This window comes from Ochotona curzoniae, unplaced genomic scaffold (genome assembly GCF_017591425.1).
Source record: "Ochotona curzoniae isolate NIBS_2020 unplaced genomic scaffold, NIBS_Ocur_1.0 contig_21, whole genome shotgun sequence".
Taxonomy (NCBI): domain Eukaryota; kingdom Metazoa; phylum Chordata; class Mammalia; order Lagomorpha; family Ochotonidae; genus Ochotona; species Ochotona curzoniae.
Window position 1 is genome coordinate 8452847 of NW_024465322.1, and position 121896 is coordinate 8574742.

The window sequence follows — 121896 nt, forward strand, 5'->3', positions numbered from 1 at the left end:
CGATCAGCCTGCAGCTGCGCACCGACTGCTAAGAGGAGGCTACCCGAGGGGCAGCGAGTTGGAGCCGCCGTTCCTGAGTGCGGTGAGTGCCCCGAGAAACCCCGGGGACCCCCAGAAATCCCAGGGACCCCCAGAAACCCCGGGGGAGCTTGAGGCAGGCCGGCGGAAGGGAGCCTCGCCAGAATAAACGCCTCCAAGCGCCGTGGACTTCGGGCGGGAGACCGGCAGAGTTTGCTGGGAGACTTGCCACAACTCCTGCCTGAAAATGAAATCATGGCTGGGACGGCACAAGCAGTGTGGACCCGTTCAAATTACTAGGGAAAAGCTTCCGAAGCTACAAGGCGGAAGTGTAAGAAAAAAAAAAAAAAGAATGAATACAATTGAGACCCGTGGGCACTTGAAAGTAGAAATGACACTGGGTTTCGTTTAAACGCAGTCGGAGATGCAGCAACAAGTTTGTGCTTCATAGGAATTGAGAATGAGATGCTAGAAGAAGAAGACTGTTTTTCAGAGAGTATTGCGTTGCTTTCTGCCGTCCACAGAGCTACAGGACCTCAAGCCTTGCGCGGGGGCCGTGTGGAATACGTCTGTTTTACCCACAGTTAGCACTGAGAGAATTTCATTCAGCAGCCATTTGCCCTTTGCATCCAGCCTGAATCTTAGAGGCGTAGGGCTGAGGATTGCCTCCGCAGAGCCACCTCTGCAGCCTCTGGCACTGGCTGCTTGTTACTCAGTCTTTGCTTTTGCTTTGCTTGCTTCTCACCAACGTGGAGGGGGATGCGCTTCTTGGCTGGTACTCAGGCCTCTGCAGGCCGCGGATGCTCCCCAGGTACCTTATGCATCTGTGTCCTGTGGCAACTGTGACAACTTATGCTTGCTGTAACCCACCTGCGTGCGCCTTGAGCCAGAGCCCACGCGAGCCACTGCGGGGCTGACACTGTCCTAGAGCCTACGGTAAAAGCAGGAGTGCCTTCGCCGAGTCTCACTGTGCCTTCCACGCTCGCTGGTCCTACCTGCAATGTGTTTGAGAAAGCACATACAATTGTAAGCAAGTATTTTCCTTGCTAAAATGAACTGTATAATTTTGAACTCACCCCTGAAATCAGTTAAAGTGCCTGTGATAATGCTTTTTTTTTTTTTTTTACATTTTTGAAAGTTGTGTGTTTCAGTATTCTCTGCGGGCAGATGTGAGGAGCAGTCATGGGCCTTAGACAGCATTACAAAATAAAGCAGGAGGGAGTCGTGATGTGAGCTGTACCTTTGTCAGTGCATCCATGAGAAGTGAGCAATGTCGCTTTACATTTGCACGGTGGGGGCGGGGAGAGTGCTTGTCGTGTGTCCGATAGCAGAGGGTTCTTTCCCAGGGGTCAGTGGGTGAAGCGTGATTCCAGGAGGTACCATGAGGAAGACTATTTGCTCACTTTGGTAAATCACGTGTGTCATTTGTTTTTCTTATCGAGCTTGACACTGAAAAGATGAGCTGTGCGCAGTGGCCTCGCGCTCTGGTTCTTGGTTGTGGTTTGGGCCTTCGTCCTCCTAGAGGAACCAGAGCTTTTTATTTAGCGGAGCAGTGTTACCCAATAGGATTTTCTTTTCCTTTTTCTTTTTCTTTTTTTTTTTGTCTTTGCTTACTGTTTCTGGGAACCAGCCCAGGAGTGTTCTCGGCTCCAGCCTGCGCTGTCCTGCCTGGGGGCAGCGAGCCACATGTGCGCAATGAGCGCTTGTGACATGTTGACATGGCTGAGGAAGTCCATGGTTCCCTTTGGCTTCATTAATGGAGGCTTGGTTAGGTGTGTGTCTGATTGCTCCCTGAGTGCATAGAACAGGGTGGACAAGCTGCCCCATCGTGCTCTGCTGACTGAGTGTACCGCAGAGCCTTTGTAAGATTAATGAAGTGTTTCTTCCACCGTATCAGCATTTTTTAAAAAGGTTTTATTTATTTTTATAGCAAAGTCACATATACAGAGAGGAAGAGAGACAGAGAGGAAATCTTCCATCCACTGATTCACTCCCCATGTGGCCACAAAGGCTAGAGCTGTGCCAATCTGAAGCCACGAGCCAGGAGTCTCTTCGGAGTCTCCCATTCAGGTGCAGGGTCCCAAGACTTTGGGCCAGCCTGGACTGCTTTTCCAGGCCACAAGCAGAGAGCTTAATGGGAAGTGGGGCTGCCAGGATTAGAACCAGTGCCCATACGGGATTCCAGAGCGATCAAGTCAAGGACTCCAGCTGCTAGGCTACCGTGCTGCAACCATACTTCAGCTTCTTAAAGTCATGATGGAACAGGCACTCGCATCTGTTAGAACTTTGCACCTCTGACGGGTATGCCCTTGAGAAAGGAAGGGCTCCTTCCCTGGACGGGATGCCGAGTGTGTAGCTATGACACAATCAATGCTCAAGTCTGAACAAAAGCTAGTTCTTACAGTCTTCCTGGATGCTTTCTTATTCGATTATTACAGCAGCTGAAGGAAACGGTCCTGGCCAAGAAACCTTGCATTCTATCAGCCTGCCTGCCCAGAACTTTTTCATAAAATAATAAAAAGTTGTATCCAGATCTGTAAGAAGTTTTTATTTTAAGCTCTGAAAAAGTGTGTTTTTTTTTAATTGTCCCTTAGTGGTAAAAACGAAAGGATTTGTTTTCCATTGTGAATGAAAACAATAAACAACAGTAGAGTATAAGCATACTATATAGTTGTATAATTTGTAGCTGCGTGCAAGGAGTCTTAACCGACTCGTGGAAAACTGAATGTGGTTTTTCTTCACAGATTCACAACTTGCAATGGTTGTATTTCTGTTTCTCTGTTTTTCAGAAGCGGCTGGAAAGTAGGTCAAGACTCTAGCAGCTCCTTCCAGACCTGCAGCCATGAGCAGCAATGCAACAACCCCGGCCGTGGGTTACGTCTCATGCTCCGTAGCGGTCCTTTTATTCGGCTCGAACTTTGTGCCACTGAAAAAATATGATACTGGTGATGGTAATTGTTTCTTTCCCACCATTGCTAACCTTCATTTACTTTCAAATGTGATGTTCTCTTTTCTTTCTTTTTCGTTTTTTGTTATTATTTTATGATACAGTTCCATAGGCTCCGGGATTAAGTTGTCTTTTCTTGATATTTTAAAAATCCTATCCATAAAAATCAATTTCGGTGAAATCAACGTTGACCAGCTGATTCAGATGCAAGCTGCTCTGTTGGAACGCCCGGGCTCCGGTTCCAGCTGCATGCCCCATCCCAGCTTCCCGCTAATGTGCACCTGGCAGGGGTCAGTGGGGACGCGAGTCAGTGGGCCTCTGTCACCCGTGGGAGGCTCGCGTTGGCTCCCAACCTTGGCCCAGCACTGGCTGCTGGCTGTCACGGGATTTGAGGAATGCCATTCTCTCTCTCTCTGCCTTTCAAATACATAACAGAAGAATAAATGGCATTGGTCTTCGTGCCTGATAAGTAGAGTTTTTAAATAAGTCATAACACTCATTCCGTTTTGTCTGAGAGTTGATCATGGTAGGCTTATCCTTAAAATTCTATTTCTGGTAAAGGCAGGGTAGGCACTAGCAAGGAAGCTTGGTAGCCATGCTTGGATGTTCATAGAGAAGGAAATTAAGGACAGTTCTCGATAAAATAAAGAAATATAAAAAAGGACAGTTCTAGTAATAATGCTCATTTGGAAAAAGCAACTTTGCTGCACAGCTAATGGCTGGAGAGCAGTGGCCGCAGCCTGACTTACAACTTTGCTGCACAGCTAATGGTTGGAGAGCAGTGGCCGCAGCCTGACTTACGTGCCTGTGGATACGCATCATTTTCCGTAAGAGACAACTGGAAGAACACGGAGCTTTGCCTGCATGAATATAGCTGGTGATTGGACACAAAATGCAGATGCTGCACGTCCGCCGGCATGTGGTGTCAAAGCCCTCCGTGTCCCAGCGTTGCACTAACCCACAGGCTGCGGGCCTTCCAGGTCCTGCTCCACAGACAAGCTTCCTGTCTGTCCAAGTGACAATGTGCATGCATTTAACCCACTGACCAGTTGAAACTGTCCTTTTTGTAAGATTGCTGTGTATTTTTTTTTAAGATTTATTTTTATTTTTATTGGAAAGGCAGAAATACACAGAGGAGCAGAGAAGAAGATCTTCCATGTGCTCACTCACTCCCCAAGTGAGCACAACAGCCAGAGCTGAACCTATCCGAAGCCAGGAGCCAAGAGCTTCTACCGGGTCTCCCCATTGGGTGAGTGCATGGTCCCAAAACTTTGGGCCATCCTCAACTGCTTTCCCAGGCCACAAGCAGGGAGCTGGATGGGAAGTAAGGGCCGCCAGGATTAGAACAGGTACCCATATGGGATCCCGGCGCATTCAAGGCAAGGACTTCAGCCATTAGGCTATCACGCTGGGCCCACTGTGTGTGTGTGTGTTTTAATATGTATAACATTGCTGATGAAGCTTTTGAGTGTTGTTCCCTAACATATTGCCTATATACTCTGTGGGTTTTACTGTTTGAGTTGTATAACATCATGATTTTCAGGAATACATGTCATGTTAAAGCAACCCCGCAGTGTAAATTTTACGGAAAGAGAAGCGAGGACACGCTTGGCTTCCTGAACCCCATCCCGGAGTTGGGAGAGTATTACAGTGAACTGGCGTGTTCTTGTCCCGATTCCTTGTCTCCACGCTGCTTGCACAGTGACGTGTGAGTCTTCTCGCTCCAGAGCCAGGGACTTTGTTTTTCTTTGAGGCTGGATGGGAATGGAAGCCACTAACAGAAAAACAGGATGGTGGATCCACCTTTTGGCTTCTAGGATTCATTTTGTGATCCTGGGCAAGTCTTGGCAGTTTTTTTGTTTTCAGTTTCTTATTTCTAAAATGAAGAAGTTGTAAGATGAACTTCCCGTTCATCTCTGTGACACTGCTCTTTTGTCTCAGAGCTTAGCAGCCGATTTTCTGTCTGAGTTCCTGCATCCTTGATGATGCAGTAGCTGCACAAGGAACGAATAGAACTCTTAGCATAAGGTCCGCAGATTCCTGGCGCAGGGTCGGAGGGAAGCGGGGAAGCAGTGAACGCCTCGCCCAGAGGAGCGATTCCTGCATTTGCAATGTCTGGCTCAGCTGAGGCATTAAGCCAGTGGGAGGCCTCCGAGTGGCCGGCAGTGGCATGGATTTGTAAATGAGCCCCGGATGTTCAGATCGCTGTTTACTGTTGTGATTAATGCCATGTTTCCAGTGATGGATGGCATTGTGATTAATTATGTTTCTATTTCCATTTTAATTGGAAGGCAGAGAGATGGAAACAGAACTATCTATCTGCCGGTTTCATCTCCAAATGTCAACGACATCCAGGATTGTCCCGCGACCAGCTCAGCACGAACAGGGTTAGAACGGAGTGACATGCAATTGACAAAATAAGAAATGAGACAAGTACCAGGTAGACTGTGAAAGCAGGCAGCCAGAAGAAGCCCCTTTCTCTTGGCAGGGTTGACCCAGAAGGCTTGCCGCCTCCATCTTTTACTGAACTACTCGGGAGTCAACTTACTGGAGCTGATGTGGCACGCATGTTGATAGATGTGCCACGTTGATGTTAACCCACCAGTGCTCAATGATCAGAAAGCAACAGTGTAATCCAAGTACAGGAGCCAGTTCATGGGCCCGGTATGGCAGCCTAGCAGCTAGGTCCTCGCCTCGAATGCTCTGGGATCCCATATGGCCACCAGTTCTAATCCTGGCAGCCCCACTTCCCATCCAGCTCTCTGTTTGTGACCTGGGAAAGCAGTCAAGAATGGCCCAAAGTCTTGGGACCCTGCACCCACGTGGGAGACCCAGAAGAGGCTCCTGGCTTCTGGCTTTGGATCGTTTCTTCCAGCCGTTGCAGCTACTTGGGGAGTGAATAAGCAGATGGAAGATCTTCCTCTCTGTCTCTCCTCTTGTCTGTATATCTACCTTTCCAATAAAAATAAATTAATAAGAAGCAGTCTTTGACTGCCTCAAGGATATCCACAGCACACAGCCCTGTGGCCTTGGACCGCTGCCCAGCTGGAGACTCTGGCCCACGGGCCTTGGCCTGGCTCTCAGGCCTGTGCCCATTCACAGACCATTGGCTGCAGTTTGACCTGCATCTCCAGGGTAGCAATCCGGGAACTCAAGGTTCCAGACACAGTCTGCCGGGCTCTTCCATGCACTTGTTGATTTATTTTACCAGCTGCCTGTGGCAGCGTGTCATCACGTGTCCCTGTGCGCCTGAGCGGGAAGCTGCCATCAGAAGTAGATAGCTGGGACTCAAGCTAGGCGCTGTATGAGAAGCAGTGCCCCACGAGGCAGTTTGACATATCCGGTTCCTCTCTCTGAGGGTAACAAAATGTAACAAAATATAAAATGAGTCTTGCCAATTTCAAGTACAAACTTCTTTTCTTTAAAAAGATTTATTTATTTTATTTGAAAGGCAGACCCACAGAGAGGAGAGAAAGACAGAGGTCCTCCATCCGCTCGCTCACTCCCCAGACGGCCACAACGTCCAGAGCTGCGATCATCCAAAGCTGGGGGCCAGGAACTTCTTTCGGGTCTCCCACGTGATGCGGGGGGCCAAGGACTTGAGCCAGCCTCTGCTGCTTTCCCATGCTGTAAGCAGACAGGACGTGAACCTGTTCCCATAGAGGATGCTGGCAGTGCAGGTGGCGTGGTGGTTTGCTGTGCCACCATGCCAGCCCCATAGTAACTTTTTGATTTGCCTAATAAGTGGGAGAAAAAAGTGAATGTCGACCAGATATGTGTCATGTGTAGACTGACTTTCAAGTCAACCTGGGCATCAATTCCAGTTCTACAAAATTCCAGCTGTTAGAAAAAAATCACTGATCTCAGTTTGGTTTTCTCTGTGCGTTAGGATTAGCTGTGACGTGTGTGTTGTAAGAATGAAAAGGGAAAGTGCTTGGCATTCAGGAATTCAGTAAGTTGCAGTCTTGTCCTCAGAATAACTCACCGATAGTCCCGAGCACTCGTTTACTCAAATCACCTTGCTCCAGTAATGTCTGGTTCTTTTGTTTCCAGGTATGTTCCTCCAGTGGGTTCTCTGCGCCGCCATCTGGTTGGTTGCAGTGGTGGTCAACCTGATATTGCACTGCCCTAAGTTTTGGCCTTTTGCAATGCTTGGGGGCTGCATTTGGGCAACAGGTAACGTTTGCTCTGCCTTATTCTCTAATCAATTTATGCAATCATCAGAATAACTCTCAGACCAGGAAAGTGAGCACACATTATTATAATTCTGAATCATCTTTATAGTCACGGATATAAAATATTAGCTACCGCATCTTTTCCCTTTCAGGTGACTGATAGAGATAATTGATGTATTTCCAGGCCTGGTTCTGTTATGATTTCCTTCCAAGTTCCTGGTAGAAAATTATAGTAAAAATGTTTCAATCACTTTTAAGAATAACTCATATTTTTACATTTTATGACCTTTCTCACACATGTTTACTGGAATATTAAATAGAAGTCTCAGCTGATGCCATTTTTTCAGACTTACCCCTAATAAGGAAAAACACACACACACTAGTATTCGGAAAGAAAAAAAAAACAAATAAAAATGTTCTGCCTGCCGCCTTATCAGTACCCACAGTGACCTGCCTGGGCGTTGTGTACTCCCAGCCAGCACGGCCCTGCCGCGTCAATGACAGAAGCACACGACAGGGATTTTTGGCTCTAACAAGGAGAATTTCAAGAATCAGAAATCTTTAGAAATCATTGTGTTAAAAACAAAAAAGGAATTAACTGTCGATTGATTATCCACTTATTCTGAGCTATTAGCGATTAGATGATTTAATGAAATTCCTGAGTGCAAGGCTGCAGGAGTTGGATCTCTTACATTACTGTTCATCATGTTCCCGTGTGGTGGTTTTTTAATCTAATGGGGAGAGAGAAGGGCGCAGCCAACCTCTGCGATTGGGAGGGTGGGTCTTTCCCACCCTCGGTAAATGCGAGTTTACCGAACATTGTTGCAAGGGAAAATAATTCATTCAATTTGAGAACTGAATTTGAACGTGTTGATGTGCCCACAGTCGAAAACATGTGGTTACTGATTTTTTGTTTTTACCAGAAATTTGGAGCTTGGCACTGAACGCACTAGGTCCTGTCCACACCAGGGCAGTAACACAGCAAGTGTGTGACCCTAGCACTCGTCTGAAATCATGCTGTTGGGTCAAGTACTCATCAGAGACTAGGAGGAGGGGAAGGACATGCTCAGGGGAGGGTCTTCAGTGGATGCCTTGTTTCAGAAGGAATGGTGGAAAAGAACAGCCAGAGAAAGAGCTAGAGGGGAAAAAATAGGAGGGGGCCCACGCCGTGGGGTAGCACGCTAGTCCTGTGCCTGCAAGCACCGCCATCCCATATGGGCATGGCTTTGTGTCTCAGCTGCTGCACATCCCCGGCAGCTTCCTGGTTATGGCCTGAGATAATGAGCAATGGCTGATAAGGCCTGTGAGTCCTGCACCCATGGGGAGACCCAGAAGAAGCTTCTGGTTTCAGATCAGCTCAGCTCTGAACCATTGCGGCCACTCGGAGAGTGAACAAGCAGATGGAGGATGTCTCTCTCTGTCCTTCTCTCTCTGTCAAATCTTCCTTCAAATAAAAAAATAAATAAATACTGTTTGAAAGAGATGGAACATCAGATAATGACATTTTAAAAGTCAAAAGGAGTTTTTCTTTTAAAGGTTATTCGATAGAGAGAGCTAGATGAGAGAGTTCCAAGCTGCTTGTTCACTTCCCCAGTGCATTCATTAGCCCTAACAGGGCCAAGTCAGAGTAGTGAGGCAGAAACTCCGTCCAGGTGTCAGTGCTTAGCTCTGTCAATCCCTCAGAACCAATCAGTCGAGCCATCACCTGCTGTCTCCCAGGACGTGCCTGTGCAGGAAGCTAGCCGGAGTTAGCAGCCCTCTAATGTAATAGGAGTGCGTCTCAGCTAAAGGGAAAATCACCTACCCCTAACGAGGAGACCTTTTAGGATCAGCTTGTGAACTGAGGCCTGACTAGTAATAGGATGAGACTGCTCAAAAGAAGACGTTTTGGGGTTTCATTGTGCTACTCACACATAGTAACATGAAGCTTAGAATTCAGAATCTGAAAGCAAGGCAGCGAGCACAGAAGGGCTTGAAGACCTCTGCCCATAGTTGGTCCTTTGCAGAGCCTTAGAGGACAGTCACTGCTACTGGTACCGCTGACATCTGCTGCAAGGAGCCATAGAACAGAAACCCACATCAAGGCTGAAGAACACATTGTATGGTTTGGCAAGAAGCTAATTCACCATCTTTCATTGTAGGATTTCCCCTTAAGCTCAGTTCTTTTAACAGTCATAATCGTAAGTCAAATGCCAAAAGAGTGTTTATCTTCAAAATAAGGAATTGTGAGTGACTAAAGTTTGTCCAAATCCTATGAGTTATGATTGAAATTTTATGATTGAAGTTAGAATAAATAATAATTCATCCTATGAGTGTATCTTCTGTATTGGAAATAACACATTTCTTCTGTATATTACACTTACAGGGAACATTGCTGTTGTCCCAATTATCAAAACCATTGGTTTAGGCCTTGGAATGTTAATCTGGGGATCATTTAACGCCTTAACTGGCTGGGCAAGCTCAAGGTAACACCAGTCAAACTCTTTAACCTAAGATTCCCTGCACCCATACTCTCCATGTAAGGCAACCGCTAAGGACTGGGCGGCCTGAGAACAGTAACATGTCATTTGTATTCTTCTGGAGAACACAGCTAGTAAAATACACATAGCTCATCCTAACTTAGCCAGGTCACAAATGCTCAGTGTTTGCACCTGTCATTTGGTGCAATTGCTGTGTATGTAGTCCCGTCATCACAGAAACTTCTAACGGATTCAGTCAGTGTTCAGATTGACACATCACACTGGGAAAAGTAGTAGAGTAGAACGCGTTGTCTGCACCTCAATTTTTGGGCTCTTCCACTCAAAATATTACAGACTACATTTAACAACAAAGACAGGTGAATAAGTTGCTTTCCAAGTTGTTCTTTCCTGACCTTTGCCTGCACTCCCACCTTGCTTTGCACAAATACTATTCTTGTTCTTGATACTTTTTCTCATGGCCAAGATGGTTCAACATAATTCTTGGTGCTTGCCATGGCAATAACCAGGAAAGGGGAAAAAAAAAAAAGGAAAGGAAGAAACTGATGTTTAGGAGGAGGGATTTTTTTTTTTAAAGATTTATTTTTATTATTTTTTATTGGGAAGGTGGATATACAGAGAGGAGATACAGAGAGGAAGATCTTCCATCCGATGATTCACTCCCCAAGTGAGCCGCAACGGGTCGATACTATGCCGATCCGAAGCCAGGAGCCTCTTCCGGGTCTCCCACGCGGGTGCAGGTTCCCAAAGCTTTGGGCCGTCCTCGGCTGCTTTCCCAGGCCACAGGCAGGGAGCTGGAAGGGAAGCGGGGCTGCCAGGATTAGAACCGGCGCCCATATGGGATCCCGGGCGTGCAAGGCGAGGACTTAACCACTTGCGCCACCGCGCCGGGCCCGAGGAGGGATTTTTAAAAATCTTCTAAACAGTATGCACAATTGCAGTGAATTAATTCACATCAGTTGACCTTTTGGCAATTTACTTCGTCTTTGGTCTTAATAAGAAACGAAGATTCTCATGCGCTTTTGTTTAAATTACCCCATTCTTCATAATAAACTGATAAGACCAAATGTTGACTCCATGTTAGCAGAGAAAATTGAGGTACAGGGAAGGCAAATTAACCGAAATCAAAGAGACAGAATCAGAAGCTGGTGCCAGGAAACTGGTCCCCAATCCATGTCCTTAAAGATGACACGTGACACTCACATCTAAGTTGGTGCAACTTTCTGAATTTCCAGGTTTGGCTGGTTTGGAATGGATGCACAAGAGGTCCCAAGACCGTTGTTGAATTACGTTGGCGCTGGGCTCTCAGTAGTAAGGTATGTGGCCATCTCTAACTGGTTTGTGTCTTCTCAAGACCACACGGGTGTGCAATTCTTTTCAAGCTGAATTTTATAGGATCAGCCTCACTTTCCCCCAGATTCTTCCTACACAAATGCTCCCATGTCTGGGATCAGATTTATCCCTCAAAAGCTCTAAGAACTTGGGAAAAGAATTTAATTGCTTCAAAACTCCATTTCATGATCTACACCATGTAGCAAATCACAATGCGTAGTTCATAAATTAGAACCAGAAGGTATGTTTCTGCCCACTAAAACATCTTACATAGGAAAATATTATGCTGGCTGCCTTACGGGCCTGTAGTGATGTTGTTTTTCTTTCTATTCGCAAAGGTGGTCCCCTCTTCTCCAGGAGGAATATCCTCCCACACCCCAAGGGGATACACAGTGCCCGACCCTTTCATTTCACCCCTTAGGGATGCACTTAGCTGTTAAAGTTGGAAGGATAGAACAAAATTAACACACACTTCTTTTTCCTTCTTCCCCATTCCACAAACAAAGGGATTGTCCTTAGTGTGGTTCATGGCAACCTCATATACAATTATTTTCCTTTTTTAAAGTCAAGACTCTAGGTTTTCACTTCAAAGACGTGTTTAGCAGCTTATCTTTGGTGTGTCTGAACTGAGAGCATCTCTACCCTTATGCTTTCTGGCCATTTTAATAAAAGTAAGGCTCCGACACAGACATGGTGATGCTGTGACAGCTGCAGGTGGAGATGACCGCTCAACGCCGGGGCGAGTGAGACGTACACCTCCACGCAGATACGCTAGGCAGAGGACTGATTGGTGTCCAGGCAGGGGAGAAGGGGGCAGCATGGAATTACATGATAATTCGTAATGCTACTTAGAACTGTGTGCAATTTAAAACTTACAAAGTGTCTATCTCTAGAATGTTCTAATATTTTCTTTTTTTAATTTTATCTTTGATGATGTTTACATAGTTGACTAGGGTAGAAAGAGTTGAGGATTAGGGGAAAGTGGGTGAGACCATTGTTGACACATTTTCTTTTCCTCCTTCCTGTATCTGGAGGAAGGGAGGAGATAAGAGCAGGGCTACACCCAGCCTTCCAACTACCTCGGGACCCAGAGATGGGGAACAGCCACCTGATGTCATCCCAGGGTCCCCAATGTGGAGCGTGCTCCAAGCATCCTACTTCCATGGTTGCACTAGTTCTGAAACGCTGTCAGTCTCACCAATCCAAGGATGAGGAAATCCTCCTAAGATCCATCGGCTGATGTAGTCCACCTTAACGTCTCCATTCACCCAGATACTTGCTGTCAGTGCTTGGCTGGGGTAATTGACCGCTTCATTCTGCCCTCCATCCTCTGCTAGGGTACCAGATGTCCTCTGCAGGCCCCAGTGGACAGCCATATTCTGCATGTGCACCTGGGTGTGCCGTACACTGCTTCGTCTGATCCACCGAGGAGGCCCAGTTCTGGCACAGTCATTTCATGGTCAAATGACAGCTCCTGTGATTCTCCCCATGATTGGAGCAGTTAGGGGGATCCTGAAAGAAACCTTGTCTGAGGTGACCCCAGACCTGACTCTTGTGTGTGCTTGCCAGTACAGGGTCTGCCTATGTCTGTCACCTACTTCAACCTACACACACACTGGTAGTTGCAATTGCTGGATCATTTCTGTCTCCAACCTCTTACATAAACCGGTGGATACTGTGACCCAGCCCACCACTGCCCCCATTCCGGTTCCCATGTTCACCAGTGGGAACCACAAACCAGCCGGAGTATCCCCCTAGCTCCCCTAGCAGATCTGACCCCAGCCATAGATCTTGTGCATGCCAGTGGTTGCTCTGCCCATGCTCAATGTCTAGCCCTGCCAAGTGCCCTGGCTTTCATGTGTGCTGGTGAGTGGTGGTTGGCAGTGATACATGCTAGCTAGTCCAGCTCAGGTCTCCCGTGTGGGATGGTGCATCCTTGTGACCCAGTAAGCACTATGAATGAGGATGAAAATAAGTTTAGATTTCAGCATGGCAGAGTTTGGTCAATAAAACCTAATGGGAATGAGGTGACCTTAAATTCTGTCCCCTCTCCTCTCTGAACTGCATTTATATTCCCTGTCAGTGCCACCCATAATGGCTGCCACTGCCTGGAAAGATTTTAGTACTTTTCTTTCCCTTTGAGGAGAGGAACAGTGCATTTTGTTCCCAGCTATGCTGGCTTCTCCCCAGACACATGCAGGAACAATCTCTTTGTCATTGAAATGTTGCCTTAGGGAGTGGTCCAGTTCTACTGGAGAAGAAGTAACATCGATTATTCTCAAGTGGTGGATTCCTAACACTTCTTTGGTGAAAGCACTTTGGTGCTTTGTGCAGTTCACATAGAATTCTAGCTTTGCATCGCTCTGTCCCAGAAACAATCCGAACTCAAAGACTAACGAGGCATTCTGGCTTAAGCCCAGTTTACCTAGTCCAACAGGCATTCCTTTTCGGCTTATTTCTGAATTATTTTTTCAAAGGAAGTGCAATTGTAAATGAATGTTTTGGTATGACCCTGCACAGATCGCCTTGTTTGCCTAAGCCTTGGCTTCCTGCTTCGGAAAGACAGCAGCAAGTTCACCAGCTGCTTTGAGTTAAGTTAAACAAATGTAAGCGCCCTGAAACTGCTTTTATATTAATAAAAATATAGCTGTGCATCTAGTTTAATGATTATCTTTATTCATAACTGTTCGTTTTCAATTAACGCTTCCCCTTGGGGCGCACATTGTCCAAATGTATGTTAATCTGCCCAGTGCCCTTGCAGCCCAGTTTGGAGCTTGACGTGGCAGCTGGGCAGCAAAATATTCTCTCCCCATCACATGTCCAACGCTGAATTTATGTTTCTCTAAGGAGAGGAACTCCCAAAATCTCATCTCATCCTCCTCACTCAGTTAAACCAGTTTATACTGAAAAGTATCCATTGAAGAAACTCAGAGTTTCCTAGTCTGTATTTAAAAAAAAAAAAATTGGAATATAGTTGTGTTGATTTAGAATGTGGCTTTTCTTTTTAAAGTTAAAAGTACTGCTTCCATCCTTTGTACAGCTTCATGTTTTAAAGAGGCAGGTCGAGGGTTTCACAAATAACAGTATGTTTGAGATAAACCAGCCGAGGTATTTCATATAGGAAAGAATGCAACACAGGGAGTTAGTGGTAAAAGCGTTGTGAGATCCAGAGGGTGGCCACACCCACAACCCAAACACCCACAAGTCCGGCTGGCACTTCTGCAACAGTTCCCTCTGCCCGGTGCCACTAGGCGTCTTCCAGCTTTCCCTCTTCTCAGGGACCTCCCGCTGGCGAGTGCCAGCCGAGCTGGGGAGATGGTGCTTTTGTACTTGAGGCTCTGGGTGGGAGGGGAGCTGACACCAAGAACAACATGCCAGGACATTGCCTCAGCTGTTGCTTTAATGAAAACCAGGCGTCAGCATTCTCTTACGAGGTAGACTTTTTTTTCAATTAAAAAAAAAAAAGAGTAATATGCTTTAGATTATTTTTGGAGAAATCTGCTTTCCAGTCTCTTTTCACTGAACTTGCTGTCCCAGGGGATGGTTTACTCCTGCATTTCAGCCAGTCTTTCGTGTTGTGAAGAAACCCACATGTCTGCTTCCAGCCCTGACCTTGGCCCTGGGCCACGGTCTGCACATCCCACCCTGCACCAGGCCACACGTTCCAGACACACATGCCCCAAGGCTCCTGCCTTCCGGAAGGGGACAGTGCTGCTCAGAACCCACGGGCCCTGGCTCGCTGGTTGGTTTCTCTCGTTTCACTTTGCCTTCTCCGTTTCTCAACCAGAATCACTTTTCCAGTGCTTGGATAAATATCACTGAAAATTCATTTTTCTTGCAGTGCTGTGCCCATGAGGCCTTCCCCAGACCCTGTGTCCCTCGTGCTTCTCTGTAGCCCTGGCGTAGGTGACAAGGAGAAGCTGGGCTGCCCACCGTCCTGGCTTCACTGGGTTCAGGACCGCGTCCACTCTGCAGAGCGGCCGAGGACCGCAGATAGCTGCAGGGACGGCGAGAGACAGCCCGTGCCTGTGTATGGTGCGGGTGCTTCCCCAGGCAGGGACTTTGGGGCTGGGAACAGGTTAGCCCTGGCACCCAAGAGGCGCTCTGGTCCAGCAGGGGATGTGGGGGCGGCTGGAGCCCGGGCTGGCCTGAGCAGGGCAGCACAGTGTAGACCTTGGCTCTGGCTCCAGCCGCCCTGGCTTCTCCTTGTCTTTGTTGCAAAGTGTGAGCAGTTTCCAAAACTCCTTCTCTTCTTCCTCCTCCTCCCGTCCCCTCCTGCTTCTGCAGTCAGAGCCATTTGTGTCGCACCAACATACTATATTTTGTGAATGATCTTGTAAATAAAGAACAACTTACGTAATAAAAAAAAACATGGGCAGCTAGGTGTAGACCAGCGTTTGGAGAAATATCACTGGAATTTCATTTTTCTTACAGTGCTTTCATATTTTTGTTCATCAAAAGTGAAATACCAAATAATGCTTGTCCCGTGGATGTCACACCATTAATGACGGAACATGTGAGTACAGCCATTTCTACACAAAATTATGATTTGAAACATTGGCAGGAAGATAATGGGTTTTTTTTTAAGATTTATTTATTTTTATTGGAAAGTCAGAGATACAGAGAGGAAGATCTTCCGTCCTGTGGTTCACACCCCAAGTGACCACGACAGCCAGAGCTGAGTCAGTGCAAAGCCAGGAACCAGGAGCTTTTTCTGGATCTCCCACGCAGGTGCAGGGTCCCAAGGCTTTGGGCCGTCCTCGACTGCTTTCCCAGGCCAAAAGCAGGGAGCTGAACGAGAAGCAGGGCAGCCAGGATTAGAACTGGCACCTTTATGGGAACCTGGAGCATTCAAGGCGAGGACTTTAGCCACTAGGCCACTGTGCTGGGCCCTAACTCTGACTTTCAAGTAAATAAATAAATCTTTTTTTTTTTTAAGGCAGAAACAACATGGTAAGTTAGTATGCAACCGTAAGGCATGAGCTCCTTTCCATGCAAAAAGCAAAATTGGATTTAATCCTTGTCAAAGAATTCCAGTCTAGTTCCCTACCTGGAAAAACCAGCATTGAGCTTCTATCATCAGCGACACCTGTTGATCAGCACAGCCGAGTACCTTCAATAGTCGAAATAGCAGGAATTTACTCCTTATTTTCCTGCCTTAGAATATTCACTTTATCTGGAAATCTGGCTGCAAATGTATTATCACTTATTCTAGGAAAGAAAGCAGTGTTAAAATGCTTACTGATTTAAAGGCTTGCACTGAAGGAGTCTTGAGTGTTTTATAGTTCTAAGTTCTCTACAGATTACTGAAAAATAGAGAAACAAATGTGTGTGCAGGATGCCTTCCAACTGGTAAACTATTCTGAATTAAAGAGGAGCAAATGGGTCAGTGCCTGACATGGTTGGTTGGACCTCCACCTAGCACACCAGCATTCCATGTGGGCACTAGTTCATGTCCTGGCTGCTCCACTTCAGATCCAGCTCCCACCTATGGCTTGAGGAAGCAACAGAGGAAAGCCTGAGTCATTGGGCCCTTGCACCCACATGGGAAACCCAGAAGAGGCTCCTGGCTCCTGGCTTTGGATCAGCTCAGCTCCAGGCCTTGTGGCTATTTGGAGAGTAAACCTGTGGATGAGAGATCTCTCACTCTGCCACTCCTTCTCTCCATAACTTGGCCTTTCAGATAAAATAATAATAATAATACAAAATAAACAGTAAAGAGGAGCAGAATCAGAAATATTTGGTTATAGAATGAGCAGAATATATTGGTGACATACTTGTATTTTAAAGATTTATTTTTTTATTTGAAAAAAGATCTTTCATCTGTGGTTTTACTCCTCAAATGCATGCAATGATTGGGATTGGGCCAAGGCAAAACAAACAGGAGCTGGGAATGCCGTCCAGTTCACGTCCAGTTCACCCACGCAGCTGTTGAACGCAGGTGCATGTGCCATGCTCTGCCACTTTCATGTACATTAGCAGCAGGGTTTGCAGCAGCCCAAGCAGCCAGTTAGGACACTGTGCCCTGACATGTTTGTATTTTAGATTATGTTGACGAGAGGAAAAGTGGAAATCTTTTTGACTGGACTTCTTTTGTGATTTTAGTTCTTTCTGTTGTTTTGTGCCACCGTTCTCAACAGGTGATCAACTCAGCTCAAGACTCCCGTCCCAGTGACTGCAGTAACACCTGGGTGGATAAACTGTCCACCGCTCACCATCGCATAGTGTAAGGAAATGTTACTTCTTTTCTCTGTCATTGCGTTCGTATTGGACAAAAGCAGCGATTATCAGCATCATGTTGTGGGCCTTCTGAGTTCAAAAGCTAGCCACTCAAGCACTGACTTCTAGCCCCTCTGCCAAGTTCGGCACAGTCTCTGAGCTGCCTCAGGAATTACCAAGCCCAGATGGCTTCTCTAACCAGTAAGGAGCAGACAGAAATAAATTCACTTGGGCGGGACTCTTGGGCCTCCAGTGAAAGAGGGAATATAACCTGCCCCGGACTCGCAGTGATCAGAGTCAATCTGATCTAGACCGCTGCCAGCTGCCCTGCCTAAGCTGGGGATTCTTCTGCTCACATGTTGGCTGTATAATCCCAAGGCGTTTGTGCTTGAATTGTGTCTGTGTGAGCAGCAGCCCACTCTCCCCGGAAGGACTCAACGTGAGTGTTGTCTCAAGTTCAGCCTCCGTATCTTACAGTGCTCTTATTTGTTGGTTTGCTCAACTGCTGAATTCACTAGAAAATATTAATAGTTGCATTTCAACCTTGTGCCTGAGACTGTCTCCCGTTTCATATCACTGCCCATTACATCAAGTCTAAGGTTCTGTTCTAGATTTGTTGATCATGCCCCCACCCCAACACGACTGCAAGGGCTTGCTTCGTACAGCCAGGGCCTAAGTCTGAGCAATCGCAAGGTCTCAGAACCTGAAGTATTTTCTTCTGATAAAAAAAAAATTTTTTCTTTGTCTGAGCTCCTTGGGCCATCCATAATCATCACTTTGTTTTCACTAAGCCATAATCAACCAAGGCATGAGCAGACGGGACACGTCCATGGTTTCCAGCAAAAGCGAACTTAGATGGTCCTCGTTCTGTGCTGTGTGCTGTAAAAGAGATGTATAAGGCATGATATCATGTTGTGTAAATAGTTCACACAGTTGGAGATCTGGGTTCATTGTTGTGTACTAGGCAATTTAATAGTCACAAAATGATCATCTGCATAGTGACAAGGTATACAGGTATGCCATCACATCTGTGAGTCGTGCCTTCTAGCCCTGATGCCCTCGTGTCCTGACAGGGATTACCCTGGCCTGTCCCAGTCGCAGAGCTTGAGAAGTCGATACCTGCTTGCTTGCTTGTGATCTGCCTTTGAGCTGACTTTGACCTTGCTCATGATTCCGAGTGTGTGTTAATCAGAAATATCGCCCTGGGTCAATACAATGATTTGTCTTTCAAGGGGTTGCAGTCTGGCAGTGACATCTGGAATACTGTATGGATCAACATTTGTGCCAATCCTTTATATCAAGGACCACAGCAAAAGAAATGACAGTACATACGCAGGGGCGAGCCAGTATGGTGAGAATAAAGTTACTTTGCTTTGTCTACAAACCCATTGTTACCATTTTTCTAGAACTGTGAGAAGCATATGAACAATAGTCATATTGTGTATGTACCTTTGCTCTTTTTCATTATAAGTGGCAAAATAGGGAGGCATTAAATCCTCAAAGTATTAAAGGGCTGATGGAATATTTTTATAAAATCTTGAACATGCATTTGCAGTCACTTTAGTCAGGATTCATTTCAGGCTCAGGTCTAATGCATGGTTTCTAACTTTCCAATAAAACTTGGAGATTATTTTATAGTTAGATAATCTCTGAGAAAATATGTATTCTTCTGCTCACTGAGAATGAGTTAAGGCAGAGTTTGTAGAACTTTGACTGCAAATAAAGGCCAAACGCTAACCTTATTAAAGGTCAAAGAGAACCTGTTTAGCCAGAGAATATTATTTTTTAAACATAGCACAGTGCATTGGAAAGCCCAGTATCACGTTTCCTGATAATGCCTCAGTTTCCAGTGATAGAATTAATCCTTCAGGAATAAACGCAACGCTATATCAAATAGTCTGATCCAGGCTCGAATGGAATCGAGCGAGTGACTCCTCCGGAGAGTTCTAGAATTGTGCTGAAACACAGCTTACACTCATGAAATGGTAGGAGAGTCGTATCCTGGAAGAAGCAGTCCTAAATCCCATGCAGTGAGAAACGAACGTTCCCAGTGTTTAGGTAAGTGTGACGTGTGAAGGGCAAAAGTCAGGAGGGCAATATTGGTGAGGAAATGAAGATTAGAAGTCGACTTTCCTAAGAGGGGTGGGCTTCGAACAGCTGCCAGTTCCCTCTTCATTGTTGTGTCTAGCCCCAGGTACAAGGCTCCTAATATTTACTCACATTTTCCTTTATTTTTATACAAATACTTTTCATTGTGACTTTTTAAAAAGTTATTTGCATATACAGAACAGATTTCATGAAGTTCAAAGATAAAAATTCCAAGATTGTAATGATGTTGCCTCCCTCCTCCTTCCTTCTTTCCTTTTATCCTTTAATCTTTTGTCATAATATATTTTCAATTTATCTCACAATCATTGGCTCAAATACTTTTTTATACACTTTTCATTTTTAAACATAAAAACTAATAAAAGGGGGATAACACAAGAGAAATTGAAAGGGAAGGAAAAATGGGGGTGGGGAAACAAAGGACCCAGAAATGAATGTAGAAATCCATGCACTTGTTGGCGATGAGTCATCGCTTTGGCTCTCAGACAGCCTCTTGCCACAAAGGGCATCGCTTCAGTCCCCGACCCAGTGACTACAACAAACAGCCACTGATTGTCCAGGAGTAAAGCTGTTCTCGGTACTGGACAATAATAAACAATGACCTCAGCGATATCCTTGTGCAAACAGAACAGCCGAGTTCTTGAAGATTTTTTTTTTAATGATACCTCTGAATATATTCACTTTATTCCACTTTATTCAAAAATAATTTTAGGAAGGCATTGTTTATATTAAAAACATATGTCAAATTGGCTCTTTCCTAAGCACTTTGCCATCATAGTAATGGATACCATTATTTTCCCTCATTTTACAATTGAAAATTTTGAGACAAGGAGATTTGAGGTAATTTGCCCAAGTCCCAGAGTCGGTGAATCATATAAAAAGGCGACCTGCCGGGCAACCTGCGGGTCTAGTCTCTTGCTATAGTACACAGCTAGACACGGTGTTCTTAGCTAATATTAAAGGGAAGTGGAAGATTTAGAAGAACAAACAAAAGCTCTTCGTCCTTCAGTTTGCCTCCTCAAACATAGCCATTCTTTGTCAGTCTTCGATGGCAGAAACGTTGAGTGCTGTCTGGTCTCACAGCCAAGGTCCTGTAGTGTACCCATCTGTGTGAACAGGCTGCCATCTGCTTGAGCGAGCTGGTTTCTCACACGTGGAGCCAATGTCATGTGCTCTTAGCTATACAGTGCAACTCATGGTGGGATGACTTCCCGGATCCTTCTGGAATGATCAATAACTATATAACATTGGTTCCCTAAAACTACTGAGCCATAACCCCCTGCAGCCTACCTGAACATTTGCTAGTCATTAGCAAAAGTCAGTCTGCACACAAGGGAGCTTTCTCATTGCAGGCAGCTGATGCCTGCTGCTTCTTCGCTTTCCCAAGAGTCATAAAAACCTGGTCATAGCAACGGACTTACTGCCCGATATTGCTAAGGTTTTAAATATGTCAATTAAAGTATTCAACGTGAACAGTGTGTCCATATGATTAATAGTTCCTTTTACAGTTGTGTTGAGTTTTCAAAATCTGAATGTAGCTGGAACGATTAAACGTGATGTGCAAGACTTATGTCGTGTGTTTTCAGATTTGGACTACGTGTTTGCACACTTCAGTGGCATCTTCCTTACAAGCACGGTCTATTTCCTGGCCTACTGTCTCATCATGAAAAATAGTCCTAAACTATATCCCGCAGCAGTCTTACCGGGTAAGCACTTCCTGCACAAAGTTCTCTGGTTTCGTGGAGCACTGGCCTTTGCTTACTTAGCTTGAATAATTTCGTGTAATTGATTTTCCTAATTGCTTCGAGTCAAGTCGCTATCAAATATGAAAGAAGGGCCCGGCGGCGTGGCCTAGCGGCTAAAGTCCTCACCTTAAACGCACTGGGATCCCATATGGGCGCCGGTTCTAATCCCGGCAGCCCCACATCCCATCCAAATGTGAAGGAATACGAGGGCACTTGATAGGAAATGTTAGCTGTTATTTCCAGAGCTTAAGTGTAAGCAGTTGACCTAAGGTGGTTGCAGATACTGTTCACATCTAGCATCTAGTACCTTCCTTGAGCCTCTCCCCACCACCCAACCCCTACTTCAGCTGCTGTCCTAGGAATTCGTTTCATGTCAGTAACATGAAAAGATACATCGTTACACACGGAAGAATCCAGAGCCAGGAAATGATGGGGTTTCTAAAATGACCATGAGAAACAGGTCAAAGTCCGTGTTGGCCACATGAGTTGGGGTGGCGTTTTTGTACACACTTTGATATTCCTGTCCTGTGGAAAGTGTTTCACCTGAGGAAGAGGGTTTGCGGATGTGTCCTGTGTGTGTTGCAGGCTTCCTGTCGGGGGTCCTCTGGGCAGTAGCCACCTGCTGCTGGCTCGTGGCTAATCATTCTCTAAGTGCTGTGGTCAGCTTCCCAATCATCACTGCTGTAAGTCACTGATTTTTTTTTCCCCCAAATTTTTGTTTTTCCAATGTAAACCTAAGTTTTGTGAGATCTCTAAAGGCTGCCCTGGAGTCTGAGTTTCCAGGAGTGCGATGGATGGGACGGATTCAGATGAACAGGCTGGCACCTGGGAGTCCTCATCCTCGCCATCATTTGGGAACATTGCCAATCTCATTTTAGCAAGCTTGTTGAAGCAGAGGCTTTAATGTCCTTTCAGATGGTTGTTGGATCCTTGTACCAAATGTCACATTGCACGTATTATTATAAAGGGTCTTTGAAAATTTCATGGGAGGGAGAAGTGTTTGGCCTAGAGTTTTAACAGGCCAGCTGGGACACCTGCACCCGTATCAGAATATCTGGGCTGGAGTCCCGGCTCTGCTCTCAACTCTGGCGTGCTGCTAACATACACGGAAGCACCAGACACTCACGCGATTGGGTCATGGCTCTCGACGGGGAGGACCCGGATTGGGAGTGGCCCAGCGGGCGGACGCTTTCACTAGGTCTCTGGTTCCCCTTTCGCCCTGCTCCCTTCACCCTCAGCAGACTCCTGAGTAACCAAACGCTCGGGTTCAGAGCCAGCTAGCAGGCAGCGGTGTCCTTCCACCGTCAGAGACAAGCAGCTGAGCAGTGTCCCAGCCCACAGCCAGCAGTGTGCTGCTGTTTCTTGCTAATTTCATTGCTGACGTCCTAAGGAACTAGGTCAGCAGACAAAAATCCACTTTCTGATTTTGATAGTTTATTATACATGTGTCACACGCTAACTTTCATATAGCCCAAAATAGTTATGAAGACCATGAAAAAAAAAGGAGTTGTGATTTTTTGACTTAACATTTAGCATCATGTGGAATTGTGGTTAAGATTATGGACAGTTTTCACTGAGAATATTTTTATATGTTCTCCACCTGAGACTTTGTAAAGTACAGTCATAAGAAAACATCCAGTTAATTAAAGTTCTTATTTTTATTTAAGGGTCCAGGATTAATAGCTGCCATGTGGGGTGTCTTCATGTTTAAAGAAATACAGGTATGTACAAGAAAGGGCAGGCTTAAAAAAACATAGGAATTGATCCTAATAAGAAGAGTACTTAGTATTTAAAACTGTATATCTGAAAATTGTATATGCTTCCGGGAAGGCCTGACATGCCAGTCCCTGGGAAGCTTCGAGAGAAGGTACTCGTCGCTGATTTGTAAAGTCATCAATCAGTGTTGCATTTCAAATGTGATGAGATGCTTTGATTTAAAGATATAATACAAGGAAGACTCTCACATTATTCCCTAGACTGTTTGAACTGTAATCTAGAGTTTTGTTTTTTTGAATACAAGAACAACCTAAGACATTTACAGATACATAGGTTAATTTCACATATATTTTTCATTTATTTTGGTTATAATTCCTTTCTCTTTTTAAAGGGGTTTTTAATTTTTTTGAAATTCTGGGCACATTGACCAGTGCTGGGCTCAGGCCACTAGGCTACCGCACCAGGCACAGCATTATCTTTTTTCAGAAATGTGAAATAAAACAGCTGCAAATCTTAAAATCCAGTAAGATCGGATTCCTACAAGATTGACTTAACTGTTAAAATGTAAACTAGGACACATGTATCGTGGGAGAGGCAGAGGATGCACCCCCAGTCCTGAAGGCACCCCTCTCCCTTGGGGCGGAGTTCACTCTCCAGTTCCATCCCTGGTGATGCTCAGAGAAGCCCAGCGGAACACTCCCCCTCTGCCGAAGTCCGTAGTAGCTTCTCAGGGCTGGCCGATTGCGCATTCGAAATAAACAGCACAGAAAGCACATATCCTGTATCTCTGAGATATCCGTAGCCTGACACCATTTCCTCCAAAAATAAGGGTATTTTGACATCAGAAATGACTGCTCTTTTGTATTGGAATCGAGAGAGAAAGGAAGACCCGTGTAAGTTATTCATCTCAATGACGTTGAAAATCAAGCCTGATCCGTCTAGAGCCAGAGTTAAGAGCTGTCCAGGGTGCCTGCCGCTGCAGATGCTCCGAGCGCTTTCTGCCTGGTTCACGGGGGAGTTTCAAGGACGCGCAAGTGTAGGACAAAGTCATTCACGAAACACTGCATTTCTGGAAGAATATTTTAAAGCACTTTTTTAAAAATTAGAAAACAGATGAAACTCCCCAAGGTCTAAAGAAGAAAGCAGGAGCCAAGCCTTTCATCCTTGAGGACGGGGGTTTCGAGGCTGACATCTTCTAGCTGCCCGGACCGGGGTGCGGCCCAAACACCTTGTGTCAGAGTTCATGATGGGACTTTGGATCTTCAGTAAATCCCTTGGATGTTTTCGCAGTTCAAGTATCCTTTTATCTCCTGCTCTTTGTTGTTCCTGGGAGATTTTTACAAGATTCCGTTTTTAAACCATGATAAATACGCACTTTATTACCGTGTCTACAATAATTCTGATAACAGTTTATCAGAAACTAGTTCAGATGAGGGAGGAGAACCACCAGTTACATCAGTAGAGTTCAGAAACTCAGGCTGACGTCCTTGGCTTGGGAAAGAGGGTACGGGTGTTACCCTTCACCCCGGGGATCTCGTGCTGCAGGCCGGCGGCCCGGGGCAGGAATGTTCCCACGAGGTGTGGTCAGCCCCTGTCCCTTCCACGGGGGCAGCTCGGGTGCCCCTCTCCTGAGAGCAGCTTCTCCCTTCCCCCCTGTTTTCTTGCAAGAGCCTTACGTGTCTTCTTCATGAGATAAAATTGGTCATTGTTACTTGGGAAAAAAAAAAAGTCGGAAAGTGTGACTGGGAAGAGACCGTACAACTAAAATCAAGTCCAATTTGACTTTACGAGGCTCAACCCAAGCCGTGGAGTGTTCGGATCCGTCAGTAAAGGGGGCACACGCAAGCTGATTTGGAAGGGAACAGCCAGAACATAGAGGGAGCTTGACAGTGGCACATGCTGAAAACGGTCACCAGAGCTGCTACAGTATTGAACAGGAAAGAGGAATGCCTGTGGCCATATGAGGTAGTTATTGCCCGATGTCAGAGGTTTACCAGTGTCTCTAAGAGGTGGCACATGCAGAAATGAAATATTTCTGCTTAACACGGGCAGATGTTTCTTTCTTAATCCAGAGATGAGCTAGCTGCGGTCGGGGTGTGTCGGCTTTCGGCCCAGTGCCCCGTTCTTCCTAACCAGCTCTGCGTTTGCTGCCCGCCGTTTGGTCCAGCGCCAGCCATGCACCTGCTCTTCATCCTCCTCCCTCGGGAGCACGGCAACCACTTCCTTACAGGTGGCTGTTGGCCTCCTGGGCTCCCTGCTCGCCGTCTGGCCGGAGTGTGTGGCTTTGCACAGTGCCCGTCTGACCCTCTCTGCGTGTCCGAGCGCCTGCTCCTTAGGCGTCTCCCATGAGCTCAGAGGTGATCACGGCCTGATCCTGGAGGTCCCTGTCTGTTCAGACAGGCCCGCGGCCTCCAGTGTCATCTTCCACATGGTAGCCCTTCCGCCTGGGGTTTGTGCCCTGCTGGGCATGTCCCTAGCTAAGTGGGTGATGCTTTAGGTTGAAGGCTGGCTGCTTACAATGGAGACCAGAATGTTCGAAAGTCCTGGTAGACGCTTTCAAACCAGCACAGCTCTTCACTTATGAACTGCCCTGTCACATGTGGTAACTCGGTGACTTTCTGTCGAACTCGCTACACGCGGGCATGTCCAGTTAACCCTAGTAAGCGCGGAAGCGGAGTCGGCGCCCAGGTTGCACGCCTGACTCGCTGACTGGGGAAGCCCCTGCACGTTGCAAGCTCATCTGGATGACCCCCAGGAGCGAGCAGCAAAACCAACGCAAGCCAAACGCATCCAGGTGGCTGCAGCCTGACTGACAAGGTCCTGAGCAGCGCGTGCCTTCTGTACATTTGAGTCTGGTATTTTTTTTTTCATTATAATTCTTTCTTTTTATCCAGGGTCTGAAAAACTACCTCTTACTGGTGCTGGCTTTTTGCATCATCCTGACTGGAGCGTTGTGCACTGCGCTTTCTAAAGTCTAACGCCGCACGGCCAGCAGAGGGCAGCAGCGGCTCGAAGCGCGCAGCCCCTGCCAGCAGCCGCGTCTACACCGCGGTGTCTACCAGCCGGTGTCTACACCACTCCTACTGAGCGAGGGAGAGGGATTTTTTCTTTTTTTTCTTTTGTCCTCCAGAGGTGTGAGCATGAAGGAAATCGGAATGTCCATCAAAGAAAAAAAAAAAATCAAAGATTCTTTCGAGCCGTTTCTGAAGGAAGAATTGACAAGGCTGATGAAGTGGCTTTTACTGACTCAAGGTCACAGCTGAGGGCGCTCCTCTGAGCCAGCAGGTGCGCGCCCAGTGAGACGTGTTCCGGATGCGAGGCGCTCTGAGGGTGCTAGAATGAGATTCCAGTTTGTCAGTAATAAACAGACCAAAACAGCTTTCCTCAAATACGCTTCTCTCAAACCCTTCCAAACTGGAGCTTTGCGTGTTGTTATTTTGGATTTTGTGTTTGTTTTAGTTTCGTTTTTTTTTTTTTTTTTCAGCAGGCAGAAGGAAATGACAGATACGTTAGTTTTATTCCTTTAGGACTAGGGAAGTGACACTGGTCGCATCCTGTGCAGCCCAAGGCCTTTGGATAACGGGCCCCCTTCCCAGCAGGCGCGGCACCGCTGTGCTGGACGGAGGGAACTGGTCCGTGGAGGTGGATTTAAACCCCATCTGTGCCTCAGCTGCTCCGTGTGAGCGTGGACACACATCACGTGGCTCTCGGTGTGGGTCCCTCTGGTATAAGTGTGAGCTATCGCAGTGATGTATATTTGAGATTAAAAATGTGTCTAGATCAGAGAATACCTTGAGAAAAGTGCCTCACCAACCCTCGTTGAAACAGTAACCTAGTATTCTAACGAGCTTTTAATATGATGCCAGGAATCCCAGTTTAGTGACATGTTCATGCAGATATTTCATTGTAACTGCTCAGACTCCTTTTCATTTTTAAACTGAAGCCATCATTAAATGATGCCAAGTGGAATCAACTGATCCGACACAAAGCCTGTTTTTTCTCGTTTAAGTATCTGTTTCACGGCGATGAAGCCAGAGTTGTGATGTAGTGAGTTAGGTGATGCTGACACGCCCTGTTGGAGCGCAGGGTCAGATCACACAAAATCAGGCACCTGCCGGGATCCTTTCAGTTCTGCACTTTCAGGTCTGACCACCTGAGGGCAGTGCAGGCTTTAACTGTAATAGTCCCTGGTCAACGCCAACTTCTGCGGCTTGTAAGTTCTTCTCTTCCCTTCTTGCCTCTCCTCCTCGCCGCCCTCCCCCTCTCGCCTAGATCTCTCCTCTTGAAATGACCGTGTTTTGCCATTAATAGACCTTGTAAACTCTGAAGTGGCAAAGAAAACTATTGGTTTTATTCCAAGAAAACTATCCATGCAGAAGCCGCAGTCTTCTCGGACCGCACAGCGGAGCCGTCGTCCGTCAGCTGTCAGGCCTGAGTGGTCTCCGGCTGCTCCCCGATGCTCTCATCATTCCTGGCTTCCTCGCGGTTTTCAGGTCACAGAGACCCGGGACTGTTCGCCCTGTGGTGGTGGTGGAGCTTATTGCAGTCAAGAGGCCAAGTGTCTTTTCCCAAAAAGCTCACAAAGTCCGTCGTGTGCCGTCATGAGATGCTCAAAGAACACGGGACTAGGGAGAGGAGCTTTCTCTGGGCCTCGCCTGGTTCCGACTTTGGGTCCCCACCCTCTCTCGTAATGACCGTCAGGATCGCTCCGGAAACCCCTCAAAACAAACAAACAAACAAAAAACTAGAATAGAAAGAGAACAACAAGGAAAGCTTGGAAACAGACAGGAAACGGTCCGCGGGAATGCACTTATAACTCACTGGGTGGGACACAAAGATTAGTTACTCCTCACTGCGGTATTGCAGATTTCTCTGCACACCCCCCCTAAAACTGTTCTGCACCTCAACTGTTGACATATGTCTTATTAGAGTTATAGAGTTAGACTACCCAAAAAACAGCCAGGTTCAGCAAAATCATGCTTCAATGCTATAAACTGCTAAATGCTAAAATTAAAATAGACATGAGACAGCTGAATAGTAATCTATAGCCATTTTAAGGTGTATAGAACCCAGTTGTATATAAACTAACAATTGAAGTATCAATGTAGAAGTCACAGGATGTGGTTCAGAACTTGCATTCTTTTATTTTTTCTCTTTTAACATGTTGGATACTCAATACCATGTCAACTAATTCCATAACGTTATAAATTATTACTGATGTAATGTCGGGGCTTTTAATTGATCGGGATGATACTCTGCCGGCTCTACCTTCAGACCAGAGATGGTCTCCCCAAGAAACCGTTGAACTTATCTGGACAATCAGATGCTGGACTCTATGCTTGGTAGATGCTTGCAATGAAAGAATCTCAACTGAATTTGAAATGTAGTAATGCAACAAGGTGGAGGAATCCACCATGGGGGGGGGGGTCTGGGGAGGGGTGGGGGGAATCCCAGTGCCTATAAAACTGTGTCACATAATGCAATGTAATTCATTTTTTTAAAAGAAAAATTAAAATTAAAATTAAATGTGTAGGGCCTGGTGCAGTGGCGCAGTGGTTAAGGTCCTCACCTTGCACGCCCGGGATCCCATATGGGCGCCGGTTCTAGTCCTGGCAGCCCCACTTGCCATCCAGCTCCCTGCCTGTGGCCTGGGAAAGCAGTCAAGGATGGCCCAAAGCCTTGGGACCCTGCACCCGCGTGGGAGACCCGGAAGAGGCTCCTGGCTTCGGATTGGCATAGCACCGGCCGTTGCGGCTCACTTGGGGAGTGAATCATCAGACGGAAGATCTTCCTCTCTGTCTCTCCTCTCTATATATCCGCCTTTCCAATAAAAATAAATCTTAAAAAAATTAAATGTATAAATATGAAAAAATAAAATAAATAAATTCCTGTGCTCATCTAATTCTTGCATTTCTGTCTTGATCGTGTATTCTTGTGATCACCTGTCAAAGATTTCATTAACTCATTCGTTATTCAGGAGAGATGACGTCATCCAGTTACAGTGACACCTGGACGAAGCGAGTACAGGTGCAGTCACAGATTTACAAACACCTGCCAATCCTGTGAGTAACCGGGTGACTGACTCATCTCCACTGCAGACGCTTGCCCTGCACTTTGAAACTAAGGAATCATTTCATGTGTCTTAATGTGCAACAAAAATAAACAATTTTTTTAAAAGAACACTAAGCAGATTTCTCACATATATATTGTATTTGCGTTGTCTCTTGATTAGCTGGCTATTCTTCTGCAGCTCCTTTTGCCAGATGCCTAAGCACGGACTTAGACGGTCACACAGTGCAGTGTTACCCTGTGCGTGGTAAGTATTCATCTCTCCATCTTCTTCCGTTTCCTCTCGCCTCTCCTGTCCATACTTTACTGCGTTGCATCTCTCCTCCTCCTGCCTGGGACACCAAACCTCGTTACATTCAATATCCCTTCTCCCTCCGTGTTTTCAGGATAGTTGTTCCAGAGTGTTCATGCTGATGTCTCATGAAAACGTTTGTCCTATGGTTTTAGAACAGAGTTCGCAGAGCTGCGATGCTGCACAAGGTCTGAGCTCTGAGCTTAGCTGTGCTGCTTTCATAAAACATGCTCCCTCCAAGCTTTCCCAACCCGACATGTCTGCATGGGGGTGCTCATTGGGAAGGAACTCTGAGTTTGAACCCTATGAACTCTATGAAAATTACTCCCCGCCCTTTCTCAGTGAGTCAGAAATGAACTGTGACAAGGCCAGACTCCAGAACTTTGGGATTTCACGAGACAAATAAAACCTTCAGTGTCTTCTCGTTAAACAGTCTGATTATTACTTGGAGTTACTCAAGCACTCAGGTCCATAGCCTGATCCTGGTTGTCGAAATAGAAAATACTTGTGAAGTTTTCTCTCCCAGCAGACGAGGCCGGGAACACCCAGAATGAAAACACTGCCCAGGCTCCTGTGTTCTCCCACAGACAAACGGAGGGTTTTGCTGTTGCTGTTCTTGTTTTCTTTGTGAAGAATATGTATCCGAGTAAAACTTTCAGAACCAGAACTAGATGCTTCCTTAACTGGGAATCAAATCTGTTCTCCGCATTATATGTAATATGTCATTTGTGCATTTCTAAGGGACCAGTGCATTTACATCAGAGACAATTGTCTTGTTTTAAAATTAACTTTGTTAAAATATTTAAAGCACACCGTTGGATTTGCTTTTTACAGACGCTTGAGGTTCCTTCAAAGAATTCATGTTACACGGAATTTAAAAACACATTTGTGTTGGTGCAAGAAATTACTGCAATCCATGCATATTCCTTTATCCCCAAGAATCCATCTACACACTCCACCAGAGGAACATGCCTGTCCTCCCAACAGCTTCCTGGTGCTGCCCTTGTAACACCGGCCTTGCCCCCCTCAGTAGACTTTCTTATATCCTCCGGCAAGCCAGGATCCGCTTTCTATAGCAGAAGAGCTTCCACTGAGCTCAGTTTCATATAAATAAAACCGTATGTAATGAATTCTTATTGACTGATTTCTTTCACTGCTAATAATGAGAATGATTTCTTCCTAGGAAACAGTAGTCCTTTCTTTTTAATCTGATTATTATTCTATTGCATAGTTATACCTCCATTTATTTGTTCACCTGTTGGACATTTAGGTTGCCTGCAACTTTAGACTACTATAAATACAGCTACTATGAATATTCATGTTAAATGTTTGTATGGCCACATGCTTGCATTACTGTTGGGTAATATCTAGGGGTAGAATGGCTTGGCTATAACAAGCTGCATGCTCAGCTTTTATAAAATATCTCAGACTGTTCTGCTATAGAGTTAGGGGTCATTTTGCATTCACACAGACGATTATAAAAAAACTTGTTGTTGTTTTGAATCCTAGGTTATATTAACATGGGCTGCTTTAGAAAATCATTCCATCAGTCCCAGTGGCCGGATAGAGGTACGTCAATGTGTACGCAACTTTAGGACCTTTTCGTATGCTTGTTGACTGTCTGACAACTCCTTTGCCTACTTTAATAAGCACGCTTGTTTCCTTGTTATTAACCACTGACATTTTTGTAAATTCTAAGTATAAGTTCTCTCTCAAATATTTCATTTTCCCCAATGTAGGCATATTTTTCGTTATATTAACTTTTTTTAGGTAAAAAATCTTAATTTTGGTTAAGTTTAATTTATCAATTTGGACAAAAGTTTATTTGCACATAAAAATTGGATTGCCCCTCATAATTTATTTAAAAGACAGCCTTTCCTCAGTGAAATTGGCATGGGAGCTTTGCCAGAAAAAAAAAACAATTAACCATATAAAATAGTTGGGGGAGAAGTCCAGAGGAAATGTAACTAAACCACAATGTGAGTTTTTCATGAAATTTTGAAACTACCTTTTATTTTGAGTCTATTATCTGGTTATCTAGTTATTGTGTTTTATTGACACATTTTTCTGTTTTTATACTATATCTCATGTTTTTAAAAGATTTTAATTATTTATTTTCATTGGAAGGTCAGGTTTACATAGAGGAGAAGAGACAGAAAGATCTTCCATCCACTGGTTCACTCCCCAACTGGCCACAGTGGTCGGAGCTGAGTTAGAAATTAGATCGAAGGAAATTGTTACCAAGTGGCTGCATACCTCTCACGACTTGTAAAGGGAAGGATTAAAGTTGGGGTTAAAGTGTGGAGATAGACATGAAGAAAATCTGAACTACTTAGCTTCATGTGCTGTGGTGTTCTGGAACCAAATTCTCATAATATCAAATAGAGATAAACAGATAATAAGAAACTATAGCCATTCATCCATGTTTGTTCATTTGGATCCAATCAAGGGAAAACCAAACCTAATTTTATAGTCTTATTCTACCATCCAATTGTTTTCAAGAGTCTATACTAACATTTTATTACTTTTAACTAGTTTTAGCCATCTTTTATGAAATGGAATCCTGGATCAACAAGATCAGAATCTTTTTTTTTTCTCAGAATTATTTTAGCTTGAGCTAGAAAACTTTACTGTCATGAGAGATAGTGATAACTGAAGAAAGAAGATATTTTTAATAACAGTTATAGTTTTTTTCCTTACAACACCTATGAAAGTCTAAAACCACCTCACAGTCAAAACATATGTGTGTATTTGTATATAGACGTACATACATGCATGATTAATACATATATTTATACATACATATGTTATATGTGTACAAACATCTGTATTTAAAGATTTATGTGTGTATATACGTATGCTGAAAGACAGAGAGAGCTGGTTCATTCTCCAAATGTCTGCAACAGCCAGGACCGAGCCAGGTTGAAGCCAGATGTCAGGATTGCCACCCCACGGGTGACAGAGAGTCAGCAGCTGGGTTCTCTGCTGCTGAATGCCCAACCGCAGTAACAGGAAGCTGGATTAGAAGCAGGGTAGCCAGGAATCGAACCAGCACCTCCATAAGGGATGCTGGGGTTGCAAGCGACAGCCTAACTCACTGAGCCACATGCCAGCCACCGGAATCTGCCTTTCAGAATGAACTCCTCAAGTGACTGCCATACAGATTAGAACTTGAAGATGCTCGAACAGCATCCACGAGGGATGGAGGATTCTTCCGACGTGGCGCCACCATGTGGCAGTAGTGCAAACAATTTACAAGTCACTTGCCGTTCTCCTTGAAGTTATTTTTTGAAAATGCTAGCTATAATTCAATATTCCCCACTATCATAAAAATTACATTAATATGTTATGATATGCTATTATCAATTTACATGATGTAAATCTCTATTAAATATAAACAATAGGAAGCATGAGGTATTTTTTACATTTCAGAACAGTGTGTCTAGGTGCAAGATTAGTGGTCATTAAACAAGTGTGGTCTGGGAGAAACAAATGGAAGACTTAGATAAGGGCACATTTAAACAGAGGGAGAATCATTAGCCGGGTGGAGCAGAGGCCACGATGCTGGGAAGTGGGAGAGGACAGGCTGACAGCAGAGGCGCATCTGCAGACCCACGGACACGGCACCCTATGTCCCGACCAAAAAAACAAAACAAAACAAAAATAAAGGAGACTATATTTTTAAAAAGGATTTAATTGATTCATTAATGACAAAGATCCCAAGAATCTTTTAGAGGAAAGTAAGCACATCACAGGCTTAGAGTTGCAGAGACTCCCACCTCCTGGCTCCCTCCCGCAGGTGCTTCTCTGCTCTGTCTTCTTTCCATGTTAGTCTGGTCACTTTTGCAAATAAAACTTCTTTGTCTGCAAAAAAAAGATAAATAAATAAATAGGTGACATTGTGAACTGAGATCTAAATTCCAGGAATCAGCTAGAAGGTCAGCAGGAACCCTTGTGGAGACAGCATCAAAGATCCAGGAGCAGGGCCAAGCTGGGTGGGCACGAGCTGGGGGGCACGAGCTGGGGGGCACAAGCTGGGTGGGCATGAGCTGGGTGGGCATGAGCTGCGTGGGCACGAGCTGGGTGGCACGAGCTGGGTGGCACGAGCTGAGTGGGCACGAGCTGGGTGGGCACGAGCTGGGTGGCACGAGCTGGGTGGGCACAAGCTGGGTGGGCACGAGGTGGGTAACACAAGCTGGGTAACATGAGCTGGGTAACATGAGCTGGGTGGGCACGAGGTGGGTAACACGAGCTGGGTAACATGAGCTGGGTGGGCACGAGGTGGGTAACACGAGCTGGGTAACATGAGCTGGGTGGGCACGAGCTGGGTGGGCACGAGGTGGGTAACACGAGCCGGGTGCCACGAGCTGGGTGGGCATGAGCTGGGCAATGTGGGACACTTCAGGTCTCAGGTGAAGTATTGCAAATACGCTCCTGAAGTGTCCTACATTGCATTTCTCCATATCAAAATAAAGTTTGGGAACATAGTTCTGCACTGTGAAAAATAAATGCCATCATTTTCAAAATTTCCTAAACATCTTTGAAAGGCATGTTTTGTCCCTCATCTAACGGGATTTTTCTGCAAAAACCAATCCTTTCAAAAGGCAGTATGATTGCCTGTCACTCTTTTCTACCTTTATATTCCACCATCTTCCTCAAATTTGTCTAGTTTAATGGTAAAGTAATGGCAGCTTTATGGTAACCACTTCATGATCCTTGTTTCCTTTCTGCGGGTGAGCAGAAACTATTCAGTCAACCATTAAGAGAACAAGGCTGTTTTCTTAATGCAAGGAAAATTAGATCTGATGGTCCTGAAGATGTCATACTTAGAGAAGAGACTTTTCATAAAATCTAAAACAATAGAACATAGCCTTGGAAAACTAGCTATTCGTAAAATTGATGGGTCGGTGCAGCGCTAGAAATTATCTGGCCTGCTTTCTGTATTTTACTGAAGTGAACTCTTTTACAGACACCCAAAGAATAAGTAACTTGTGTGGGTTCTGTTTAGTGGCAGCCAAGCATTCCGAGTGTTCCTCGCAGTCTGAAAACTGCTCGCAACATGAAGTGAATCACTAGATGTTCTGTGTGCTCACTGCATAAACCATCTGCCGTTACAATTCACGCACAGCAACAAAGCAGTCACTATGAGGGTGAACGTAAGAGGGGCACACACCCCAAGCCTGAGTTGACTCCAATCAGGCACAGAGCGCCAATGGATATGCAAAGGCCAATGGCAGGCGTGATGTGGTTAATGAACTCAGCTGTTGGTGCTGATCGGTTTAATTGGAAAGATGGGATTCTGGAGTTTGGTTCTACGTGTGTGGATTTAAAATGTGTCTTAGACCTCCAAAGGTAGTCACTTAAGTGAGTGTAAGAGTGTGGTATTTGGAAAGGAGGCCTGGCTGATGATGTGTTTACTTGTGATGTATATTTTGGAGAACATCTGTGACTGGTACAGACTGTTTAAAGCCGTGATATTTGAGAACACCAAGATAGCGAGGGCAACTGTTGCAGGCAAAAGACTTTTTGGGCTCAGCTCTGGTATGTTCCAGCCTTAAACTGTCAGGAAGAAAAGAGGGAATTAGGGCAGACTGAGCCAGTGAGGTAGTCGTAAAACCAAAAATGTGAAATATCTTCAGACGAATTAACAGAACATCACTGAGGCAGACAGGACAGCAGAATCAAGTCACTCTGGAGCCAAAGTTACCCCAAGGCTTCAGCACGATCGAGTTTTGGTATCGTCTTGCCAAGATCCAGTTTGGTGAACTGATTGTAGTGGGAGTCCAAAATGGAATTTAAGAGCAAATGGGGCATAGGTATTGAGATTGATGACTCAGGGCAATTTTTTTTTTCCAGGACTTTGCTTGAAAGGAGCGCAAAAGAATGGTGTTGTAGCCAGAATGGGATCAAGAGAAGGGTTTAGGAGTGTTCCCAGAACCTTTGTATATTAAAGGGAATGATCTATCAGAAAATAAAAAATGGAATGGATGAGAAAAAATGTCCTAGGGGAGCGCTCTTCAGTCAAACAAGAGGACAAAGCGTAAATGGAGAATCTCTGCCTGTTGGGGTCTCCCTTCTCAGCTGTGGCCCCTTGCTGCCCTTTAAGGGCATCCTCAACTCTCTCTCTCGTCTCTCTTAAACTCACAGCCACCTCTAGAAGGCCCCTGACCACCTTTCGTGATTATGTACACATAGCATTATGTGCCTTGTCCCATTCACAAAGGCCATGGGCAAGTGATCAGCCCAGGTTCTGTATCTAGGCTTGGACTTGCTAGGCAAGGCATCCCAGGGCCTTGGATGTCCACAGCATGGAATGAGGTTCTGTGTGTGAGCATTTCCTCGGTGCCGTAGCTCACTCGCTCACAGCATACTGGGCCAACGTTTGGCATTTACAACAGGAGCCCAGGTGCTAGTGGGAATAAGGCAATGGTTGCAAATGAGTAGCCCTGATAAAGGGGATGTATGAATGTTCTGATGTAATTGCTTTCATTTTCTAGATAAGAAGGGGACGAAATCATCGGTAGGGTGCACAATGGGCGGGAGTCATATGAAGGGTGTGAGAATACAGAGAAGGTGTGAAACCATCATTTAATGATGACAAGGTTAGTGGGATGTGGATGGACAGTAGTTAGACTTCAAGTTTGTGATTATAAATCTAAATTGACAACAGTTGTGATTTTTCCTCTAACTTAGTCGTGAGATTTCTGTCTGAAAAGTGGCCCTAAGTCCAGGGAGACACTCTCAAGAGACACCCAGTAGGGAAGAGGGGAGTCCGTTAGACAGGTTACATACAATGTAAAGGTGACGCCCAAATCCATGAGACAGAAGAAATCATTTCTTTACAGATCCCCAGAGAGGAAGGGCACCCAGTGGACCCATGAGATGTCTAGAGGCACAGGGGCTCTCAACAAGTGTGTGGGAAATCCTTTATTGGGGCCTGGGGTGTATCCCAAACAGGTTTCCCTTAAGCCACCCTGATTTTTGGTTCACAGCCAGTAGACAAGCATCCCATAGGATCATGCAATGACCAAGATGGGGTCCATGCGGCATATCCTGATGCTCGTGAGAAAAGTGGATTATATCTAGTCACTTAGAGTGAGGTGGTCCCTAGGAGTGGCTAAACAGGGCCAATATCCAGAGGACACCTATTAAAGAACTGGGAGGAGATACAGAATTAAAAATAATGTCCAGGATAGCTAAGCCAGGTTCCTGGAGTAAGAAAGTCCAGCTTTAATTCAAAATGAATGCCAAAACTTAAATTATGAGAGTTGAATATATCATTCCATTTAATTATATAGTTGTTCTTGAGCCATATTCCACTCCATGAATTCATGGGTAGAGAAAAATTGGACTTTTAATAAGGCTGTGCTTTCAGTGTCATAGAAGCAATCACAGTCACGACTTCTTTGAAGTGCAGGTTGTTCCATCTTTTGCAGATGGCAGCTCCTTCACATTGGTGCTGCGCTTGATTGACCTGATTCTATTCATCCTTGGACGTGTTCTTCCTTTTTGGTACAAGATGCCCCAGTATTACGTTATTCCTTGTTCTTATGTTAGAATTATCCATTCCTCCAAAAATCCAACTTGATTGGAAAGAAAATAGAATCTAGAGACAATCCAGTGCAAAGAAAGTTCATGGTTAAAGGACTATCACTGTGGCGTCACATTTATCACCACTTATGGGATGTTTTTGCGGTCAGATTAGAAGTACGCATAGACAAAAAACACACATTAATATGTACCACTCGAATTTAATATGTACAAATATTTTGGTTATATTTTTTAAATTAATATCTTGACAATAGAGAAACATATCGATCTCAGTGTCCTTGGCCGTCCATCTGTGATTCAGGAGTAGACACGCATACTGCAGTGTGTCTTCATTTCGCAGCAGGTTTTTCTGCCTGATGCAGTTACTCTAGATGAACATATGTATATACACAGTCTTTATTTATATTTCTTTTCTCCTTATTTCTGATTAGCCCGTCCCACAATTCTTGTCCACAGTCAGAAATTCTTTCTTCCACTTGCCCTGTCCCACTGTTAAAGTTTTCCATTATATCTTTTATTTCGCCGATTGAAGATTTGGTCTCCCAAATTTTTATTTGGTTCTTCTTAATTCTATCTCCTTGGTAATATGTACATTCATGTCACTCACTGGTATCTTTATTTATCTGTTTTTTTTTTTTTTTTTTGCATCTCATTCGGCTTCCTTTTGAATTCTATTATCTCATTTAGCAGGTTATCTGCAGTTCAGGACTGAATTCCAGAAGGTTATTGGGCTACTTTCAGAGGCATCATGCTACCTCGCCTCTTCGTGTCTCCCGCGGCCCCCATTGACATCTGCTTATCTGGTAAGTTCATCTCTTCTTATTTATGGAGTACATTTCATTGGACAAGAGTTTATGATTTCACTGGAATGCAGGGTATCTTTGAACTTGTTGCTTTGCCTGTGGTTCTCAGCAAGTCCAGGAGTGGAGTCTGTCTTAATCAGTGTCGGCTGAGTCTCTCAGAAACACCATGGTCTGACCTGCTGCAGGTGGCACTCCTTGCTGCCTTCAATAATTAGTATATACACTTTGTCAGCTTATTTGAAGCTAGAAGGAACAAGATAATCAAGTAGCACGAAGGTAGGATATCACATTTCCCAGCTAGCAGTGCGTTCATTGGCAGCTTTCTCTGTACGTGTGTGCATGCTCACGGGGAAGCGTCACTTCCCCCTCTGATAAGTAACCGCGCTCGCTCCAGTCAGCAGGCCTCGTCTGTGTTTATGCTAACTCCAGCCTCTCCAGTGTTTATTCCAACTTGAACTTCTCTGATTTCACTTCTGTATTCTTGTCTGGCCTAAAATTGAACGGGTTAAGCAAGCCAACACATCAGCTACACACCAAGGATTTCATTACGGTGTTAATACATCATGTGTTTTAGTTAAGAAATAGGGCCAAAATTCCTTCCCAATATATTTTACTGCCATGTTTTTTTTTTTTTAATTTTCGGGAATTTATGGACACATTAGACTCTCAGGGTCAAAATGAAAGGATCATAATTACTACCATATGATTCTCATAAACTCTCATGTTAATGTGACATTAGTACAAAGAGAACAGATTCAGAGTAGCTCATATATAAGATTCTAAGAATATGATACTTCTTTCTTCAACTTTTCTTTCACTCTTAATTTTTGAATATATTCTTAGTTCACAGTATAGTTAAATGCCTCATGCTCTACTAGAGTCCGACAAACAAAAAGTCAAGAGATCGCCTTTACTATTTCAGAAAAGTCCTTTTTCATCACTTTCATAGAAAATTAATTTGTTCACATTATTCATTATTATACAGTATCCTTAGTTAATAATTGTACTCCATCCTTTTTCAACATCGAGAATGTAACCATTTTATTCAACATGTTTGTATTTATTCTTGAAAAATGGAACTATTCAGTTTGAAAGAAGTATTTTAACTCACAGTGCCACATTTTATAGATGTAACTCAAATTCTCCATTGATATTGGAAATCCAATATATTATTGATCTATCACAAGTGAAGTAAATTGTTGTATTAAATCAGAACTGAAGAAATGAAAAACTGGGGACTGTGTGATAGTTCAATTGGTTAATCTTTCACCTGCAAGTGCCGTTATCAACCATATGGGTGCCGGTTCATGTCCCGGCTGCTCCGCTTCCCATCCAGCTCCCTGGGAAAGTGCCAGAGGAAGGATTAAAGCCTGGGGATCCTGCACCCACATAGGAGATCCAGCGGAGTCTCCTGGCTCAGCTGCAGCCGTTGCAGCCGTGTGGGGAGTGAGGCAGCAGCCGGAAGGCCTTTTCTCTTTCTCCTTCCATCTGTAAACTTGCCTTTACAATAAAAATAAATAGATCTTCAGTAAATCTTTTTTTAAAAAAAAAGAAAGAAATGAAAACTGTATTCCAGGGAACATATTTAGCCTATACGTTAAGATAACTCTGTTCCAATAGGGATCCCTGCACTGAATCCCCAGCTTCAGCTCTCAAAGTTTGAGTGACTTTGCCAGTGGATTTTGGGTAATTTCCTCACACAATACTGATCTATATACTCAATTAAAGATGCTAGGGGGCCCCATGAGAATCTCAGAATTTCCCTGCAGCTTCTTCCTCCCAAAGACACAGTATGGCACCTTCGCCTCCTGACATCAGCTCATGCCCCAGTTCACTGTCTGCACAGGGACCCCTCCGCTCTCCCTGCACCGGGGCTGGAGTGCCTCTTGGCCATTGGCTGGGACCGTCATGGTGTGGCCCCATGTGCTTCTCTTCTCTCAGGAGCTTTGATGCCTGAGGTGCCATGTCTTGCAAAGCCTTTGTTTCAGAGATGGGGTTCAGCCTGGGTTGTTCGGATATGAGGATGAATCTGATTTCCTTCTATGAAAGAAGAGCCCAGTCCACTCACTGCATTTCTGCACCATGGGCCTGACCCCTGCTCCAAATCACCCTGAAAGGGAGTAAGGAGAAAACAGCACAATTCTTGTCAGGACCCTGCAGGCTCGGAAGAGATTGGGTGACCTGTCTAGGAAAGGCACCTTGGGATTTAGGAGCCTGCACACATTAGCAGAGATGGTCCTGGAAAGCCTGGAGAGACACGGAGAAATGGGGGAGGTAGAGGATGGAGGCTGCACGTGTGCAGGTGGCCTGGCCTGGTGAGGCCATTGGAACTAGAAGGAAGAACGCCCAAAGGGCAGGCCTCATCAGTTACCCAGCGCTGCGTGTGGTGCTGTCTCATTGGAAAAGTTTGATTGTGGGGGCGTATTATGATGTGTGTTTTGTTAAAATGATTTAAATACTTGGGAGAAACACTGTTCGCTGATGCGAATTACTTGGAAAATCAAACTCATAAGCTTAGCGATAAAAAATAACATTTTTCCTAAGATTTATGAAGATTTCAGCAGAAACTGTTCCCACTCTCTGGCCAAGTGGCTTTCTGGCAGACAGGGAACTCGGACAACAAGGAGGTCACTGGAGACCAGATTACAACATGCAGAGTAAAATAATGCATGCCTCTTCAGAAAGTTCTGGGCCTCCGTGGGCAGCAGCATTTAGGTATGTGAGGGCCACAGACAGATGGTGACATGGGTCCACAGAGCTTCCTGGGATGCGGTTGGGCACTCAGGGGTTGTCCTTGCATAGACAGGATCACTTTGGGATGATTTTTCTGTAGCTCTAAGGAGCCATTAAGAAGGTAAGGAAATATCATCAATCAAGGATTTCTTTCAGTCCACGTCACAAGATTTGGTTAAACGTCACAACCGTACAGGTTTGTGGTGTCGAAGTTAGACGGAATCAGGCAGCTCAAGAATCTAACCCTACTCTGCCAAGATCATTCTCACTGTATCCACAGCTGATTGTGCCTTTGATAGATCAGCACTTATAATTTTGGAAAAATAACCAAAAAAATTTTTTTTCATAAATTAAGATCTATTTTATTCTGGTGGGTCAATAGAAAAATTAAATAATTTATTCAAAGGTTTCTTTTACTACATTCTCAAGTAAAATTCCCCTAGAGAAAGCGGCTGTATTACTCTTGGAAAAAAAAATGAAAAAATGTCATATCTGAAAAGAGCTTGAAAAACTTTAAAATCTAATATAATTTTCACAATTTATTACAATGACAGTAAAAGAAACTGGGCTTGATTTAAGGTCACAGCACAACCTCATGAACTGACATTTTACACAGAAAACCTGCTTTCTTTGTTCAGCAGATAAAATAAGGAGCAGGATTCTTAGAAAAAAATGATGGGAAATTATCTTCACACTCCAGCTGTACATGCATATTACTTATGGCTGGCATGAATTCTTGCTGAAATTTAAACAATTCTTGGAAGGAAAATGACCAAGCGAGGACATTAGAATAAAATATGCTAAAAAAAAAACCCTATGATTTATTGTTCTGATTGTGCAGAAGTTTAAATGTATACAAATGAGGAATCTTCAAAAAGTTCATAAAAGCGCATATTATAAGAAAGTGTGGATTTCAAAAAATGTAATTTCATGAGTCATTGTATCTTTCAATTCTGCTTTCATATTCATTTTTTAAAGTACCCTCCTGTAAGAGACAAGTAGAAATTGTCCTAACTTGCGTATTCCGATTCAGCGGGCCCGGGAGGAGACCCCGGATTCTGCGTATTCACTATGTGAATTGTGCTCTGTGCAAACCTGGGCTCCCAGAAGGACCAAGAAGCCCTTTGACTGTGATAATACTTGGTTGACAAGGTGAGGTTTAGGGCTGACTGTACCTCAGCTTCACTTTGATCTTTCATAAGTCTAGAGCTCCTTGGTTTCACCAGAGCTTGAAAATCTTTTGAATGGCGATGAGCTTAATGACAAAATTATTTTACTCTTGAAGAATTACAAAAACACAGATCCCCATCTAGAGAAATAGCTGTTGATCGATATTATTAATGATCTGTACCTGTTCAGTAACAGCAAATGTTGCTCAAATTTTTAAAAGACTGATCTGAGAGGCAAAAGGACAGGGAGGGAAAGAGCGACGAACAGACGTCTTCATCAGCTGGCTCACTCCCCTCGCCCCCAAAGGCCACAGTGTGCCACGTCTGAGCCAGGCCAAACCCAGGAGCTCTCCCCCATGGGCGGCAGGATCCAAGCTTAACCCACTGCAACACAATGCCAGCCCTTTTCCTTAAATAGTTCTAATAGATGAATTGAGCGACCTTGGTTTTATCATTAAAAAATTTTGCGATGCTGACTCTCTGTATATCCCAAGGCACTAACAATATCATGATGGATGCTTACCACTGATACTGCCAAATGACCAGAGAATTCTCCAAATTCACATCTGAGAAAAAAAATGCACTCAATGTTAATGATGGGCATTGATAGCCAATAATTTTTCCTCTGAATTTATCAGTCTTCCCCTGCTCCCAGAGATCTAATTATATTATATCGCTACAGCTTAGAAAACCCAGCTGATTTGGGACATTATGTGACCAATAGAAAGGGGAGAGATTAAAGATGAGGGAAAAGATGCATTCTACTGAGATAGCCAGAAATAAGCAATGAAGACCTGGCGGGGTGTTGAGCAGCAAGAAGAAGAGATTCTTGAGGCTTTGGCAGACAAAATTCTTGAGATTCTTGGGCTTAAGAAGGAAAGAAAAGTCTTGAGAAAATCGAATTGGACTGTTGAGTGGATGGTAAAATACACTAAAGGCAGAGGAAAGAAGAGCTACTGTGGACTAGGATAATGGATGAGGACTTTTTCTGAAGTTCATGAAAAATTCGTGTCATGGAATGACTGCGGAGTTCCTAAACATTTTGCCAAAATAAACCGATCTTTTCATCCCATCCTTCCACAGAATGTATGCAGGTTTGAAGATCCATGCAGGGAAGGTTAGCACAAAGCGTCCAGCCAGAAGAGCAATGCTGACTCTAAAGAGAAACAGCCTCAAGCCTGTAGTATGATTTTCAAACAGAAGAGAAAGGGTATTTTGAATTGGTGGCTAACAATAATAATTCAGATGATATTAACTTTAGTGGAGATTTTTGAAATTTTCAACAAGTGGCTTCTGTGTTGTAGGCCCCTGCTGTGTACAGGTTCATACAAACGCCTGACTTGCCCTGACGTGTCTCCCTGACGTGAGCTCGAGGATTCCACATCACAGGCAGGAAGGCACGGAGAAGTTTGCTGCATCTCTGTGGTTTTCAGTAATACTCATCATGCCCTTAATGTTTCGCATGTCTGATATTTTCAAGACTAGTATCCATTTAATTACAGCTACTATCCATGGTTAAACTGTGAACTCTGAACAAATGAAGCAGCTTCAAGATTGAAGGAAAATGTATTTATGTGTCTCTTTACAAAATAGCAACGGTTGCAAGCTTAGCATTCTGCCCTTTCAGTGTTACCATGGTACTGTGGGAATAGACAAAGACACATTGTTAACTCACTTTGCTCTCACCGCCTTTGGCGTCACGCCTCCTTCTCTCCACCTCACCCATCAAGTTCTTTGGGTACTTGTATCATTTTGTTCTAACCAGCCTTCATCACAGTCTGCCATCCACAACAGGCAACATACGAGAAAAGGTACATTAGATCCAGTCTGGTAGATGTGCACATTTCTTGAATGGAAGGAGTGTGATCCTTTTCAAGACAGTAAGTTACCGATACTTCACATGCAAGCATGAGTGTCTGTGTCAGTGATGAAATGAACCACTCACTGAGACACACTTTTTTAAATAAATAAATAAAACCCAGAGAGAAAAACAATGTGTCAAAAACAACAAATGGTCAAATAATAAAGCACAATTAAAACTTTTGGGTAAAAACCAAAGTCCTGAGTGAAGGGAATAGAAAAGGCCAAACAAAATACACCAGAGATTTTTGTAAACAAAACAAGAAGTGCATTTTTCAGGGAATCATTTCATTGAAATAATGGGATGCTCCAATGCTTGTCTTTTTTAAATAGTTCTTTGGTTCCTTTGGGAAGAAACTTTTATAATAATCGGAATTTTTCCATATTCAGTCTTTCCTCGGACAATGTAAACCCACGACATTTTAACTGAAGCACTCTCCAACGTGACCTCCAGTAATTGGTTTCGCATGTGACTCCTGCACTCTTGCGCAATGAGCAAAGACAATGCAGAGACTCGAAGGCTAACAGTGATGTCTCGTGTTTTATCTTTGCTGTCCTGATGTGTGCACACGTACACACATATGCACACATAAACTCTTCCCGGAATTACCATGGGAAAATAAGCCGAGTCATCCGAGTTCACATCCTTTGTGGGGACAGCGGCAGGTTATGCAGCCATTGCGCAAGGAACCCTCAGCGGTCCCTTCCTTCTTAGGGAACCCAAGTGTTAAAGCAAAGATCACGCCCCCACCTCAGATCAAACTGGCGCTGTAACCTCTGAGGACAACATGAAAGTAGGACAGTTCAGCTAAAACAGCAGACAGCATGTGCAGCTAGGGCGCATGAAGACTGAAGAATGAGCTGGAGAAGATTGGGTTTGAGGTGGTTCCTGGGAGAAAGCTCAGGACAGTGGTGCTACGGCGTGGCACTTTCTCTCCTATAGCAGTCGGCACTACCCTCTCCCAGCCAAAGCAATATAGGGCCCCTCCCCTGTGAAGAGCACAGGCCACAGACTTAGACCTAGGGTCAATCCCCAACTTGAATGCTATTTAAGCTCTGTGACTTGGACCAAGATGCTTAATTTTTCTAAACTAATTTCCTTCTCTGGAAACTAGACACAGAACAAATAGTATCTTCCCGCTAATTATCGATAAATGGAAACCCCTTAGCTCTAAGACTAGGCACAGAGCGTATGCCCGTTAAATATTAGCTGAAACAATCATGGTTAAAACTTAGCGTTTTGAGGCATGTTGTTTGTTCTCTCCAGCTTTCCTGTGGTTCTCAGAAGAGCTGATCACCCAGGCAACTGTGAATGGGTTGGAAGCTGCCGCCTGAACTGGGCTCCCTCACAGTAATTTTAGTAAACTCTTCAGTGTTTGAGTATGATTTGAATCCACACAGTGTGCGGCAGCCAGTCAGTCCCCATCCACCAGACGAGCAGAGGTTCTACACTTCTGTACTGTTCGATGTGTGTCTATTTGGTTAGGGAAATACAGAAAGACCTTTCCTAAGGGATTATAGGTTGAGTTCATGAAACAAGCTCAGGCAAATGACATTATCCGTGTTAGAAAGGGAGCTACAAGGAGCCGGCACGGTGGTATATCAGGCTAATCCTCCACCTCTAGTGTTAGCATCCTATCCTCTTGCCCTAATCCTGGATGCTCCACTTCTGATCCAGATCCCTGATGATGGCCTTGGAAAGCAGTGGAGGACGGCCCCATGCCTTGAGTCCCTGCATTCATGTGAGAGACCTGGATGAAATGTCAAGATGCCAGCTTTAGCCTGGCACAGCTCTTGGCCATTGTGGCCATTTAGGGGGTGAACCAGTGAACAGAAGTCTCTCGTGCTCAGTCTTCTCTTCTCTGCCCCCATCCTTCCCCCTCTTTCACTTTCTGTAACTCTGACTTTCAAGTAACAAGAAGGAGATACAAGTGGAATATAGGCGTAAGTCTACAAGTCAGAATCTCATGGCTTAGTTGGAAAAGCTGGGAAAGTTAATAGTGTTTTACATAAAGAGTTGAATAAAGCATAAAATTTAGAGAAGCCATAAAGAAGGCAATTCCTGGAATTGGGTAGTTGTCCCATTTCTCATCATACTCTCTGGTTAAGGATGTGTTTAGATATTTCCCCAAGCTTCACAGGATAGGAGATATGTTCAGACGACTTTATAAGGGAGGAAGCTTTCTTCTTTCTCTTACTATCTGAAGCTCATTAGCTGGGATACCGCGCATTAGACTAACAACAACGATGACAAAGAATGTGAGGGAGGGACAGACAAAAGAAGCATGGCTTATTGATGGCTACAGCTCACATCACACAGGAGCAGCCTCCATGGTGTTCTTCAACAGAGTCATCTGAATTTAGCTTATGATGCATCTCAGCAGAGAACAGCCCATCTGTAGAGAAGCGATGAAATAAAGGTTCCCACAAGCTGCAAGCTATTGGAAAGTAAATACGTGTGGGAAACAGGTAGAGGGAGATTTCTTATGTAGATTCATTTCAACCCTGATTTTCCATCTTTTCCTGTGGCAATAAAACTTGCCTGAAAGGAGCAACTTATGACAGTTCTCATTTCTCAGAAATTTCTTCTGGTGGATGGATGCGAACAGCCCCAGGAAGGCTCCCCTCTGCCTGCAGATTCTTGCTTGTCTCCAGCTCTAAATATTCTCCACGCTGAAGTAACACGTTTCGATCTTCCACAGCTTCTGAGAGCAGAGAAATCATGTTAATTATTTGTACCGACATAAGCACTAGGATACCAACTCTACATTTTTCTCTCAGACTATTCACCTCCCAGACTAATGAGCCCACCATAAAAGTAACCACTAACAAATAGACCCCACATAATTTTCCTGGAGAGGAGTCAGTTTTGTCACTTCAAGAGAGAGAAAAGTTTTCTAAGTTAACTCTGTAACACCAAAAAAGATAACAATTGTGATGCTAGAATTGAAATGAGCAATAGATAGCTTTTTCCAAAAAGAGCTCAGGTCCAGTAAACAGCAGCATACGCAGACCATTTGGGAATCTGGCCAAAGGGCTCCCCAAAGCCCAACAAGCCATTACAAAGAGTGGAATGATACCATCTGCAACCAAATGGTCCCAACTAGAGACCATAATATTCCGTGAAATAAGTCAGAATCAAAAAGACAACATGTCATGTATTTTCTCTGATATAAAATGGGATGCCAGCATTGCAGGCAGCAGCCTAGTCCATTATACCAGAACAGTGGCCCCTCACATCTCAAGTCCTGGTTCTGACTAATGCCTTACGGTTCCTGCTAATGATGCTCTGGGAGGCAGCAATAAGAGCTTGAGTGATTGTGCTCCTGTCTCCCTTGTGAGAGACATGAATCTACTTGCCTCCAAGCTTTGTCTTGGCTCAACCCACACCACTGTGGTTATTTGAAGGGTGAACCAACGTAAAAGAACTCTCTCTCTCTGTCTCTCTCTCTCTCTCTCTCTCTCTTCTTCTGTGTGTGTGTTGTGTGTCTGCCTCTCAACTAACTAAACTACTTATCTATGCAAAAGATCATACACAGAAAGACTATTTGTAAGGAAGAAACTGGTAGACAAGGCCAGTATTGTGGAGCAAAGGGTTCAATCACCAAAAAGTAGTAGAAGGTGATTCAAATGCTGGGCTCCTGCAATCGGAACAAGACAGCATGAAGGGACTCCAGGCTCCTGGCTCCAGCTAGCTCTGATGTGGCCATTGTAGCCTATGGGGAGGGAAACAGTGTGTGCAGTGCATGAAGGGACTCCAGGCTCCTGGCTCCAGCTAGCTCTGATGTGGCCATTGTAGCCTATGGGGAGGGAAACAGTGTGTGCAGTACATGAAAAGGTCCCTCTCTTTTCCTTCTTCTTTCCCTCCTTTTCCTTCTACCTCCCTCTCTCTCTCTCCTGTTTCCTTTCTCCCGCCTGCTCTCTCTCTCTCTCCTACCTCTGCCTTTCAAACAAATAAGTCTTTCATAAAGGAGACAGCAAGAATAGGAAAAGCAGAATGTCAAGAACTGAATCCAAGAGAAAGAATTATCTCAAATGAGAGAATGGCCACTTTATCATTGAGGACACAGCTGATATGTCAACTCTGAGTAAAGACTCAAGGACAGTGGGGTGCTGAATATCCACCTGATTGTTGTATTCAGGCGAAAGGACTGCTCTGTGTTAGACCACTCGAGCTTTCTAACTCTGTGGTATTAAGATAACCTTACACAAAATAAACAGTAAGGCTTTTGTGTTGTTGTCATTAATGTTTCGCCTGACAGCCTTAAATGGGATAACCTTACATTGCTCTCATTATTTTTCTTAAAATTTTGACTCAGCTATGGAAAGTAGTATTTTCATTTGACCATCAAAATGACTGAAGAACTGCCTACCTTTACATGCCGAACACCCTTTGGTTATCTTTCTGAAGATTCATTTTCCTTTATTTGAAGGGCAGTTACAGAGAAATGGACGTAGAGGAGGAGAGAGTTCCCACTTGTCGGTTCACTCTGCAAATGGCCACAGTGGGCTACAGCTGGGCCAGGCAGTAGCCAGGAGCCTGGAATTTCATCCAGGTCTCCCATCTGGATGGATGGGACCTAAGCACTTGGGCCATCACGTGCTGCCCTCCCAGGCACGTCAGCAAAGAGCTGGGTCAGAAGTGGAGCAGCTGGGACTCGAAGCTAAAACTAGAGTACTTGGATGCAGGCATTCACCACAGTTTTGCCTCCCCTCACCCATTGCCTATTTTTAATAAGACAAAATGTAACTTGGAATCTTGAGACTGCTTGCGTAGTCCAGGAGTACTACCTTGTCCGACGTGGTAACACCTAGGGTCATGTGGGGCTGCTGAGCACATGAAATGGGGCTAGCTCTTCCTTGCCATCTCTGTTCCTTTCTGGTCATCTGCCTCAGCAAACCAGCTGTTTTCACAGATTTTCATTTCCCTGTCCTTGTGTGAGGCATTCCGACTATTACTCTCTCAGACCTTATGCTTCAGTGTCTTCTGGACTCGCCGGGCAGTGTCTCTTCTCTACCAGTCCCCCATGTTGATCCTGCCTAGCTGTGCGCCCCAGCCTCTGTATGCTCTCAGACATCCCGTGTAACACACCCTGCTCACGAACTCACTGAGCGTTTGTTGAGATTTGGTAAAACTACACTATTCACGATCACATACGTGCAACTAAATTATGAATTACTGTGAAGTAACATGGAGTTTTTTTCCCACGAAATACAAGATTTGTAATACATCTGGATGCTCAACTACTGCTGAGCTAACTGAAAACCCTAGCTTTTAAGTGTCTTATCAAGGTTACATGCGAAAAGTGCAGTAAGTCTGGTACTGGAAGTCCCAACAGCAGACTGGTATTACCGGAACACGCCATTGTTATTTTCTAGTTTATTCTGCTTTCCAGCATGTAGAATATAAAGGTTTTTTTTTTTTTTTTTAAATCAGGCAGTCTCAGAAGAGGCATGCAAAAGCATCCACAGCAGGCACTTCGTGTTCACAGGAGAGACTGGCAGGTTGATTAGACTGGGGGAGAGAGTCTCCTATAGGGTTGGTCTATGCATAATGAGTGAGCTGAGTCATCCCCCAGGGACCTGGGCTTAGAGACTGGGCTCCTATAGGAGCTAGCCAGCAATCAAGAAATATGAAGTAAGTGGGGCTTTACTGGAACGACCAAAAGGGTGGAAGAGACAGAGAGGAAAGAGGGCTGCTCGGGGAGCACGCAGAAGCAGCAAGGTTCATTTCCAGAGCACATCCACTGCCCTGATGAACAGTGCATATTGCTTCTCTTATCCAAACAAAATGTTGAGCCAAGTAAGAGCAATATAGACAGAATGAGTGTAAAGCATGAATATCTTCCATTCCCGTAGTTTGCCAAAACGAAGACAAGGTTAATAGTGCTCAGCGGTGCACACAGTTCCCACTTACGCTCCATCAACCAATATTTACTGAGTAAGGTAAGTGCTAGGCGAATGCACTGAGGCTAAGGAGAGCCAGAAAGATGCACAGCGAGACGTGGCTCCACTTGGCACCGGGCACACCAGATAGTGGCTAATTTTCTGTGGAACGGACACAGTCGCTTCTGATCACTTTTATCTCAGGTGAGATTTTTAATACAACATTTTTTGCCATATCTATACCCATTGATGGCCATGTTTCAGATGTAAGTTTGGTATAATGTGATTCTTCAAAGTCACTTTAGGTCTAAAGCAAAATAGCTACAATTGCCTTTTGGTACGGCTTGGAGATAAGGTGTGATTGACAGCTGTGTACTAGAGATGGGTCCAGAGAATGAAAGAGGTGACAGTGCGTCTTAGCCCTGCACTGTACTTCATGTTCTTAATTTATGGTTGTGAATTATAAATGAAGCTGAAGATTTCTGCATCAGGAGCTTCTGATTGAGATTTTACCTGTCGCTCACACTGCGTCTTTTCTGGGTGTGCTATCAAAAACAAAGAAAGAAAAGGCTTTCTCTGCTGTTGAAGCGGATGCTGATAGGCTCGGCAGCATGGGCAAAAGCCCTCAAGTGCCATTATCTGGTTTCAAACTAGGAAACTGAGGAAGAACACAGCAGCCTGTTTCCTCCGAGGTGGGATGGAAGAGGGTAGGGCTTGCTCTTGACTGCAGCCCATGGACGTGTTCCTTCAGCTTTTACCCCCGCTGGTCAGTGCGCCAAGCCATCCTCCCAACAATGGCTGTATTTAGTTATCACCTAGCACGTCCCAGGATCCACACCAGACCATCATTTCTACCTTCCTGGGTGGGGCTTTTCATCTGGAGGGCTAAGGCTCCGTCAAGAGCAAGCCCTACCCACCCCTGTGGCATCGGGGCACTTGCGGCTCAGATCGGACAAAGTGTGACCCACGCCTCAGTCTCCACTACAGCCAACGGTCACAGCTTCAAAAGAATTTCACATTTCTTTTCATTTTTTAGATGAACTACTACTTGTATTTAACCGGCAGATTTTACAAAGTAAAGAGAGATACAGAAATACTTCCATCCACCAGCTCACTCCCGCAAGTGGCTGCCATAACCAGAGCTGAGCCAATCTGAAGCCAGGAGCCAGAAGCTTCTTCTGGGTCTCCCAGATGAGTGCAGGGTCCCAAGGACATGGGTCAACCTCGGCTGCTTTCCCAGGCCATCAGCAGAGAGTTGGACTGGAAGTAGAGCAGATGGGACATGAACCGGTGTCCATATGTGGTGCTGGTGCCAGAGGATGGAGGATTAGCCTACTGTGCCACTGCACTGGTGCCAGATTTCTTCAATTTCTTTGCATTCCCCCTCTCATCCCTATCTTGTTGTTCAAATTCCCAAATAGACTTTGTAAAACATTGCTATAGTAACACTTCAATTCCTGGATAGTTCATTCCACAAAGCATTTTACTAATTCTATTCTTCTACTCTCCTGTTCTAAGGGGAAGAAATTGACTTGCTTGTTTGTAACATATCTCTAGCTTAACTTCTTTCAAGTGATGCGACCTGAGCAGCTGAGCCATTCATCAGTGCTCACACACGCTCTGGTTTGTAGGGACATGGAAACAAGATGTTTTCTAGTGAGCAAGGAGCCTACGTGTTCTCTGACAGAAACTTTCCCTCCCTGCTCAGCCTTGTCTGTGTCTGGGTGTCTGGGTGTGCGGGGGTGAGGGCAGGAGTGGTGAAGTGTGCATGTAAATGAGGACATTAAGACTTTTAGAGAAGAAGGGCGGGGTATATCCTGAGTAAGAGAGAAAAAATAAAACAACAACAAAGAGGGAATGAAAAGAGAGAGAATGGGAGAGGAAGGAGGGAGGGATGCTTTTTAGCTGCTAAGATTGCAGACAGAAATAGCACACAGCCACGGTGAGCTGAGCGCCGCTCAGAACCAAGACCAGATTGTGTTTACTTTTATTAATCAGTTACTCCGAAGGAAGGAAATGACATCTGCTCCTGTTCTCCTCTGCATCTTCATAATTGGAAAATATTGTAAGTACCTACTTTTTGTATTTCTTAATGTTGGGAGGAAAAAAAGTCGCAAGTGACGATTGCTGATTAGTGCCATTTATGTCTTAAGACAAAAATGCATTTTCTGATAAAATTGTAACCTCACTTCAGAATCATTCTTTCTAGTTATTTCTGGTATTTGTAAGTGAAGCTGGAATGCCTTGTCATAGTCCACAGTTAAGCAGGACAAATATGCCGTTTAAGCCTGTGCTTTGTAACAGCCAATTTGTGTCATTGATATTACAAGGAGAGTTCACAGCACTGAGCGGGTGACGGTCCTGAGAGAAATGGTGCTCACGGAACAATGCCTGGGGAAGTCTGCGTTTGCTCCAGCTTGTGTGTGGCTATGCCTCTTCGCGGTGCCTCGTCTGTAGCTTGGGATCAGGTGGGCTTCGGCACAGAGGCACCCGGGGAACTCTGTACCCTGCAAGGTCTCGGTGTTCCTTGAAAGAAAAACCAAGAGGAAACACAAACACGCAAGGACTCATTTTGCTCTAACGACGGTGGCAGACGTCGTTTTCTGCAGGTGTGCCATGGTTTATCTCTTAGAGAGTCCTCTGTTTTTAATCCCAAGGAAAGGATTGTTGTGCATTAAATCCTATGTGAATTCTATTACGTAGAGAAAAACAGAAATGCTTTCCTGTCATAGGTAATCAGCAATGAGAAAAACCAAAGGCGATCCACAAACAGCTTCTGGATACCTTTAACATCTTCCAATTCAAGGAACGGGACGTGAGCTTTATTTAGCAAATTTAAAACTCACGAACCTGCTTATATCCCTCTTATCACTTAAAAGCTTGCAAAAGTCTTGCCGATTAAAAGATGATGTCTTCGGGAACTTGTCAGAGTAACTTTCAAACCCTTGTCTCCCCGATCTGTTGGCATACGTTGAACCAAAGGGAATGTCGTCTTGTTTTTCCTTCTTGCCTCCTTACCTTCAGACCAGCTCACCTGAATATGGACAAAGACAGTGGGGGAGATGGGGAAGCTGAGGGGGGCGGGGGCAGCAGCAAAACCAGAGAAACTGCTGAGAATCTTGGAGAAATATTCTCACGCTTGTCCATGTCTAACCTGGATTATCATTCCCACTGTAATTACCAGGGCGCAGGGTGGTGTTGGGGGCAAACTGTAAACCACCCCCAGAAATGAAAGAGCCCAAGGTTCAAACTGCGAGAGTTCTTGGCATTTGCAAGCAACTGTGCTGTAAACAAGCGACATGTTTTAACCATCCCCTACCCCATTTCAATGAAGTGAGGAGACTGAGTAAGCCAAAGGAATGCTTCCAAAACAGGCATTCTAGCATGAAGAGTTCAAGGGCATAAACTCAGTGTTCAGGGCAAGGTGAGCAGCACCCTGGCTACTGTGTCGCCATTCGTTCAGGTCAGTGGCAAGTCCTCCTAATCTGTGTTTGTTTTAGTTAATCCGAAATTATTGCATGGGTAGACTGATGATGATGATTATTTCAACTTTTCTGAATTTAAGTTCTCCTTGGATTATAAAAAGTGCCATGTGACTACTCAAGAGCTCCAAACTCCATCCTCACATGCCTTCCTCAGGAGATGAGGACATAAACGTTTGGTGCAGATTTGGGAAAGCTCCATGGTGTCCACTGGAGGAGCACTTGGATGAGATGCTTGCAGTGGCCACCCATATCCAACTCTTGTTAAACAGTCCCATTACATGAGGATTCACAGTACAGGAAGGAAACCCATAACCACACTTTGGACACATTCTTGTTGTTTGCGTCTGCTTGCTTTGTTTTTCATCCATTCTCCCTGCTCTCCTCCCCATTAGCCCACCAGGTAAGGCGGCATCAGGCAGCACAGCCTGTCTAAATGTCCCTGGCTGCTGCACTACCACACAGTAACTCTGATTTTCAACCAATGACTCACCCTCTTGGACCTTTGTTTAGAGAAATGGCATTCAAATTCCTCATTCCAGGCACCTCCTGGAGCCCAGTTATGTTCTTTTTTTCGAGAATTACCTACCTCCTTGGGTTTTCACAACAACCCTGTTTTATAACTGTAATAATGCAGGAGGAATGCAGGATCCAAAGATGTTCAACACCTTGCAAGACGTGGGTCCACAAAGCCAGGACTTGGGCACTTTCCCCAACTCTGCTCTCTCCCTTATGATCTGACATGCAGAGATGACATGTATATATAAATCAATTTTGGAAACTAAAAGCCCTTAATAGATGAACAACTAGTAGTTATACTTTTAGCTAAAATTGTTATGAACTGTAAGGTACTTTAATATGCCATAAGAATAAAAGGTTAGCAAAGCAAGAACTCTGCTCAGAAAGGACTGAGCGAGAAAGACAGAAAGCTAGAATATACCTGAAGAAGTGCTAGCTGCTAGGAATGGACGAGGAGAAGAGACATTAAGATTCGAAGATTTCCTATTATCCTTAAGCTATCTCATTCTTTTAAATTCTTGTCTATGATCTAGTTAATAGTGCTTCACCAATGTCAAGTGTTTTGATAAACAGTATGGTCACAGGAGATTTTTCCATCAGGAGCACCTGGGTGAAGCATTTATGGGACTTCTCTGTGCTATTTTTTTTTTCACTTTCTTTGAACTCTATATTATTTTAAGATTCATTCATTTATTTTTTTAAAGATGTATTTGTTTTTATTGGAAAGGCAGATGTACAGAAAGAAGGAGAGACAGAAAGAGATATTCCACCAACTGGGTCACCCAAGTAGCCCCAGCAGCCAGGGCTGGGCCAGCCCAACACAGAAGCCTGGACCTGCTTCTGGGATTCCCACACGGATGACAGGAGACCAAGCCCTTAGGCCATCTTCCATTGCTGTCCCAGGTACATTAGCAGGGAACTGAATCAGAAGTAAACAGTGAAGGCTTAGACCAGCACCTATATGTGATTCTGGCATGGCAGGTGTTGGGTTAATGCACAATGCTGGCCCCTGTGGTTATTTCATCCCTGAAGTTACAAAGGACAAGTTGTATCCCGAGTCCTCATGCCCAGAAGCTTTACTGAGGATTGATTTACACAGTGTCATTATGTAAAATAATCACTTCACTTAATATGTTACACAGGCAGGGAAGGCAGAGAAAGCCACAACCCATAGACTTGATCCACTTTAGTATTTTGCCAAGGACTGGCCCAGCTAGCAAGGTCCTCACTTTCAGACTCCCATGAATATTTTCCAGACCACCTGCTACTTGTCTCTCTGTCTTCTTGGCATTGGCTTCCTTAGAGACAGATAAGGGAAACACCAATCCCAGAGCAGACGGCTAAACAGTGTAATGCGAAGGGAACACCGACAGCTACCCGCATCCTAATATGTGAACCACAGAAATATCTAGTATTCCATGTTACATCTTCTGAGGTTGTCAACAGTTTGATATTCTTACCGTGCATTTGGAGTCATATTTATAAATAAGTTTAAGTGGAAAGAATGAATGAACACTTTCTAACACATCATCATCTACATAAAAGGAAACAGATTATCACTTTTGTAAACTAAGTAGTTTCTCAAATATAATTTCACACCTAAGCACAAACTTGTTAAAGTGTCTCAAGTTGGGTATTTTAGGATTTTTTTTTTCTTGTTGGTCTGAAAAACTGTAAGCATCTAAACTGTTTAGTTCTAATGCTCCTGGGTGTGGTTGCTTTACATTTTCCCATTAGTAAGAACCTCCCATGAACCAGGAACCATGGTGAAGTGCTTCATAAACATTATCTCATTTTATGCTTATAACCAATCTTTTTGAGCTATGATGCTATCTACTAATAATTTTTTCTTTTGATTTTTATAGAACCCACTTAAAGAAATACATATATATGAAGGTTTGGGGGTTTTTTTGGTTGGTTTTTTTGGGGGGCGGTTCTATTGCCCAGCCTGAGACTTGAGTGAATTGCTATCAAATTGGATAGTTTCTGCTTAGGCTTCTTAAGTATTTATTAAACATCAGTTTCATAAAATCAGAGTTTTTTTAAAAAATTGGAAAGAAACTGAGAGCTTTAAAAACACAACACTCTTGTTTTTTACGTAGAAAGGAACTAAAACCCTGTGTCTGTGCTGTTAGTCTTCAGCTCTGTTATTCTTTAGTCACTGTTTAAAATGGGCCTCAAATTACATATGTTGAGCAAAGAGTGAAGCAGACATCAGATGGCTAAAATATCACTTTAGAATAGAAAGCATCTAGACTGATGCTAAATTAAAAGAAATTTACATGTGTAGGTGTTTGGTGCAGTGGTTAGGGCACTACTTAAAACACCCACGTCCCGCAGAGTTCCTGGTTCAAGTCTGACAATTCCACTTCCTCTTCAGCCTGGTGCCAGTGAGCACCCTGGAAGGCAGCGTGCAATGGCTCAAGCACTTGGGTCCCTGCAAGGAAAATAGACCTGGACTGAGTTCCAGGCTCCTGGAGTCAACCTGAGTCGGCCTTGGCTATTGTGGGAATCTGCGGAGTGAACCAGCAAACAGAAAATCTCTTTCTTGATCATATGTGTGTGTGATTGTATAGGGTGTGTATCTCTCAAACAAAACGAAAACAAATCAAAGTATTAAAATAACTGCTATGGCACAAAGTATGCAAATGGATATGAAGTGACAGCTTTCGAACACAATCTACAAATGATGTGCCTGAGTCTGCGGGGAAATCAGATAAGCGGCCCAATCGAGCACTTCTGCCCGTGAAGTGTTGAATCCGGACCACACAGTGCAAGTTTAAGTTCATGGAAACAACTGATAACCTGTCAGGTACCTATGGCTCTGGCTTCAGAACTCCAGCCCAACCCACCCTAACACCAGGCTCACTCACAAAACCTCTGATCCTTGTCTTTGCTTTTCGTCATCACCTCCCGTCCCCATGGTGCGCTCCAGCCTTTAGATATCTTAATAGGCTCTTCCCAGGGCAAGCTCCAACGTTTGACTCATTTTCAGTGGTCCAGAAGAGTTGCCACTTTTACTCTCCCCGTTGTGGCTGATTTGTTAGTAATTGCAAAACTACCTCGTGGTTTGTAAATGTTTCTACCCTCTCACCCACTTCAAACTTAGACAAGGTGACGTCATCAGTCATGCTTTCTGTCAGCTTCTCCTCACCTCCATGTTTGTACTGAGGTCAAGAGAGGTGCCTCGACTCTGCCTTGGTTAAATTTAGATTTTTATTTCTGCCCTTCTAATTGTCCTTACTCTGATTTTGCAAGCCTTCAGCACCATGTAAGCTCGCTGGAGAGGATTGTTTTCTTCGCTGAATTTAAATAACTTCTCAGCAGTTTCCAAGCCAACATCCCCAATCAGTTACAATACAGGAGGTAAAGATTGCTGTGTTGTCTGGAGCCAGGTCTGACAGTTAAGATGCCCAGATCACCTCAGAGGGCCTGGGATCTGCTCCTGGCTCCCATCCCTGACTCCTGCTTGTTGGTGCAGACCCTGGGAGTGCCAGGGATGGCTGCCCCGGGTCATGTAGGAGATCTCACAAGTCCCCGCTTCAGGTCTGCCAAGCCTAGACCACAGCTGGCAATGAAGTGAAACGCTCTCGCTCGCTCTCCATCCCATGCACCAGCATGGTACTCTAGTGGCTAAATCTTCACCTTGCAACCTCTGGGATCTTATATGGGCACCAGTTTGTGTCCCAGTTGCTCCACTTCCCATCCAGCTCCCTGCTTGCGGCCTGGGAAAGCAGTCAAGGATGGACGTTGTTCCTGCATGGGAGACCAGGAGGAAGCTCCTGGCTCCTGGCTTTGGATTGGCTCAGCTCCAGCAGCTCCAGCAGTTACAGTCATTTGGGGAGTGAATCCGAGGATGGAATATCTTTCACTATCTATCTCTCCTCCATCTGTAAATGTGCTTATCCAACCAAAAATGATGTTTTTAATTTATTCGTTTTCATCTGAACCAATTCAAAGCCAGGAGCCGAGAATCTCTTCTGAGTCCCCCATGTGAGTGCAGGATCCCAAGGACTTGAGTCTTCCTCCCCTGCTTTCCCAGGCCACAAGCAGGGAGCTGGATTAGAAGTGGAGCAGCCAGGACTAGAACCAGTGCCCAAACGGGATGCCAGTGCCACAGAGCGAAGCTTAGCCAACCCCTCTTGTGCTGTTTCCCTATCTGACTGTTTGGTTTAGCTGTGTGAAGATTCTGAAATAGTTTCCATGAAGGCAATAACCACAATCTAACAAAAAAATTTTTGCTAACAGAAGTCCACGTGATAATGAGCAATGACTAGGCAACGTGTCAAAGTGCTTATGCAGTCCTTAGAATAAAATGGAATGTACTAGCTACCTAAGAGTACAACATGTACTCCTTGGTCATTAAGTAACTTTGCAACACAAGGCAGTTACTAGGTAAGAGTCAGCCAACAAAGTTAAGGGATTTTTATGCAGTAATTACAAACTTCACAGCAGTGGAAAACAGCACAAACACTAACATTGTGGCACAGCATGTTAAGTCACAGCTAGTGATGCCAACTCCCACACAGAAGCAGTCCAGCTGCCGTGCTCCCGCTCTGGTTCCCTGCTGATGTCCCCGGGAAGGCAGAGGTGACAGCCCAAATGCTCAGGCCCCTGGCACCCACCTCAGAGACCCGGATGAAGATCCTGGCTTGCAGTTTCTGCCTGGCACATATCTAAATGTTGTGTCACTTTGGAGAGTAAACCTGTAGAAGGAAGATCTCTCCCTCTTTTCTCTCTTTCTGTCTCTTCTACTTTCTTTGTTGCTCTGCCTTTCTAAACAGTGAAACTTTTTTAAATTTATTTATTTTTATTGAAAAGAGACAGATCCGATTTTTTACAGAGAGAAAAATCTTCCATCAGCTGGCTCACCAAGTGGCCACAATGGCCAGAGCTGAGCCAATTCAAAGCCAGGAGCCTCCTCCCGGTTTCCCAGGTGGGTGCAGGGTCGCAAGGCCTTGGGCAAGTCTCTGCTGCTTTCCCAAGCTACAAGCAGAGAGCTGGATAGAAAGGGGAGCAGCTGAGACATGAACTGGCACTGATCTGGGATCTGCTACTTGCAGAGTGAGTATTTGGCCGTTGAGTCGTTGCCCCATGGTGAAACTTTTTGAAAAAAAAATTTCTTTTCATTCCTTTCTCCCCTTGACTATCTCTTTTTTTTTCATCTCTCTCCCCCCCACCTCCCTTGCCCCTTAATTAAGTTTACCCAGTCAATTCCATGGGCAGGACCCATGGTCCCTAAAGTCTCTGTGAGACTGATGATGGGCTTTTGTCTCTTGGGGAACCAACCGCACAGTGGCTGACTGCCTAGGTCTCAGATAGAGGATGTCTTTGGGTCCTGGAGTTGGGAAGCAGAGCCAGGGATTAACCCCAGGTACTCCATAGCGGAACGCAGGCATCTTAACTACCAGTGCAAGCACCCATTCTCAGGATTTTTGTCTTTTTTCAGGCTCTCATTTATAGCTTATTCGCTATTTACACCAAAGTCCAGCATGTCTGAGTGTGCATATTTTTAGCCACATTCCAGGTGGGGAGTGCAGGGGATGAATCAGAAATGGGGCTTAGTGTGGTGAGTTTACAGAGCCACATAGAGAAGTAGTCACAGAAGAGACAGCTGGTAAAGAGTGGAGAATAAAAACTACAGATGGTTGTCAGAATTCCAAACACACAAGATTCTGCGGGCAGAATTTATAAGACAAAGTTCCCTCAAATGACGCCAGAGCATTCATTTTGTCATTCAACATGATAATCCCAAACGATACAAACCTCAAAAGTACATTATACCAGATGTATCCATCTAGAAATGTTTTAGCCAGTTGAGCAAAAGGGGAGAGAAGAAATGGAACCTAAGTGACATAGGAAACAGGATTTTCAAACTATGGTTTTACTTGGTTTGGAAAAGGATTCGCAGCATGTTTAATCCAGGAAAGAAATGGTAATGGGGGATTCCTGAGAGGGAAGGGAGAATGGCTGGGCTGAGCAGGACAGATGGCACTGGGACCACAGGGACAGCCGCCAGCTCATGTGTAACAAGGACATGAGACACAGAAGATGCAGGAGGGGGCAGTGGGAGGAAGATGGAGCTCCTGTGAACACCTTCGCTCCATCAGTGAAGCAGAAAGAAGGGAGAAAAGGTGTCAGTGGTCAGGGGGAAGAAGGGATAACTTCACCATCCAGGCAGCTGCGAGATAAATGGAAAAAGGAACCATGAAGGGCAGAGACCAACTGCCAGGCAGCGTCAGGGGCCTCCAGGGACACAGGGCCCTGTCTGAAACCAGTCACCACTGTGTCTTGGTCAAGGGCAGCAGACACAGAGCATGGAAAAATGGTATTGGTTATAACTGGTTGGGTTTTGGTCAAAGAAGGGATTGTTGCTCTAAGTCCAGAAGGGGAGAGATTTGAATACTGTGAGTCAGCAAAGATCAGATTCACGAACCTCGACAGAGCTGCCAAGAGATCTTATGCACTCAATAAAAGAACGGCTAACACGAAGTGTTTTTGCATAGTACACATATCTGAAAGTCTTTGAACACTGAAGTGTGAAGCGTTCCTTTATAGGAGCTTCTTTGAACTAAATTTTTGCAGGTTCAATATGTGAAAAAATCAAATTTAAAGTTGATTTGGCATAAAGTCCATCATTCTAGTGTCAAGATACGTATTTTAGAAAAGTTGATTTGGTTGAAAAATACATGCTTTGATTTTTTTTTAGAACACTTGTTTTCTGTGAACTCCTTGAAGCAGCCTCAGAAAAGCAGTTTAAAATATACTGTCATTGTTCTCTTTAAATTTGGCAGACTGTGTTTAAACTATACAGGTTTTTCTTTTAAAGGTACATTTACTTTCATTTGAAAGGCAGATTTTTACAGAGACAGAAGTGGATATAGAGCCCAGTGCAACAGCCTAATGGCTAAATCCTGGCCATGTATGCCTGGGATCCCATATGGTTCATATCCTGGGTACCCCACTTCCCATCCTGCTTCCTGCCTGTGGCCTGGGAAAGCAGTCAAGGACGGCCCAAAGCTTGGGACCCTGCACCCACATGGGAGACCCAGAAGAAGCTCCTGGCTCCTAGGTTCGGATCTGCTCAATTCCGGTGTTTGCTGTCAGTGAACCAGTAGATAGGAGATCTTGCTCTCTCTTCTTCTCTCTGTGTATCTTCTCTGTGTATCTTCTCTCTGTGTATTATATTTTCAATATAATAAAATAAATCTCTAAAAAAAGAGAGAGAGAGAGAAAAGGAGACACAGAGAAGGTTTCCCATCTTCTAGTTCATTCCCCGAATGGCTGTAATGGCCAGAGCCAAGGTGACCTGAAGCCAGGAGCTTCCCTTGGGTCTCTCGCGTGGGTACAGGCACCAGAACATTTAAGCCACCCTCTCCACCTTCCCAGGCCATGGGCAGAGAGCTGCACTGGAAGTGGATATGGAGGCCAGCACCCGTATATGCACCAGCTTCATACACTATATGGGCTTTTTCGATTTCCAGAGATTATCTCACTAAGCCAGTCCATTGTTTAACAACCTTTGTAGTTACAAAAGTAACTTATGAGCAGCGTGAATAGCTCACAGGCACTAATGAGCATATGCTGTAGCCAGTCTTTCAAATGGTCCAGAACAGCGACCACCTCCACCTTCTAAGAGATTTGAAAGTGCGCTTGTCCCTCTATTTGACAATGCCCATCTACTTCTAAAATCCTTTGTGATCAGTTATAAAATATCCACTGGAATATAAACAGGCACAGCAGCAATGAACTGTCTGTCCCAGAAGTGCGTTCATGAATCACCAGTCTCCTGATTAGACTTGAGCAAATGTCTATGAAATTGTCTTATTTCCCACATATTGTGACAAAGATTTCACAGGCTGAAAATGAGTTGCACAGTCCAATGAAATGCTTATTTTGCTGCTTGCAAAATCAATGCTGTTTGGGCATGCTACAGGTTTTTTCAATTAACTTTCCAAATATATTCACCTATTTTATTTGAATGTTAAGTGAACGAAACTGCCCTCATGCAGTAATTTCGTTGATTTTAGACCAACCACGTTAAAACTTTTCATATTCCCATTTAATATTATCAAATGAGCATAGCAGTCTCCCTGAGTTACTGTGAGTTCCCTAGATACCATTGTAAATGCTTATGAGTTTCTGCCAAAGTCTGCAAGGCAGTAAAAAGCTTAATGGATCTCATTAATGACAAAGCACTGGAAATACAGCTCCCAAGAAATGCTTATTGAAACCCCTAAGGATTTTGTCCTTTGAGAGATGGATTCAAGACATGAATGTAATCCATGCCAAATCATGTATCCCTTGATACACAGTGGCTGGCCATAGCAAAGTCACCTTATTGTATGGACACAGAACAAAATCACGCTACAAGAATGCTTCATTGTACTTACTGCCTGGCTTTGGCCCTTGGACTACCTTGAGACTCTCGTGTCTATGAGAAAGCCCCAACAGCTGAACACGCAGGGCCCTAAGGCTTTGGGTCATCCTCTACTGTTTCCCAGGCTGTAATCATGGAGCTGGACGGGAAGTAGAGCAGCCAAGATACGAACCAGCACCATATAGCACAACAGCACTCGCAGGTGGAATATTTGCCACCTGCGTCATGGTATCAGTGTCTGAAAAAACAATCCTGTGTTCCAACTGCATCCGCACAGTTAGAAGTGGCTTCGAATGGTGATCTTGCGTTTTGTGGATTCACAGCAGAAAGAAATGCTAACTTAATGTACTTTAATATGTGGTGCAGGATTGGCTCACGCAAACTAGGAAGGCAAGAATTTATTCCTAGCAAAAAATATACATAGCTGTTTTTACATAGCTAATAAATATTCTTACAAATCCCTCTGTAATTTTATCTAAGTGCTTCTGTCTGTGAGTTCACAGTAATATTCATGCTGTGTCAGAAACAATATGCCACTGATGGTGGTATTAATGAAAGTTAGCGAATCACTCAAAGTGTGTCACTAATATTAACGCATCATATGTCCTCAATAAATGAAATGAATTACCATCTGGTCAGAGAAACCTGACCTTCATATAAAACTGGGTTTAAAACTGCTGACAAACTACCTGACTCACTCAGGACTGCTTCCCCAAAGAGAAGAGAAGCTGTGTTCCTCCTTGCAGGACAGTGAACACAGGGTCTACAGGAAGCAAAAGCACATCCAGTGAGGACCCAGGGAACAGTCCCATGCGCTAGGAGTAGCTTGTTGTAAAACACTCCGGGCAAGCTGGCCCACTGGGATGAGATCTCGCAAGGCTTTTAATACAGTCTTGTTGCGCTTCCTGAGTCTGAAACCATCTTTGAGTGGAAAGGTGGAGCTGTTTCTCATGCTTCTTGTGGGTTTTTCTTAAATAAGACTGATTTATTTTTACTTGTTTATTCATGGAGGTACAATTGAATCAAGTCAGATGATAGCCCAAAACTTTAACTTTTAAGTTGGCTTTCAACACTCTGAAAGCACCCTTCCTGGACACATGCCTGCAAATTCCATCCAGTTTGCTCTCAAGACACAAACGAAAGGCTATCTAGTCTGGTAGGGGCTGGGCTTGACGCAGCAGGGGACTGCATCTGAAGCAGAAACTCCATCAGGCTGGGAACCTAAACTTCCAGGGGAAGGGCTAATGCTGAGGGGGTTTGTGGTGATGGAGAGTTCCAGGAATGGCAGAAGGGATAAGAAGCCCAAATGGAGCCTCTGGAATGATGATGGGGTGTTGGGAAGGTTGCATGATGCTGAGTGGGGCTCTTGTTGACCTGAGTTAGGGCTAATGTGGTGAAGCTCTTGGGCAGAGTGAAAATGAAGAATGAGTCACATTTATTCGTGCGGCCTCCCACCTGGATTATGATAGCACTGCCCTCTTCCCAGCTGTTCAAGCCAGTTCCATAAATTATGTTTATTCCAGCTCTAAATAACATATCAAAAATGTCAGCATGCCATTTAGCCCGGCAGTTAAGATGCTCCACCCCACAGCAGAATGCCTGGGTTGGATTCACAGCTCTGCTTCTAATTCCAACTTCCCGCTAATGCATTACCCTGGAAAGTAGCAGATAACGGGCTCCAGTGACCAGGTCCCTGCCCACCCACACCAGAACCAGATTTCATTTTTTCCTCCTGGCTTTCAGACCAGCCCATCTCAGCTATTACAGACATTTGGAGATTGGGTTCATCTCTCTCTCTCTCTCTCTCTCTCAATCCACACCACACCACACCACACCCACACCCACACAGGCACCAGCCTAGACTAAGCTCATGGTCTCCCACCCCGTTACAGCAAAGGTTTCTGAGAGCCTCTGTGGTCGGCTCCCTCTGACTCCCCTCCCCGGAACAAAATAGCATTACTGAAGCCATCTGCGATCCCAGTGGTCAGCTGGTCTCACATCTTTCTGTGGTTTCCTTCGCATTTTAAAATTCAAAGTCCTCGTCTTTGCTGAAAGAGACTTCTGTACTCCTTGAACCTTGTGTGAGCTGCCCAGCACTGCCCACTGTACTCCTGCCCCAAGCCCAAAGCTCCAGGTCATTTCTACTCTCACTGTCCCGTCCTCACTCCCACTTCCCAAGCCCTGTGGATGAGTCCTTCTCTGACTGCGAATGTCAGCTTAAACAGAAGCTTGTGAAGGAGACTCCCACTAACCACCCCTTGTATAAAACCCCGGGGTAGTTATTTCCCATTATGACACCCATTTTCTTTCTTCTTGGATCTCATAATGTTTGTATTTATTTTTATTTGAAAGGTACAGTTACAACAAAGACCACCCACCTACCAGTTCACTGCCCAAATGGCAACAGGAGTGAGAGCTGAGCTGATCTGAAGTCAGGAGCTAGGAAGTTCCTCCCAGTGTCCCACATAAATGCAGGGTCCCAAAGCTTTGGGCCATCCTCTGTTGCTTTTCCAGGCCACAAACGGGGAGCTGGATAGGAAGTACAGCAGCTGGGAGTCAAACTGGTGACCATATGGGATGCTAGCACCACAGTTGAAGGCTGAGCTTGCTACGCCACAATGCCAATCCAAATCTCATAATTTATAATTACTGGTTAATTTCTATAGTATGTCTTTCCCACTAGCCAGCAACCTCCACCTGAGCAAGAACTCTGTCCTTCAGGCTACATGCACTGAATCTTGCACAAGGTTTCCCATCAAGGCACTGCACTAGATGTGGATGAACATCCAACACACCGTTTGCTATTACTCCCTGTCTTCTTCCTTTAATGAGAGATCAGCCTTGACGTTGAACTCATAACAAGAACACAATAAATCCATGAGTTTTACAGTGGCTGACTGGCAAGTTATTGTAAAAGAGGAGAAGTAAGCTGAACTGCAAAGCATAAACCAACAATTCATTTTAATATAAAACAAAAAAGGAGGTCCTTGCATTGAGGCATACCGGGTAAAGCTGCCTCCTGGGCCACCAGCATCCCACCTGGATTCCTGTTCCAGCTGCTCCACTTCACATCCAGCTCCTGCTAATGAGCTGGGGAAGTCAGCAGAAAGTGGTCCAAATAGTATAGGTCCCTGTCTCGCACATGGGAGACTCAGACGCAGCTCTTAATTTTGACCTGCCCCAGTCCCGATGTTGGCTGCCATTTGGTAAGCGAACCAGAAGGTAGAAGCTCTCTTCCTCTGGCTTTCCTGTATGTCTGTGACTGACTTTCAAATAATTTTTTTTAAAGGGGGGGACTGGGGATACTGCAGGACGGAAAGTGCATTCCAGGTGGGAGACACCTGTATGAACAAAAGCAGATCCTACCATCCTGTGAACACGTGAAATGTGATGCCATCAAAATAGGTAGTAAGGTGAGGCCTCCGCGTGGAAGGCTGTGGGAGAAGCTGTCCTAAAGCCAAATGTTGATGAAATCTCGGGGTGCGGTTCTGAGTTTTCGCCCTGCCTTTGCATTAACCTGCTTCAAGCCTTGGCTCCTCTCCTCTTTTCGTCACAGTCGCTCGTGGGAGTGGACAGGAAGTCGTGTGCCCTCTTGGTTTCTTCCCCTGTGGGAACATGTCCAAGTGTTTGCCTCAGCTCCTGCACTGTAACGGGATTGACGACTGCGGCAACGAGGCGGACGAGCACAACTGCGGTGAGTGACGCGCCGTGGTCCCGGGAAGGAGGCGTGTTGCAGGAACGGCTCTCAACAACGGGGGGAGCGGGGAAGCTAAAACTGAAACACGATTGCAGGTGTGCAGTGCACTGACCAGATCCCACGTAAGTTACCACTTTGATGACGCTATGCCATTTGCATTTGCGTGTCAAGTTCATGTAGCCTAGGTCAATTATGAATGTGCATTTTGGTGAGCAATCTAGCAGCTTACTGCTTGAGCTAATACATTCAATCCAGAAGCTGTAGGATAGATAACCGTAGTCAGTAGCTTTTCCCAATCTAGAGTTAAATTCCTGCCTGCATGCCTGCTAGCACTCCTGGAAACCACTCCTTCACAAAGCCCCAGGATCTCTGCCTGTATTAAACAGCAAAATCTGGCACACCAATCTTCTAAGCCCTAACTTACAACTGGGGTCTGGCTCTTGTGATTCATTGGGAAACAATGCATGGTGATGGGAAGGCCTAAGGATAGAGGACAACTTATTTGCTCCAAATAAATACACTTTCGCACAAACTAAAACTAATTTCATCAGACACACATGTCTAGGTACGACTCAGAGTTCCTTTCTTTCCAAATCATTATTCTTTTTTAAAGATATGTACTTTTTTTTTTATTTGAAAGGCAGAGTTACAGCAAGAAAAGACAGAGACAAAGACGTTCCACCCACCGGTTTTCTCCCCGTATGTCTGTATCAGCCAGAGCTGGCCCAGTACAAAGCCAGCAGGAGCCTCTTCTGGGTCTCCCACACACGTGCAGGGTCCCAAGGGCTAAGGTTGTCCTTCCCTGCCGTTCCCGGCCAGAATTAGGAAGCTAGGATGGAAGTGGAATAGCCAGGACATAAACTAGCACCTCTCTGGGATGCTGGCACCACAGGCAGAAAGTTAGTCTGCCATGCCATACCACCATCTCTCCAAATCAGTATTCAAATGTTCACTTAGATGTCAGAATGCAAATTCATCTCGTATTGTAACTTAACCCACTGATCAGATTCTGTAAGAATGTATTGGAGTTGCACCAATCCAGACCTAAGGCCACTCGAGATCAAAGATTACCTGAGGATAGGCATGAAAACTCCCTGACCCTCTGAACTTTTTGGAGCTAAATGGGAAACCCTGAACTTGTGGTCTTCCTCCTTTAATTTCTCCTCAGTCATCCTGCACACAACCCCTAGTGCTTCTTGTTTCCATTCTTGTCTTTATCTGGAATAGCACTATGCCAGGGCCCAGCCTTCTAGTAGCAACTGCAGCAAGCCAGAAGGGACGACATGGTGTGCCGTAAACTAGGAGAGTCCCATTTGATATTGGCAACACGGATGCCAAAGTCTTCTACTAGGTCGGATGCAGCTGTGCCCAATCTAAAAGGTCTATCCTGGCGAGTTTGTTCTTTGAAATCCCATCTGGAAAGAGAAAACAATGCTGTTCTCAAAAATCTATTTCTTAAAGCAAAAATTAAACTAGAGTGATAATTATGAATCCATTTCTATACTTACTCTTCGGAGTCAACAAGAAAAGAGGAAATCTGGATTAGTCTAATGCAACCCAAAGAATATCCTGCATGAGACAAAAATGGTTTAGAAAATGTTATAAAACCTGTGCCTGAGTTAACACTAATGTACAGAAAGCATAGATGAGAGGATATGTTGAGCACACAGAATAATCACTTGGAATATCATGGTGCCTTTAAAAGAAAAGGGACGGGGTGGGCAGTAGGTCAGTAGAATCTCAGTTGAAATGCCTGCAGCCGTGTCAGCACCTGGTTTCAGTCCTGGCTCCTTCACGTCCCATCCGAAGTCCTGATCATGACCTCCTGGAAAGCAGCAGGTGCTGGCATTCACGTGAGAGATGGAGAAAAAATTCCAAGCTCCTGAATTCAGCTTGGCCCAGCCTCTCTGTCTCTGTCTCTCTCTCTCTCTTTCTATTTGCCTTTCTCTTTCTCTCTCTCTTTCCATTGTCTTGAACCTCTCTGCTTTCTGATTTTATTTTAGGAGACAACAATGGGTGGTCTATGCAATTTGATAAATATTTTATCCATCAGAACAAAATGACTTCCAGATTTCGCTTCGAAGCAGAAGATTTCGAATGCAGTAAGTCATTCGATCCTTTGCGTCTCCTTTTCAATGAGCTCTTGCTTTGAAAAGTTGGACTCAACATTAAGAAGAAAAAAGGGTTAATTGTTTTAGACTTGAAAACGCTGTTGAAGATGAAGTTTTATTTTCAGGGTTTTTATTCAAGTCATAACTCATGGATTCATAAGAGCAAGAGAAATAAGGCAGGTCAGGTATTTGGGAATAAAATGAATATCAATCAGACGACCAGTGTTGATAAAACCGAAGAGCCGAGAATCTGTTTGGATTTCAATGTTTGTAAAGGGGAAAGTAGTCTGGGGCTTGACCTATACTTAGAGCTACGAAAGCCTGATCTGTGATCGACTGCTGCATTGAAGTCACAAAAAAAAACAGAAGAGGAAAGTAGAAGGAGTAAGAAGGATATAAACATGAGGATTAAGCCCATAGTACGTTAGATCAAGACGTTATGTAAAACCCTCTGAAATAAATGATATCCTTTTAGTAAATTATATATCGTAAGTCTACACTGTGAGATAGAATTCTAACCCTAGCTTTTCAAAACCTTGGCTGAAACACAGGTTGGAAGAATGGAGATTTTGCGTTTCTTCTTCGACATACTACCATAAATTATAAAGCTTGGACTTGAAATTTTTAATATTGTTATTTTCACTACTCAAATAGGATTAGTTTTTAAAGCTTTGCTCAATTCCCCTTGTTAGGGGAACGTGTCTTTCTGCTGAGTCATGTAGTTTGTTCAGCCATCCCTGGGTCATATGTACCTCCCAAATGATGTAGAACAAACAACACAATCAGCAAAAACCTAAAGCTTGTCAGAGAATGTAACTGAAGTGCTGATATAGTGTGGCCAAAAAGCAATTAATGGAGCCATGTTATCTCAGAACGCGGTTTCCATTTTTCTTTAATTGGATAGTGCTTTTCTTCTTAAATTTTCTTTGAAACTTTTCATGCCTCTCTTCACTCCCCAAAAGAATCTTAGACAACTTACAATTCAAACAGGAGGGCTCCTGACAGAGTTAAAGCCCTAATACACTCTAGAAGACAGAGGTGGTGAACAGAAATGGCAGAGGACACTTAGATGAGAGAATCCTCAGACAGAACTTCAGCGATCACACCCAAGGGTGTATCAGCTCGGGGAATGTCTTATCTGGTCTGGCACTCTGGAAGAAAGGTTATCACAGGTGTAATCACATAGAAAGAACAGAACACAGGATGTATCCAAAAACAATGCAGTCATTTTTTTCACCCAAATTTAGTAAAGAGTAAATATATCAATTGTTTTTATTTCTTTGTTTGAAAGACAGAGGGAGGAAGAGACACAGTTAGAGATCTCCCACCCACTGGTCCAGTTGGCAGATGCCTACGACACCTGTAGTTGTGCTAGGCTAAAACCAGGGATCTAGAGCTTAGTTTGGGTCTCCCACACGAGTGGCAGGGTAAGCCATTCCACTGGGACATCTGAACACAGCCTACAGCTACTTCTCCTGCAAACATTGCAGTCTAGAACCCTTGCTACAGAAGTTAGTGTTCCAAAATAAAATGTTCAATGGGGGCGTTCCACATGGCTCTTGATAATTGCCCACACTCCGTCAAAGTAGGAATCAGACTGTTACCGACGGTAATCCCATTGTACTGCTTAGCTATCGGAACGTAATTGTCGGTCTTCAATAAACTTCAGATACATGTAATCAAATCATTAAGACTTTCACTACAGCTCCACAAGATAGGCAAATGCAAATACCGCAAATCAATGAAAACAGACTGTGTGCAAAAAGTGACTTAGTCCTCCATTAACCGTTTTAACACTATTAATAAGCACTTGCTTCCTAAATAGAAGATTTAATAGGAATATTAAATCCCATCACACTATCACATCTCCCTTTCCTGATGATTTCATTCCTTTCAACACAGATTGATGAGGATAATCTGTTATTTTTAAAAATGCATGGGCTGGTGATTGTGTATGTTTCCAAATGTTAATATTCTAGCATCATTTTACATTTCAACTGAAAGCGAATTTCAGAGCCTCCATTTAAAGCTTTTCCCAATTGCTTAGAGAAGACACACATTTATACCAAGTCATTTTCTCGGCGCTTTTCGTTTCCGTTTGCTTGTTGTCCTGCTCTTCCTGGTCCTCATCTCTTCACGACCTCATCGTCCCTCTCTGCTCCCTTTGTCCGCAGTGCTTGGTCCTGTGCCCTGGCTGTGTGCTTGCCAAAGCCTGGTGCTTAACTGTGACGATACCGATTTACGGGCCATCCCATCGGTTTCTTCAAATGTGACGGTGATGTAAGTAAAAGACAATGGCTTCATCCTTCTAGCCAGAACAATACCTTGTAAAATTGTATCACAGCTAAGGCCGTATCATCACTAAGAATAAAACTGATCTTCAAAGATAATATCATCATTTTTAGGTCAGTTATAATTCCTACTTACAGTTATTTTGCATTTATTACATGTCAGACTACTTTACATTATGCCACATGTTAATTAATCCCTCATTGAAATCCTAAGAGATATTTAGTATCACCATATTTTTTCTAAGCCAAAATTGCCATCAATTGCATGTGTTACTAAGAAAAAAAGAATGCCAGCCCCTAAATACTGAATTCCAGTATCAAGTTCTTCCAGATTTTGATTGAAACTATCATAGCAAAATCTCACAATCAGAAAAATCAGGTATAAGTGACATATCAAAGAAGGTAAACTTCAAATTTGAAATCTATGTAGAGCATTTTCCCTGCAGAAGACTCATGTAAGCTTTTTAGAGGGGGAACTTTCACTTTTCTTCCTACGTAAAGTAATAGTCATTCAATACATGTTTGTATTAATCAATCAACAGATTTTTAAGGACATACTACATTCTTATAAATTACCTTAGACCAAACCCAAATGCTTAATACTTTATCTTTTCTCAATACGAGCATTTAACAGGACAGACAGAATAATTTGTCATCTACATCAGCACAGAATTGTGGGGTAGAATGTTATTTTTGTTGAGCAAATAATACAAGAAAGAAAGTGGCCACAACAGCAGGACTGGGCTGGAGGGACATACTGACCTGAGCCGTCCTCTGCCACTCTGTCAGGCCACAAGCAGGGAGCTGGATCACAAGTGGAGCAACCAGGACAAGAACCAGAGCCGAGTGGGGTGCTGGTGCTGCAAGGTGAAGGGTTAGCCTGCTGAGCCCCCACACTAACTGCTTTTGACACATTTTTAAAATATTTTTTTCACACCCCTTGAAGAGATAATGATCTTCTGAATTATTTTTCTCATTCAATTCCGATAATGTATTCTGAGAAGTCCAAAAAACTATATTCCTTTTAGAAATTGAAGCGACACTGATCTGACACTTAAGCATTATTATTGCCTATTATAAGACACTGAATTAATTTCCAGACCATGCAATCCATCACTCCTCTGTCAGTTCTATGCCACTGGGTTAAGTCAGCGTCCAGACAATGCAGTCTGTGGCTCCACCACGCTCTATAAAGGAATCTAACAGCAGAAATCACCTGGTTCAAATCCCTTCCCAGTTAAGGGACTGGCTTGGTTCCAGGTGGTCCACGCCACAGACCCCGGCTATGTCGGCTGGAGTCCTTTGCTTCTTTCCTTTATTTTGTTTCCACTAAAAAGGTTCAAGATTTGAGGCCTTTCCAATCTAAGTAAAGTGTCATGCTTCTGGTTTCTGTCAGTCTGCTTATGAAATTGTAATTCAAGGGAAGCTCCTTCTATTCGATTTATTGGGAATTGAAATGGAGTCATTTATAGTATAAAATAGTAAAAGATATGTGCTCATTAGTAACTTCCTTCACGGTTCATCTTAAGCCATATTATATTGAAAACCATGAAATGATTTTAAAGTGGTTTGATATCCTTTAAAGAGAAAACATTGTTTCAATGTTATGCAAAAATGGAGATCCTTCTAATGTTTATTAAACAAAAATAGAGAAAGGGAAAAGTAACTGAAAAACCAATTTTTTCCCGTTTTAATTTATAAGTATTTAGTCATGATTGTTTTGTAACCTAAGCTTAATAAAAGATGAATATTTTAATAATATAAAAGCAAGAGTTAAACCTAATTCAAGTGATACTATGACTGACATAATTTAGTAAAATTTTGGCATGGTTTTTGTTCTTCATTATTATTATTTTCTACTTGTCATTTGTAAGTATTGTTACCAATTAATTAAGCGGAAAATAAATACACAAAATTTCTAAAATATTTCCTGAAAGGTAACAGTAAAATAATTCTGTTCTATAGTTGTTTACATTATTGTAATTTACATGTCAAAAAAAATTCATGTAAAAACCAAAACCTATGTTTATTTCAGGTCACTCCAGAGGAATTTAATAAGAAAACTTCCGCCTAATGGCTTCAAGAAGTACCACAATCTTCAGAAGCTGTAAGAAAAATATACACAGTGTGAAATTGACCATCTTTGTACCCTCAGAAACACTACGCACATACATATTGTGTTGTAATTACTACCGTCCATCCACCAAACCTGTTCTTGCAAAACGGAAGCTCTGTTTCGTCATATTTTCATGTGTAATTCTAATTTTCGCAGATGCCTACAAAACAATAAGATTAGATTCATCTCGACCAATGCTTTCCGAGGGCTGTACAGCCTTACTAAGCTGTAAGTACCCATGCCAATTTGTTCCTTCTGGGGAGTTGTGCTAGCCTGACCCATTCCAGTCCACACCGGCCCTCCTGCTCTCAGCAGCCACTGGGATACTTGCAAATGATGCTGAGGAGCTAAGTACAGTCAGATAGGTTTCCGTCTAAGTCCTCATTTCATCTCTTGCTAAGTATGTGAGCCGGAGCAATTGTTGTCTTTATGAGACATTTAGCTCCCCCTAGTAGAAACTATAAATCATTGTAGCCCCCCACGCAGGTTGATTTAAGCAATATCAAGAAATATTCAAACACTTCCTGGGTAATTTAGTTATTCATTTTACACTTATCCTGCTTTTATAAATATGTAAAGCACTGTGGGGTTAAAACAATAACTTTTATTGTGGTAAAATCTATATAAAATGAAATTACCGTTTTAAACGTTTTTGCAAAGGTAAGTGTTCATTCGAGAGACAGGGAAAGACATGAAGTGGGACAGGGAACACCGTCCGAGTCCCCGACATGGGTATCCGCTCCCCGCCATTTTTGCCTCCCCAGGCACATTAGCGGAAGTCGAATTGGAGGTGAAGCAGTCAAGATTTAAACCAGCACTCCAATACAGGAACCTGGCATGCTAAGCAGTGGCTTAAATCCTTGCATACAACAGTCTTTACTCAGGATTTCTCTCTCTCTCTCTCTCTCTCTCACTCAGCACTGGAGTATTGCCTGAGTAACAAAGTTGCTCCGCCATCTGACCTCGCATAAATGATGACTGAATAACTGCTCTGCATCCGTTCGTGGGTGCCCTTAGCCTTAGCAGCATGCGGGTTCTTAGTGAGACACCATGAGGGCAGAGTAAACACAGCACTTGGCTGGTCCTGAGAAGCTCCTGATCTAAGATGGGGAGACAACGGGGGGAAAGTTCCCAATTCCACGCCCATATTCCTCAGACCAAAACTTCTATTAGGGTTCACTAAAAGGAGTGGCCGCTATGGTCCCGGGGCAACAAAGGATGGATCTGAAACAAGAAGAGGAGCAGGCTACACAGCTGAGCTCAGGGTCCAGGCCAGAGTAGATGCTTTCTGTGTGAGGGCTAAAGCAGGATTTTGTGGGCTTGGAAGAGGCCTCCTGGGGTGTTGATGAGAGATGCTGAAGCTGTTTATTATCCCATCCTCTGGGCAGTGGAGTTCCGGGGTTGCAAAGGAGGGAAGGCAGAGGCTCTAGTGGGAGGAGTCATCCCTCCCCACCCCTGCTGACCTGGTTGGGGAGGGAACGTCTCTGGCGGAAAAGGTTTTGCAGAATGTGGACTCCAAGCTGTGGAAGAGCGAAGAGAGAAATCCATGTGGGCTCCCCATATCAGAATGAAACTTGAATTACAACTTGGAAGTGCATTGTGGGCAGAGAGGGAGCAGAGGAAGGCGCTGGAAGACTAAGCACGTTGTTACAAGTACTAGGGACCACGAGCCGAGCCACATACTGCCTGGAGGGTGGGAAATGAAGCTGAACAGAGAAGGCAGGGTTAGACTCCAGCAAGGTTTGCCATGTCCTTGTGTCCAGGGCAAGACCCCACGCCTGCCCAGTTCGTCTCCCGTCTCTCCTGAGTCTCCGTGATGAGACTCGCCCTCTCCTTCTTCCTCTCTCTTGCGTTTCTTGTTGTTCGTCAACGAGTTCCTCTGCCTACGATAACTGCTCTCCTTTCTTGCCTTGCAAATGCCGTGTCTTTGGTCCCCATCGCGCCTCCCTTAGTTAAGAAGCTAAGACATGCACTAAGTGATGGAAATCCTTACCTCTCCTTTTGCAGCTACCTCAGCCATAACAAGATAACCCTCCTGAGACCGGGTGTTTTTAGAGACCTGCACAGACTGGAATGGCTGTAGGTTCGAGTCATGTGACATTTTAATGATAATTATTCTGAGGTGCTACAAATATGTACGTGAACACATTTTTTTTTCTTCTGGCTGGCAGGATAATTGAAGATAACCACCTGGGCCGAATTTCCCCGCTAACATTTTATGGACTGAATTCTCTTATTCTCTTGTAAGTGTTAAGTAAACATTTCGGTTGAAGAAAAAGACAAGAATAAGGCTTAATTCCAAAGCGATAAATAGCATATGTTCTCTCTGATATAAGGCAATCTTCATGCACAATACAGAACAAATAGGTGTCTAGGTGAACAGGAATGTTCATCTACTCTCACGTATGAACAGCAGCGTCACAGGCACGTCCAGCCCCAGCAGGAGGACTGCATCCCAGTCGAATTATACCTTGACAATCTGTTAGCTGTTCTGCCTTTGTCCACCTGCAGTTCCATGATACACTTAAATAACAGAATGTTTAACTGTTGCTAAAGGAATGTAACACTGTCAGAATGGGGGGCATGGTGAGAGGGAGAAATAGGGAGAAAGGGGCAGAAAAGGTGGAACCTCTATTCCCACAAACCGTTCATGGAAAATAAAAATACATATATTTGTTAAAGAAAACAAAGAAAAGGGTTTTCAACTAGAAACCATTTCTTAGTTCTGTTCCCTAAGATCATGTGTAGTTCTAATGACTTTATATGATTTTTTTCTGTCCTCTGGAATGTCAAACTACCAAACCCGAACGTAGTCTCGCTCATGTTTTGTGGAAATGTTCGTAAGCCCAGCGTGACTGGCCAAGACGAAGGAAGACTCGCTGGAAACCGCGTCCCTTTGCCGCCACCCCTCCTCCGGCCTGCACTTTTCCTCAGTTGCTAACATCTCTGCTTCCTTATCATTTGTCAAATTTGTATCACTGTAAAGCACTTAAACAGAACAAGACTTAGCAGCGAAAAACTGGGAGGAAATAAGCAGCTCAGTAGAGAGTCGTGATGAGTCTGTGTCCGGCTGAGGATGAGCCCGCAGACCACGCGCGCTGCCTGCTTTCTGATCTTTTGCAGGGCGCTCATGAGCAACGTCCTCAGCCACCTGCCCGACAAAGCGCTCTGCCAGCACATGCCGAGACTGCACTGGCTGTAAGTCACCTCGCCTCTTGTCAGGATGCCAGCCACACTCTCCGGTCCGGCCAGATTCCCTCCGGATGTCAGGGGGTTGGTTGTTAATATCATATCAAATTTAAACGAATTAGCATAGTTCTGTATTAAATTATTTAACGTTTGTAAAAATCCATCAAAATAAAACATGTCAAAAAAAAAACTACTTTGGAGAAAGAAAGAAGGCAGAGAGAGCATCATGTTGTATATGTAACATCTCCTCTTTCTGCCACCTGTTCATTTGGCACAGGAAGACTGTCGTTTTATTTTCATTTCTAAATGAGTGAATTTGGGCCCAGTGCGGTAGCCTAGCAGCCAAAGTTCTCCCCTCGCACACACTGGGATCCCTTATAGGCACCAGTTCTAATCCTGGCAGCCCTGCTTCCCATCCGGCTCTCTGTTTGTGGCCTGGGAGAGCAGTCAGGGATGGCCCGAAGCCTTGGGACCCTGCACCCATGTGGGAGACCTGGAGGAGGCTCCAGGCTCCAGGCTTTGGATCAGCACAGCTCTGGCCATTGAGATCACCTGGGGAGTGAATCATAGGAAGGGAGATCTTCCTCTGTCTCTCCTCTGTCTCCTCCTCTCTGTACATCTGAGTCTCCAATAAAGAATAAAATAAATCTTTTTTAAAAAATGAATGGACTTGACCTATTTCAACCAGCATGGTTCAATCTCATGAACATGATGTAAATTAGCAAAAAAAAAAAAAAAAAGAAGAAGAAGAAAAATTAATGTAAACATTTAAAACATTACAGTTCCTGAGCCTCTACCTGCAATGCTAGCACCTCATGTGAGCACCAGTTCAAGTCCTGGCCGCTCCACTTCCCTCGCAGCTCCCAGCGGACACGCCTGGGAAGGCAGCAGAAGATGCCCCAGTGCTTGGGCCCTCGCACCGACAGGAGCTCTGGAACAATCTCCGGATTCCTGGTTTCAGCCTGGCGCTGGCTGACCTGGCTGCTGCAGCCATTTGAGGAGTGAAGCAGCAGATGGAATGTTCCTTCTTTATCCTTCTGCCTCTGCCTCTCCTCCCTCCGTAACTCTGCCTTTGAAATAAATACCCTTTGTAAGCATCCCAATTATCTAGTGCTTACAAATCGTCAGGACAACATTGCTGTCTGCTGAGGGGCAGTTGTGAGCGCGCCCACAGCCCGTCACACTGTGAGGGCTCTTCCTCCAGCGCTAGGAGATGCAGACACAGATGAGACGCTAGGCAGGCAGGAGGCGCTGTTCCCTCCACTACCTCTGATCTCCATGGCGAGACAGAGGCCAGAAAGAGCGAAAAGGTAAGGAAACTTGTGGCTAGAGGTTTAAAAAGAGAAGCATGTATCAAATACTATTAAAGGCTAAGAAATTGAAAAGCAACAGGCTAATTAACTGGCTATGTCAATATTGTGTAGACTAAGAATAGGAGCTAGACAGTGTTTTGGTAGCAGCAGCTCCTGCTGCAATAGTAGAATCTTGAGCAACCTGTTGCCAAATAGGATCACGCCGGTTAGGGAAACGCCAGCAGTAACTGTGGACAAAGGTTTGATACAGTCACTGGCAAACGTCCACTCATACCGTGAGAATCCATCAGGACAAAGGTTTTCCATCCCATTTCTTGAAAATCTCATAAGTAGTATGCATGCCCATATAAACACATGATTCAGATGCATCTCAAAACATTCGCAGCACTAATACAGAAAGAAAGTAGCAATATATAATGTTACAGAAATAACTGAGAGAATGTGAGATAAATAGGAGATGAAGAAAAATGTTTTACTAGAAGACAAATGATTCTTTTAATTATTTTATTTTGATGATCTTTGCATGATTGATTAGGGCACAAAGGGTCAAGGGCTGCAGGAAAGTGGGTAAGACCACTGTTTGCACATTACTACTATTATTGTTTTTCTGCATCTGGGGTAAGATAAATAATTCTTAAGCAACTTACGTGTCTAAGATTAAAATCTAGCTTCATCGTGTTTTATTTTTATGTTCCAGGGACTTCGAAGGCAACCATATCCGTAACTTAAAAAACTTGACTTTTATTTCCTGCAATAATTTAACTGTTTTGTAAGTAATATTTTATACATTTCAAACAAATCATGTGTGCTGCTGCAAGCCAACAACCCCACGTAGTAATTATAGCAGATATTCACTCCCAACCTGCAGTCGGTTTAAAATGAAGGATGTGCGATTCAAGCCAAGAGAAGTCACAGATTCCAACATCCGGGAGCCATTCCATGACGCTGTACTAGCTGAGACAGTTTTCTCAAGCTTATGTAACAGAGAGGCCTGTCTGAGTGGAAAGGGCTCCTCAGAGCACCCCGGGATCGGTTCAGGAGTCTCAGTTGACCTTCAGAGTCTATAAGAATAAGCTTGGTACTGCACAGGTTGTTCGTTGTTTCCAAAAGTTATGAATTGCAACCCACAAGTGGGTGATGAAAGCAATAAAGTACGGTCCATTTGGAATGTCCTGAGTTGAATCAACGATGCCAGAGTGCGATGGATAACACACACACTGCCGCATGCGTCTTAGGCTCTGTGTGTACTTAAGACACTTTTTACTGTGGTTTGGCATGGGCAAAACTTTTGAAAACTATTGTCCTGTAGACATAGGAGGCTGCGTGGAAGCACCACACGAACTGCCACTGAGACAGTAAAAGTAACGGTGTTTTCTCGAACGGGGTCCCTCGTCCTGATGGGTTCCAGACAATGAGGGATCTGGACTCTTCTGCCGAGGGGTTCAGCGTTGTTCAAGTGCAGGATGCTTTAAATCATTCCTGCAAAATGATTCTTACAAACACTCCCGAGGAAATCATATTACGCATGAAAGACACAGGCCAAATAGATATGCTACAACACCTTGTCTTTTCTGCTCTCTCTCTATTTATTTTTAAGGAAACTTTTAAGAAATCACTTGCGGGTTTCCTCCTGGTGGTGTTGATGGTTTTTAGTCTAGGGATATGAGAAGATGATCATGGCTTGGTGTGTCAGGAAGAAAAGAATACTGCGTTTAAATCATAACTAAAAGGTTCAGGACATCTAAAGTTAAAATCAAACAGGATAATTTGTTGTACTACTTCAGAATATCTTGATGTGGAAAATGCAGTATGGCTTCATTATTTTTGTTCTACTATTTATCTGCTTGGTAATTTGTGTCATGGTACACCAAGAAGTTACAATATGTTTTTGTTTTTTTTTTTTTTTCAGGGTAATGAGAAAAAACAAAATAAATCACATAAGTGAAAATACCTTTGCACCGCTTCAGAAACTAGATGAATTGTAAGTTGAACTAAATGTATACTATTAATTCTATCTCTACAGTTTTATTTTGTATGTTCAATGTATCTATTTATTTATGTAATTAAGAAATATTAATTTTCTTTGCATGCATTATCTGTATAACCTTATGTGTTGAGCCACAAAGACATTCAATTATCTAAATATCATAAAGTAAAAGAATAAATTTTTAAAGAAAATAGAGGGAAAGAAATACCACTATAGAGGAATAATAAAGCCATGTGTGCAGTAAGTAAAATATGTCTGATCTACTACTACCTAGGGACAGCAAAGTTATCGTTTCAAGTTTCCAACATAGTTAAGAAATAAGGACCATAAAATCAAAAGGTTAAGATTTAGGGACTGTAAGATCAAAAGACAGTACTTTGCTGATTCAAAAAAAAAGGCTCGTATTGTTCCATAAGCAAATGACACAGTGCTATTGATAATAAACCTTCCTATAAAAATGGAAGAGAGAAGTAAGTGAAGAGTTCAAAAGACTGATGAAGTAGGAACATTTTTTTTGCATTTTTCTCTGCTTTTGAAATATTTATAATGTCAGGTAATTAATATAACTGATACTATGGTTAAAACATTGTATAATGGATTTTCTAATGAAGTTCAGAGCAATAAATAAATAATAACAAGTTGAAATAAGAAGAAATAATAATTTGCAATTTTTTTTCACTAGGGATTTAGGAAGTAACAAGCTCGACAGTCTCCCACCTCATGTATTTAAGGATCTGAAGGAGCTGACACAATTGTAAGACTGATGTTAATTGTATTACGTTTTAATTACACATCACATAAAATTAGCCACTTTAAAATGCTCTTGAGTGGCATCAGCTACGTTTACAGTATTTCACGTTATAAAACTGGAGCTCTGGTACAGAAATGTAACTGATTCTTCTGTGTTCATTTTATATACAGAAACTTTATTGGGCTTATTTGGTGACTCTAATCTTTTTACATTAGACAGAATTATCATCTGTGAACAGAAATAATATTTCTTTTTCAATTTGAAGAATTTTTCCTTGTGTGTGTGTGTGTGTGTGTGTGTGTGTGCGCGTCTGAGTTCTCTGGGTAGAATTTCCAACACTGGGGTAAAGCAGACATGCTTGTCTTGTTCCTCGGCTTAGAGGAAAATTTTCCTCTGCAAAAGTTTGGTCTCTCCCTTGTAGGTGTGTTAGTTCCGGAGTCTCATGCCTGGCGTCTGTATTTCAGGCTCCTTCTCGACACGATGTAACTTTCTCCAGGTTTATTTCTTTGGCCAAAAACAAATGAATACCCTTCCTTTTTAAAGGCAGACTCATTCCTTTGTGTGTATAAGGCAAATTTCCTTCACCTATTCATCAGTTGACAGAGACACAGATCAAGTCTGTATCTTGACTATTGTGAATAACGTTGCAGTAAACACAGGCATCCCCTTCACAGGAGAGCTGTGAGTTCTGTACATAGTTAGGCTCTTTGAGGAACTCCATCACATGCTTCCTCACCTTGGCACTAACTTACATTCCCTCCAGTGGCACATGAGGGCAACCTTTTCCCTACCGTCTCCCCAACGCTTCTCGTCTACCAACTTTTTGATGATGGCCGCTCCAACAGGCATGAGATGAGAACTCATCACGGTTCTGGTTTGCGTCTCTCTATTGATGGGAGATGTCCAACCTTTCTAGACGTGCCCATTGGCCATCTGCACATCTTCATTTCAGAAATCCCTGTTCGTGACCTTTGCCTAGCACTTGTTTTCCTACTGACCTGAATTCCATGTTAGCGTTGGACACTAACACCTCCTCAGAATAGGCTTTGCAAACTCTGGCTTCCAGTCTGTGCATTGTCACTTCACTCTGGCTGAGCAGAAAATTCCCAGTCTCATATATTTTCATGTTTCTCTCTTCCCTTCTTTGGTCTGTGTTTTTTGGAGTCATAGCTAAATAAGTAAATAAATAAATAAGCCATTGCCCAGACCAGGCACCTCTATCATTTCCTCTGGTGTGTTTGCACTTCCGGGTCTTCCACTTAAACCTTTAATCCACTTCAATTTGTATTTTACCTTCTTAGTAAATGTTCGGTGATAACTCAGAATCAACAGATAACTCAAGTAGCTTTCAGAAGTAACCTAATTTTGTCTTTCTTTAAAAAAAAAAACACAGGAATCTTTCTCATAATCCAATCCAGAAAATTTCAGCAAACCAATTTGATTACCTTGTCAGCCTCAAGTCTCTGTAAGTATATACATATGGTGATATTTTTAATAAAAATCATTATTTAAACACTAATAATATGTTTCACAGCTTTATTTCCAGGATGTTGGTTAAAACAATAATAATAACAAATATTAACATAAAAACAAATGAGCCCTTGCTCAGCATAAATAGAAATTACTTTTAGCTTACATTTATAAACTAAAAATACAATAATATGTATTTTTGAATAAGAGAACAGGAGTATAAGTCACCAGAGAGAAAAATCTTCCCTGGCTCGCTCCCCAAGTGGTCTCAAAGGCCAGACCTCAGCTGACCTAATGCTAGCAGTCAAGAACTTGTTCTGAGTGTCTCCCACATGGGTGCAGGATCCCAAGGCTTTGGGCCATCCTCTGTTGCTTTACCAGGCCACAGTCAGGAATTAGGGAGTAGCCAGGACATGAACCTGAGCCCAGAGGGGATGCCAACACCTGCAAGGCAAGGATTTACCCATTGAGCCATTGCACTAGGCAAGACACAAGCAGTTTATATTGACATTTTGCTCAGACACCTTGAAAGTATCTTCATCGTTGTTCCACAAGCAACAAGTACTTAAGAAATTATTACTATATGGCGTCCTTGTTTCAACACAGAATATTCTATATTACACAAATCATTACAGATACCACACGAAAAAGAATATGATAAGAAGTCTGTTAGTATCTAATAGTTTTTAAATAATGTTTCAATACATATCATTTAAATAGTTCCTCACTAAAACATATTTTATTTTTTAAAATTCCCTGAAGAATTAGAGGGTCCAGCATGGTAGCCTAGTGGCTGAAGTCCTCATCTTGCACGCGCCAGGATCCCATATGGGTACCAGTGTGTGTCCCAGTTACTGCTCTTCCCATCTAGTTCCCTGCTTGTGGCCTGGGAAAATAGTCAAGGATGGTCCGAAGCGTTGGAACCCTGCACTTATGTGGGAGACCCAAATGAAGCTCCTGGCTCCTGGCTTCGGATTGGCTCAGCTCCAGCCGTTACAGCCTCTTAGGGAGTAACCAGCAGACAGAAGGTCTCTCTCTCTCTCTCTCTCTCTCCTTCTCTCTGTAAATCTGACTTTGCAATACAAATGAGTACATCTTGAAAAAAGCCTAGGGGAGATACATATGCCTGAATAATAGCATCCCAGAGAAGAGGAGGTAAGGAAGCGGGCAGGGTGTCTGAGTGTGATTCGTTCAGAATAAGTGTTAGCTGAACGCATTTTGCCACGTGGTCCCAGACACACTTACACCCCTCATCTTGTCATATGCGCTTCTTTCGGTTGACGATTACTTTGATATTTTTAGCAGCCTAGAAGGAATCGAGATTCTGAATATCCAGCAAAGGATGTTTAGACCTCTTCTGAATCTCTCCTACATGTGAGTGCTGTTGTTCCTGCTTCTCCCCCTGGATTTTAGTCCCTCTGCCTCCGCCTTATGTGACAGCACGTTTCTGTTCAGCGCATCCAATCTATGCATAGTTGCTACCGATTTGCCGGCTACAAGCACGATGTTTACTTATGCCCCAGATCCCTGTGTTGGGACCCTAATCGCACGTGTGATGACCTGAAGCAGCGGGGACTTGGGGATCTGATTCAGCCATAAGGGCCGAGCCTCCGCGTGAGGGACGAGAGCCCTGGCTAAAGAAACTTCAGGGAACGCCCCTGAACCAAATTCTACAGAGGAGTCACCTTCTTGATCATGTGCTGACAGTTTGTTCATATCCTAAGCTGTGTCTTACACTTGTGTGCTGGCTATGCCTGCTTGCTGTTGTCACCTGCACAGGCTTTCACATTAAATTAGTGTGCATTAAGCTAACAGGCATTCAAAATTAAAATTTCACAATCGCTAACGTGTCCCATTCCTTTGAATCTCAGAGAAGGCTTTTTCTTTCTTCCAAAGAAATGTAGCAAATGAATACCATTTGTACGGTGACACTGAGTTAAATTTAAAACCCCACCTTACCTTCTCTTTGTATACCAGATATTTTAAGAAATTCCAGTACTGTGGCTATGCGCCACACGTGCGGAGCTGCAAACCCAACACGGACGGGATTTCGTCCCTGGAGGACCTCCTGGCGAGCATCGTCCAGAGAGTGTTTGTCTGGGTGGTATCCGCGGTCACCTGCTTCGGAAACATCTTTGTCATCTGTATGCGACCTTACATCCGGTCTGAGAACAAGCCGCACGCCATGTCCATCGTCTCTCTCTGCTGTGAGTGTTCTGAAACATGCGGACGCATTGTGTTAGAAAGTAAGTTCTGTGAGTGGCAGGATTATGGGACCGAAACATTTTCTTCATTTGTGAACATGTATTGCTTTCACATTTCCTGTGATCAAAATGGTAACACTCAAGTGATATGAAGGAAGGCCCAAAGTGGTGGCACGGCAGGCTAATCCTCTAACGGTAAGCACCAGTTTGTGTCCTGGATGCTCCACTTCCCGATTCAGCTCCCTGTTTATGGCAGGAAAAGTAGCAGAGGATGGCTCAAGTCCTTAGGCCCCTGTACCGCCTTGAGGCCTGGGCAGAAGCTCCTGGCTCTCAGCTTCAGATGAACTCAGCCATTGTGGCCATCTGGGGAGTGAATCAACAGATGGAAGACCTGTGTGTGTGTGTGTATCTGTAAAATCTGTGTTTCAAACAAAAACAAACCTTTAAAAAAGTAGGTTTCTAAAGCAGCGAAAGGCTATGACCATAAACAGATTAGTGACGCTCTCATTGGTTTCTCTCATACAGTAACTCTAAGGCATATTTTGTTGGCGCTTCTAAAATATTTTCATGCAAATAAAATTGCAAGCCTCTATGGTCATCACATTTTTATATCATGAGCTGTACGTATTTTTTTAATTTGCATGTGCAGCTCATAGATTCCACGGCTAATTATTTTTCTGACCTCTGAGCTATTAGAATCCTTTGCACTCATATCTTAAAATATACAAGTGAGCCTTTTTCCAGACAATATTGATGTCTTAATGCTTTTGAATATGATCACAAAAGGACTACAAAATAAAGAAAGAAGAACAAGAAGCTATTTCGAAGGATTGTCAGATGAGCCACACGGCCTGCTTTATGCCCGTACCGCCCCGACAGACAAAATAGACAAAATAGACAAAATCCCTGCTTACAGACTTGTGTCTTAAAGGAAAAGAAACTATTGCTTAATTAACTGCTAAGAGATAAGGCCACCAAAGAGACTTGATGAATAGGTCCTCATCAATAAAGGAGTCTTAGAGAAAAAAAAAAAAAAAGAAAAAGAAAAACTTGGTTCCAAGATAGAAGAAACTTGGGCTTTTGGTTGTTTATTTTCTTTGCTTTTATTGGAAAGGCAGATTTACAGACAGAAGAGACTAAGATAAAGGTAATTCATGTGCTGATTCCACTCCCCAAATGGCACCAACAGCCTGAGCTAAGCTAATCTGAAGCCAGGAGCCTCTTCTGTGTCTCCCACACAGGTGCATGGTCCCAAGACTTTGGGCTAGCCTCCCCCACTGGTTTCCCAAGTCGTATAAGCAAGGGTCTTGATGGGAAGACCTTTGTAGCCAGACATGAACCGGCACCTATAGATGAGGCCAGCTCTCTCAGGAGGGGGATTAGCCAGTTGAGTTATTGGACCACACCCTCTCCCCTTTTTTGAAATTTGAAGGTTTTTTTTCCAGTAACTAAAACATCATTGCTTATTGATCGTCTTATTAAATCTCTCTTTTCTCTGTATCTGCACAACCTTCTGACCCCTGCAGGTGCTGACTGCTTAATGGGCGTCTACTTGTTTGTGATCGGAGCCTTTGATGTCAGATTTCGCGGGGAGTACAACAGCCACGCACGGCTGTGGATGGACAGTCTTCACTGTCAGCTGATGGGCTCTCTGGCCGTTCTGTCCACCGAGGTGTCAGTTTTAGTCCTGACGTTTCTGACGCTGGAGAAGTACATCTGCATTGTGTATCCTTTTCGATGTTTAAGACCTAAAAAGCGTAGAACCGTGACAGTTCTGATTCTCATTTGGACGATCGGGTTTATAGTGGCTTTCACGCCACTAAGCGATCAGGAATTTTTCAGGAACTACTACGGCGCCAACGGAGTCTGCTTTCCCCTTCACTCAGAAGATGCAGAAAGTCTTGGAGCCCAGATTTATTCAGTAACAATTTTTCTGGGTAAGGCACTCTGCATTATAAACTCTTTCATTCCAATGCAGGGATCATTCAAAATAAGACAACTATTATGTTTTCAAAAGTTTAGAAATCTTTACTAAAATTTTCGAATCGACTTTTCTCATCAAAAGTGGTAATAAATTCTATCAGAATCGCTAATAGAATATTTTGGCACACAGAGCTTTCTTTTATCGTATGAATTCCAACATGATGGACTTAATCAAAGGTAGTAAACATGTGTACCTCAAGGTTTCACTCTAATATTGCCAGGCTCTAATATTGAAAGTTCACTCTTTCCCCTTATAATAAAGTGTAACATCATCTATGACCTTTTCAAATTCATGTGTATACCCACACATTTCTTTGGCTTAAGAGTTTGTGTACAACTATTCTAAATAAGCCATGTGAAAAGATTGGCAAATTATAGCACAAAGTAATTATGAAAAAAAAAATCACTGGTAGAAATCTTAAAGACCCAAGATATTAATCAAAAAGCCAAAATTCCATCTAAATGTGGCATTTTTAAGTATCTCAGCATTGTCCCCTGCTTCAGCAATCCTTCAACTGCAAATATATATATATATATATATATATACATAACCTTTCCGCATCTTAGTAATTCTTTATGAAGAATCAAAAAATATGTGATGGTCTTTACATCTTCAATAACAGCTTAAGAATTTGCTTTGTCTGTTTTCGAAGAATGTTCACACCCAGTAACAATGCCCCTTGCGTTCTAAACAGGTGTGAACTTGGCAGCTTTTATCATCGTTGTCTTTTCCTACGGAAGCATGTTTTACAGCGTCCGTCAGAGCGCCCTGACAGCGAGTGAAATATGCAGTCAAGTCAGAAGGGAGGTGGCCCTCGCCAAGCGCTTCTTCTTTATCGTGTTTACTGATGCCCTGTGCTGGATACCCATTTTTGTGCTGAAATTTCTTTCGCTTCTGCAAGTAGAAATACCAGGTACAGCTTTCTTGCTTTCATTGATGAAATAATGCCTTTGTTTATGCAGTGTTCGTCCAAGAAAGGGGAGGAAGATTCTTAAAACTAACCAGTTTCAAGAATCAAAAGTCTTCAGCCATTTAGTCTCTCCTAAATGCCTAATAAACCGATTGCAACGAAGAAACAGTGACCTAAATGGGTACCACACGGTGGTGATGTTAGTTGCCTGCTAAAGATGGACAGAAAGGAAAATAAGACAAATCAAAAATCTCATCATTACATCGTTGTTGTTTTTTTTTTAACTGTAAGAAGTATTTGCTCTTGGCATGTATACACTTCAGATAACATTAGTGAAGAACGTGAGAAACGATAGAAAACAGATTGTTGGTATTTTAAAATCACATACATCGCATCCACTAGATGGCTATGACCTTTGAGCCCACACTTACACCAAACCCTAGCCAGCGCTGAGCATGCGCAGAGACTGGAACGCTCGCGCACTGCTTCCAGGCTGATAAGACGGTTCTGGATATTGTGGAAAAGAGTAAGACACTTCCACAGAAATTAAAAATAAAATTATCGCACAATTCAACCACTCCACTACTCAATAAATACCCAAAATAATTGACAGTAAGTCCTCAGGCAGCTATTTTTAGAACCTTGTTCATAACAGGATCATTTGCAGTAGCCAAAAAATACAGCAATAAATGTTTCCAGAATTAGGTAAATGGATACACAAAATGGGCTCTGGTTCGTATGGCCTGGGAAAGCAGTCAAGGACCACCCAAAGCCTTGGGACCCTGCACCCACACGGGAGACCCAGAAGAAACTCCTGACTTCAGCTCAGCTCATCTCTGGCCCTTGCGGCCACTTGGGGAGTGAATCAGCAGATGGAAGATCTTTCTCTCTCATCTCCTTCTCTCTGTACATCAGCCTTTCCAGTGAAAATAAATCAATCTTTAGAAACAAGATACTATGGTGATGTGTAGTTTCCCTCTGTGCTGTAGAACATCAGAACCAACCACTTGTGTCTGATTTTGGAACCTGCAGTCCAGCCTTCCACTGCATGGCTATTTTTAGACTCAGATAAAGAGAAGAAAAGAAAACAAAGCCCGCGTATTCTGAGAAATGTAGTATACACTATCCAGTAGTTGGAATATTTGAAAAGATAAGATGTAAACACTGCACAATTCAGAGGCCGGGGTGTGGCATAGCAAGTAAAATCGATGCTTGTGGAGCTGCATTCTGTGTGGACAGCTGTTCTTGTCCCAGCCGCTTCACTTTTGAGCCAACTCCCACGAGTGCTTTGGGGAAAGCAGTGGAAGATGATGCAAGCGCTTGAGTCCCTGCCATCTGCATGGGAAACCCGGAATAAGCTCCTGACCTCGCCTTGGTTTTTGCAACCATCTGGGGAGTGAGGCAGCAGATGAAAGTTTGTCACTCCCTGAAATTCTTTCAAGCAAATAAAATGAATCTTTTAAAAAACACTACACAATGAAGTTTTTCCAAACCTAGACCCATAATAAATCCTTCGTCTATGGAGAAAGTATTTCCACCTACTGGGATATGTTTGTTGATGTGCTCAAGAAAACCCGTTAGCAAAGAATGTTGTCCTTTGTCAGCGCCAGCACGTCCAACAGTGCCATTTGGGAATGACATCCTGGAAGCAAGTCATCCTTATGACAGCGAAGGGCAAAAACAACTCAAAACAAGGTCGAGGACAGAAGACTACAGGAAAAGGGAGTTACTATACATGATCAACATCCACAAAGTCTAAACTGATTTCCTTTTTGTTGTTGTTGTTGTTCCAGGTACCATAACCTCTTGGGTGGTGATTTTTATTCTGCCTATTAACAGTGCTTTGAATCCAATTCTCTATACTTTGACTACAAGACCATTCAAAGAAATGATCCATCAGCTTTGGTTTAACTACAGGCGAAGAAGGTCTATGGGCAGCAAAGGGAGGCAGAAAGCAGGTCCGCCGTCATACGTTTGGATGGAAATGTGGCCACGGCAGGAGATGCCCTCTGAGCCAACGAAGCCACCTGTTTGCCCAGACACCTGTGAAGCGTCACTCATTTCTCAACCTACTTGACCATCTCCTTCAGTGAATTCAGTCGGTCTCTGTATACACCCACGAACCCCACATTTTGCATTTAACCTGCTCTCTTTCACGAGAGGTCACTTATTATACAACTGCTCATTAGACATCTGTACTGGAGTATTGGTGGATTTTGATTATGCATTTTTGAAATTCAGAGACTCTCCCACTGTGCCCCAGCCCGCCCTCTGCCAGCCCAAACTTTGTCCACTCTTGTGATAACTCGGGGCTGATTTTCAGTGCTGCCTGAGTCTGGATCTTCTCAGAATGCGAGACTAATTAGCTCCATAGAAGTGTGATTTTCTGTTCTCTTAATCTTTGGTCAACAGAGCTGTTAACACATACACACCGGGCCGGGGTGGGGTTGGAATGCTAGTTGCTAGTACAAGCATTCTATTTTGGGATAGTGTATTATTACTCTAGTTCTCCATAGAAACACACACACACTCCGAGGGACGAGGAGGGATATTAGAAGGACTTGGCTCGCCTCATTGTGGAGGCTGGCAAACCTGAAAGGCCCCAGAGCTGACGTCCAGCTCCCAAGCTGCAGGCTGGCAGGCTGCTGCAGGGCCCAAAGGACCCAGGGTCCCCCTGCATGAGCTACCCGGCAGGATCGTCCCTTGCTAGGTAGAGGGCCGGCTTCCCTTCTTCCATTCAAGCCACCCGTAGAGCCGATGAGGCCTATTCAAGTCACAGAGCCTAATCGGCCTTACTCAGCCTATGGACTTCAATGCTAATCCCGTCCAAAGACATCCATGCTCAAACCAGAGTGATGTCTGAAGTTATAAACTCAAAGAAACAGAAATGCAATTCAAGTAAATAAGTTTATTTCTGTACATTTTTTAGATAACCTTTTACAAGACTAATACTGAAATAAGCATTTCTTTGTCATAGAAATCACATCGTTATGTATGATTTTGAACTAAAAATACTGATCAAGAACTAGGACATAATACAATAAACATAAGTGTCCTTCGCCCATCCTACTGTCCCCGTCCACAGCCCCACTGTGAGGCGTCAGAATAAGGTTCTGTACATATCTCCTTATTTACAAAAAATTTAGACGGCCTGTGCAAGATGTCCGGAAGCTATTTAAAGCAGAAAATCAGCCAACCGGTTAACTCATGTCACAGACCACGACAAAGCAATGTGATACAGGGCAGATGAGACAGAACGTTGTCACTCAGATCCAATGACACTGAGGCAACCACAGCGCTTGGGTTTGATGCACTGGCAGCAAAGTAACGCTTCTGAAATATTACATAAGTAACCTGGAGTGCCCTAACAGTACCAGCACAAAGCCACTCGTCAGATAAGGCACTTTGGAGAGAGCGATAACTACAAGAAATGCTAACCATGGCACATCTCACCCTTCCTAAGCAGGCTTTCAGTTCCCGACGACGTTTAACAAGCATCGCAGAAAGCTCTGTCAGGTATACGTTTTTTAAAGCTATTGTCAAAGTACACATCCCCATCAAAAAGAAGATGTCTTCCTTTAAGTCGGTCAAAGTACGACTCATGCGATCTTGACGCTGCCAACAGGAGGAGCACAGGTGTCTGGTCATCACTCCAATGTGATGACCAATGGGACACCTCAGTTGTCGGGTTTCAGAGACTCGTAGCCTTCTTTCAAGAGGTCTCGCCACGTCTTGAGGAACCGAGCGTTTTCTGTGCATTTGGAGGCAAGCTCTTCTACCTGAGCCGACACTGCGGACGTGGCTTCCAGGAGCCTGGCCAGGGAAAATGCTGCCTGAGAAGAAAAAAGTTAAAACAACTTTATTATTGTTTTCAAATCTCATCTCATTTTATACAAAGCAACACACTCAGCCAGTTTCCTACAAATGTGCCTGGGAGGGCAGTGGGAGGTGACTTCAGGTATTAGGGCCCTGGCCCCCCACGGGACACCCAGGAGGGCCTGGCTCCCGGCCGTGACCTTCATGGCGAGCGGAGCAGTGAGCCAGAGGATGGAAGGTCCATTCCTTCCTTCCCCCGCCCCCCCACGTGGCTCTGCCTAGTCCAATAAATAAATAAACCTTTATGAAATAAAGGTAATACTGTTTCAAACTAGACCATCAACTCTTTCCAGGGAACCTAAAGGAATACTGACTTTTAAGTACACTGTGAGGAAATGTCAAGACCCACTGGGGAAGAAAAACAAGAAAAACCATAACCAAGTTGACATTTTGGTTTTCATGGAAGACCCTCAGGAGGAGTCTCCCTCGATTCAATAAGGTGATCGGACTTCCGGCCCCCGGTGCGGGGTGTACCTGAACAACTTCAACAGGAACATCTCAGCGTTAGGAGAGGCATCGCGACCCTGTGAGCTGTGATTTCATCAACAAAATCACACACACACACACGCCCAAACAATTCTTGATGCTAAATTCATCCTCTTAAACGTTTCCTTCATCTAAGGCATAAAATACCACGGTTTCTAAATAAAGCCAACCCCACTCTATTAAAAAAAAAAAAAGTCGGATCAGCACATTAGTCCTTATTAAAAACAACCACCAAGTCCGTGTGGAGCCGAGTCCATTCTCCAGGTCCCATGCCCGCAGCTGCCCCCACGAAGGGTACCCCCTCCAGCTCTCACTCCCCCCGACCCCCTCGCGAATCCGCGCCCACCTCCTCCCCTCTGCTGGGGCGTGCGCTAGGGGTGGCAGGTGGGTGCTAGTTTTCTGGGGATTCTCAGGGTGTCGCAGAAAAAGTGCAGGATGCTCCCGCTTTGCAGCAAACCCTTTCATGCAAGCAATTCCAGGCTGCAAGAGTGACCTTGCCTGAACCTTGCAGACCCGGGGTCCTGCGCGGAGCCAGCTGGACGGGGCAGCGTGACCAGCCAGCCCACGAGGCAGGCGGCCAGCGGGGCTCTAACACATCGCAGGCTGATCCCAACAAGCTCTGGCGGGCTGCAGGGGAGAGCAGCGGGGGAGAAGAGGGGCTCCCGGGTTCCCGGAGCGTGCAGCACCGGGGTCCCCTGCCCCCCGCTGCCTCACTCACGTCTCCGATCTGCAGCTCCACTCTCTCGAGCGGGTCCCCGCCGCAGGCTCGCCAGCCCCGGCCGGCCGGGGAGCCCGGGGCGGAGGCTGAGGAGGCGTCCGAGGGCGGCGAAGGCGGCGAGGCAGCCCGCGACCCGGCAGGGTCGGCCATGGCCGGAGGGCTGCGGGGAGCTGCCCAACCGACAACCCAACGTCTTTTCAACCGCTCGCGCCCAAAACCCAAAGGCGCCACCTCCCTGCCTCCCGCCCCAAGTCCCGCCTCGTCTCCTGGCTGAAGAGTCCACCCAGAACCACAAAGACGCCGCTGCTTTCCGACAGCCAATCAGAGCTCAGGCGGCGAGCCTTTGGGCGGTTCCCGGCCGCTGTGCCCACCTGCCCGCCAGCTGGGAGGCCGCTGCGGCGTGAGGGAGCAGAAGACTACAACTCCCAGGAGGCCGCGCGCGCCGCTCCGCCTCCCGCTTTGCGTCGCCGCGCACGCGCTGCGCCCGGGGATTTCGAGAAGGAAGTGCAGGCCCGGGTGTGCGGCCTGAAGCCGCGGGACGTGCCGGGACTTGGAGTCCTTGTTCTTTCATTTTTTTTTTTTTCTCCCCAATTACATGACCCGGAAGCCTCTGCTGGCCTTCACGCGTCATGTGTGGCGCCGGCGCAGAGCGAGAGAGAGGCGTGAACGGCCGCGGAGCAAGGGCGGTCGGCTGAGGCTTCGAGAAGCGAACTTGGGCAGAGAGGAGTTCGGGGTGCCTCTGGCAGGCGATGACGGCCCTCGCGGCTTAGGGGGTGCCGCGCTCCCGGCGAGCCGACCCGCAGGACTCCGGCAGTGTCAGGGGCCGCTGGGAACATGTCGGCGCCGCTGGCCAGGCTCTCCTGCCCGGGTGAGAGGGGAGCCCCGGGGCGGGCGATGCGGACGGGCGGCAGCTGCGGGCACTGCCCGCTGCCCACTGCCCGCTGCCCGCTGCCCGCTGCCCACTGCCCACTGCCCGCTGCCGGCCGTGCCCTCTGCGCGCCGTCCGCTGCACCTGCTGCCGGGCCTGGCGTCCAGCCCCCCGGGTTCGCCCCAGTTGGAAGGGCCTCGCATCTGGGCCAAAGTTCACGGACAGAGGCCAGCTGTCAGCCCTGCGCTGGCCCGGGGCGTGGGTGGCCTGCGTTTCCCTGTGTGTTTTAGCTTTCCCCCCTTTCCGTGTGCGTGGTGATTCGGCCACGTCGTGATCCCCGCGTTCCTATGCTCCCTGAGTCGCCACCAGCTTCTGTCTGGAACCTGGAATATTACTGAGAGGTCGCCTAAGCCTGGGGCACGGCCGACAGGTGCGGGCTGCGGGCTGCTTAGAATAGTTCAAGAGTTTCTTGATGCAGCTGGATACAGTCTTTTCAATTAATGATAATAATAAGAAATTGTAGTTCAGGCAAAGGCTCCGAGAGGGCGTGGATTGTGTCCTAGTTGGCTTCGTGTTTTTAATGGTACATAAACGTGCGTGTTGCAGATTGGAGCGTGTATTTGTGTAAACGTCACGAAGGTAGAATTTTGTTAGATCTGGCTGCTGTCTGCGGAGTTAGAGCTTTGTTTAAGGCTTCACGGGAGGTGTGCTTTTGCGCTTTTGTGAAAGATTTAGGGACGCAGTGGCTGGCTGCCCTACAGCCTGGCTTGGATGAGGTCCTGCGCTAACCAAATCCTGGGAAAAGCGCTGTTTGTGTTTTCTCTGCATGCTGATTCTCGACTGTTCCAGAACTACTGGCAGCGAAGGTGCGCGCATCAGTGTGCTGCTGCGACGGGTCCGGTGGTGTTAGGAGTTCCGTGGACTTTGCGCCCTCCCCTCTAACACAGTGCAGCCACGGCACCTAAGTGATCGGCTGTCTAAAGTGACGGAGTGGATTTGTTCTCAGAAAGGGAGGAAAGGTTGTGGCTTTTTATATTTTTATTATAAAGAATAATCTGCACTCTGAGTCCAGCAATGTAGTTTAGTGGTTAAAGTCCTCACCTTGCATGCACAGGGATCCCATATGGACACCTGCTCTTCTCCTGGCTGCTCCACTTCCCAACCAGCTCCCTGCTTGTGGCCTGGGAAAGCAGTTAAGGATGACCCGAAGCCTTAGGAGTCTGCACCCACATGGGAGACCTGGAGGAGGTTCTGGCTCCTGGCGCCTGGCTTTCGATCAGCTCAGCTTCAGCCATTGCAGCCACTTAGGGAGTGAGCCAGCAGATAGAATTGTCTCTCCTTCTCTCTGTAAATCTGACTTCCAGTAAAAAAAAATAAATAAACCTTTAAAAAACATAACAATTGGGCCCGGCGCGGTGGCGCAGTGGTTAAGGTCCTCACCTTGCACGCCTGGGATCCCATATGGGCGCCGGTTCTAATCCCGGCAGCCCCACTTCCCATCCAGCTCCCTGCCTGTGGCCCGGGAAAGCAGTCGAGGACGGCCCAAAGCTTTGGGACCCTGCACCCGCGTGGGAGACCCGCAAGAGGCTCCTGGCTTCGGATCGGCATAGTATCGGCCCGTTGCGCTCACTTGGGGAGTGAATCATCGGACGGAAGATCTTCCTCTCTGTCTCTCCTCTCTGTATATCCGCCTTTCCAATGAAAAAATAATAAAAATAAATCTTAAAAAAAAAAACATAACAATTGGGAAAATAAAACATCAAAAAACACTGTGCAGTTATATGTTCAAAAAATAAAAATGATGCCACCTGATTTTTATTAACGCATGTACTCTCGCAGTGCTGCAAGGGAAGGAGACAAGCTGATTCTCTTCGAGCACAGTGGTGGATTCATAACTTCAGAGTTAAGTTTTAGTGACAGTCTCAGACCTTGATAGAATGTTTAAAAGGATTGTAGGTTGGATATCAACCTGAATTTCAGGGTACTTGATGCATATTGGGCTCGTAGCTACCCCTGTTCTTTGATTGTATCGTCTTTTATAAGTTTTATCAACTATATTTCATTATATTATTAGATGAAAGGATTATATGTAGTCTATAGATAAATTCCTTATCAGATACATGATTTGAAAATATTGGGCCCAGAAGCATGGCCTAGTGGCTAAGGTCCTCGCCTTGAACGCCCGGGATCCCATATGGGCGCCGGTTCTATCCTGGCGTCCCCGCTTCCCATCCAGCTCCCTGCCTGTGGCCTGGGAAAGCAGTCGAGGACGGCCCAAAGCCTTGGGACCCTGCACCCGCGTGGGAGACCTGGAAGAAGTTCCTGGCTCCTGGCTTCGGATCGGCACAGCACTGGCCGTTGTGCTCACTTGGGGAGTGAATCATCGGACAGAAGCTCTTCCTCACTGTCTCTCCTCCTCTCTGTGTATCTGACTTTACAATAAATAAATAAATCTTTAAAAAAAAAATAGTTTCTCCTGTCCCATGGATTATCTTTTCATTTTCTTGACAGTATATTTTGAAACACCCAAGGCTTTAATTTATGTGAAATCAGGTTTAACTACTTTTTCTTTTGTTTGTATTTTTGGTTGTCATGTCATAGAAACTGTTGCATAACTCAAGGTTGTAAAGATTTATGCCTGTTTTATTCCCCGAGCGTTTCGTAGTTTTAGCTCTTATTTAGGTGTTTGTTAACTCTTCAGAGTTAACTGTTGTATCGCTAGAACTTTTTAAATTTCTTTATTGTTTTATGGTGCAGTCCCGTAGGCTCCGGGATTTTCTGTCCCTCTCCAAGTTCCACCCATTGATTTCCTCTGGAGTATTACCGCTAGAACTTTTTCTAACTTTTTGAGATAATTTTAGGCTTACATTTGTGTTGCAAAGACATTATATAGAATTCCCCATATATCCTGTGCTGAGCTCAATATATTATATCACCGTAATTATCTAAGAAATTTAGCATTGATGAAATTCTGATAACTCAACTATACAGCTCAGATGCCCTTTCTCGGCTGCAGGCCCCTGCGGAAGCAGGTGCTTGTCACGTCGTCTCGGTTTGCTTGAGTATGGCAGTTCTTTGTGGTGACTTTAACACTGGTGCATACCCGTCAGGCCGTTGGCAGAAGGGCTCTCCGCGTGCGTCTGCTTTCGTGGGACTGGATGCTGTGGCTGTGAGCCAGAGATGAGAGCCCTTCTCATTGCATCCTGCCGGGGATCCATGGCAGCAGTGTGCCATTGCTAGTATGGTAAACAGGGCCGCTTGGCTAAAGTGGTGCCTCACTTCTCTGCTGGAAAGTTGATGGCTTTCTCTGGTCATCAGAAGCCAGTCAGGAATTCCTACCACACTGCACAGTCAAAGCACGCACCTGTGGGTGTGCGCAGCCTGCTCTGCAGCTGGCCGTCTTGGCTGCAGTCTCTGATCCGGGATTCTGACGGAAGACGTGTTCCCATGATGAGCTGGCTCCACGCGGTTCCATGAGGGACGGTCCCGCCTGATTTGCATGCACGTCTTCGATACACCGCACACTCCTGTGGGTAGTGCAGCCTTGAAGGAGGATGTAGGGCTGGAGTTGGGGGCAGTGGGTTAAGCCCCCTGCCTCTGATGCCAGAAGCTCTGTCAGAGTCCAGTGTGAGTCCAGTGGCTCTGCTTTCAGTTCCGGTCCTGCTGATGCGCCTGGGGAGGCACGGGGGCCGGGGAGCTGGCCTCTGCCACCCACTGGGGGACCCGGAGGAAGTCCTCGCTCCAGCTTGCCCTCGGTCCTACTCATGGCCACTTGGGGACCAGATGGAGACTCACTCTCCCTTCCAAATAAATAAATCTTTTTTTTAAAGCTTAGGCTGAAAAAAAAAAGATATTTAAGATTTGAAAATATTGTTTTATGGGAAAACAATAATTCTAGTTACACTTTTTTTTTTATCATTCAAATGCTGTTGAAAACATCTGAGGTGATGATTCCGTATTTTTCTGCAGCATCCCTGTGCCTTCATGCCTTAAAAATTAAGAGAAGTCGTCTACCTTGCCCCGCGAGATGGGCGTCCACTTCCGCCGCGCCGCGGCTCACCACCCACTACACGGTCCATCCCCGCGAGCAGGACAAGCGGTGGGAAGGTAAAGGGCCCTGCTGGGGGAGTCGCTGAGACTGTTAGAGACCCTGTCGCTTTATGATGGCTTAAAAACCTCTACTAATATTTTATGGCCTTACGAGGTATAATACTTATTATTATTTAGACAGATATTTGCTAAGTAGGAGATCTCAAATGCTTGTTTGAAGAGGCTGCAATAATACGTGTACTGCAGGAGGACGCTGAACCGATGCAGCCCTGAGCCACTGACTGTCACCATGGGCGCCAAGCACAGAGGGGCTTTCTCTAAGTGACAGCTCAGCCTGTGATCCCGCCTGCGGTTATCAGACCGTGTGCCCCTCAGAGCACCCGCCTGTTTGTCACCCGTTCTTCCCTCGCAGGGGTGAACATGGAGCGCTTTGCCGAGGAGGCGGATGTGGTCATCGTGGGGGCAGGCCCTGCGGGGCTGTCGGCCGCCGTGCGCCTCAAGCAGCTGGCCGCGGCGCAGGGGAAGGAGGTCCGCGTGTGCCTCGTGGAGAAGGCCGCCCAGCTTGGAGCTCACACCCTCTCGGGGGCGTGCCTCGATCCAGGGGCGTTTGAAGAACTCTTCCCGGACTGGAAGGAGAAAGGGGTAGGAAGAGACGCTCTGTGCGGTCTCATGGTCGCCGTGTTTCTCATTGTTGGAGATCATGAGGAGCTCCTGTCATTGTCTTATCAGATAATTTTATATACAAGAGTGTATCAGAATGTGTGTTGAAAAATGGGGTTAAGAGAAGTTCGTTGGAGAGTCTGGCATTGCAGTATAGCCAGTTCAACCAGTGCCTGCGACACTGGCATCCCGGACAGGCACCCATTCATGTCTCAGCCGTGCCAGTTCTGCAGCTCCCTGCCATGGCCTGGGAAAGCAGCAGAAGATGTCCCACAGGTCTGGGGCCCCTCCACCTGTGTGGGGCCACCTCCAGCTTGGCACTCTGCGCCTGCGTGGGAGACCTGGAGGAGGCTCTGGCTTCAGACTGGCTCTGTCTTGGCCGTTGCAGCCATTTGGGGGATGAAACAGCAGATCAAAGATCTCTCTCTGTTTCCAACTCTGCCTTTCAAGTAAACACATTTTAAAAAAATTATTTTAATGCAAAAAGATTTTGAAATCCATATGGAGTTTTTTGTAGTACAAGTTTTCGGCGGGGCTTTTGGAGACTGTTCACGAGCGTGGATTTCGTGGTTGGCAGATACCTCTTACCTGCTTGTTCCCCCAAATGCCCTCAGCTGCTGGGCCTGGGCCAGGCTGAAGCCAGGAGGGAAGGAGCACAGGTGTGCCATGTGGGTGGCAGGGTGGCAGAAGCGTGGTCCGTCATCAGTTCCTGCTCAGGCTGCATTGGCAGGAAGGTGAATCAGAAGTGGGCAGCAGGAACATGCCAGGGAGTCGCAGGCCGATCCTCTGCCTGCTGCGCCACGATCCCGCATGGTACCAGGGCAAGCACCAGCTGCTCTGCTTCTGGCCCAACTCTCTGCTTAGGGGCAGGGAATGACGGTCCAGTTCCTTGGAACCTGCGCCCACATGGGAGACCCAGAAAAAGCTCCTGGCTTTGGATCAGCTCAGCTCAGCTCCAACTATTGTGGCCATTTGAGGAATGAACCAACTTATGAAAATTCTTTGTCTCTCCTTCTCTCTGTGTAACTCCACCTTTCAAATAAAATAATAATAAATAAATAAGAAAGGGGAAAAAGTGGAGTGCCGAGGACTGGAACCAGCCCTCCGCTGTGGGATATGGGTATGCCAGTGGCACCTTAACCCACTGCACCACACCCCGTCATTGTAGAGCCTTGCAGGTACTCTCATATGCATGTGTATTTTTAACTTAAGTACATAAAATATGGAATCATGAGGTAACTATAAGATATAACTCATGTTTTTAGAGAATCCCTCTGCATCTTGTATTTAAAAGAATTATTTTATTGGAAAGGTGGATTTACAGAGAAGGAGAGAGAGAGAGAAAGCTGTTCTTTGTTCTGGTTCACTCCCCAAAAGGCCACAGTGGCTGCAGCTGAGCTGATCCAAAGCCAGGAGCTTCTTTTGGGTCTATCATGTGGGTGCAGGGTCCCAAGGCTTTGGGCCATCCTCCCAGGCCACAAGCAGGGAGCTGGAAGGGAAGTGGAACAGCCAGGACACAAACCTGGGCCCATAAGGGATCCCAGCATTTGCAAGATGAGGATTTAGCCACTAGGCTATCATGCCAGACCCAGGCGGTTTTATTTGCAGACAGAAAATAAAGTAAAGGCATAAGAAGTAGTGCTCACATCTGACTCCTGGACCAGCAGAAGTTTCTGATTGGTTGGGTCGGAGGGAGCTGGTATACAGAGATACCATGAGGCGAGTTCCGACTGCAGGGGCTTGAAATGAGTCCAGCGTAGTGCTGCGGGATTTAAGCGGCTCTTGTAAGGAAGTGGAAACATGAAAAGGTGTGCGTGTGTATTTTTACGTTCTATATTATCTATTTAGATATATTCATAAAAATAGATACGCAATTAGGACTACTGTGAAAGCCTAAGATAGATGGAAGATAAAGGAACTTTTAGGAAAAGACTAGGGAAAAATAGGACCTGGTCAGATAGAATGGCTAAGTCCTCACCTTGCAAGCATCTGATTTCATGTGGGCACTGGTTCGTGTCCCAGCAGCTCCACTTCCCATCCAGCTCCCTGCTTGTGGACTGGGAAATCAGCAGAGGACGGCCCAAAGCCTTGGGATCCTGCACCTGCGTGGGAGACCTGGAAGGAGCCCCTGTCTGGCTCCTCACTTTAACTCAGCTCAGCTCTGGCCACTATGGCCAATTGGGGGAGTGAACCAGCGGGTGGAAGACCTTCCTCTCTTCCTCTCTCTGTAAAACCTGCCTTTGAAATAAACATAAATAAATCATTTTACAAAAAGGCACAGGGAAAAACAAGAAGCTTTTGAGTGGGATAATAAAGAAAAGCCTGTGAGGGGCTGTCCAGTGTCCCAGGGTGGTTTTTGCTGTTACAGAAGTTTTCTTGGTTAAAATCTTCCCATCTCTGTTTTTTCTCATGTAATGAAAACCTGTTCTAGTCCCTGGGATGAAATATTCCTGTGTATCTGTGAATATACTTAAGATTTAAAAAAAATTTTTTTAAGGAAGTCATCTGTATTTTTCCATGTAGAATAAATTGGATCCTAAGATTTCCTTTATGCTTTCCTTTCTAGTATACCAAGCTTCTTTAAACTAGAATCAAGTCCTTCTGAAACTTTGCCTGTTCCTCCTAGGCGCCATTGAACACTCCTGTGACCGAAGACAGATTCGGGATTTTAACAGAGAAATCTAGAATTCCTGTGCCGATTCTTCCAGGTACATTAAGACATGTCTTCCCAGAGCCGTGGAATTCCACAGCTGGAACGAGCTACACCGCACGTGGACAAATGTGTCCCCTTGACAGATGAGAAAACCGAGGCCCAGGGATTGGAAGGAGTCAGGCAAAGACGCAGCTAGCCTGGGGAATTCCGCGCAGGCCCTCCAGTCTGGAAGGACTGGGTGGCCCGGGGACCCAGTAGGAGTTTTTCACTCAGAGCTGCGGGGTTGTTCTATGTAATGAGAGCTCTAGTGAAGATCATAAATGGTAAGTTAAAACGATAACCAAGAGAACGTGCATATTTATGCAGAAATACACACTGATTGGAATTTGTAGTCAAATATTTGTGGCATTGAGATGTCTTTGCAATAAAAACTGAGATTTACAAATTAAGCTTGTATTTGCAGGTCTTCCGATGAATAATCATGGCAATTACATCGTGCGCTTGGGACACTTAGTGAGCTGGATGGGCGAGCAGGCAGAAGCCCTGGGGGTCGAGGTGTACCCTGGGTACGCCGCTGCCGAGGTGTGTATTGGTTGACTTTACTGGGCTTAATATTTGCTAATTTTTATCTGCTTGAAGGTAGGTGGGGTGAGAGAGAAAGCGATCAATCTTCTAGCCACTGGCTCACTTCCCGGATGCTACAGCTGTGTTTGGGCCGGGCCGTGAAGCAAGCAGCCCATACCTGTGCAGGTGTGCCAAGGGACAGGCCCCGGAGCGATGGCCTGCCACCTCCTGGGATGCGTGCGCAGGTGCCAGCGCTCAGGCCTTGCCCCAGCATCGCAAGGAGCAGCAGCTTGCCCTGCTGCACCACAGCCTGCCCCAGGTTCTGCCTTGGCTTTGGTACTTGGAGGAGGCAGTCTCTTTGGAAAATAAACCATTAACGCATAGTTCTAGAACACCATAGAATGTTCGGCTCTTCAGGTCAGAAGATTTACATCGAATGGATAAAGGCTTAAATCCCTCACATTGTATCCATACCCGGTGGTTTTCCAGTTTCCAGGTGACACCACAGGGCTGTTAGTAATCTCCTTGTGGGTCTAAGTCATCTATTCTGTGCTGTACAGAAAGGTGCATGTCGTGTTTCAAGGAGAACTTCCCAGTTGTCACCGCGCTGCCGTCTCTTCTTTCTCAGCGTTACTCTGCATTTGTTTGGTTCATAGGTTTCATATCCTTATTTCTTTCTGTCATGTTGTTATTCTTGAGTTCCTCCGGTATTCTTAGCCTCTTTATAAAGCTGTACCAGGAAGAAAGGAGCTGCCTCCAGCCTAGCAGAGAACTTTCTCTGCATCCTAGAGACTGTGCCTCCCGTAACGCCTCTCAGGGTGGTAACAGCTGTGGCAGCCAGGTAGCATCGAGTATTCTTTCGCTGTATTGGGAAATTATTAAAAATAAAATTTCCAGACAACGCAGAGGAATCCTTTTCAAAAGTGATAAAAAGGAAATTTGTGATTAAATGAGCCTTAAGCCAAGGCCGCGGGCATGTTCCTGTCCCAGAGGGAGTGATGCTCTGAACAGCCAGGTGGCAGTGACCATTCCGGACACGTCCACTGTCCTCACCGAAAGGGAAAGCAGGACTCGCACTGTCTTCTGACAAGCCGGAAGTTGCAGTGGGGAGCCCTGCCCTAGAGACGAGAAGACAGGACGGCACCCTCCTCCGTGCTTCCGGTGCCTGTGGCGGGGCCTTGCACAGGCGTCCCTGGGATGCCGACCTGGCACAGAGACGCTTAGCTTTTAAAAAGACGCCCGTGTCGCTCAGAAACAGCAAGGACTGACAATTGGAAGGTGGCTGAGGAGATGCCAAGCTTGAGGAGTTGGAGTCTGGGACCCGACTCTTGTTTATGGAACCAGTAAAAATGCAAATTTAAATTTAAATTTTTTTGGTACCTTTACGGGATATAAGTCAAATAAAAGACCTGTGTCCTTTTGCTGTGCTCACTGCTACAAATTTCTGCTTTTCGAGCCCAGCAGACCCACGGGTTCTTTGGGCCCAGGCGTGGGCCTGTCCACCCTCTTGGCTGGTGTCGCTGTCCAAGTCCCGGGAGGGCGACCGCAGAGTGGCCACTTTCCCTTTGGAGCATCACATCTTGGGTTTCTCCTCTTTGCCTGTTTCTGTTGGTCAGTATACAGATTGATCCGTTACCAGTTTTGCAGGACTTTCCTTAACTTGAGGGACAGAGTCCCTGCCACCTGTTCCCTCTGGAAATGCCTGGGTCCATAAACCCTAACACCGGAGCTGCCATGTTGCTGCTGCCCCGGATCTGCCTTGGCAGGAAGCTGGAACCGGGGGGAGAACTGGTTACTGAGTGCAAATACTCTGGCACAGGTGCTGGTGTGGCTTGTCCTGGTCCTCTGAGCTGGACTTCAGTTCTTTGGGGCCATTGTGGTTAAGCTTTGCTTCACCTTTCTGCTCCCCTGATTCTATTGCCTAATCTGTCCTTTTTTCCCCCTTTCTTTAAAGACTTATTTATTTGAAAGACAAGTTACAGGGAAGGTAGAGTAGCTGGGGAGAGATGCTTTCCACCCAGTGTTCATTCCCCAGAAGGCCTCAAAGGCTGGGCTGGGCTGGCCAGTGCCAAGGGCCAGGAGCTCCTCCGGGGTCTGCCACATGGGTGCCAAGGCCCCACCCTGGGCCACCTTCCGCCACTTTCCCACTCACATTAGCAAGGAGGCAGATGGAAAGTGGAGTAGCCAGAATTTGAACTAGCACCCATGTGGGATGGTGGCACTGCAGGCGGCAGCTTATGCCATTCTGCCTGAGTGCCAGCCTCACCTCTCCAAAGAGCACTTCCCTCCAGAGAGGAACCAGCAGACAGACAAGGGTCAGAGAGCATTGCCCCCAGTCACTCTCAGAATTATACTTGGCACCCCTTGCCCTTCCTTGCCCCAAATAAATGCCAGTCAGCATTCTGTCTTGAGCCTCTCTGCTTCTGCTCTCGGGGGGCGGTGGGATCATGATGAGGTGGGCTTCCTGACCCTGTTTCTCTACCCCACTGCTCCATTTGACTACAGACTCCTCAGGCACGATTTGCTTGTATAAACGTACAGGTTCCTTTACTGGCTTCCAGCCACCTTTTCTCTTGAGATTTAACAATGTTATATCTGAGCTGTATTACTTTATACTCTAGGAGAGAACATCCTAATTAAGATATGTCTCTTTTTGGCCTGAGTATTCTAAAATTTGTGTTTCTATAATCTAGAGAACGCTTTACTTAGAAACCTAGTTTTGTTCACTGTTGCGTTAGAGGTTATTACTATCCTAAGGTGCTACTACATGTGTCTTGACCATTTCTAGGTCCTTTATCATGAAGATGGCAGTGTGAAAGGAATTGCCACTAACGATGTGGGGGTGCAAAAGGATGGCGCGCCGAAGGTAAGCTTTCCGTCGTCATGTGCTACTTAGCAAACTGACAAAGAATTCCCTAATCTAGGGCTCAGTGCAAGCTACATATTAATTAATGTGTTATACTATAGAAAGATTATCATGGATTTTTCTCTATAGAAGCAGCTTTGAGCTCAAAATGGTTTAGGTAAGTAGATATAACATGTTTAAGAACAATTTCTTTGTAAGTCACGGAATGGGTGGTCCAACCTGGGAGACCATGTGTCAGGACTGGGCCTGCTCAGTTGCTGATGCCTGTGGAGTGGACACGGGGACATGACGGGCAGCTCCTCAGGGCCAGTGGGGGACACTGGCTGCCTCGTCAGATGGAGGGCAGGGCAGGTGGGACAGCTCTCGTGGCTGGCTCTGCAGCATGTTCCTGGGGCTGTGGATGCGCTCAGGTGGACGTTGTCGACCGGTGGGCCCTGGGGGAGTTTTCTCAGCTCTGTAGAGGTGGCACTGTGGTTAGGGCCACTCAGGTAGCACCCTTGAAGCACTCTTGCCTGCCCCAGGGTCTCTGGGGTGTCATTGGGTGACACAGAAGAGAAGGAATGGGGCACTTGTCCAACACACCTTCCTCCGTGCCTGGGCAGGTCCCACGTGGGTGTGCATCCCTCTCAACTATGTGAGCAAAATTGAAAGCAAAAAGTTTTTTTAAAAATGATTTCTTTGTTACCAACTTCTATTAATTTGAAAGGTTGAGGGACAGGCAAGGGTCTTCATCTTGCCTGTTGGTTCACTCAGGAAATGCCTGCCAATAGCCAGGCCTGGGTGAGTCAAAACCCATGAGCATGGCATTCAGTCCAAGTGTCCCCATGAGTAGACCCAAGTACTGGAGTGACCAGCAGCCATCTGCCAGAGCGCACACAGCAGGAAGCTGAAGCACAAGTGAATGAGACACTCTGCTCTGGCATGGAGGTGCCCAACGGGCATCTTCACTGCTCTACCACGACCTGGGCTGGCACTGCGGAGCAGTGTGCCCGCGGCCCGCACTGGAGTGCTGGTCGGAGTCCAGCTGCTCTGCTGCCTACGTAGTTTCCTGTTGATGTGCACTTGGGAGGCAGTAGAGGAAGAACCGTCACGTGCTTGGGCCCTTGCCACATTGGGGCTGAGTGAAACTCCTCATTCTTGGTTTAGTTTGGCTCAGCCCTTTGGTGAAGATCTCTCTCTCTCTCTCTCTCTCTCTCTCTGCTTTTCATATAATTAAAAAAAAAAAGTCAATTGGAACCCATTATTTGTGTAAATATTTCTATGTACAACCATAATCTAGAGGCCAGCACATTGGCTTAGCAAGCTAATCTCCACCCACAGCAACAACATCCTATCTGTGTAGGCCCCGGATTCCTGGCTGTTTCACCTCCAGTCCAGCTCCCTGTTACCTGGGAAAGCAGCAGAGGACGGCCCAGGTCCCTAGGCCCCTGCACCCGCGTGGGAGACCTGGAAGAGGCTCCTGGCTCCTGGCTTCTGATGGCTCAGCTCTGGCCATTGCAACCTCTTGGGGAATTAGAGGTCTTCCATTCTCTGTCTCCATCTCTCCTCTTTACATCTACCTTTCAAGTAAAAAAATATAATAACTTTCAAAAAATACATTAACTATAGGGGCTAGAGTTGTGACGTAGTAGTGTAAAGCTGTCACCTTGTGATGCCAGCATACAGTATGAGACAAGTTCATGTCCCAGCAGCTCCACTTCCCATCCAGCTCCCTGCCTGTGGACTGGGAAAGCAGTCAAGGACAGCCCAAAGCCTTGGGACCCTGCACCCATGTAGGAGACCCAGAAGAAGCTCCTGGCTCCTGGCTTCGGATCAGCTCAGCTGCAGCCGTGGTAGTCGTTTGAGTGAACTCCTAGATGACTACTCTCTCTTCTCTCTACAAAATCTGCTTCTCAGATAAAAATAAATAATCTTAAAAAAATACTAATATCTGAAAATAGATGAATAAAACCAAGAAGGATTCAATTTATTATTCTGTAATTTTTTGAAGATTGATTTATTTGAAAGAATTAGAGGGCAGAACCAAGAGAGCTTCCCTGTGCTGGCTCGCCCTCCAGGTGGCCGCCGTGGCCCTGTTGGGCGTAGGCCTGAGGCCAGAGCCAGGAGCTCCCTTGGGGTCTCCCACGGGGTGGCCCTGTTGAGCATAGGCCTGAGGCCAGAGCCAGGAGCTCCATCAGGGTCTCCCACGGGGTGGCCCTGTTGAGCGTAGGCCTGAGGCCAGAGCCAGGAGCTCCCTCGGGGTGTCCCACAGGGTGGCCCTGTTGAGCGTAGGCCTGAGGCCAGAGCCAGGAGCTCCCTTGGGGTCTCCCACGGGGGCGGCAGGGACTCCCACCCTTGGACCGTCTCCTCTGCTTCTCCCAGTCTGTTAGCCGGGAGCTGGATGCGGCTGGGGCAGCTGGACTCTTGCTATGCTGCAGTGCTCACCTGCCTCTGCCATTTTGATAATTGTATTAAATAACTATGATGTGGCATACAAAGTACATAGCAAAAGGAAACAAAGACTTGTCATTGCAATTTCTGTGTGCGAGGGGGCAGTTCCAGTCTTACAATACTGTGTGCTCAACAGCAGGGAAACCGTTAACTCGAATGGAAAGAGCGAGTAGCCGAGCAGTGTTAAAGGGACCAAGTGGCTTTGTTTTCATGGCCGTTTCCTGGCGTGATTCACAAGAAGGCCAAGCACCCACTGTTTTCACTTCCGACACAGAGACTGGGAAATTGGGAGCAGTGGGGGAAATGGCCTTTATAGTCTGTGTTCGTTTGTAGTGAAGTTTTTTAGGATGAGCTTGATTTTTCAAAATTTTCCTAAAATTTAAAGTGTTCCATTTGTCACACTACTGTTCATTTTCTGTTTGCGCCGTCTGTCCTGTGCCCAAGCCGTAACTCAGGTGAGGACCGAGCAGACGGTCAGGCGTCGCCACGTAACCACATGTCTGCTTTCCAGGCGACGTTTGAGCGAGGCCTGGAGCTGCACGCCAGAGTCACAGTGTTCGCAGAAGGTTGCCACGGCCATCTAGCCAAGCAGCTTTACAAGAAGTTTGATTTGAGGGCCAACTGTCAGCCCCAGACCTATGGCATCGGACTGAAGGAGGTATCTGGCTTATTTCTGCAATTTTAATTTTGAGAAATTGAACAGAAAGTCATTTGAACTTCTGTGTATATTTTATAAAGTTGACTTAATTTTACAGTTACATTTTTTTGTTGACTTGAAACGTTCAGTATGACTAAAATTTTGGAGGTGCTTTTTCAAGGACTAGAAAATAGTGCCACATTCCATTATTACGTAAATTGTTTCTATGTTTTGGAATTGTTTCATCAAGTACTACTTCAAGAGAGTCTTAAAATTGAAAATAACTGAATCTTGGTCATTGATTTCGCTGTAATGCCTCAGCCCTCCCAGCACCTCAGCATTTGTAGAATGACCCATAGCCTGCAAGTGTTGTTTCAACATTGTAAGGAGAAGTAATTTATCAACACAGACACCTGCCACCTGAAATATCATCCAGTGTTTACGCGTTTATGTATTTTCTCAGTTCATCCATTCCTTCACCCGCTTTCCCAAATCCTAGGCTTAGTAGAATGTCAAATGTTCTTTATGACCCCTATGCTTAAAAAACACTTTTATAGTTCAAATTATAACTAAGTTAATAGTGAATAACGGCTATTTGTCTGCGTAGTTTGCATGGAATATCGAATTATACATAATATTGATTTTTACTGAAAAAGAACTTGTTCTGAAGTAACTTTTTTTTAATATAAGGATTTTTTTTTTCATTTGAAAGGAGAGACAGAAAGATCTTTGGTCTGTTGTCACTCCCCAAATGGCCACAGTGCTCGGAGTTGAGCTGGTCCGAAGCCAGGAGCCTCTTCCAGGTCTCCCACATGGCTAACAGGTCCCAAAGCTTTGGGCCGTCATCCACTGGTTTCCTGCCCTTACACAGGAGCTGGATCAGAAGTGGAGCAGCCAGGATGTGAACTGGTGCCCAGATGGGATTCCAGCACTTCCAGGTGGAGGACTAGCCAGTTGAGCCCTCGCAGCATCCCCCAGTGCTTGCACAGTGCACACAGCAGCGTAGCCCCCACCAGCCGAAGCCAAGGAACAGTGCCGCACTGCCCAGATGTCTCCCCTCCTCGCAGCGGTGCTTCCTGGAAGCACATGAGAGTCTTGACAATTTGAGAATCTGTTTCTTTACTCAGACTTAACATTGTATAATTTTATTCAATAAATAATATTTTGCGTCTTCATGTTGCCGTTTTCGCGTGTAGTTAGTGCTGTGCGACTGATGGCTTGTTTTGTTTGCAGTTATGGATTATTGATGAAAAGAACTGGAAGCCTGGGAGAGTGGATCACACGGTGGGGTGGCCCTTGGACCGACATACCTACGGCGGCTCTTTCCTCTACCATTTAAATGAGGGTGAGCCCCTCGTGGCTCTCGGCCTTGTGGTAAGTTAAACCCGGTGGAGGAAAAGCCTGGGAGAGCCACAGTAGCATCCGAATTACAAAGCAGATTTTAAATGTGGGGAATATGAAATGCTTTATTTTTCTATGAGAAAACTGAAGTCCACGCAGGGAACCATCTTTATGCACACCCGTGACCGACACAGCCGTGACGGCACCGTCCCGACGCAGAGGCCGTGGCCGCCGTGGCGTGCTGCTGCTAGGGCCAAGCTCACAGTCCCTCCTCCCTGGGGCCGGCTGTGTCTGTGCAGCAGGCTGCCTCTCAAACAGCCAGAAGAGAGAACTTAAGAGTTCCTGCACCCTGCATTTGTGGGGCGCGTTATCATTTGCTCTCATGATTTTATCTAACTTGTACATGACATAACTGAATCAATTCCCCATTGGTGTATTGTGACTGAAAGGTTGAGCCTCTCGGGGCAGTCAGAAACCAGTCCTGTGAACTGGCCGAAGGGGACGGTGTGCCTTTAAACGTCAGTATTTTGGTAGTAGCGGATAAAAAGCAACTTTCTAAATTTCTTGTCCTATTTTCTTCTAAGTGCAATTTGTATGCTTTTTCCTCATTTTTGCTTCAGAAGAACTGGAGATGTGTTTAATATGGGTAAATAAAAAAATTACAACCCTTTCTAAAAATAGGCATCTACAGGTATTTGTTCATTTGATTTCCAGAGCACAAGGATTTAATATAAATTTTTTCAAGTTTTGCTTATTTTCAACACATGTATCTTTTGTTGACCCTTCTTAAAACATTCCATGTCATTCAATTTGCATCACTGTGTATCTCCAAGTACAAAATATATAACGTGTTGACTCACACAGTCACTCACATTTTGGCTTGATTTAACTTGAACCGCCGAGCCCCAGCGGGGCACCTGGTGTGTGGTAGAGGTGTCGGCACCCTGTCTCGCCAAGGTTTGTTTCGCACCTACACTTCTGCTCTGGCTGGGAAGCAGCGCTGACTCAGTTGGTTCCTGCTGCCCATGGAGACCTGGGTTAACTCCTGGCTTCAGCAGTGGGCACTGTGGGCATCTGGGAGCCAAGCAGTGAATGGAGCTGTGTCTGTTTGCTCAGTTTAAGAGTTTTGAAAAGAGGGCCAGTGCAGTAGCCTAGTGGCTAAAATTCTCACCCTTCATACAGCCGGAATGTCATATGGGCACCGATTCTAATCCTGGCAGCTCCACTTCCCATCCAACTCCCTGCCTGTGGCCTGGGAAAGCAGTCAAGGATGGCCCAAAGCCTTGGGATCCTGCACCCGTGTGGGAGACCTGGATGAGGCTCTGGGCTCCTGGCTTCAGATTGGCACAGCTCTGGCCATTGTGGCCACTTGGGGAGTGAATCATCGGATGGAAGATCTTCCTCTCTGTCTCTCCTCCTCTCCGTATATCTGCCTTTCCAATAAAAATAAATAAATATTAAAAAAAAAAAAAGTTCTGTAAAGAAAGAACCAAGTGCGGTATTGAGGAGTGATCTTTATTCTGCAGTTGGGCAGATTTTCAGATGTTTTGTAAATGCCAGGGAGTGAGTACAGAGAACCCGCTCAGCAGGTGAACCTCCTATTTCTGTGTCTTTGATCGTTTTTACATGTGTAGTTACATTATCAAATTTAAATGTAAAAACTTAAGGTTGGCCTGGACTACCAAAATCCGTATCTGAGCCCATTCAGAGAATTCCAGAGGTGGAAGCACCATCCCAGCATCAGGCCCACGCTGGAAGGCGGCAAAAGGATCGCCTACGGAGCCAGAGCCCTCAATGAAGGCGGCCTGCAGGTAACCAGGGCGCGCTGCCGTGTCTGCGTGCGCTTGCTGCAGCGTGCCCGTGTGGGAGGGTGGCTGTCCCAGCTCTGATGCCAGCTTCCTGCTACGGTGCACTGAGCAGCGGGTCATGTGGTCGGGCCCCCGCCTCCCACGGGCAGACACCAGCTGCAGACTCCTGCCTTGAGCCTGGCCCAGCCCGGGCAGTGAGCTGGTAGATGGAAGATTTCTGCTTTTGCCTCTGATTCTGTCTGTGTGTCTGCTTTTCAAATACATAATTTTTTTAAAAATACATAATTGCCAAAAAATACTAATCATCTGAGTGTTAGAAAAATAACCCCAATAGACTTGTGTGACACAGGGCTGCTGCAAGCCTGTGCGTCAAAATTGCCGTGCAAAGCAGCAGGCTTAAATGGCTGGGATTTTAAGCACTTAATTAACTTGAGCTAACAGATAGTATTTCCAAATCTTTCTTTCCTCAGTCTATACCAAAACTCACCTTCCCTGGTGGCTTGCTAATTGGTTGTAGCCCTGGTTTCATGAATGTTCCCAAGATCAAAGGTAGCCACACGGCAATGAAAAGTGGAATTTTGGCAGCTGAATCCATTTTTAATCAACTAAATACTGAAAATCTCCAATCAAAGACAATAGGTAAGAATTCATAAGAAAGAAAATTATCGAATTATCTCTGGATAATATTAAAGGATACATATTGAAATACTTGAAAATATTAAGGTATTCTATATTTAGATATATTTGTGTCAAAAGCAGAATTGTACTGGCGGCATCCCACCCACCTAGACACTATTTCAAATGTTACAGTACTGCATTTACACCACGTACGTGTAAGCTTCCACTGCACAGACAGTAAGGTACCTCACAAATACAGACTTACCCCTAACGTGAGAAGTGACAGGCAGCATCATCGCCTCCTGCGCCACAGCACTGACTCGCTGCGGTGGGACAAAATGAAGCCCCTCCAGACTCCTTAGTGTCCTGAAGTTCAAGTTTGCCCACACCGAGTTCATCTCCTGCTAAGCTCTGCGTCAGTAACAATGGCCTCTTCATGAGGATACTTCAGTTGGTGGAAAAATGGAATCTAAGACATATCCTTTTGTTTTAAGATTTATTTACTTATAAAGGAAAGGTAGATTCACAGGTAAAGAAGAAGCATCTTCCATTTGCTGGCTCACCACCCGAATGCGCCGACAGCCGGAGCTAATCCAAGGGCAGAAGCTGCTTTGGGGTCTTCCACATGGACGCAGGGTCGCAGGGCTCTGGCCATCTTCCATTGGTTTGCCAAGCCACACACAGGGAGCTGGATGGGAAGGGCAGCAGTCAGGACACAGATTGGCACCCACGGCATCCCTGCACTTGGCCAACGGGTGATCCAACTGAACATCACACTGGGCGGCATCAACTTTTTCTACCACTGTGATGAAAACTTGGGAGAGCAGCCTCCACGGTGCCAGTGCCCCAGGTGAACACGGCCTCCCCTCCACGGTGCCAGTGCCCCAGGTAAACAGCCTCCCCTCCACGGTGCCAGTGCCCCAGGTAAACAGCCTCCCCTCCACGGTGCCAGTGCCCCAGGTAAACAGCCTCCCCTCCACAGTGCCAGTGCCCCAGGTGAACACGGCCTCCCTCCACAGTGCCGGCTGCCCCGTCAGTATGAATGCAGGCACCGGGTCTTGGGTATTACGATTGCTAGGACTGTCCTTACAAAGCACCACAAACTGGTTCTGAATTCCTGAATTCTGCAGAAGACTGGAGGCAAGGTGTCAGCAGGACCAGCATCTCAGGCTGCCTCTCCCAGCTTCGGGTCGCCCCACGCACTCCTGGCTTGCAGTGAACTCCAGGCTCGGCCGTTTCCATCTGGCCTGCTAGTGTTTGTCTCTGAGGACACAGCCACACTGGGCTGGGCTCCCTCTGTGCTCTGGGTGGATGTTAATTACGCCCACCGCCATTCTATTACAAAGTCACTCTGAGGTACCAGGCTTAGGATTTCAAAACAGGTTTGTGGGAATATATTTCAATCCGTAACACATGACTTTCCACGTTCATTGATAGTGTAAAAATTAAGCTTCCTTTTGTGTTTCACTGATTTCCAAAGTGATTTTGCATGTTGCCCGTATGAAAAATCAAGTGCAGTGCTGTCCACACTACACATTAGACATTTCCAAGTTTATGGAAAAATGTACTATGAGAAACACCAGGCCTGCAGTTGAGAAGTCGGCCAGCAGTCATCTTGCACAAGGCTTTGTGACCTGGAGAGTGCACGTGTGTCCCTGCATGGGCCGTGAACTTCTCAGAATCCCCTGCGTGTAATGAGTAGCTTGGTTTTTTTAGAAAGGGCAAACATGATTTTTCAGATACTTCAGTAATGTAAATCCTTGTCAGCACTTTATGTATCTTGGGGCAGTTTCCTACTTAACATGTCACTTTCAATAAAAGGACTTCATGTAACCGAGTATGAGGAAAATCTGAAGAAGTCGTGGGTGTGGAAGGAGCTGTACTCCGTCCGGAACATCAGACCGTCCTGCCACGGGGTCCTGGGCGTGTACGGAGGCATGATCTACACCGGGATATTCTACTGGATCTTCAGAGGAATGGAGCCATGGACTTTAAAACATAAAGGTAACTCAAGACATCTGTGCAAATTCTGAAGTCGTTAAAAATGTATTAATGGGTCCCATTAATTAGTTACTTTTTAAATGATTACAGTTTAATGAGAGAAATTTGAATTCTGTTTAGAAACAACACTGCAAAATGGGCTAAAGCCGTAATGACGCCACCTTCCTGCCTATTCAATTGCACACACATTCAAGTTCTTATAAGAACATGCTCAAGCTGGAACTTGTTCTATGTAATAGTTCCCTCACAATTATTCAAGGTTCTGACTCGGAGAAGCTCAGGCCGGCCAAGGACTGCACACCTATTGAGTACCCGAAACCCGACGGACAGATCAGCTTCGACCTGCTGTCTTCCGTGGCTCTGAGTGGCACTAACCATGACCATGACCAGCCGGCACATCTGACCCTGCAGGACGACAGCATTCCCGTGAGCAGAAACCTGGCGGTGTACGACGGGCCCGAGCAGCGCTTCTGCCCCGCAGGTCAGCAGGTTCCCCACTCGTAACTGTCCGTGATAAACATTTTATACCTGTTCTGTTAGGAAAGGTGTGCGTCTTCCTAGTGACTCCTACAGTCAGCCTCCGTGGGTGACTTTCCTGTCTGCTCTGACTCCCAAGGTTATGGAGATGGGTATCTCCCGTCAGTATTCCTGTGGTTGATTTTAAGATGCGTTTGAGAGGCAAGGTGACAGATATTCCATCCGCAGCTTCACTGCCCCGTGGCCCCACAGGCAGAAGCCAGGAGCCAGGAATTCCACTTGGGTCTCCAACACATGTAGCAGGGACTGCGGGATGCTTGGACCATCACCAGCTTCCGAAGCACAGACTGGACCAGGAGTAGGGGAGCTGGGGTTCTGACACTAGGATGTGGGGTGCCGATGCCAAGCACTGGCCTGACTGTAACTCTAGCTTCCTGTGACTTTAATACAACCTTCACTGACAGGACCTCACAAATGTTACAGTACAATTAAGACTTTAAAATGTGGAAAACATGAATCATGGGAACCAGCATTGTGGCGTATTGGGAGCTGAAGCTGCAGTGTGGGCCACCCACCAGTGTGCCGACTGCCCCACTGCCCAGCCAGCTCCCTGCTAACGTGCCTAGGAAAGCAGCAGCAGAGGGCCCAGGTACCTAGGGCCCTGCCACCCACGTGGTAGACCCATAGCAAGCTCTGGCCATTTGCAGAGTGAACCAGATGAAAAATCTCCTTCTGACTTCCAAATGGATAGTTCAGAGAATGTGTACATTACGGATCTCAAAACTTCTGTGCGCAAGATACCCGTGAATTTGGAAGTAACCTCATGTTAGATACAAAATTTAGTATTCTCCAAAGACAAGAATTTAAGCTGCTGCACGCGAGGGCTGACTCCATCATAGCGAGTGATTGTCACTTAGTCACAGAGCCTTCAAAGCAAATGGAAATGCATTTTATAAAAAAGAAAGAACAAACAAAAAAGAAACCACTTCATGGATTTCCCAAGTTTTTGCACCAAAATAAACCCTTTTGCACGAGCTTTCTGGAGGTCGACGGTGTGCAGGCTCTTTGACTCACTCAGACACTGCTGTCCTTCCCTTCCTGAGACAGCAGTGGCAAACGGGAATTTCAGGATCTCTAAACCTTCGAAAAGCAATCTAATTTTAAGCTGAGGTTCTCTAATCTTATTTTACAGGGGTGTATGAATTTGTGCCTTTGGAACAAGGTGATGGATTTCGGTTACAGATCAATGCGCAGAACTGCGTGCACTGTAAGACCTGTGACATTAAGGACCCGAGCCAGAACATTAACTGGGTGGTGCCGGAAGGGGGCGGGGGGCCTGCATACAATGGAATGTAACCTGCAGCGCACCCAGCGAGCTACAGTGTAGACGGAGCGGGAAATAAACCTTATACTGTTGCATCAACTGCCTGTAAGAATTATGATTGTTTCCCTTAAAAACAAACCTTCTAACTAGTGCAGCAGTATGTAACCCTTCAGTTAATTTAGCAGTAACAGGAAAGCGTACTTGTAACCTTCACAAACTGCCCAAATTAAGTGTAAAATCAGTACATACTCTACTAGCCTGGGGCTCCGCCTCCAGCGCATCACGTGTGACTGAGTCACAGCTGTGCTTGTGACACGAAGACAGAGCGTCAGGTCCCTTTACTGCTAAACAAGAATACAGCTACCTCAAAATGTTCTGGAATTTGGTACAAAACTTTTCCACAGTTTTTCAGTATCACACTGCCCATGAACTTTCCCAAGCATCTTCGTACTCTCTGGAAAAGCAGCGCACGAACCAGCCACACACAGCAAAGAAACTGGGGAAGCTCTAAATGTGAGGAAACAAACCCATCAGCTCTCATCTATTTATTCAACGAGGCGTTACTTAGGAGCTTAAAAACGGGTCACACATCATTCTTTGGGAAAATGAAGACAGTAATTTAAAAGAAACTGCTATATTTATAATACTTCCATTTGTTCAGATAAATTCTAAACTGTAAACAACGGGCACGGGACCATGGGAACACCAGGATGACAGACAAGAACCCTCACTGCCTACTGCTCCTCGCGGTCCATCCTCCCTGCTCAGGCGAACATCTTGGCATACACGGCCTTCTCTTTGTCTTTCTCTGCCTTCATCTTCTGTTTGACTTTGAGCAGTTCTGCCTGGATAGCTGCAGGAAAAACAGGCAGTGAGTTCTCAGAACACCCCAAAACATCAGGTAGACTTTTAAGATAATTTCCCCTTAATGAAACTTGCATCAAACAGCAGCAAATTGTTAAGATCAATCATGGAAATGATACAGCCGGGTCTGTCACCAGGGGTGAGCCCTCTGCGTACACCCCTGGCACGTGGGCTCCATTAGGAACCCCAGCCACTGCGCTCTCGACCCAGCCAGAGGAAGACGGCCCAAGAGCGCAGACCCTGTCAGTCCGTGGGCTGCACGAAGCTCCTGCCTTTGGCCCTCCGGGCAGTGAACCAGCGAATGCATCTCTTTTTGTATCACTTTTTCCAAATACATACACTTTTTCTGGAGGTTTCTTATTTTTTTATACAATCCCATAGGCAGTAATTTGTTTTTAATGGGCCGTGCACTAAGACCCCCTCACACTCCGACAGGCTGCCTCCAGCAGTGAGCATGGCCACAGCCTCCCCGGTCCAACGTAGCAAGAAGAGCCCAACTTTTTTTTATGACATGTAAGTCTTATCAAAAAGGAAAAAAAAGGAAATTTTGTTAAATACACCACGAATCTTTCCGTGTTGAGCTATTGACCAGAATTTCAGCTCTCGGCTGACGCAGAAGCGACCACACACGATCTCGGCAGGGCACCCGAGTGTCTTGTCCGCTGCCATAGGATCAGTGCCTGGCCCCTTACAGACCTTCTGTATACTGCAACTGAACTCTGGCCCACTGCACAGCGCTTCACGGGCACAGTGCCACCTACCTTTATCTTCTGGTGCGATCTCCTGAGCTTTCTTAAGATCAGCCTTTAATTGGAAAAAACAAGGAAAAATCAGGTATGTATTATAAAGGTAGTTGTCTGTTCTTAAAAATTAAACATGGGAAGCAGAATTTACCAAAGCTTGATCGTATTCTTTTAACCCTTGCCATCCTTGAGCTCTGCGGTATAGTGCTTTTGTATTTGATGGGTCCATTTCAAGAGCCTACAAAAAAAAAAAATCATGAAATTAACATACAAAGCTGAATGTTCAGTGAGTGCCAGATCTCAATATGGTCTGTTGGCTCCAAAAACCAATACGCTGTCTGCTACATCCACTGCCAGCAGGTGCAGTGCTGAATCCTGCCAGCAGAGGGAAAAACATGGATGTGGAAGGAAACTAGCTCTTCCAGACCACACAGTGCTAGTCTCAGCACTTGGGTTCAGGGCTCAGACCCGGGCCTTAGCCGATGCAGTATCCATGGCAATCTGCATGGCGTCACCCTGCGCATCTGTGCAGGACTGGTGGTCGGAACACCTGTGCAGGCTCCAAGTCCTTTCCACAGCATGGTGCTGTAATGCTTGGCTCTAACTCAGCACGGTCCTGCTCTGTCATCTCTGGAACACTCACCCAGTGTGACTGCCACGGAAGTCGTCATGCTGTACTGTCTGCAGATTCTAACAAGGGAAAAGCCTGCACGTGCTCAGCGCACAGCACTTCTGCTGTGCAGCTGGCTGAATCCGAGCACGCCGGACGCATGACTCAGAGGACCCACTGTACACCTGAAAGCAGCATTTCTGGAACTGAGGAACTGAACAGGTTTCTCCTTTGAAACATTTTTAAAATAGTCTACTTTGTTCATCTTTTACATGCCCCTCCATGGACCCACCAGCCATCTGGTGGGTATTATTATTTCCACTTTTACAGATGGAAGACTATACAAATCAAAAATTGTACCCAAGATTACCAAGTCAGTGAATGACAGACTTGAGAACCCCACAACCCACACTGTCCATGGTTTCTGGCACATGATGCTGTTCTAAGGTGAATGCGCTGATACGCAGCTCATTACACAGTATCATCGCACACTGTCATAAGCAACATGAATGGACTAGGAACCATGGTCAGCGAGTTAAACAGAAGAGGATGAAGAGGACCAATGTCAGTCACATTAGGGTCTATGCATGTAACAGTGTTTCTGTTCCAAGTTACTCGACAGTCCAGCCCCTTCAGAGTTCCGGCCAGCTTACCTCCAGGCAACTGTCCACGGCTCCCTGCCAGTTGGCCATCTTCAGTCTACAAGCACTGATGTTCAATACACAGCTTAAAGCTACAGGCTGCAGCCTCAACACGTCTGCTTTCTCAATAACAGCCTTGGAACTATCCACATACCTGGGGATATGGAATGCACGGTTAGACAACAGTGAGCTCGGCTTAAAGCCACTTCCGACCCAAGAAGCACGTACCCTTATCGCTCCTCGGCCTCTCGCCAAGATCAAGTGCAAACGCCCTTGATGGTCACAATGCTTTATTATTTTTTCTTTGGAGGTTTTGCTCCAACATTTTTCCCCTAAGTATTCAAAAAGGCTAGCTTAAGAATAAGTCCCAGATTTAATTACACATTATGATACTTGTCTATCTTTGACATGGATTCCTCTGTGCCTGAAACCAAGACTGCCCACTGACACGGCCCCAACATTTAGTGTACCCGAGTCCCTGGGATTTGGCTGCTCTGGGAGAGTAATCACAGCCCCTAAGACTAACTGCCAACATGAGCTCTTGTTGCCAGGACGAGCCGAGGACCCTTCTTGTTCCCAGGTGTGAACACACCAAAAGGAAACCTCGGCACCATGAACTACCTTCCCCAGGCGTTAACAGAAAACTGGACCTGGGACACAGCAGCCAAAATTCAAACTGGCACTGCGGTAGGGATGCCAGCGTCAGCAGGCTGCCTGCCAACCCGGGGCGCTTTGGCAGCACTGAGGTTACGACAACACCCTTGTCTGTCAGGAATCACGTGCTGAAACTGAGGTCAGGTGTCACGTGTGACTTCCAAAACAGCATCACAAAGATCAAATAGCATGAACGCGTGCAGATCAAAGTAACCGGGTACCGTTCAACTCTGTATTTTAAACTTTTCCAAATTAAGCTGGCAACAAAAGAAATACAACTATCTCAACACATCTGATTTTTCTAATAATTAGCCAAAATATAATACACAATCTGGATTTCACTTTATATTTCAAGTTATAATTTCTTAAAAAGCAATTGAAATATTTTACTACCTTAAAACTTTTGTGTATTTTTTAATGGCCATCTCCCACTTCTGAGATTTGAAAAAAGTATTTCCAATGTTTTTTAAGTCTTCTGTTACTAACAAAATTTTGTCCACCTGTAGGAAAGAATACAAACATGTTGCATGTGAGTCATACGGTTTAAGGCCTGGTTATAACGTGTAACAAAGCACCCCGGGGCACTCACGTCCTTCAGATCCACGTCTGCATCCTCCGGGAAGTCGGGGTAGCTGTCCCCAGAGCCGTCCTGGGGGAACAGCCCCCAGTCGTCCCCTTCCTTCAGCTCCCCACAGTCTGCGATCACGCACAGCTGTAAGAGAGCAGTGAGCTGTAGAAATGCCCCGCACAGGAGCGGGGGTCCAAGTCCCGCAGTCACCGGAAAGCCACAGCTGTCACTACCGGGTGCCTTCTGCCCGCGCTGCGGTTGGTGTGGCAGCCTCACTGCCCCGGCCAGCAGCCAGGTGCAGAGTCCCTGCGTGACTGTGTTCACACGGGGCGTATCTGCCTTCCGTGTGCCCCTCCCTGTGCGTGTCCAGTGCCCACCCCGTCACTAAGGCAGGGTGGAATTCATTTGGATTCACTCAGGACACGAGGAGCTTCAGAAACGCTCCAATGCAAGCCAGTCACTAATGAAACAGGAGGAGGCGGCTGGCCGGAAAGTCACTGAAGGTCAGTCTAGGTAAATGGCACAGTCCAAGCCAGATCTAGTTTGCTTTCCTCTTTCTACCGAGCACACATCTGACTCGATGCTCTGCAGGCATATGAAGACTTAAGTAACCAGCAGAGACCACCAGCGGTGGAGTGTGCATAAATCTCCTTTAAGCCTAATCGTTCCCACTGCAGTCAGTTCCCAAGAAGACACAGGTAACCGACGAGTCGCACTGCCAGGTCCTGGCTCCTCCACGCCTCGCCCCGTAACCACCGACGCGCCTTACTTACCTTGACAGGCTTTTCGCCCTTGACCTCCACGTTCTCCAGCATCCTCGCCACACCTATGCCTTTAATCACTTGGCCAAAGACAACATGCTTCCCGTCCAGATGTGGCGTTGGCACTGTTGTGATGAAGAACTGAGAGCCATTTGTATTGCGGCCTGCATTTGCCATGCTCAGTAGACCCTCCCGGTCATGCTGCGGAAATCAGAAACCAGCACACGGAACCACAGTCAGAAGGCCGGAGCGCCAGGCCTCAACTGCTTTCACCAAACAGCCACAGTGAACTGCAGTGCACCATGGAAAGAAAACTTATTTTTCAAAAATACTTTTCATTTTACTTTGTATAAACTGTGAAAATCACTTTGAAGCTTCAGGTACCCAAGTGGGGAGCAAGCCTTACTTCTCCGTGGGTCCGTGGGAAGAGACCCGAGCCTCCTGAGGGCTCTGCCGGCGCGCCTGGCCGAGAGGGTGGCTCGCTCCAGCACACGTGCAGTCTCCCGTGTGCCAGCATCTCCACAGGGCAGTGAGCCAGCAAACTAACCAGGAGTTGACACGAGAGCCTGAACATCCCTACTGTCACAATCCAAAATGTCCCAAGCTCCCAAACTTTTGGAGTTGGGGACATCAGCTTAACTGGAGCGCGTGACCACACTGAAATGACTGTCGCGTTTTTGTCAGATAAAAAATCATTATCTCATGAGTAAGTTCCGTATTAAGGACATATATTTACAAATATAATTATTTTTACAAGAAAAGGCCAATCTAGGCACAAGTGTGTGACCTTTAGTCTCTTAATCCAACAATATTCCAGATAGACAACATTTACGTCGATACAATACATATATTCTCAACTTTACCTTATAATGGAAATTCTCATCTTCAAACTTTTCACCATAAATACTCTCTCCTCCTGTCCCATTCTGATTGGAGAAGTCTCCACCCTGAATCATAAACTTCTTGATAACTGCAAAAAAGGGAAATGGCCGTTAGGGAGAAATGAACGGCTTTGAATGGATGATGGATACAGATTAATAAAAGCAACATCCTCTACCTAGAACTCCGGCCCGTCTGTCCACTTGTCTTTCTCCAACCTCCCCCACGACTTCTAACTCACTGGCCTCACCTAAGCCCCATCTGTGCCTGCTGCCCGACCCCCGAAATCAGACGATACCACCCCAAAAAACCATCAGCACCAAGACTCGGATGCCGAGTCTGCTCCTGTTCCTCCTACAGAGTGACTCCAGCTCACAGCACAGCATGACATGCCACCGTCAGCAGACAGTGAGATCCTGAAGCAAGGACCAAGTAGTCCCAATTTGCCATCCCCCAATGGAAATCTTGTAGCACACACTACCACTTTGTGCCCAGGGTCCCCCAGACCACCCTGCCACTCAGAGCTCCTTTTACAATAGACACAGCCGGACAATACGGGGAGCGGCCATGGCTGGCCTCCCTCCCTCTCATGCACAGCCTGAGTGTGCTGCCAGCAACGGGAAGGCAGGCCTGGGGGCACAGCGCCCGCGCCCAGGGCAGCCAGGCTCAGCACCCGAGGCATTCACCACAGCATGCCATGTTGTACCATTGCAGACTCCTAAACAAGCCAGACGTCTGTAAATGTAGGCTTAAGACCTCGGAATGCCAGGCGCGGGCCAGGTGCTCCCCACAGCAGCACACGTGTCTAGGAACAGCAGTGAGGAAGCAGTTACTACTGTCCGCATGAACTTTATTACCACATTCTGATGGTTTACTAAAAAAAAGTAAATCAATTTAAGCTTTTGAAAAAGTCACGTTTTTCTTAAATCAATGTTTGAAGTTATATGCTTTTTGATAAATATTTACTCACTCACTACCAGATGCTAAAGGTAAAGCGAGAACAGTGTCTTGGCCAGGGAGCCTCCAGCGCTGCAGCCAAGAGCAGGCCTGCGCAGGTGCACGAAGCAGCAGACGGCACGGCTGAATCCCACACAGCAGTGTATCAAAGAACCTGAACCCCCAACTCCACAGGCCTCCCCAGCAGCCCAGCCAGCAGGCCTAACAAACTAGCTAAGGTCGCCAGATTTACCATGGCCACACTCTTCCTTTCTCAATCAAGTCATCCTGATACCAGGGGAAATTACAGGATTGGTGGAACTGAAACAATCCATCCCACTACAAACTCGAGTACTCTCCTTCACTCAGCCTGCCTCTCAAAGCCCGAGCCCTGCGAGGCCCGCCTCAGACGGCACGGCCCGTGCTGCCCGCTCAGGGCAAGCACGTGCTTGCTTCTCTGGAAAGAACAGCTCAGCACTCGCACATACTCCGATGGAAAGGACATCCTTTGAAGTGGAGAGGTTTCCCAGTCGTGGGTCCAAGGCCTTTTTCTCCTGTACACAGCGCACGGAAATTTTCTGCAGTTTTGGGTACAACATCTGCAAACAGTTCCAAGACAATTCGACCAACTGCAAAAAAAGAAAATCTCATCAGTACGTATGACCTCCTGGCGCAGGGGACAGGCAACACACCCAGCATGCAGGCTCCTGGCTGTTCCGGCCGCAGTCCTGCACTCCCGCCTCCTGGCTCCCTAGGATCCGACATCCACCCCACTCCAGCCGTCTGCAGGCTTCCCGATACCCGGTCAGGCCACGTGGAGTCAGGTACGTTTGAAACAGCACAGGAAATGCAGAACATGTAGCTCACGGCAAGTGACGCCGCAGGGGCTGGGGAGCACCATATAATGGACAATTTCTGCAGGCCTGGCATGGCAAAGCCAACCAAACCCTCCCACCTGGCTGCCAGTGCGTGTCCTTGCTACTTCCAATCCGGCTCCCTGCTGAAGCTTAAGGCCGCGGACACAGTCGGAGGGGCGCCGCAACTCCCCGGGACCCTGCACCCATGTGGGAGACCCAGAGGAAGCTCCTGGCCCCTGGCTGCAGATCAGCTCAGCTCCGACTGTTGCAACAACCTTTTGAGGACTGAACCAATGGATAGATCTTTGTCTCTCTTCCTTTCTCTAGGACTCTTCCAAATAAAAATAAATCTTAAAAAAAAAAAAAAATCCAGTAATCTCTCCCCCAGGAGAGAATCACATAGCCTCAGACGCTTTAGGACAACCTCGCGGGGCAGCTTGGAAACCAAAGCTGACCGCGCTGGCCCCTCAGGCAGATTGCAACCATTCCGTGCGCACGCTCGTGTGGAGGTGCAGGGGGTCTCTGGGGGTCCGCGGGGGCCCTGGGAGTGCACCCCTGGGCTCTGCCCCGCCGTCCCGCCCCACTGCAGAGTCACGTGCTCCCGGCGGCGGCTGCGTAACCTAGGCAACCCCAAGGCGGCCCCGGGCGCATTTCCCCAAAGGACGCATCTCCCCAAAGCGTCCGCATCTCCCCAAAGCGTCCGGGACGATCGGGGCGCTCGAATGCATCCATAGATCGGCAGGTGCGCGACGGCAGCCCGGCGCCGAGGAACGACCCGAGCGCTTCCACGGCCCCGCGTCTCGCACACGCACAATCGACTGCATCAGAGGCCGGGGGTGAGGGGAGCAGCGATAGCCGGGGGAGCCCACACAAACCAAGGCGGGCCGCCGCCAATCCCCGACCCAGAAATTTCCAGAAATTTCTAGAAACTTATGGCGTTGTTCCCCCCCCCCCCCCCCCCGCGCCCGCTCACGGCCCTGGACGCCCAGGCTCGTTCCAGTGTTGCGGTCAGCTTCCACCCACCCACCCCCCAACCCCGCGCGGCGCCCCCAGACCCAACTCGCGCCCCGCGCCCCCTCCCGTGGCGAGCACCCCGACATCCCCGGGCGACCCCCACGCTCCCCCGCGCCTCTCGCTCCGCAGCGACACACGCCCCCACCTCTCTCCTCTCCGATGTCCACATCGAAGAAGACTCGGGGGTTGCTGGGGTTGGAGGGCTGCGCCTGCGGGGACGGGTGTGACATGTCGGCGGCCAGCCGCGCCCGCAGCACCGCACGCACGCACCTCCTCGTGCACGACCGCGCCGGGACGCGGGAGGCGGCGCGCGCGAGCCACTTCCGCCGCCGCGCCCGGAAGCGGCCAGGCCCCGAGGCGGTGCGACGCGCCTTCCGGTCCCGCCCCCCGCGGCGCCCGGCGGCGCGCGTTCCGGCGCGTGCAATCTGGAGCCCCGGGAAGGGTTTTCGGAATAAGGTAAACCTCGATCCTTCCCACCCTGATGCACCAT

General features: G+C 45.7%; 5 protein-coding genes across 6 annotated transcripts; 3 read left to right on the forward strand and 2 right to left on the reverse strand.

Moving 5' to 3' along the window:
- Positions 1-547: 547 nt before the first annotated feature.
- Positions 548-26122, forward strand: TMEM144 (transmembrane protein 144). Its single transcript, XM_040971328.1, has 12 exons — positions 548-601; positions 2808-2969; positions 7019-7141; positions 9506-9605; positions 10853-10933; positions 15384-15465; positions 17090-17175; positions 18401-18519; positions 20861-20980; positions 21605-21702; positions 22687-22740; positions 25630-26122. Exons 2-12 carry the CDS (start codon positions 2861-2863, stop codon positions 25711-25713), a joined length of 1056 nt encoding a protein of 351 aa, XP_040827262.1. The 5' UTR covers positions 548-601; positions 2808-2860; the 3' UTR covers positions 25714-26122.
- An 11273-nt stretch (positions 26123-37395) lies between these two features.
- RXFP1 (relaxin family peptide receptor 1) lies at positions 37396-87579 on the forward strand. The gene is made up of 17 exons (XM_040971377.1): positions 37396-37450; positions 65036-65173; positions 69462-69567; positions 71614-71685; positions 71851-71922; positions 73702-73773; positions 73866-73937; positions 74818-74892; positions 76894-76965; positions 78106-78177; positions 78866-78937; positions 80328-80399; positions 81707-81778; positions 82382-82611; positions 84135-84545; positions 85287-85505; positions 87296-87579. Exons 1-17 carry the CDS (start codon positions 37396-37398, stop codon positions 87577-87579), a joined length of 2166 nt encoding a protein of 721 aa, XP_040827311.1.
- An 832-nt stretch (positions 87580-88411) lies between these two features.
- Positions 88412-90754, reverse strand: CUNH4orf46 (chromosome unknown C4orf46 homolog). The gene is made up of 2 exons (XM_040971409.1): positions 90583-90754; positions 88412-89335 (listed from the first exon to the last, which is right to left on the reverse strand). Exons 1-2 carry the CDS (start codon positions 90730-90732, stop codon positions 89180-89182), a joined length of 306 nt encoding a protein of 101 aa, XP_040827343.1. The 5' UTR covers positions 90733-90754; the 3' UTR covers positions 88412-89179.
- A 365-nt stretch (positions 90755-91119) lies between these two features.
- ETFDH (electron transfer flavoprotein dehydrogenase) lies at positions 91120-112975 on the forward strand. 2 transcript variants are annotated; one of them, XM_040971329.1, is made up of 13 exons: positions 91120-91450; positions 95420-95557; positions 95913-96142; positions 98787-98868; positions 99277-99395; positions 102166-102243; positions 105185-105331; positions 106544-106684; positions 108319-108462; positions 108930-109098; positions 110899-111081; positions 111338-111559; positions 112748-112975. In XM_040971329.1, the coding sequence occupies exons 1-13, from the start codon at positions 91417-91419 to the stop codon at positions 112909-112911; spliced, it is 1851 nt and encodes a 616-aa protein (XP_040827263.1). In that variant the 5' UTR covers positions 91120-91416; the 3' UTR covers positions 112912-112975. The 2 variants fall into 2 exon arrangements, with proteins under 2 accessions (XP_040827263.1, XP_040827264.1); XM_040971330.1 differs by lacking the exon at positions 95420-95557 and having other exon boundaries at positions 91121-91450.
- Positions 112976-113409: 434 nt separating this feature from the next.
- PPID (peptidylprolyl isomerase D) lies at positions 113410-121696 on the reverse strand. The gene is made up of 10 exons (XM_040971332.1): positions 121552-121696; positions 120024-120164; positions 118584-118690; positions 117733-117921; positions 116981-117103; positions 116785-116891; positions 115750-115891; positions 114638-114724; positions 114505-114547; positions 113410-113732 (listed from the first exon to the last, which is right to left on the reverse strand). The coding sequence occupies exons 1-10, from the start codon at positions 121634-121636 to the stop codon at positions 113644-113646; spliced, it is 1113 nt and encodes a 370-aa protein (XP_040827266.1). The 5' UTR covers positions 121637-121696; the 3' UTR covers positions 113410-113643.
- Positions 121697-121896: the final 200 nt, after the last annotated feature.

Bases quoted from the DNA above. Each gene is read 5' to 3' on its own strand.
- TMEM144 (XM_040971328.1), top strand. From the start codon at position 2,861: ATGAGCAGCAATGCAACAACCCCGGCCGTGGGTTACGTCTCATGCTCC. The intron at 2,970-7,018 runs GTAATTGTTTCT...TTTTGTTTCCAG, and splicing joins AAAATATGATACTGGTGATG to GTATGTTCCTCCAGTGGGTT. The intron at 17,176-18,400 runs GTAAGGAAATGT...TTGTCTTTCAAG, and splicing joins ACCGCTCACCATCGCATAGT to GGGTTGCAGTCTGGCAGTGA.
- RXFP1 (XM_040971377.1), top strand. From the start codon at position 37,396: ATGCTACCTCGCCTCTTCGTGTCTCCCGCGGCCCCCATTGACATCTGC. The intron at 82,612-84,134 runs GTGAGTGTTCTG...TGACCCCTGCAG, and splicing joins GTCCATCGTCTCTCTCTGCT to GTGCTGACTGCTTAATGGGC. The intron at 85,506-87,295 runs GTACAGCTTTCT...TTGTTGTTCCAG, and splicing joins TCTGCAAGTAGAAATACCAG to GTACCATAACCTCTTGGGTG.
- CUNH4orf46 (XM_040971409.1), bottom strand. From the start codon at position 90,732: ATGGCCGACCCTGCCGGGTCGCGGGCTGCCTCGCCGCCTTCGCCGCCC. The intron at 89,336-90,582 runs GTGAGTGAGGCA...TTTTCTTCTCAG, and splicing joins TGGAGCTGCAGATCGGAGAC to GCAGCATTTTCCCTGGCCAG.
- ETFDH (XM_040971329.1), top strand. From the start codon at position 91,417: ATGTCGGCGCCGCTGGCCAGGCTCTCCTGCCCGG. The intron at 108,463-108,929 runs GTAACCAGGGCG...TTCTTTCCTCAG, and splicing joins TCAATGAAGGCGGCCTGCAG to TCTATACCAAAACTCACCTT. The intron at 111,560-112,747 runs GTCAGCAGGTTC...CTTATTTTACAG, and splicing joins GCAGCGCTTCTGCCCCGCAG to GGGTGTATGAATTTGTGCCT.
- PPID (XM_040971332.1), bottom strand. From the start codon at position 121,636: ATGTCACACCCGTCCCCGCAGGCGCAGCCCTCCAACCCCAGCAACCCC. The intron at 117,104-117,732 runs GTAAGTAAGGCG...GCTCTCTTACAG, and splicing joins AGGGCGAAAAGCCTGTCAAG to CTGTGCGTGATCGCAGACTG. The intron at 114,725-115,749 runs GTAAGCTGGCCG...TTTTTTTTGTAG, and splicing joins CCGTGGACAGTTGCCTGGAG to GCTCTTGAAATGGACCCATC.